This window comes from Pinus tabuliformis, chromosome 8, assembly GCF_031772625.1.
Source record: "Pinus tabuliformis cultivar Carrire ecotype Pingquan chromosome 8, CPIR1, whole genome shotgun sequence".
Classification (NCBI taxonomy): domain Eukaryota; kingdom Viridiplantae; phylum Streptophyta; class Pinopsida; order Pinales; family Pinaceae; genus Pinus; species Pinus tabuliformis.
The window spans coordinates 156,077,747-156,213,878 of record NC_142294.1 but is presented as its reverse complement, the minus strand read 5'-3'; the positions used below and the strand labels follow the sequence as shown (position 1 = coordinate 156,213,878).

Below are 136,132 nucleotides of genomic sequence, written 5' to 3'. Positions count from 1 at the left end.
AACAATTTTTTTTGTGCACATGATGTGCTGACACCCGTTGGTTGCGGTGTAACACAAAAGAGAACACCAAACGCCTATGCACCAGTCACGGTGATTAGCAGAAATGAATATTGCAGATATGGAATATAAAAATAATAGTGTATTGTTCTGGTATGTATAGTGTTTGTCCTTACTGATCATTCATGACTCATATGGTTCTTTTTACAATTGTTGGTGAGATGGAAATCTGGTTTGTCGAGTTCAATCCTGGCAGAAGTTTGGTTTGATAGAAATTTAGGCGACCGTTAACTAATTCTGAGCTTGATTCATTCATGGGTAGACTGATCATTCAACCATGTGAGTGTTTCCGAAGCTATACCATCTGGCTAAAAGATATTCGTTAGCTTATCTCGATTGTTGATTCGCCGAATATTCGGTAATCAGACAGACATGGGCGTTGTCCATTATTTGACCGCGCCTATGTCCATCTGACTACCGAATATTCGGCGAATAAGCAATCAACATAAGGATGCCCAAGTAAACCTATTTGCGAAAGTGGAGTTGGCAACAACGGATTGGCTCTTGACTGGTCAACATATTGGTTTGGGTTATAGTGACTTGTAATTCCATTTTTATAATTTATAACTCATTATATAGCTCCATTGGTAAGAATTTTGTATAGAAAGAAAGAAATAATTTATTTTAACATCCACGAGGCTAAAGATAGCTTATGGGACAAATTTCTTCTTCATCTTCTTGATGTATTCAACTCTTTTTCTGTGAAGCTTCACAATAAATGCTCCCAGCTTCTTGACAAACCCCTCGCTAAATAGATTATCCCAAGAGCTAGCCGCTAGCATATCTGCATAACTTTCCCTGTTGTCTTTCAAGGCCTCACATTCTAAAATGAAATGCTTTTCTGTTTCCACTTTTCCGGAAGAAGAAAAAATGCATACTCTTTCCTCCCACACTTCTTTTGGCCTTTTCCATCGCCCTGTTTCACAACGGAGTTGATGAGAATTAGTCCTTAACTGAGCAATAAGAATTTTCGCTCTCCAAGAGATATTGGCCTCTATGTATGCTTTTGGTTGATGACTATGAGTGGGATTAAACACTTCAATATAGTACTTTTATTTCTTCCTAGTTCCTTATCCCAAGTACACTTGTTGAACTTATCCATAACAAAAGGTTTTATCTCTTTCTTTTTTATGGGACACATGTTCAAGAAAATATCCTATTTACTAAACCATTTGTTATTTTGTTGCATTCAAGTTTTTTTTTGCACAATTTGTCATTAAAGACAACCTTAGGCCATCTACCCTCTTCCATTTGCTCAATTTTTTTTAAATACCTTATGACTCACATCATAGCAATTGCTTCAATAGGAGCAACCCCTATTTCACTTAACAAGATAGCATAAGGAACTACACTTTTAATCTTGAATTTGTTTGTAACCAAACGACTCTGAATTTTCTCAATTTGTCTCCACTGCATGTCGGATGTACTGCTGGCCCATAGTTCACAACCATAGAGAATCATCGGAATCACTAGAAGCCCAAAAAGAGTTTGAGTGGTTTTCTAGTCCTATAACTTTGCCTCTCTACACCTATTTTGAAAAGCATAAAATGCTTTCCAACTCCCCAAAGTTCTTTTCTTTCTACAACCATCCAAGCTTAGATTTTTGTTGAAGTCAATTTCGAGGTATTTGTAATCCACAACTTCTTCCAGAAATTGCCTTCAAAGTAGAACTTATGATGGTTATGTTTTCTTTTCTTACAGAAAACCACTACTTTCATTTTGCTGATATTGACTTGCATCCCCACACTTCTACAAAAATGATCAAGGGATAGTAAGTGCTCTTGCAAACCAAGAGCCGATTCAACAATTAGAATAAGGTCATCTACATACAAAAGAAGCCTTATAACAAACTTGCCCAAATAGATACCATCACCCCCTTGCGAATTTAACCACTCCTCAATCTTGTCGATATATAAACCAAAAAGGGTAGGAGACAATGAGCAACCTTGCTTGACCCCAATATCACTTCTAAAACTTTCAAAAATGCCTGTTGAAGTTCTAATTTTGACTTTCACCTCTTCACACATCTTATGCACAACTACTCTCAAATGTTTAGGAACCCAAAGTTCCTCCATTCTGTGCCAAAGATTATCCCTCTGAACCGTGTCAAACGCTTTTCTAAAATCAACAATGCAACAAAGGACTTCTTCCTTTTTCTCCCAAACTTTTTCAATGACGTGCCTTAAAGTTATACAATGATCGACTGTGGAACGTTTAGGTCTAAAACCTGCTTCCCCATTAGCACACTTATCTCTTTCTTCTTGCCACATTTCTACATGCTTCCAAATAGCTTTGCAAACAAAGGGTTTATCATGATGGTCCTATAATTGGAGGGATTATTGATGTCACCGCTCTTGAAAAGAGGTATTGCCAAACTAGTTGTCCAATCTGTGGGGAGCCCCTGTTGTATGATGTTGTTCAAATTTTTTGTAATGTGAAGTGTAAGGATCTTTGAGCCCCACTTTAGATATTTTTCTTGGAGTTCAGCTAAGTCTTTTGCTTTTACAACACCCAACTTCTTGATACCCATCTCTACTTCTTGCACTGTGAAAATTTCAATATCAGTGCTGACCAAGGGGGAGGGTCAACCTTGGGATCGTGCTCATAGAGTTGTCTTGCATAATCAAACCATTTAGAATTTGTAATACTATTTCCAGTTTGTATCTTTCTCGGTTGGAGCTCCTTCCAAAATAATTTGGGATTATTTTTCCCAAGGAATATTAGTTCTCCCCTCCTTGAAACCATGAAATCGACCTTTTTTTTCTTACTTAATAACTACTTGTAAGCTTTGAAATTTATGTTATCCTTGTTTGACTCTTTCCACATTCCTTGCCTTTTTGCATTCCTCGTCAAACCAAGCATTAACCAGAAAGCAATTTGTTTCAGACTTCTTAATTTTTGCTCTTTTTCACTCTGCAAATGCGCATTGAATTAAATGTGTTAATTCATGACTATGAAGGACATGAATTGTGATTTTCTCCTTCTCGAAGAGCCTCTCTAGCGTCATTTTGAAGGTATTACAATTTTCTAGAGTCAAAATAATTATTCTATGTGGGAGATTTTGTTGGACATGCTTAATTTTTTACTCTAATGGTTTCTTTCGAGTCCAAGAGAAACATAAATAAATTGGCTTGTGATCTGATTTTAAGTCCCACAGCTGATCTCCAATCAAAACTTCCTCCATTTTCTCACACAAACCATGCGAGCAAATTACATAATCTACTACACTTGCTCCATTGTAAGTATTGCAAGTGAAATTATCTGACTTTTCCCATCTAGTCAAGCCATTACAAATGACTAAATCAAAGACCCCACATAGAGTAAGCAATTTTTCACCAAAGATATTGCAGCCCTTGCCCTCTGAAATTCTTTCCCACTGATGCTTACTCTCTTCTGTAAGCCAAATAGGGTCGTAATAATATTTACATCAAAGAATGCTAGTTTGCTCACTTGCAGTCCTAACATTGAAATCACCCATTATAAAGACTTCACCTCGCTGCAAATATGTTGCAATATCCGCTTTTAAGGATGCAAATGGATCTTTGTGGTCAAGCCCTCTACGTTTGTAGATTTTTGAAACTTGTAGCGCAAAATAGCATGTTGCAATTCTGATTGGTTTCTATTTTATGATATTTTAAATCAAATGAATTGCTTATTTGAGTCTTCTTTTTCTCACTGAATGAGACGACCTTCTTTATCCCTTACTAAAACCATGATACCATCGTGCCATTTTCCATCCCTTGCTGCCTTGTTCCAAACTGCCATCTTCTAGTATCCTTCAAACAGAGGTGTCTTGTAGCTTTCATACTCATGTATTTCTATGAGGGAAATTATATATCTATCTTCCGCAATAGGCCCTAACCCAGATCCTCGTCTCTATAAGTAACCTTTGTCGTTCCGACAAACTAATCTTAAAGAGAACTAATATTTCCATGTTCGAAACTGTCTGATTCTAACATGGCAATTGAAGTCGAGTCCACAGGGTGAAGGTTCTGGTCCGCATTTGTTCGATGATAAAACTTCAATAATATCATATGCCGACACACATCACCCACAACGGAATTTGTGACTAACAAATGGTTAATAAACGTGTATGAACTGTATTATCCACGTCAGCCATACAAGTTTGGTCGATGTATTATACTGCATATGACTAGTCATCGAGTTCACAAGCCATGCATAATTATGACTGATGATGATATCTAAAAGAGCTGAAGTTGACACGACGAGGACTCTTAAGTTTGGAGGAATTACGAGATTAAAATTTCGCACAATGGTGATACGATTAATGAACATGTGTTGAGCCAAGTTGCATCTACAGTTACATAGTGGTTGAAGCACCGATCTGGATAGACAACACGTTGGGATTGTCGTAAAATTTTTGGCTCCTCGTGCTATGGAAGCAATACCCCCCATGAAGTATTGTTCTCGAAACTAATCCACACGAATATATTTTTGACATCGATTCTACGAAGTGTTATCCATGTGGAACGGTCTAGTATCACCTTTTTGAAATTATAATCTATCGATTTATAAGAAACAAGGGCTACATAGTAGCTTCTGCCTGTCATTTAGTGAAATAATACACATGATTTTGATTATTATTTGTAAAGTTATGGGCTTTACATAAAAGAAAATAAGTATTAGATATTAGGCAATTGACATCTCTACACAATAGGCAGCACCAAAAAACATGCAGATATCTATTTAACATAATTTGTTTGAAAAATGCACATAAATATTAATGACATATTATTCTAGGTTACTATGCTACAAATTCATTTTGTTTTTTTAGAAGTGCGATTCGAGCTTTCAAAAGTAAATTTCTTATGAGTTGAGAAAGATTAAAATGTATAATTTTGTGGTTGGCAAAAATATAATTATAATTATATTAGAATTATCATAAAAATTAATTTAATATATATTTAAAAAATATACATAAGGATTAAGATGTATATTTTTGTGCTTGGCAAAAATATAATTATAATTATATTATAATTAATATAAAAATTGTTTTAAATTAATTTAATATATATTAAAAAAAGATACATAAAATCAAATTCACATTGATTTGGTATGTTTATATATAACATAATAGTCTAATGTTATATTTTTTCTTTAATGTATATATATATATGTTTAGTTAATATTTTATTTTTTATAACAATAATAGTAATTTATAATAAAGTTACAACTTAATTGATTTTTATAGTTTTTCTTGGTTTCGAGAATATGAGATGTATGATGGGGTCAGTGTTTTGATACCTATTGGATTATGCTAGTCATATAAGTTAAGTGATTAATGAATATTGATAGGCTCAAGAAGATAGTGATGATAGCAAGATTTGCAAAAATCCAAATTTTGAGGTTTTGAAGCCAATTAAGTAACTAAAAAAATATTTTAATTATGTGGATAGATATGTCTATTTTGGAATATGGTTCCAAAACTTTAATTTAATTATCAATTATTATTAGGTGGATTGTAAGGATTTAAGTTCAATGGAATATTTGTTATACCTTTCTCACCCTTTTAATTTAATTGATTAATTAAAAAATGTTATATGAACAAGTGATATATAAAGTGAGTTATAATTTTCTGGGCATGTGGTATTGCTAAGCTATGGTATAGACCCATATTATTATAACAATGCCTATTTACATATTAAAAATCTCCACCATAGTGAAGTGAGATGAATCTCCATGGTTAAGAATCATGTTCATGTTTTTTTAAATGTATATACATTGAAATTATATTAATTCTTTTTTTTTTATAATTAATACTAATTTAAAGTAATCTTAAAATTTAGTTGTATTGGCCCATAGTATTATAACAAAATGTATTTACATGTTAAGAATCTCCACCATAGTGAAGTGAGATAAATCTCCATGGTTAAGAATCATGTTTAATGTTTTTTAATTGTATATATGTTTAAATTATATTAATTCTTTTTATAATTAATAATAATTTATTTTAGTTTGGTTTATTTATTTATTTTTATTTTTATTTTTAAGGTGAAATGTCTTATAAAATAACCATTTAATTTATATGATTGCACTAATATTACAAATAATTGTAAATTATCATTTATAAAATACATGTAACTTAATAAAATTAATCACAATTTAAGAAAAATATTACATCTTTATTATATCTTATTATATTTTAAAAATATATATAATATTTATAATTCTAAAATATATTGTCTCTTTTTGGATACTTATCAACATTAATATTGATATATTTAATTATTTTAAAATATGATTTTTTAAATTTCATTTCATTTCACATCAGATTGTATGGAAAATATTGATTTATAAAAATATTTGTCGCTAGTCAAAACCTGGTTAATATGAAAACATAGCCGATGTGATGTCATTTACGACTTTACACTAAATCAAGCTTTCAATGATTTAATGCTATCTCATTGTACGTCCATTTCACATACTAATTATAATAGGATCTAATTGGTGGTGGAGAAATTGTTATAGAACTAAGTCACTTTCAATCATATTAATGTGTTGTCATCCTATATTCAATTCATTCCTAAATAGAAAAAACAATTTAAATATTGTACAGATTCTTTAATGTTTTGCATGTTCAAATTTTAAAAACATTTATGGAAAATCTGTGATGATATTCATGTTGCACGGGTTACAAAGCATTTTCCAATAACATCTTCAAACTTGCAACGAATAACATCAAATATAAATGCCAATATAAAAATTTATAAAATAATTTTTAAAGTTATACTTTGTAAAATTGTAAAATATTTTACATGTTTGACTACACTAATATCCATTCAGCGCAAAACCTATTGCATAAGACCTACTGGGGCAGGCATAATAAGTATAAAAATGTGGGATAGCTTTGCAAGCATCATGATACAACGCAGTTGGTATTAGATCATAGTTGTTCCCCCAAGGGGTGAGACTAAAATTTGAGTTTGGTTAGGTAGTTTTTATTTTCTTTGCAGATATGCTTATAGTATTAGAAAGGTTAATATGGTTTTTAAGGGTCTTTGGAGTCATTATTGGTCTAAATTGAAGGTAGAAGAGAGGCAAATGCAACCATAAGGGTTTGAGATTGTTGTGACACATATTTGATGACCAGAAGTTCTTGTATATGTTGCAGATATGATGATAGTATTAGGGTTTAACTATGGAATGCGTTGAATTATTGAATGATAGCTTGTTGCCTAGGGTTTGATATCTATGATCTCGTGTTGTTGAGATGTTGCTAGGGGGTTCTGAATATGCTTGTAAATCAGAGGTTGTTGATGTGAGTTAACTGTAACACGCTCCTCCCACATCTACCCAAGTAACCGACCAACTGGGGTAAACATGCGATGAGAGGCTACTATGGTTGGATTCGACCTCCTATGTGACCTTAAGGAATTGGAATCGACAGAAACATAACAAATAAACCTTCCACATTAGCTACAAGACCCCTGAGAACCATGCCAACACTTCAGGCAGCTTGCCCCTGGGTCCCAATAAAACTTATGATCACTTGCCCTCTGGACGCTCTCATGCTATGGGCATGCCAGCGTCTAGGTACCTCTGGACACTCTCACAGGCTTACATGTTAGCATCCAGGGACCAATTTGTCCATTTTTGTGCCAGTGTCCCCGGGATTTCAATCACTTTCTCCAGCCCAGAGCCCAGGTCACTGCCTAGAATGGAATGATATCTTAAGAGCAGTAAAATAATAGGGAAACAATGAAACAGAAGCAATTAGTTAAACAAACCCTTAACCAGACCCCTACTAGCCATGACAGGCATTTCATCAAACATATTGCAAACATGTAATCTACATGTGTAAACAACATAATTAAGCATAGGGATCTCATACTTATCTAAGAATCAATAAGAACCATTTCCCCTCGTGTCTTTTGTTGCATTATCATTTATCAGGCCATAGATACATCGCCCATTCATTTACAAGTAAAAGCATACTGAGAGCCATACATAGCTGCTATCATAAAACATAAATATATATATATATATATATATATATATATATATATATATATATATATATATATATATATATACTAACATAGTAACAACAAAAATACCATAAATATATTAGCCATAAAATCCACATATAAACCATTACATTTACACATGAATCCAAGGGAATGAATTTCTCACTAATGAATGTAAAAACCAACTGGAGATGGGACTACCACGTTCTACCCGACCATAGATTGGTTGAACCAAGTCTCTCTTCAGTCAATGATCCCCGTGCCATATTCCAAGCATGAATGTGGGACTCATAACCAATTGAAAAGAACCAAACAAGCATGGATGCTACTGGAGTTCTCCACCTACATCGTGAGGAATTTGAGTGCCTCATAGTCTCTCAAGTTTTACCGTAATCCATAGTCTGATCCAGGGATCACTAGGCCTTACAGTGAGATCCACTCTCCAGCCTTTACCGTACATCCCATCCAAGGACTACTAGGCCTAATGGAGAGCAATTTGCCTCTTGGCTTTACTATATATCTTTCCATTCACCAACAAGGATTCCTAGGCCCACCGAGGCACACAATCCTGGCTTTACCGCAACCCACAGTCTGGCTCAAGGGTTACTAGGCCAGTGGCTTTACTGTGATCTACAGTCTGGTTCAAGGACCACTACGCCATGTGTTTGTCATTTCGGAGATCCACCCCACTCAACCTCCAATCCATGTGGTAATCCAGCTCAAATGAAGTATGAGAAGCCATCTCATCAAGGCTATTAGGAAATGGCAAGGCTAGGCTGAAAACACTGTCACACATGACAAAACACATGCCATGACATAAAACAACCACATGCAACACCATGCATGCCAAATCTAGCAAGGAAAATACACATGCAAATCGATACCTACAAGGAATCCTGCTGTAACTGCTTGATCCTGCCTTTCCCTGCTTGATCTTTGCTTCCTCTTGCATTCTTTTCCTTTCTCGCTCCAATGCCAAAGTGCTCCAAGAAAACTCTAAGTGTCCAAGAGTGAGAGAGAGAGAGGGAGAGAGAGAGAGAATAATGAGAGAGCTGCAAAACTAAACTGAGAAAAGGTCTACCAACTGATCCTCATAAGCCTTTTTATCAAAGAGGCCTCTATTTTCTTCATTTTTCATTATTTTCCTTCATTTTCCTCCTCACATGCAACTTGTGACCTTTAACCTTCATTTTCTCCTAATTTCCATTATTTTCATAATTAAATGTTAATAAATGCATTATGCCTTTCCAAAGCCTTTGTCATTACCTTTGCCAATTTCCTTAGCCATAATAAATCGAATGAACACCCACTAGGATGTTTTGCCCACCATTAAGCTTAGAATATGTGTCCCATGACTGCGGTCTTATATATATTTTTTACATGGATTTTTAACCAGGGCTGTTATAGAACCCTCCCTCTTCATGGAACACCATCCTTGGCATTCAGTGAAACCTATAACCAACAAGACTACTGAAACCAAAACATACTGCCCATGGAGCTTTATAACATGGTTCATTGTAGTATTTACAATGATTACTACTAAAGATATGACAATCACACCATTTAGTGGAGCTTTATAACACAACGCATTAAGGTATTTACAAAAACAACCACATATGCTTATACACATTTGCTTCAACCAAAAAATAGTCACATTGGCTATGGATCTTTATAAATCTAGCGTGATACAATATTTACAATAATACACACATATACACATTTGCACATTTTCTCAACCAACAAATAAAAGGATATGATGCCTGCATCCGCAACAAGGGAATCCAAAGGCTCACACCTCCATCCTCAAAGTAATACCCAGATTCACCTCCTTCCCAGGAAGTCCAGAATCCACTGCCAAAGTCAAAATTACATCCAATGTCTAGCGCCACAATCCAACGCCACTTGTCCTCTCAATGAACAATTACCGACTCATTGTTCCAAGGCACACTCCCAATGTGCATTTGATTCCATCTGGAAATGCTAATGACCAAACCAAATATAGCCCCGACCTTCCCTTCTCTGCTACTCAGTCCCTCGGGCAATCCGGTCACCCCCTTCCATGTAATCACATACCTTCCAAGTTCCGTTGGCACCCCCTCTCTGGCAGTCCATCCCTTGGAAATGCTTTCTCACATCGGAAGATAGAAAAACCGAGGCATATCCCTGCCTCAAACCATCATACCGGCCATAACATGCTCATGAAAATCGAAGTACATTATTGGGTACCAGTGTCCCAAAATGGCTCTGCTCTTGAATGCTTTACCAACATATTGTTGCATGTTCCAATTTCTTTCGTTGTTGTTGCTAATTCTTGTAGTCAGTTTCAACCACCCAACCGAGCATTTCATGCTTTCCTGTACCAAGCACATAATTTCCATTAGATTCAAAATAAATCGAAATAGCTTCAAATCATACCTCATTGGTGGCCCATCAATAAGGTACACTTGTAATTCTGTTCGCTTCCTGTCACAATAAGTCAAACTAGCATCTTTGATCAAATCATCATGTATAAACATATCACATCAGGTTAGCTCAAAACACAACCATCATAGATCAAAATCACAAATCACATGTAACCATCATAAACCATAATCATAGATCACTTGCATAATAAAACTGAAATAAAATATTGATACTTATCCTTTAATCATTCCTTAGCTTCTACCTTTGTCCTTATTCCATACACACACTGGATTAGTTGCCACACCTAACAAACACCTAATGCCTTATCCTCAACCATGTGCACATACACATAGTGTGCATCACACACATACAACCACACACGACATATAACACCATGCAATACATGCATCTACACCTGACACACAACACATAGACCTACACCAAGTGTACAACACAACACAATACATGCACCTACACCTGGTGTACACCACCACACAATACATACACCTACACCCGATGTACAATACAATACATACATCTATACTCGATGAACAACACCACACACTACATGTACCTACACCTGGCATACAACACAACACAATACATCTATACTCGATGTACAACACCACACAATACATCAATACTCGATGTACAACACCACACAACATAATACCTATACTACACAGAATACAACACAACCAATACACATGTCACGATACCACGACTACACAATGCACATACATAGTACCACATTCCCTCAACACAACATGTATGAAATGCACACAATACCACACGTACACTAGTACCATATGTACAAAGCACCAGCTGCACAACATCACATGTACACGACACCACCTGCACAACGTGTACACAATGCCACATGTACATCATACCACCTATACAACGTGTACACAATACGACATGTACACAGTACCGCATGCACGACATGTACACGACACCACATGTACACAACACCATATGCACGACATGTACATAGCACTACCTACATACAACATCATATGTACAACATGTACACAACACCACACATACAATCATGCATACAACACCATATGTACATAGCACAACATATACAACATGTACATAACACCCTACGTACACAACACTGCATATCCAACATGTACATAGCACCATCTATACCCAACACTGCATATGCAACATTCGCACAACATTATCTATACCACCCTGTACATAACATTGCATAAACAACATGTAAACACGCTATATATGCACAACAACGCATGCGCACAACATCACATATGTAACATGTACAACATATACAACATGTGCACAATAGTAGTACCACACATCCAAAGCCACATTGTCGGAATGTAATTCAGGAGTCTGCAAAAAGACCAACTTCCTTAGATCATATCTCCGCAAATATAGTGCGGAAAACTCTGAAATTCAGAACCGAGATTCAGTGCGATGTCTTCTCAAATGGGTTTTTTTTTAGCTTCTGAAACGTTGCAGAAAAAACGTTATAGCGAAAATGCCACGATGACCTGTTTGGAGCAACGAAACCCTAGAATCCAAAGCTCTGATACCAAATGTTATGAAACCAGCTCAAGAAAAGATAGATCAATGCCTTAGAATTCAGCCTCTTCGAGGGGGCAACCTCCTTTACATTACATAAATGAACAATTATTGGATGATACAAATGAAAATACCTCATTTCTATATATAGGAGTCTAAGGGGTCATAACATAATCAAAGCCGACATAACAATAATAATGTAAGGGCACAATAATAACAATAGTGGGCTTCTATGTGGCACAATAGTAACAATATGGGCACTACATGGGTACGTCAATATAATAAGTGGGTTGTACTAATAACAATAAGGGGTTACACTAGTAGTATAGGGGCCTAACACTGTCTCTACCAAGTAACTTTGCTTCTAGTGTCTCTCTGCCATCCATGCTTATCCTAACATGTCGCAAGGCACATTGTTTTCATTCTGTTGGTGTATCTTTCAGTGTTACCTGTCATAACACAAACATAGGCATAATACAATCATACAATATCTATTCATATCCACGTGGTACTGACCTCATATATTCACATGACTACTCTTCCCACTTAATTCCCATAAGACCATGAACCTCATCATGCCATTCACCTGAATAAGTAATCATTCCTCCATAAGAATGATACCTGACAACACTGTCGGACAGTGCATAGATACATAGACACATAGATACATATACAAAAACATTAGCATAAAACAATCATGATCTTATTAGACAACGATATTCATACATACACATATATACATATAAACATCAACATAAAACAATAATGATCTAGTCAGGCAACGACATACATACATACATACATATGCACATATAAACATTAGCATAAAACAATCGTGATCCATGATGACACTGCCATACATGACATAAATACATACATACATGTATACATATATAGACATCAACATAATCATGATCACAACATAATTACCAGATAACATAAGGTCAAGGCTAACAAAATTCCCTTTATCCATGCACATCATGCACAACATTGAGAACGATTGTTCTCAACATAGCCAAGGAATCAAATACCTCACATCCATTCACTTTAACTTTCATGTTACCTTTCTCATGGGTGTACTACCACTGTCCATTTACACAAATGGATCGAACCACTCTAACCAATTGTCATATTCATACCTTAAACTGCCCTTACTCATGTACCGAGCTTCATCCAGGTCTTACATTACCTGCTAGGTACCACACAACTCTCCCTGAAATCCATTAAATTTCCTCTCTCCAACCAATTCCCAAGACTCTCAAAACAACAAAGGTAAGACAGAGAAGCAACCAAGAAGAAAACCATGGAAAACCAACAAAAATATGACATCGCAAACAAAGTGGCATGGCCACGCATAAGACGCAACCGAAACCACAATCAAGCACAACAAATCACGAAAAGACCAAAAGCACAAGACTGACAACAGATGCCATGACTCAATCCCCATGGTTTCAAATGCTTCCAAGGGAAAACTCAACCAGAGCCTTCTTCGAGATTTCATGGCATTCTCTTTTCCATGCAATCCCCTACATCATATTTCCATAACACATAACAGACAGTGCACAAATAAACAAAACAATACACAAGTTACCTTACCTTGTTGTGCCAAGCACATTGCCTTGTAACTGAACACGTCTATGCCATCTCTCAAGGGGCTCCAATTCCTTGACGAATCCATCCATAACTGGAAACTAGCTGATATACTTGTCAAATACATGTTCATGACTATAACACATATCCACATAATGTAAGAAAAAATCAAGGTTAAGAAGAATTCTTGTATGCAAAGCACTCATTCGTTTGGAATTAAGGTTTCCAAATGTAGCTAAAGGAATTCTTGCCCAATTCATTTCTTAGTTTTGGGGTCGGTTCAACCTCTCCATTCAACCTTGGTTTTTGGATTTTAATCCTCTCTCCATGTCGTCTCTGGCAACTCTAGTATGTGTACAACTCCCCAATCTGCCCATCCATCTAAAACACCCAAATATCTTAGAAGTTGTGGGAAACTTAATAGGTTGCTTCATTAAAATCGAATTTGATAAGATTGCAAAAGGAATCATCACATTTGTTTGCATATGCGTTGAAGTGGACCTCAACAAAGGATTGCCAGAAAAAATCCTCCTCAAATGGAGAAGTGGGGTTTATTCATAGTCAATGGATTATGAAAATATGACTTTTTGCTACAAGACATTTCAGTGACATGGTCACCTATAGAATGCCTACCCCTATTCACAAGGCCCACATTTGCATCTGAATGCTAAGAAGAACAATCGTGGATGGAAAGATCTAAAAGAAACCAAAGGATCCAAGACCATCATGGATCACAAGTAGGATAATTCATAGAACCAGAAGTCACCTATTACCAAATCTACATCTTCAAACTCAAGTTAGCCTCATGTTGAACCATCTCAATCCTCAATAGAGTAAGCTCATTGCTCGATCAATATGGAAAGAGTCTCATCTATAATTTTGGTAGTGGCAATGAGTGGGCACAAATGTACCTACAATTCATATTGCTTAAATAGTGATGAGGAACCAACGAATATGCCAAAGCATTCGACAATGGAAGCATCTCAAGAAAATGTTTTTGTCTCATCTACAACTATCTCTGATAACCCCTCATAATGGATAGAAGTCCATAAGAGAAAAGGAAAGAAGGAAAAACCCTTGTACAATCATCGGGCCTAAATCCACGAAAGAATTAAATGTATCATTGTGTAGTATGATTATAGGAAGAAAGATGTAATTTTCAATAGGTAACAAACAAAAAAAGAAGAATAAGAAAAGAAAAGAAAAGAAAAAGAAAAAAGAAGACGCTTTCTAAAATTTAAACTTGCCATTTCGTGTAAATTTTGTTTGTATAACTTTCAAGAGCTAATATTTATATCATGTTATTTAATTATTTGATGTTTTTTTTATGAAAATATAATATTTATTGGTTTTTTTCAATTAATATTATTCATTTTGATTTGTTTTTATGAAAAAATTGATTTTATAAATAGAATTTATTCAAAAAAATTATACATATTAAATTATATTAATATTTTTTTTAAGAAAGAAATATCTAAACATTTACTATTTATTTGTATTTATTTATTTACTAAAGTAAACATTTCGTATTGCCTAAAAATAATAAGTACAATCTAAGTCGTTGAATTTTGACTTGGTTGGTCTTGGGAAGATGGGACTAAACCTAAAATTTCAGTGTTTTTAAAAGAGCAAAAGACAAGCTTTTGCCTATAGTTTCAAAAAGCAAAAAAACATAAAATAGAAGTAGGACCTCCTACGCTCTTCGTAGACTAAAATATACAAAATGAAAACATAGAGAGATAAGGACAAGAAACAAATATACAATTAAGAGGATTTATTTGAATTTGTGGCTTCATCTAGTACGAGTTGCTTGTTGTCGCCTTGAGAGTAGCCCGATTTAGCAGGGATTCCCATATGTTTTTTTAGTGTGTCCTAGTCTACGATCCAAAGCTATTAATTGTCACTACATGTGATCCAAAGAGAGGAGAATTTCCTCTCTGCTCTCATTTTTGTCCACCAAGACCCGCCTAAGAAGGGACTTGACGTACCAATACATGTCCATCGTATACATGTATTGCCTATAATGCCCACGAGTTTTGCCATCATTAGGAACCCAATGAACAACTTCAATTAATACTTCAGTGCCTGCAAGGGTGTATCTCTAGTTTGCAAATTCTCACTCAACTTGATCAATTTCTTGTTGAATAAGTTGAGGAGTGAGTTCTTTGAACTGTGAAGCATAATTTTCAACCCTCATTTGTACATAAGAGCACCCTTATTCTCGGTAATAAGCCACCCCTTGATGAACCCAAACCCTCTTACATGGCATACTAATAGAATTGAACGAGATACAAACCCGATGGAGGATAGGGGTTCCCCAAGCCCTAAGATAAAATTGAGAGAGAATGAGAATCCTGTGTGAAGTGTGGTCCCTAGGGGCAACCTTATCCAACACAAGAGTCCAGGGAGTTGTCTCTACATACCATTAAAAAACAACCTCAATATGGGGAAGGGACTCATGAATAGGAAGGAGATTGCTTCCCTCTCTTTTACTTGTAACACTAGCTGGCACCAAACCAAGGATGATAAAAAAAACTAAAGGAATGCACAAAGAGAGTGTATCTGAACATGAACTGACTACCACCAACACTGTCTACATGCAGATAACTAGACCAAACAAAATGGGCATGTTGGTTCAACGTCCAACTAGACAAAATTATTTGCAGGTATGGCCCAAGCACAAAAAATATCTCCAAGAATCTACTATATGAATTAGAGGCTAGGGGGGTGAGGGAAACATCATCAACTTGATTTTCGTGTGAGCCTCCCCAAATATAGAACCAAAATAAACTGAAGCCCCAAAATAATAGCCTATCAATTGGCATTAGGGTCAAAATAATAGCCCACATGGAGATATTAAATATAATGCCTATGCCACGAGCGAATTTCTAATTCTTCAACCCCATGCCAATGCCCCAAAGTGTGAGACATAGAAGAGAGCCATTGGGGTAATAATACCAGTTAAAATAATTTCACAACATGTTATTGCAAACCTTCCCTAGTTGATAATAATTAAATGGCCCTTAATATAATATCCTGAATGGGAAATTACAGGTATTTTCCTGAAATGCCTCTTGAACCAAATTTTCACAACCAAATCCTCATAAATTTAATAGAAGATTTCCATTTAAAATAAAGCAATCAACATGCGCAAACAAATACATAATAAACTAGAAAACAATCTCAACTTTTATTATAATATATAATTTGAGGTTTTACATGTTGAAACAACTGATAAAGCTGAGATAGAACTGGCCTCAAGATCTGCTGCAATGTTGCACGGGCCCTCCACCAAAACAAAGTTGAATTGCCACTACTAATCTCTCATGTGAATTTTAGATGAATTCATGGAAGGGAGATGGGTACTCGCCCAATATCACTAAATCACCTGAGGGGTTCCGTTCTGGGGCTGCAATGAAGTAGATAAATGGGTTCTCAAACCTCTCACGCAAGAAGAAAGATCAAATACAAGATATCCTCTAATGGCCTCCTTTTCCTCTTTTATAGATCTGATGGACAGGGGTTCCGTCCTGGGGCTGCAATGAAGTAGATAACTGGGTTCTCAAACCTCTCACGCAAGAAGAAAGATCAAATACAAGATATCCTCTAATGGCCTCCTTTTCCTCTTTTATAGATCTGATGGACAGGGGTTCCGTCCTGGGGCTGCAATGAAGTAGATAACTGGGTTCTCAAACCTCTCACGCAAGAAGAAAGATCAAATACAAGATATCCTCTAATGGCCTCCTTTTCCTCTTTTAATCATTAAACACATTTCCCTCTTTATATTTTAATTAAAATATATTTTTAATGTGGGAAAATGGTAAATTGGCCACCATGCCTCCTTAAGCCACTGAAACTCACTTCTAGCCATCCCATCGTGTAGATCTTCTCGTTCTGGTTCCAACAAGCTATTACACTAAGGTGTTCTATCAAGTATTCCTCCTAGAATGTCACCTTAAGTGAAATTAATTGAGTCAGACCCATTAATAACATTGTTTTTTGAAAATTGTCAGAATGCAACAAAACGAAAGGCAAATTGTGCAGGTGAAGGAATCTACCAATCAAATTCCATCAAACCAATGGGTGATTAATCCAGGTGGATATTGGTGGCCACCCGCCTATTCCACTTGGACCCCCAACACTGTCTCTTTTAGTTTTTCAGTTCCTTAATTGTAGCACAATTTACTATTTTTGGCAGGTTTTCGAGTTGTGAACTTCCGCAGCTGTTTTGAGGCCCTAAATGACATTTTTAGAGAAAACGGAGAGATTGAAAACTCACCAACTAGTTCACTAGTTTGCTTTCAGCCTCCTCTTTGAGAACTTTGAAATGAGGTATTATGATAGTCAAACAGAGATCGTATGTCAAAGTTACGACCTTGGGAAATTGATGTACCAATTTACCCAAACGAGGTCCAAAGTTTTGGCGTTTTAGGTTTTTAGATGTTTAGGGTTTTCCATTGTTTCTCAATAATAAATAGGCCTTTGAGCCTCATTGTAACATAATTAAGAGGAATGTAGCTGCCACATCTCTTCTAAGAGATAAGCTACCATTACCCATGCTAGTTTATTTCCATTCTTTTTGTAAGCATATTTCAGTATTTGATATTAATGAAATGAAGTGTTATTGCTTATGCATTTATGTATTTATAGTTATATCTGTGATTTGTTGCATTCTAAGTTCGGATCAGTGATACAAACCTTCGTCTCCTCCTGTAAGCCACATAGATGGCATTTGGATGGGCCAACAAATCCCCTTTTCAGAAGATTCTCCCATGTGAGAATTTTCTTTTGTTGAACCAACCACATAAACAACTTGATTTTCATCCATTGCAGGTTCTGCCAAATGTCCTTCCAAAAACCTGATCAAGGTTTTGATAATCAGCACCTAGGGCCATTCGTTTAGCTTCTTTGAGGTTAAAGGTTCCTTTGGTGTTTCTTCCCCATCTCAATTGGTCAGACAAGGATGACACCAAAATCTTCCTCTGTTCCAAGTCAAGAGTAAGAGAATCTGCTTGGGCCTTCAAAGGACTCTCTTCAATATAACCAAGATCCTTCCACATTCTCCATTCTCCATTTACCATTGTCCCTTACCTGATCCCAGAAGTCACTTACCATAAGTAAACCTTTGTTGTCAGTGTCATTCTTGAGAGTGGCTAGTTCTGCTCTAAACAAATTTGGTTCCTGCTGCTAGTTATCCTCCCAAAACCGTGCAAGGTTCCCAGCTTGGATCTCCCAGAAACTATGCTGCTGGACAATGGCTCTATTCTCCCAAGCAAGGTTCCAAATGTGGGAGCCCTTGATGAGCCCTGACATTCGAATATGATCCCTCTCCTACCAATTATTTGCATATTTCTGTTTCCAAAGCTTGGCCCAAGGGGTTGCCAATTCCTTGAGCCACCTCCACCAAAGTTTGCCTCTCGAAACTCTGTTGAGGGTTTCAGGGTCATGAAGCCCCAAACCACCATGGGCCTTAGGTTGTAGAGCTTATCCCAAGCTACCAAAGCTCACTTTTTTTCTCTTCCCCTTTGCCCCAAAGAAAATCTCGTTGAATATTCCTAATTTGTTACATAACTCCTTTAGGAGCAAGAAGAGCTAAAAACATGAAAATGAGTATAGCCTGTAGGACAACCTTTGTAAGCACAAGACGCCCCGCCAAATTCAAAGACCTGCAGGTCCATTTCCTGACTTTTTCCTGAAGTTTATTAGTTACCGGCTCCCACACTCCCTTGCTTAGAGGTTTTTCCGTAAGAGGCATTCCAAGGCACTTGGAAGGTAACTGATCCCTTTGAAACCTAAGAATTCTGGTGAGGTTCCTCTGAATAGAAATGTCAGTGTTAAAAAAGAAAACCTTTGATTTGTCAAGGCTTACCTCTGTACCAGCGGCCAAAGCAAAGTCGTTCAGGATTTGTTTGAAAGCTCTGGCTTCCTTGACCGTGGGAATACCTTGCAACATTGTGTCATCCACAAATTGTTGATGAGTAGAATAAACACCATCTAGGGTAAGTTTCAGACCCTGGATTCTTCTTTCAGCATTTGCCATTTTGATCGCTCTGCCTAACCCTTCCATCATGAGAACAAAGAGGAAGGGGAAGAGCGGATCCCCTTGTCTGAGACCCTTAGAAGGCATAAAGGTTCTAGAGGGAGAGTCGCTAAGCAGAATGGAGAAGTTAGCTGTGGATACAAGGGCCATAACCCATCTTATCCAGTTGTGGTCGAAGCCATAAGCTCTTAGCACTGCCCTGATGTAAGACTAGCTTAGCTTATCATAAGCTTTCGCTAGGTCAAGCTACATGATCATACCAACTTGCTTATTGCTCTTAAGAGAGTGTACTACCTCGTCAGCTTGTATGATGTTATTGAGAATCTGTCTTCCTTCCACAAATCCAGTTTGCTCCTCTGAGACGAGAGCAGGAAGAAGGGGCTTGAGTCTATTAGCGATCACTTTGGATATAATTTTGTACACCACATTACATAAGGCTATGGGTCTGAATCTGTCCAGTGTCATAGCTTTTTCCTTCTTTGGAATCAAAGCTATGAAAGAGGCATTAAGAGCCTTCAAAACAGTTTTGGATCTTCTAGAGTCCTCCACAACATCAAGGATATCTTGTTTGATTGTTTTCCAACAAGCTTTGAAGAAGTCTACATTGAAACCATTAGGGCCAGGAGCTTTCCCATTTTGCATCTCATTGATAACTTCACTGACCTCCTCTTCAGACACTGGCCTGTTAAGATTGTGGTTGTCTTCCCTGGTTACAGGCTTAGGAATGAACTTTGTGAATTTGTTAATGAACCGAGATTTGTCAACAAGAGGCTCCTATGCTATGCTAAGGAAGCGTTGAACTAGGACAACTTCCATTTCTTTGTGAGAGACGAGCTCTTTCCCTTAAGAATCTTTAAGTTTTTAAATTTTGTTATGTGCTCTGTGATCCAAGGCTGATCTATGAAAAAACTTTGTGTTTCTTTCTCCTTCTCTAATCCACTGTACCCTCGATTTCTGTCTCTAGAAAATCTCCTTTGCATGCACCGATCTTCCCATTTATTCTGAAGAGAGTCAGCCTGAATTTTCCTTTCCTCGGTAAAACCTTCTATGATGATGATCTGATTAATCCCCTGGATTTTCTGCTCAACTTCTCTTTTGGCTTTAAAAATATTACCACTCTTTTTTGTTCCAATCTTTAAGCCTAGATTTGATGTGTTTAAGTCTCTGCTGTAACATGAACATTTTAGTGCCTTGAACGGGCATATCTTCCATCCACCATTTGTCAATATTGTTGGTGAAGTCAGGGTGAGAGAGCTAGACATTTTCAAACCTAAAAGGTCTGTTCCTCGGTGTACCCATAAAAGTAGCTTCAAGCTGGACAGGCCAGTGGTCCAAGCCTCCGAAGGGAAGGATTAAAGCTGACATATCAAGGCCTATGAGAAGGAGGTCCTTTGAGATTATGAATCTATCTAGTTTAGAGGCGACTTGAGAAGCCCCTCCCCTCTTATTGTTCCAAGTAAAAGTGCCATTTACTGTTTCAGTGTCCACTAGCCCCATGTTATTCATGAAGTTCTGGAAGGCAATGGAGTCTCTACCTAGTTTTCTGGTACCGCCTTTTTTCTCTGTAAGAGATCTAATCATATTGAAATCCCCTGCCAGAATCCAGGGCATATCAAGATATCTCTCTCTCAGCTCCTCAAGGGAGGTGAGAAGCTTAAGTTTGTTTTTTAGTTTTTGAGGACCATAGATGTTAGTGATCATGTAGATCTCCTTATCACCCAAAGGTTGAATCACCATCAATAGATAGTTCCTAGAAGCTTCAGCATCCAGGATTCCAAGTTTCTGAGGATCCCATAGCGTAAGAATCCCACCCGCTGAGTTGTCTGCTTTAACCTCTAGATACTCATACTTGATTAACCATTTGTTGTGTATCTCTCTGATCTTGTCCATCGAACATTTTATTTCCTAAATAAAAACCATATCTGGTTTTTCTTCTTTTATTCTACTGCTAAGATTTCTTTGTTTCCTTTTACTTCCTAGACCCCTAATGTTCTAGGTTGTAAGCTTCATTAAGAAAGGTTTATAAAGGAGTAACTGGTAAGATCCCTCATCTTACCTGAGTTAATCATAAGTTTCCCACATTCGGTCAGCAACTCATTCTGTTTTTTTCTTCCTCTTTTCCTACCCGGGTTCTGTAGAAATTTTGAATAATAAACACATATTCAATGGAGATTATCCTGATCATGTACTATTGCGGAATACATACACAATACATAAGCTCCTCTACGTTGATCATCAATATTGCAGCATCAATAACAATAAAACATCAAGAGCATTCACACATTAACACAGTATGTAACCCGGGGAAAGCATCTCGCTAAAAACCCCACACTATCTGTATATTAATGATTGAGAACATGTAACATTACAAAGTACAATGCTTATCACAAGCAATCCAGTACCAGCTCCACCTGTTACACAGAATAGAGCTCATATCTGATCTACAAATCTATTCCATTGCTTTCCTGCCTCCACAACTCAATACTTGCTCAAGAATGAATGAGAATGGTTTACCAAACTCGTATTTAACCTCCAAAGAATCACTCACACTGGGAAAGACGTGAGCAGAGGCTATAATACTTGGTATTGGCACACTCAATCCCTTTGATTGTGCAAATCCTCATGCACAACTATAGTCACAACTGATAGCAATCTGATCCTCTAACACCTGTCCCTCCTGAACTGAACATGCACTGACATGCAACTGAGTAAACTGATGTATTCTATAGTTGCATTATGAGTTAATAATTAGTTTAACAACTCATCATTAGTATTTTTGCAGTTAGACTAATTACAACTAGTTTAACCAAGTCAAACTGAACACGACTCCATCAACTCTACAACCAACTCCACCAAACTCAACTGATTGAGTTCTAACTGAAGTCATGCATGCAACAACTCAATTGACCCACAAAGAAAGCGTACTTCTTTCTAACAGCTGCATTTGCCACATCTGTAGCTCAAACTGAAGTGCTCCAAGAGAATAAGATCAAGTTTATAGTCCAAATATTATTATGAGACAATAATATTTGACTTTTCTATTTTTGACAGCCAGTCTAAAAATAGACTGTGATCACTCCTGCTGTGATCACTCTTGCTGTGATCACTCCTACTGTGGTCACTCCTGCTGTGGTCACTCCTGCTGTGATCATCCCTGCTGTGGTCACTCCTGCTGTGATCATCCCTGCTGTGGTCACTCCTGCTGTGATCATCCCTGTTGTGGTCACTCCTGCTGTGATCATCCCTGCTGGGATCCAAAAATAAAACTTGCACCATAATTTGCCTGTGGGCCCACTTAGTGAAGGCGACTCCTTTCCACTAAGCTCCATCATCTTGTTGCATTCTCAACAAGAATTTCTTGTTGCACAATTTTCAACACTCCCTCTCAACAAGAAAGGCTTCCTCTCAAACTCGATCCTGTAACTCTGGAATGTTCTCCATGCAACACATCTGGCCGGTCCACTTGCTCTGTCATCAAAGTCTCTGACTGCTATTGCCTCTGTCAACTGAAAACTCTGCATCTCTGTGCTCTTCAATATCTGACTGCTCTAGCCTCAGTCATTTTGATCTCTGACTGCATCTGTGTTGCTGCTAGTTTTATCTCCCAGCATTGCATCCACACTACACCTCCCAACTGACCTCCCTGTTGGGCTAGAAACACCCTCTGATGCTGAAGCTCTACCTGCTGCTGACAAGTGCTCCCTCTTTGACATTTGCGCTACTGCAACATCTCCATGCATCTCGCACCATTGCACACCTCTCTGTGCCACCTAGCACTGTGCAAAACACTTGTGCTTCTCGCATTGTTGTAGCCTGCTAGCTATGCGTTGTCCTGGGATTCCCTGCACTGTCGCTCTCTCTACCGCTCCATCTGCATCTATCTCTACCCAATCAGTCAGTTCCTGCTACTCCACATCAGGGCTCCCGTAGCAAGGTCTCATCCAAGAGGTTAGGTACCTCAAGGATCCTGCCCCTCCTCCTTGGGACGATCAATCCACATCACCCCACCTCCTACCTGGAGGTATGGTTGCATGCGATCCCTTAGCCCACTTAGCTCGAAGTTTCCCCCTACTGGAGGTCTCTGCATGAGTAGATGTCTCTACTCGATCTCCTCTCAGCTTCCCTTGTTGTGGCTGCTCCACAACCTCCTGAAGCTGCTACACCAATCATGGCTCCTCCATAATCGTCTAAGACTTCTTCTGGCTCTGCATGTTAAGAGGTAATATACGCTCCCTCTCAACCACCAAGTCTCCATCAGTTGCCTCGCTGCTCAAGGCTTTGCATGCATCTTGAACCTCAAGAGCATATAGGTTCTTGACCCGTGAACCAATCTGCTTCACCTGTCTAGTGATGATGTGTCTAAGGAAAACCTTTCCCTTATTGAAGACTACATCATAGCCTTTGTCTTCCAGCATCGCGATCGACACCAAGTTTCTCTTCAGTCCTGGTACATACTTGACATCGGTCAAGGTAAGGCAAGCTCCATGCTCCCTCTGAAAAATAACCGTGCCTACACCTAAGACACTATACTTCTCATCATTACCCATCCCTATGAGTATCTGGAGATCTTTCTCCTCCAAAGTACTGAACAAACTTTTGTCACTGGTCATGTGGAAAGAAGCTCCACTGTCAAGAAACCAACCACTTCCCACCATGGATGAAACCATGCATGCGAAGAGTGTGAAATCCAACTCAAATTGTGAAGCAAGTTCCTCACCTTCAGATCCTTCCCCAGATCCCTTCTTGGACTTCTTCTTTGGGCAATTAGTAGCATAATGACCCAACTCATGACAACGAAAGCATATCACCTTCGCCTTGTCAACTTTCTTCCCATCATTGGAAGAACTGGATTCGGAAAGAGAAACCTTCCCCTTCCCCTTCTTCGCCTTACTCGCTAAGGCACAGTTCTCCTCATCCTGCATGGATGAAGAACCATCTCTGGTGCTCCGTCTGATCTCCTCTTGCACAAGATCCGACCAAAGTCTCTCCCATCCTGGCAATTTCTCCCGACCATTGACAGAGTCCTGATAGGAATGCCAACTCTTCGGAAGACCAAGGAGAGCCAAGCTCACCAAGTCCTCATCATCGACAGTAACCCCCACACTTCCCAGCTCATCTCGACACTGAGTGAACTTCGTGAGATACTTGGGCATACTGTCACCATTCTCGCATTTGATGTTTCTGAGTTTATCTTTGAGCGCCAACTTCCTCTGATCGCTCTTGCTTTGGAATAGATCTGTTAAAGCCTTCCACATCATATATGGAGAAGTCTTTCCATGCAGGCTGGACACAATGTGATCCTTCACGCCCTCCAACAGAATCCTTCGACATTTTGCGGTCTTCTTTTGCCAAGCATCAGCTTGAGTAGCATCAGTAGGCTTTGGGACATCCGTCTCTATGAACTCCTTCAGCCCGTTATCATCCAATACTGCCTCCATCCTGTCCTTCCATGCAATATAGTTTGAGCTGCCCTCAAGGGCATACTCCAATCGCAATCCTGTGAAAGACATCTGAGTTTTGACACCAAGAAAACACTGCTGCAAATTCGAATTCCACCAGCAACCAACTCAACTGCCTCGGATCTAAGATTCGTGAGAACACAATATTTCTCGTACAGAGATTGACTGTATGGGCATTCACCGAATATCTCACCTTCCAAAAGAAGGATGAATCCAGAGGCTACCTAGCCCGATTACAGACTCTGCCTGAAGAAATAGAATGTAAACACTTCATGAATAGTAGATCAGATGATCAACAACTTTGATACCATGTAGAAATTTTGAATAATAAGCACATATTCAATGGAGATTATCCTGATCATGTACTATTGCGGAATACATACACAATACATAAGATCCTCTACGTTGATCATCAATATAGCAGCATCAATAACAATAAAACATCAAGAGCATTCACACATTAACACAGTATGTAACCCGGGGAAAGCATCTCGCTAAAAACCCCACACTATCTGTATATTAATGATTGAGAACATGTAACATTACAAAGTACAATGCTTATCACAAGCAATCCAGTACTAGCTCCACCTGTTACACAGAATACAACTCATATCTGATCTCCAAATCTATTCCACTGCTTTCCTGCCTCCACAACTCAATACCTGCTCAAGAATGAATGAGAATTGTTTACCAAACTCGTATTTAACCTCCAAAGAATCACTCACACTGGGAAAGACGTGAGCAGAGGCTATAATACTTGGTATTGGCCAATTCATTGGCATACTCAATCCCTTTGATTGTGCAAATCCTCATGCACAACTATAGTCACAACTGATAGCAATCTGATCCTCTAACACCTGTCCCTCCTGAACTAAACATGCACTGACATGCAATTGAGTTAACTGATGTATTCTATAGTTGCATTATGAATTAATAATTAGTTTAACAACTCATCATTAGTCTTTTTGCAGTTAGACTAATTACAACTAGTTTAACCAAGTCAAACTGAACACAACTCCATCAACTCTACAATCAACTCCACCAAACTCAACTGATTGAGTTCTAACTGAAGTCATGCATGCAACAACTCAACTGACCCACAAAGAAAGCGTAATTCTTTCTGACAACTGCATGTGCCACATCTGTAGCTCAAACTGAAGTGCTCCAAGAGAATAAGATCAAGTTTATAGTCCAAATATTATTATGAGACAATAATATTTGACTTTTCTATTTTTGACAGTCAGTCTAAAAATAGACTGTGATCACTCTTGCTGTGATCACTCCTGCTGTGGTCACTCCTGTTGTGATCATCCCTGTTGTGGTCACTCCTACTGTGATCATCCCTGCTGTGGTCACTCCTGCTATGATCATCCCTGCTGGGATCCAAAAATAGAACTTGAGCCATAATTTGCATGCGGGCCCACTTAGTGAAGGCAACTCCTTTCCACTAAGCTCCATCATCTTGTTGCATTCTCAACAAGCATTTCTTGTTGCACACTTTTCAACAGGTTCTTGGAAGAATGCATCAATGTATCCTCCATCGTTTTCACCCCTCTGTTCTCCTGGCTATCATGGTTTCTTTTGACTCCAAAACCCTTCGTTTGTGATCTCTAGAGGAAGAGCTATTGAACCCTGTCAAACTCCTCTTTTGGCAGAGAGTCTACCCCTTTGGTGATTCCCTGCTCTAGAAACTTTTCTAAATCTAAATTTTCCCTCTCTAGAATCTCTTGCAGTTCATGGTCTTCCATTCTAGCCTCACTTGGGGTCATCTCATGGTCCCTACTGAGCTCCATAATGCTCGACATATCATCCTTTTTTTGGTTGTTCTCTGGTATATCCTCCATGTTAGCATCCTTTTCCTTCTCAGTGGGAATATTCTCCGATTCTTGGTTTGTCCCGTTGTTTCCAACTTCTTCTTCTAAGATCTTGAAACTATTGTGGCTCGGTTGTCCATCTTCCTTAATTTTCTTTTGGTACCACTTGCCTCCTTTCTCTTTACCCCCAACCTTAGTAAAACCCTCGGTATCTTTGCCCGTAGTGTGTTTCATATTTCTCTCCAGCTTGTTCAATGGGCAGTCCTTGTATAGGTGCCCGTGTTCATGGCACTTACGACACCTAGATGGGATGTGTTCATAGTCCACCGCCTACACCCATTCCTCGTCATACACTTCTAAAATGATTGCATCTAGAAGTGCCCCAGATAAGTCCATTTCCACACATATCCGGGCTAAGGAAGTGTATTTGCCTCTTAAGTAGCATTTGAGATCTTTACAAAATGCCCTAGCTTGTTTCCGATAGCCTTTAGAGACTCCGGCAGCCAATAATTGAAAGGAAGGGAGTAGAGTCTTATCCATATCGGTATCGATGTGAAAGTTTCTTGTTCAGGGACAAAGTTCATCACCCATGGTCGCATGTAAAAACCTGCAGAAGCGTAAAAATAGGGTCCTCCCTCGAACACTCTGTCTTTATCCTCTAAGCTTGTGAACACCACCATGAAGAAGCCCTTGGACCCAAGGTGAAGGTTGATTTTTCCCTTTGGTTTCTAGTGGTTCCTTATCCATGCTTGCAAAGCCTTCTTTGTCGGCCAAATCCCCATAAATTTGCTGATAACCACATATTTCACCATGTGATCTCTGTGCACCTGTAGCGCTGGGTCACTTAAAATGACCCGAGGAATAATGGTCGACTTGGGTTTACAGATCCCTGTTGTACTCATAGGAGCAACTTTTTGACTGCTAACCTCTATCCTCTTCTCCTTACTAACTTCCTCATGATTCTCTTCTTGTCCATGAGGTCTGATATTTTCTGATTTTTCTTGTATTCATAGCCTTTGTTTCCATCTCCGTTGGTTTCTTGAAGCGATGCAATCCAGCTCCCTTGCTTCTGTCTGCAACCACTTGACTGTAGGAGGGAGCTGAACTCCCTCCTCCGCCCCTCGCCATGGTGACCAATGACAAAACCCTAATGCAAAACCCTAGTTCAGATTGCAGAGCCCCTCCCTTTTCTCCCTCAGGTTTGCATCTAATTGTTTTCTTTTATAATGAATACTATTTCCATTTTAAAAAATCGAAAATTCAAGTACAATTTAAATCTAGAAAATTTAGCTATAATAATTATATTGATTTTTATTTTTATTATTAACTTTATAAAATATAATTAATAAATAATATATTTTTAAAATTTAAAAATTATTATTAATTTTAATTTATAAAGTTAAGATATAGTATTAACCATCATCATCAACATATTTAATTAATTTCCACATTTGTTTTATTCAATTATAAAAACAAAAGACACAAAACATTTTTTTTTAATGTAAATTCAAACTACATAAATTGTTAATATAAAGTCAAACTACATAACATCGTGTGCATGTATTAGTATATTTCTAAACATGTTAGTTTTTTTGTTTTTTTAATGAAACATGTATGAGAGTTAAAAAAAAAAGTTGAGATTTGGCTAGAAAAAGCTACCAATATTCCTTGTAGGTTTGAGATTGAGCACAAAAGCTCAATCCAAACCCTCAAGCGAGTATATAATTTATTTATTTTTTTTCTTCAGATTAATCCAAAGATCCAAATACATTTACAATCCAATTTTCACTGTTTTTGCCTGATCTACCAAGAAATTACTTTTCTAGCTTTATTCCTTGAGGATTCAGAAGGGAATCCAACTTTCACAAGGATTTACTACGCATGAGTTTCCACTGTTGCTGAATTTAGAGGGTCTTTATTGACACACTCTTCTTCCTTATTGATTTTTGTTCATTTGATGAATCTTCTTTGACAAGAAATTCTTCCAGGTTGTCTTTTGCTTCTTTCTTACCCTGCATCTCTTCTTTTTTTGTATATCTTACATTGTTCGCTTTGAGCTCCGTCCCACCATTTGGGCCTTTGGTTATTTTTTCGAGCTTTATTATTTTGTAAACACTTGGGGCAGTGTTTCATTACATGCCTTGTTTCATAACACACTCAACATTGAAATGAAACATTTTCATAATCAAGCTTCTGAATCCATACATAGTCTAGAGTTGTCAGATTTATCTTGGTAGGGAAACCCTTATTAAAATCCATCTCCACATATATTTGAGCATAAGTGGTCTTATACAAGTTTTCAACTTCCCAATTGCATTTCTGATAGAAGTTAACAATGGGAGATTCTAAAGATGCAAGGGAAGGTTTGAGAGCCTTACCCAAACTAGAGCCATAGAGATTGATGTTGTAGCTAGATCAAAGGTAGTAGACTAAGACTGCATGAAGAGACCAACACTACCCTAGAACCAAGGCCCATATTCAGAAATAACCTTCTTATTCTCAATATAATCAAAGACAACAACAAAAAAACCCTAAGCTAGAGGGTAAATATTCAGTTCATCAGTAAAGAGAGGTTTCTATGAATTAGAAATCCACTTGTGGACATTGGTTAATTGCGACCAAAACCCATTAAATTTGCAGACCAAACCCTGATCTAATTTTTTGAATTCGCAGCTAAAGACTTCCTCCTCCAAAGGAACATTAAAGGTGGGATCTTTTTGAACTACTGAAAGAACAAATCTGGATTTCAGCATGACATTGTACAAAACCATGGCTTGAGCTGCCTAAGAGGAAGAATTTGTTTTCGCAGCTAAAGACTTCCTCCTCCAAAGGAACATCAAAGATAAAAGCTTTTTGAACTACCGAAAGAACATATCTTGATTTCAGCATGACATTGTACAAAACCATGGCTTGCACTGCCTGAGAGGAAGAATTTGTTTTCGCAGCTAAAGACTTCCTCCTCCAAAGGAACATCAAAGTTAAGAGCTTTTTGAACTACCAAAAGAACATATCTTGATTTTAGCATGACATTGTACAAAACCATGGCTTGAGCTGCCTGAGAGGAAGAATTTGTTTTCGCAGCTAAAGACTTCCTCCTCCAAATGAACATTAAAGGTAGGAGCTTTTTGAACTACCGAAAGAACAGATATGGATTTAAGCATGACATTGTACAAAACCATGGCTTGAGCTGCCCGAGAGGAAGAAATTGCAGAACCAGTTGCCATTCCTTCAAGAGAGACTAATTTCCTTGATGAATCAAGAGAATTCACCATTGATTAATGAGTTGCAAAAACCACAAAATGGGGATTTGTGAAAAGGATCTCACCGAGAGAATGGGCAACTAGTTAGGGCAAAAGGAGTTGTCTTTAGTGCGACTTTTTGAAAGTTTTTTCGGTGTAATTTCTAATCCGACAGGAATTTCTTGAAATCACAAATTTGATGAGTGATTCCTGCACAATAGAAGTGCCCTAGAGGTTTTTCAGGGTGTTGAATCCATATATAGAGTAAAAAAAACCAGTTTAAATAGCACAAATCAAGATTTGAGCTCAAATTTTTCTCACGGATTCTGGCACGAGAAAGTCCAAAAAGTCACACTAAAGACAACTCCAGGGCAAAACCCTAGCCGTTGTGAGAGGTTGCATCATCTACTCCATTCTTCCTCCTTTGAACATGAACATGTTAGTTTGTTGGTTACCCAAAATCTATAAATTATTTGAAAATTTGCAAGTTAAACCACGTTAAAACTATGTTTGAAATTGATTTTTTGCAGCAAATATATGATTTTGTTTTTTTACAAAAAATATAACAATATCTATAAAAAATAAAATAATAGTTAGGTTTTAATTAACTAGTCTAAATATATTTTAACTCCAATCTACTAAATGCCTAGAAAATCCATATCTCTTTTCACTCTAAAAAATGTTTACATTAAAAATGAAAATATATTTACATCTAATTTCTTTGATGTGAAGGAAAAACCCTTTCAAAATTTTATAACTAAATTAAAAAAAAATAATCGATATTAAAACTTGATAAATTTGATTTAAAATTAAAAAAAAATCTAAAATGAAAGAAATTCCCTAGGAAAAAGATTTCTCCACACTCAGTAGTGTAACCAAATGCAGGTAAAATATAAAATCTTAAAAAAAAAAAATCTATATTAAAAATAAATAAATCTAAAATAAAAGATTCTCTATGTGAGCTTGGTAAATTTAAAGTTCAAATAAAAAAATTTGAACATCTACCCAGCTTGGTAAATTTAAAGGTAAAATGAAAAAGATTTGATGCCTCTAACCTATGTAAATCTGAGCTAAAATGAGGCCAGACTAATATCACCAAATTCAAATGAAAAAAAAAAACCAAATTGTAAAGTCAGTCTCTACGATTTCATGGTTAGGTTTCTCACCAACCACCTGATTCAACACAAACTCCTATACAACAGCGATCAGACATCCGTAACTCAGTCTGTTACCATATGTATCTTTTGGCACGACGGTATTCTATTCAGCTTCATTAGCACATTTCTGAGATCGAAATTACGTCCGAGTCTAAAGTGGAGTTGTTCAGACAGAGAGACCCCAAAATGTCCCTGAAGCTAGAAAAGCTAGAAAGTAGCAGTTAAAAGCCTAAGAAATTCGTTGCTTCAGAGCTCAACTTGGAATATCAAAAGCGAAGTCACCAATATTGGAGCAGGGAATGGAGAATCCATTTACTTTGAAAGTGGGGCAAGTAATGACGGGCTTTGGAATAGGGTGTGGGATTGGCATCGGTGTTGGCCGGCCTTTAAATTTAGGTGTGATTTTTCAATCTGCAAATCTATTTTGACTTGTGTATCTTTTCACTCCACAAATTGGAATTAGGACGCCTGTTGCACATTGTGCAAAGGGAGCAATGGCAGCCAACGCAAATGACAGGGTTGCAAATAGTAATTCTCTTTGTCGTTGATTTCTAGGGTTTCCGATCATCTGAGCTTGTTCTTAGAAGCTTAGATTACTTAAAATATGGGTTGTTGTTTCGTCTGTATTCTGTATATGCTTATATTTCTGATGCTATGTCCTAGGCTGCTCGTGCCACTCTAACAGTTTTTTAAAGAGGAAAACCCAAAACTTAGCGATTCAAATTTATTACTTAAAAGCAATACAGATATCACGAGAGCATTCTTTGAAGCATAATTGAAGCTTTTAAGAATTTTATTTGAGCTGGTGAAGCTCAGGAAGTCAATCCTGTGCATATTAGGCACCCATGTTTTCACCACGGCTGGCGAAATCTGCATGAGGCCTCTTACGGATTTTCGATTGTCGCAGTTCGCCTGCCCTTGATTACTACCATATTGGTCCCAGTGACCCGGGTCAGTCTTCAGATCACTGCCTCCTAAGGGGAAGTGAACGAGTTTTACCTGTCACTGTGGCGCAGGAGAGCCCTTTAATCTTCTGTTAAAGGTTTTGCACAGCTTCTACGTGCAATCAATTAATTTCACTCAATTTTAGGCACTTTTTACATAGGAACAGATAGGTCAGACGCCAGGTGCAGGTTCTAGGATTGAATCAGTTCCATGGACTGCCATCTGCTTCTTTTGGGTTCAATGTCGAAGAATAATCAAATCTGAGAAAAGTAAAAATAAATACCATGGCTTTGGGTTAAACTTATGTTCTTTTCAAATTGCCGTGGTTTATTTCGATCAATAATCTGTTCTCTGCTGTTCATATTGACCGGTTTTAGTGGTTTTGTGACATCAAAGAAGACTGCTGAGAGAATATTTTGCAAATAATAAATTGTTGTGAAATTGTAATGCGTTCATCGATTCAGGGGCGATACCAGTGATTGACCAGGTTATGAGTGCAACCAGAGGCGCAACTGTTGCTTTTTCTGGAGTCGGACACCATATGAACACCTTTGTAAGAGTTATCCCACATTGTATTTGTTGATAATTTAGCTCCTAGTTTGTCATTAGTTCCAAATTTAGTTTATCTTTGCAATCCATATTCCTGATCACTTTATGTGATGAGTATTTGTCTTCATTTCTGATTTTTTAACAGATCAGTAGGCTGGGCCTCAAGGGCATTGAAGCAGGCGTTGGATGTGGAGTAGGGTTTGGTCATGGTTTTGGGGCTGGTGAGTATAAATGTGTTCGATTCAAATAGAAGAGCAAACTATACGAAAACATTTTTTATTTTTATTTTTAATTTTCTACTACTACTATCATGTTATTGTTTGTGTTATGATTCAAATTACCCCAACAATACAATAAACACGGAGTACATTAAATATATAGATGGGAAGCATGACACCGAAGAATATAACGATAAGTTAGAAATCCGGAAGAACTCACAGAAACCCCGAAGATACCCATATATAATGATCATATACCAATGTGTGACATATGTAAAAATGGTTATAATAATCTCATGTATTTATTAATTCTCAGTCATTACTTGTGTAGGATTTTTATAGGTTGGCATTTTCTTTCCATCGGTCTTGATTATCTATCCATCCTTACAAAATCTTTATCTTTATTAATGACTTACTACATGGTATATACAAACATTTCCCAAAATAATATTTCATATGCTGTACTGCGAAGGAAGAGTGAAAGGAGCTCTAAATGAATAATTAATAAGTTTCAATAGTTGCCAAGGTTTTGCAAAGAGGGGTAGCAAGTTAAGTGGGCTTGATTATGGGGAGAAATTCCATGGTTAAATGCATTTGTGTTAGAGGAGTCTTGGGATGGGTGTGACCTTGTGCAGGTTTATTGGGTGCAAGTCCCAAAGGTGATGATTGGTGTTATTTTATTCACTAGTTTCAATCCCACTTCTTCACCTGTGCGAGCATCCTTAAGGCTGTAATGAATACAAGTTGTAGACTTTAGACTGTAGAGTCTAAATAGACTGTAGTACTCAATAGAGTGACAGAATGCAATTCATTTCACTAGTTTCAATCCCACTTCTTCACCACTGTGAGCATCATTATAAATTGTATTGACTATGAGTGGTAAACTTTAGTCTAGACAGCCTGTAGTACTTGGGCACTCATTTTGCATGTAACGTTTACATATCATTGATTTACTAATATTAAGATAACTTTCTTTTTGGTTTTATTTCCAAATTTGAAATTCATGAATCGCATTCTGAATTTTTGTCTTGTGTTTATATCGTGCACGCACACACATACACATGTATCTTTTTGTTGTATTTGAAATGGACATGTTTGTTCCCATAGCCATATCTATGCAACTTAGTGTGAGGAGTCAGGACAATGAGTAGTAACCCAAGCTGCAGTTCAAGTAGTCATTAAAGCTATCAAAACTGATTTGTGGGAATTTTTGACTTCGCAGATTATTGAGAAATATTCTATGCCCTAGTAATTATGACTTGAATCACAATATGTTGTCGATAAAAACCCTCGAGCTCATGCGACATTGAAGTTGATGTTATTCACTCATGCTGACAATGGAGCTTGTTGTTAATGTTGTTCGCATTGTTGTTGATGCAGATATTTGATGGGATCTTGTTCACTAAAGATGGGCAGTTGTAATGCCTTGTTCACTAAAGATGGATAGGTGTAATGTTAGAATTTTAATTGAATACTGAGCTGTACCCTTAGAACCATCTTCATAATTGTTTGACAAACTTGCCATCTTTTGCATCATTAGCTTCCATGAGTCCGTTTAAAGGCTTTGCTATTCTCATGTAAACATTGTATATGAAAAAAACTTGTGACGCTTTGTTCTTCGACTAGGGATTTTGGTTGGACATTGGATGTGTGACTAATTTGCAACTACTTTTGCGAAGAACTATTTTGTTGATAAACTCTCTTTACAGATGAATAGGATAAAATTTTAAATGGTGGTAAGATTTTGCAGGATGCTATGTTATTCGATACATCTAGGTCCCCTTGGATATCTCATACCTATATCTGGATGGATATGGGCCGGATATGACTCTTAGACAAAAATGATATTATCCATATACAAGTTCATATCAAATATGGTTGGGATATGTATAAGATGCAATTGATACGTATCCAGAGTAGTGTTTTAAGAAAACGGCCGAGCTAACTCGGAATTAGCTGATTCGATAACAAACCGACCGGCTCGATCGAGTCTATATTAAACCGACCGAACCAATCAAAGACGCCCAACAATGCTTTTTGGAGGGAAATTCGGACCCCAAACAAAATTAGTTTACGGTCTTAGGTTTTCTTGAAGCACATCTACCTCTCCAAAGCCTATAAAAGCTACCCAACCCCCTCACATTTCCTCACAACTATCTCATTGAGGAGGAGCCATGGGTTTCCTTGTTTGACTCTGATTCATACTCTGAGCCTGATGATGTTGGCTTCTCTAGCAGTAGCCAGTAGGACCGGTGACTAGTGATGTTTTACAGTTTTCTTTTGTTGTAGAGGCCATTTAGAGCCTCCTTGGTTATGTGTTTTTGTTTTGATCTCTATATCATGTGTGTATTGGATAGTGCACTCGGTGCTATTTTGATATAATGGATATATTCATGAGCCTACTTTGATCATATGTTGTTTCTTTCTATATTCTAATGCTTTGTTTTTGCAAACATGAATGAAAATCTTTAAAATTATGTTTTTTCAAAAAAAAAAAAATATTTAATGTATTTTTTACCACGACTGAGTCATTGAAATCAAACCGGCCGAGTCGATACTGAGTCAGAGTCAACCCTCGGCCGATTCCAAACCTGAGTCAGAGTTTTAAAACATTGATCTAGAGCCATATCCATCCGCACTTTCACCACTTCTCCCTCTTGAAAATGCAGAAAAAGAAAAGGAACAAAAACTAAATAAACCTTACTTTATAAAATCCTGTTGGATGACTCTTTTGAGCACATTTGTGGAATTTTTGAGCAAATGCGAGGTTAGTTTGTAGTTTCTGCAACAAAATAAATCTTGGTGTCTTGTGAAGGTTTTAATCAAGCATTTTTTGATCTTATTATTCATGTGGGTGCTGCAACAAAAGGGTTATGTGGTTTTGGAGTGCTTTCACAGAGTTTAGGAGTGTTTTTTGAGCTGTGGGAGTTGCAACAACAGTGCTGCACATTCGTTTCAACTGTGGGCTCATATTTTGCCAAATATACGTGGGCTTTGTTTTTTTGGATTTGCATGTGTTGTATTTTTGATGTTTTGACTGTTTTTTTTCTTGTTGTTTGGCATTCTTTTTTTGGTCTTGTAGGCTAGGTAGGTGGGAACACCTACAGGGGATTTGAACCGGTGACCTATCGCAAGGAGTGCCTTAAAAGTGCACCCATTCACCATCAATCCAAAGCCCCATGGGCTTGTTGTTTGACTTTTTTATTATAGGGTCTTTGAAGGCTTTTATTGGCTATTATGTCCAACATTATGTCAACACTTACAAAACAATAGACAAATTGTTGGCTTTGCTTCTTGTTTTGTCATTTTTTAATTGGACATTTTAAAAGGGCCTTTTGTGGGCTAATTTATTGGTGGAATGAGGTTTTTCTACTTTGTGACTCGTGAGTAGAGTTTGATATCCTTTTATGATGTATTCATTTTTTGATGTCTTTTTTTGTTGAGGACGTTAATTTTGGTCAATTGGCTAATGTTGGGAGTCAAGCCTATGGATTTTCTCTCTTTTTCCCGAATTTCTAGAACCAACGCAGGTGCATAGTGGAGCAACCTATAGGTGATCAACGCAGTCCACAGTGGAGCAACCTAGTTGTCAACGTTGTCCAATAGGAGGCCAGGGAGCATTGGTCCTTAAAATAACTGAAACAAGGTGTTTTCAGGCAGAAACTCAGGGATAAGAATGAGTCATGCTTAGGGATTTGTGCTAGGATGATGAGAAGGAGGTCAAAGGATGTTGATTGATCCAGTTGAAGGCTTATTGACCAGATGTGACAAAATGGCCTATAACAGTATGCGAAACCAGATATTCTGGGTTCGATCCCTAGTATGGTCGCTAATTTGTTATGCAAAATTTACAACTGCAGATAGAAGTATCTTCCCTAGGCCTGGTGCACTGACCTAGAACAACAGAAAGACAAAGACACTAATGTTTTCCTTAAAGTAAATAGATAACGAGATGAAGCCTACCTGGGATCCGTCTATGCTTCGCTTCTTCCTTGGCTTGAATGCTCCAATCCTAGCTCCAAATGCTATTATTAGAACCACACAGTCAGATAACACAAGCCAATGATCCACTGAATCTATGCAAGATCATCTAATCACATTATTCAATAGATCAACATGGTATTGAAATATATGAAACCATAACATCATATAGGAAAACAAAGAACTCTTTGCATTAATAGAAATGGAGTGAGTTATAACCAAAAATAGGTGTTGATCCTGTAAAAGAGCTCCTCCAAGTTGACTTGCCCTTTCCTTGTCACAAAGTGCACCTCTAATCACCCTAATGCATGGGAAGAGAGTTAGGGAAGGGATCTTTCTTGTTCTCGTGGGGTAAGGGTAAAAAGCAATTTGATCCATTTTTGAATGTACAATGATATATATGCAGCTGTTAGTGGTGCTTTCTTGGGAACTGGGGCTGGCTCATCCCTTCCAGGGCAAGAGCTTGTTAGAGAGCCAGCATCCATGCTAGTTTTAGAATATTTTTCACATCAACAACATAAGGGTAGAATCACTCTCCAAAAGCCAACCCCTTACTTATGGATGGCAGTAAATATATAGGTGGAAGTAGTTCATGAATTCTTATCCTTTTACCAATTAGGGATTGAGATCCACTCTTGATGGGAGGATGAGATCAAGGGATAAGGGATGAAAACTCCAAGGTAGGATAGGATAGGATTCAAGACTTTTATCTGAGGTAAATGGTTACAACAGATCCTGGAAGCTTCTGGAAGAAGAGGCTTCAGGATTCTCTCTCTTTTTCCCGAATTTCTAGAACCAACGCAGGTGCATAGTGGAGCAACTTGTAGGTGATCAACGCAGTCCACAGTGGAGCAACCTGGTTTGAACTTGAGGACCCTTCCTCTGTGCCTTCTACCAATGTCCATGACCCTTTCATTATGTTTGTCCCCCTCCGGAGTTTGGAAATCAACCTAAAAAGAAGAACATCAAGAGCTATGTCACACCTTACCTTAACTTTGTCTCTGCTAATGCCTCTCAACCAATCCAAGCTCAACCCACCTTAGATAGCCAATGGAAGAGGCAATACAAAGACGTCGTGTTTGAATACATTGCCAGATGGTGGTATGATGCAAATATCCCTTTCAATGCTGCCCACTCACCTTATTACCAAGCTATATGGGAGTATGCTATTTCTATATGAATGGGCTTCAAAGGCCTTAATATGCATGACTTGAGGGGATGTTTTTTGCAAAAAGAGGTTTTGTCTATAGATGCATGTTTTAAGGAGTTTAGAGAGTCATGGGCCAACATAGGTTGTACCATCATATTAGATTGATGCACTGATGGAACTAACTGTACAATCATAAATTTTCTTGTCTCTTGCCCTAAAGGAACCATGTTTTTGAAATCATTTGATGCATTTGATAGGGTGAAAGATGTAAACCTGTTATTTGAGCTTTTGGATGAGATGGTTAGGATAGTGGGGGAGCAAAATATTTTTCAGGTCATCACTGATAATGCCTCTAACTATGTTCTTGCTGGTAAGATGCTAGAGTCCAAATATAGGACCATATTTTGGACTCTCTGTGCTGCACATTGTTAGGATATTCCGACACATAGGAAATAGTTAAGTACAACTTGGTCTAGTGTAGAGTTAGGTATAGAGTTAGGTAAAGTGTGTTTCTTTACCGTTGTACATTTTGTAACTTACAATCCGACGGTCACGATATGTAGTGATCCGACGGTTCATTCTCTCCTCGGTATTACCGACACTTGATCCGTGGCTTGACACCCGATTGGTCCATGAATTCTATTTAAAGCGCATGGAGGGTCATTTGTAGGGTAATCCGTGCATGAGAGAAACATATGTAAATTTTCATTATTTTATTAATAAATTGCCTGAAGTGGCCGCGTTGGCTCAGGCCGTGGACTGTTTCCCTCTTTGAGGGTTTTAACCACGTCAAAATACGGGTGTATTGATCTGAGATCTGGTTGTGAGTGGTGTCCTTTTGGTGTTCTGTCTGAGGAACTTACCTTGTAAATTCCTACATGGTATCAGAGCTATTTGAGGGGCGCGTCCGTTGGTGATCCAAATCTGAAGCCGGTAGAACTGCATCCGACTGCCGTTTCCTAGATCTGCTGTTTCTGACTGCTTTCGGGCCGAGAGGACTGCTCTGTTGTGTTCGGAGCATCTGTTCCAGTGAGGAACCCCTTTCGTTTCACGCGAAAAGGTTTCCGGTAGCCCTAGCTGCGTCATTTTTAAGATCTGGAGGTATACAGTGTTTATTTGCAGTTTACTGTTATTTTCTCTCTGTTTATTTCGGTTTCGGTTTATTTAGCCTTTTTATTACCGGATCTATACCTTTCATTTCTGCGTATGCTCTTTGCCCTGCGACTCTGTGCGATCTGGGCAAATCAGAAATAGAAAGGAAGGATTTTTTCTCATGCGTATGCTCTTTTCCCTGCGCCTTAGGGTGATCTTGGAAAATCAGAAACATTGAGAAAAATATTTAGTTTCCGGCCAAAGCTAACTTTGAGCCGCAAGGTTCATTTTTGAAAATATTTAGTTTTTCGGCTAAAGCTAACTTCGAGCCATAAGGTTCGTTTTCTTTGCATGTCCGTGTTGGGTTTTGTGTTTTGTAGGGAAAAAGAGCTTTCTCAAGGCAAGCACGCAACCCAAAGCACCCCCCCTCTCTCTCTCTCTCTCTCAAATTTTTTGTATAGATCAATTGGTTCAAAGCTATTTTAAGAGAGTAGAGGTCTTGGGTTCAAGTCTCCATTTTGTGGGGGCGGACTTTTTCATTTCCGCACATTCCCGCACTTCGTCGGCAACTTCAACAACTTTTTTTCAAAAAGCCATAACTTCTTCATCCGGAAGCCGTTTTCAGAGCCGTTTTTTTTAAACCAGCCTAATTTTTCGAGATCTATCCATTGGAACACTTATTTTCAGCATCTTTAGCTTCAGTTTCCATTGAAATGGAAAGTCAATACCAAGTTACCCTTGACAGCACCAACTACTTCCAATGGTTGGCTTACATTGAGGATTTACTTAGAAGTAAAGGTCTCTTCAGAATAGCCTCAGGCCAAGAAAAGAAACCGAAGGATGAAGATAAGGCTGCTAAATGGGAAAATAGGCAAGATCAAGCACGTGGACTGATAGGGATGTCTATTTCTCCAGATCTTAGATTCCATATTGCAGAAATTGATTCTCCTGATGAAGCAATGAAACAAATCAATAAAGTTTTTGGCATTAAAAATGAAATTAGAGCCCATCAACTTGAAAATGAGTTGTTTACATTGGACCCTAATAATTTTTCTTGCATTGAAGATTTCTTGTCCAAGTTCAAGACCCTTAGATATCTTTTGGAAGGTGTTAAAGTTAAGAAAGAAGATAGTAATCTTATCTATTCCATTCTTACAAAGTTGGGACCAGCCTACTCTGTGTTTGTTTCCACCTTCCATTCTACAAGAGAAGCCTTCATTTCTCAAGGAACAGACTACAAGTCCCCTTCCTTTGACTCTTTTTGTGATTCTTTAATAAGAGAACAAGAAAAACTCTTACACCTTGGTCTTCTTAATCTTGGAAACTCTTCCAAGAAAGCGTTAGCCGCCCAGCAGCAACCAAATTCAAAGAATCCCAAGAAGTCATATCCTAAAAAGAATGGTCCTAAACCAAACAAGGGTCCTAAGCAATTTCAGCCCCAAAATGAAAAATCATTTCAACAAAATGATAAGACAAATAAAACCAAAGGGAAGAAGACTGATAGACATTGCAATTTTTGTAATCGAGATGGCCACTTAGAATCAAAATGCTTTAAGAAGATGGAAGCCTTGGAAGCAGCAATGAAGAAGCATAACATCCATTTGGGGCAATCTTCAACTTCAACTTCATCTTCAGGAATGGCACTTTCTGCATGTGGTTGTCAAGCATCTCGGTCTGGCTATGCATTAAATGTATCTTCTTCTTCTCATTCTCATGAGTGGCTCATTGATTCTGGAGCTTCTTATCACATGGCCAAAAACAAAGCCATGTTTTCTTCTTTAAATGATTGTAACACCAAAAATATATATGTTGGTGATGATAGATCTCTTAATGTTGTAGGGACTGGAACTGTTCATCTAGACAATGGTCAGTTTAATGATGTATTATGTGTTCCAACCTTATCCTGCAACCTTCTATCTGTATATCAGATAACTCATTCAGGTGAAGGTAAAATCGTTGAATTTTCACCTCATGATGTTGTAATCAAGGACTTAAGAGATCCTAAACAGATTTTGGCTACTGGCATTGCTGATGATTCCACAAGGTTGTATAAGTTTCACAACTTTGGGTCATCAAATCTTCCCTCGGTATTTGTTGCTCATAACGATGAAGTGAGCAAACTTTGGCATGAGCGATTTGGTCACTTAAACTATCGCTCCCTTCAGCATCTATGTAAAGAAAATATGGTGACAGGTCTTCCTATGGTATCTTGCAGAGATGGTGTTTGTTCCGGATGTGTACTCGGAAAACATCATCGGGACAGTTTTGAAAAACGTGCCTCTTGGCACGCCTCAGCCCCTTTACAGCTTGTGCATAGTGATTTATGTGGTCCACTTCCAGTTGTGTCATTCTCTGGCTGCAAGTATTTCTTAACTTTCATTGATGATTTCTCCAGACGCACTTGGGTATACTTCTTAAAACTCAAGAGTGAAGTATTTAACACCTTTTTGGCCTTCAAGGCCTTTGTTGAAAAACAATCTGGAGAATATGGCGGAGAATATGTTAAAAACACATTCATCAACTATTGCACTGAGAATGGAATTCAAATGCAACATACTGTTCCATATACTCCACAACAAAATGGTGTAGCTGAAAGGAAGAATCGCACCTTAAAGGAAATGGCTAATTGTATGCTACAATCTAAAGGACTTGGTCTTAGTTTTTGGGCAGAAGCGATTAACTGCGCAAATTACATAATAAATCGCACTCCTACTAAGGCTTTAAAGAATATCACTCCAGAAGAAGCATGGAGCTCAATCAAACCAGATGTAAGTCACTTTCGTGTTTTTGGAAGTGAAGCGTGGGCCCATATTCCAGATGAAAAGCATAAAGCTTTAGAACCTAAGAGTGAAAAATGTACTTTTGTTGGATATTCTGAAGATGTCAAAGGCTATAGACTTATTCCATTTAAGTCCAAAAATGTTATCATTAGAAGAGATGTAAAATTTGATGAAAATATATCGGCCTGCGAGCCTAGTCCGGCGGTTGTGCCACCTCTCCCTATCTCTTCTACTTTTGAAAACATTTCTTCTTCAGATGATGAAAGTGAGGATGACAATCCTCCCCCACCATCTCAGGATCCTCCTTCAGCTCCTGAGCTTCCAAAATGGGTTCGTGCTACTCGAGATGCAGTAGGTGATCTTGCCGGTGATCCTACAGATCAACGACGTACACGTTCTCAGTTCGAGAGAGCCTCTTCTTTATTGGCTCAAGCTCCAGTAAATTATGATCCTGACACCTTTGCAGAGGCTTCAGGCCATCCAGATTGGGAAGCAGCTATGAATGAAGAATATCATTCATTATTGGCAAATGATACATGGGATCTTGTTCCTCTACCAAAGGGACGAAAACTTGTCAGATGCAAATGGGTTTACAGAACCAAGTATGGACCAGATGGGAAAGTTGATAAACATAAAGCTCGTCTTGTTGCTAATGGTTTTTCACAGGTTGAAGGCATTGACTACACCGAAACCTTCTCCCCTGTTGCCAAAATGAACTCTATCCGCCTTGTTCTTTCCCTTGCTGCCTCTTTCAAATGGGAAGTCCATCAGATGGATGTTAAATCTGCCTTCTTGCATGGGGACTTGCATGAAGAAATCTATATGGAACAACCCACTGGCTTCATACAAACAGACTCCAGCCTTGTATGTCGACTTAAGAAATCCCTTTATGGTCTCAAGCAAGCTCCTCGGGCTTGGTATGCCAAAATGGATAGCTTTCTTTTAGAATCTGGCTTTTCTAGGTGTCATTCTGACAATACTGTCTACACCAAGAAAGTGGGCAACTCTCTTATCATCCTTGTTCTTTATGTTGATGATCTTATCCTTACTGGCAGTGATCCCAACCTTATAAACCATGTGAAGTCTAGCCTTAAAAGGAAATTTGAAATGACAGACTTAGGACACTTACACTATTTTCTCGGTCTTCAAGTCTTGCAATCCAAGGAGGGTATTTCCCTTTCCCAGTCCAAGTATGCTTGTGATATTCTACGTCATTTTCACATGGAAGACTGTAAGCCAGCCCCTTCTCCCTTTCAGTCTGGAGTCAAACTTTCAGTCACTTGTAATTCTCCTGAAGTTGATGCTACCTTATACCGTCAACTTGTAGGAAAACTTTTGTATCTAACCCATACTCGTCCTGACCTTTCCTTTGCTGTTGGCCTTGTTGCTCGGTTCATGCAAAACCCCCGTGAAAGTCATTGGAAAGCAGCTAAAAGAATACTTCGTTATGTTCGAGGTACAGTTCAGTTTGGGATTCATTACAGTGCCGAAGCAGCTCCTCTATTGGTTGGTTTCACTGATTCCGATTGGGCTGGTGACCCTGATGATCGGAAGTCTACTGCAGGTTATGTGTTCACTCTTGGTTCAGGACCTATTACATGGGCTTGTAAGAAACAAGCTGCCATTTCTCTTTCATCAGCAGAAGCAGAGTATCGTGGTGCCGTAGAAGCTAGTAAGGAAGCCTTGTGGCTTCGTCAGATCCTGTCAGAGTTTGGCTTTCAGCAGCAGCATCCGACTACACTTTGGTGTGATAATCAAAGTGCCATTCAGCTAAGCAAAGATCCAGTTCAACATCAGCGCAGCAAACACATTGAACTGCACATGCACTTCATCAGAAAGCTCATTCACGACCATGTTCTTGAAGTGCAATATTGTTCAACAGATGATCAAGTTGCAGACATCTTCACAAAGGCTCTCACAAAGGCGAAGTTCACTAAACTTCGATTTATGGTTGGAGTTCAGGAAGTTGTCACTAAGGGGGGATAGGCTCTAGTGCCTCCTTCCCTCTCCTATTGTGTCATATTTGTAAATCCTTCAATCCTATCCCAAGTTGTTCTTAAGGGGGGATGTTAGGATATTCCGACACATAGGAAATAGTTAAGTACAACTTGGTCTAGTGTAAAGTTAGGTATATACTATAGATAGGTAAAGTGTGTTTTTTTACCGTTGTACATTTTGTAACTTACAATCCGACGGTCACGATATGTAGTGATCCGACGGTTCATTCTCTCCTCGGTATTACCGACACTTGATCCGTGGCTTGACACCTGATTGGTCCATGAATTCTATTTAAAGCGCATGGAGGGTCATTTGTAGGGTAATCCGTGCATGAGAGAAACATATGTAAATTTTCATTCTTTTATTAATAAATTGCCTGAAGTGGCCGCGTTGGCTCAGGCCGTGGACTGTTTCCCTCTTTGAGGGTTTTAACCACGTCAAAACACTGGTGTATTGATCTGAGATCTGGTTGTGAGTGTTGTCCTTTTGGTGTTCTGTCTGAGGAACTTACCCTGTAAATTCCTACACACATTGCATAGGCCTCATGCTTGAGGACGTAGGCAAAGTGGATTAGATAAGAACACTATTGAGCATGCCAAGTGTATGACAATTTACATCTACAACCACTCATGGTTATTGAGCCTAATGAGGAAAAACACTGTGGGCAAGGAGCTTCTTAGGCCCGCCATTATGAGATTTGCAACTCACTTCTTTTCATTGCAATCTCTCCTTTCCCAAGCACAAAACTTCTAAGAAAATGTTTTCCAGTGATGAATGGAATTTATCTTGGTGGGCTCACAAACAAGATAGAAAAGACACCAAAAGGAAAGTTTTTTACAACAATTTTGGAAAAAAGTAGCAAAGATAGTGAAAATTGGCAAGCCTGTTGCTAAGGTATCGCGGTTGGTGGATGGGGAAAAATTGGTCATGGGTTACATATATGAGGCTATCGATCAAGCAAAGGAATAGATAAGGGCAACGTACAACAATACAGTAGATAAGTATGGGCCTATTTGGGAGATTATTGATAAGAAATAGGACAATCAGCTCCATCGCCATATACATGCAGCTCAGTATTTCATGAATCCGAGGTATCATTATGAAGCTCAGTTAAGAGAAGATCAATTTGGGAAGGTCAAACATGGGTTGTGCGAGTGCTTGGAGTGCATGGTCTTTGATGAGTCTAAGCAACTGGAAATACATTGATAGATCAATGCTTTCACTAGGGCCATAGGTACCTTTGGAAAAAACCTACCAAAGGTTGCAAGTGATGTGGATTAACTAGGAAAGCAATTCCAAAGTTTTTTTAAAGTTAATTTGTTTAAAATTCAAACTGCAAATACTTGAATTTTTAGCCAAATTCACAATCTTATTTGTTGAACAATTTTTTTTTTTTTTTTGCAGCACGTTGGTGGGTGTCATTTGGCAGCCAGTGTCTTCAATTGCAAATGTCTATTGTTAAGAGTCCTAAATCAAACTTCAAGTGCTTCTGGGTGTGAGCAGAATTAGTCTATTTTTGAGCGGATTCACACGGGGAAGAGAAACTGTTTGGAAAAAAACGGTTAAATGTTCTCATCTTCGTTTAGTACAACCTCCAACTAAGATGCCATTGATTGCATAATGAAAGATCTGGTACGGATCCCATTTTGTTGGATAATATTAATCCAACTTCAAAATGGGTAGAGTAGTCTTCACCCAAAAGAGCTTGATGTTGGTTTTGATATTGATGCAATGGAGTTGGGAGGGGGGTTTACCCCATTGCTCCCAATAGTCGAGCTAGGAGCTAAAGTAAGCAAAGCACCCAACATGGCACATGCAAGCACACGTTGTGCAGCTAGGGCAACTCGTGCTTTCGCTGCTACCACTACTACTGAGTTTGCAGATGTCCTTGAGGAGCCTGAAGACCGTAAGCCAGAAGATATATTTGTAGCTCCTGCTGATGATTCCATCTCTAGCAATGGTGATGAGTTTGATGAGTGATCGTGTTGATCAGTGATTTGTAGTAGGCCAGAAGCTTGTAGCATGGTTTTTGGAGTCTAGAGGCCATTTAGAGCCTCATTGATTATATATTTTGTTTTTGGTATTTATTGCTCTTGGTGCCGTTTTTCTATATTTACCCTTACATGGTATATAGAGGAACAAACTTCACATATTTTGTCTCTAATGGTTTGGAATATTAAAAAAATATTATATGTATTATTTTGAAAACTAAGTCATTGAATCTGAGTTGAACCCCAAGTTGATAGGTGGCCGAGTTGAAGTTTGAGTCTGAATTTTAAAACTATGGCTAGAAGCACCTAGCTGTTAACTTGTTGTGGGCGCACAAATGCAGTCTGGGGTGCATGCAATCAGGCTACATAGCTATTCACTGTAATCTTTTGTGTTTCCCACATCTTCCAATTGGTTTGTGAATAAAAAATTGTAAGGTTATTAAATTTAATCTTGATGGCAAAAGACATCTTATATTTCTTAATCGCCAATCCTGTTGATATGTTATTAACTTATTACTGTGCCATATTTCATAATCCATGCTTCTGTTCAAGATTCCCTATTGCAGTGCAGTAATCAGCAGATTTTGGGATATCACCTATATGGTAGCTGATTAGAGGATACAGAGAATGTGTTGCAGTTTTTGCATTTTTAATATGTTTGGGACTTTTCCTATTCAATGTTTTCTACTGTATCATCATTTCCAGATTTCTTCAGTGTAGCCTTGTTCCATTTTCCTTCCTAGCATGACCAGGGACATCTTATTTCTTAATCATAAATGTTTTTGAAATGCTATTACCATGTCATATTTCTCAATCTGTCCTTCTGTTCAAGATTCTCTAATGCAGTGCAGTAATCAGTAGATTATGGGATAGCACCTATATGGTAGCTGATTAGAGGATACAGAGTATGTGGTGTGGTTTTTGCATTCGTAAATATGTTTTGGGACTTGTCCTATTTAATGTTTCCTACTGTATGATCTTTTCAAGATTTCTTTTGTGTAGCATAATTCCATTTACCTTCATTATTATAGTGCTAGATTGAGAGATAATGCAGTGCATTTCATATGGTTATACGTGGAGTAAAAGTTACGCTTGAGTCCAGAGTCTTTGACATTTACACAGTTGATGTGTGTGTAATAGACAACTTTGGATGCCAATAATATGATGTTGGTATCTGAGTTGAAATGTCCCCCTTAAGGGTTGCAGCTATATTTAAATTGGAATTAATAGGTGTAGATGAAAGATTTCACTTAAATCAACTTGCTTGCTGGTTATTTGAACTTTATATTCCATTATTACGTCCTCAAATTCATGAAATCTAAATTTTGGTTTTTGGGTTTCAGGTCTGGCCATAAAACCTGGAGTCACTCATAATATACAAACTTGCCTTGGGGTATGCTTAGAAAGCTCTTGGTCATGTAATGCCATGATTTCATAGCTACATAGATTCACTTGCTTTTTTATAGCTGTGCTTGTATCCTGTTTCTGAGGTTTCACATGTGTTTGATGATTTGTGTTAGCAAGGAATGTTAAAGATTATGAAAAAGTGGAAGATTATGCCAGATTTATCAAGTACTGTAAATGTAGCTGTTCCAGATTCAGTACAAACTAGTATGCGAATAGCATCTGAAACTGCAGAAAAGGCATTCCAGGATCCAGTTGGGAAGAGCATGCAGTTAGTATCACAAACTACAGAAAAAGTATCCGTGAATCCATTGAAGGAAGCTGCAACTCAGGCCTTCACTGCTAGAAGCTCAGGAACACTTACTGGCAGTCCTCTACAGAGCATGGCTACACAGCTTACAAACAAGATGGGGTCAAATGAAGAAGTGAGTTTGTTTCGTGAATTGTTGGTTTGCACACTTTTAAAGATAGAAATAGAAAATCCTCTTTTGTTTAAGTGAATTTGAATAATATGGATGTAAATTCTATGAAGAATTGTCAAATGTCATGCAGGGATACAATAGTGGCTGTTCTTGGTTTCAAACAGAAACCTCACCTTTATATTACCAATGACTTCTAAGTGCAGCATAGAACAAATATCGTAGTTAGTATATTGTTAACTCTAGTTAAAGCTGTTTACCACTGAAGTCTTTAGGTGACTTTTCCATCTTGCTATCTGGCACTATCATGCTTAGGATTCCATTCTCCTGTTTACTAGGATTTTAGCTGATTGCATATTAGATAATTGTCACAATTGTCTTAACAAGGCTTTGTTGGAATGACAGTCAAAACAGAAGCTTTGTTTTGTGTGATTTGTCTTATTTCCCAGTAGATATGTTGCGATGGCAACGTGCAAGGCTTTTTCTTGCAAGGATGGCAATTAAGTTTAGTTGCTTTTTTTGACAATAGCCATTCTTTTCTTCCTAATATACTCGCAAGAATCCTTTGACTTCACTAGTCCATATTGTTAAATCTAGTTAAAGCTGTTAAAGCTGTTTACCACTGAAGTCTTTAGGTGACTTTTCCATCTTGCTATCTGGCACTATCATGCTTAGGATTCCATTCTCCAGTTTACTAGGATTTTAACTGATTTCATATTAGATATTTGTCACAATTGTCTTAACAGGCTTTGTTGGAATGAGAGTCAAAACAGAAGTTTTGTTTTCTGTAATTTGTCTTATTTCCCAGTAGATATGTTGCGATGGAAACATGCAAGGCTTTTTCTTGCAAGGATGGCAATTAAGTTTAGTTGCTTTTTTTGACAATAGCCATTCTTTTCTTCCTAATATACTCACAAGGATCCTTTGACTTCATTAGTCCATAAAATTGCAGTTAGTCAATGCTCAGAAGATATTCATGTATTTAGGAGTGTTGCAGGTGCTTGCAGATCATTTGGCAAGTCCAAGCTGAAACAAGTTCTAACCATGGAAAAATTGGTGATTTTTTCTGAACTCTGAGATCTGTTGAGTTTTATGAAAAATTTGTGTCTGGTGTTTCTGTTTCCCTATTTTTTGAAAAGTCAGCCATCAGGTGTGCTAAGCTCACTTTAAAATTAAACTGTGCGTCTCTTTTTTCCCTTTTCACTTGTTTGGCTGTCAAGAGGGGAGAACTTTGATTCAGCGTGCTTCTAGAGGGAAAAAGTGGTTCTTGATTTATATTTTTAATGTAGTTGAAAAAAATTTATGCATTTTTTTTATTCTTCCTGTTAATCTCCTATTTTGCCAAGCTTTTTTTCAGGCAATGATTTTGGACCCTGGCCAAGTCATGGACATGCCTGAGTTCAACATTGAAATTTAATCCAAGCCAAATTACTATATCAGTGAACAAAATCATGTAGTTTCTATGTTTTCCTAATCAATTATTATCTATTAGGATCTTAAGTGTTGAATTTAGCGAGAAAAATGATTCCTTGATTTGTTCCTTAATTCAAGGAGTCAAAGTCGAGTTCCTTTTTGTGCATGGTCAAGTTCCTAAAATTTAGGAGTTTCCCTAAAAATTAGGAGTGCATGAGGCAGTTAACTGATGTGTTGAAATTGAAAGTCAAGTTCTTGATTTTCTAGTGTGAGTTAGTTTGGAAACTGAAAGAACAAGTGGAGTTAGCCTCCTAAATTTTAGGAGGAACTAGTTAACAAGTTGTGTTAACTGCTATTAACTAGAAAAACACCAGTTCGACTTTCCAAACATAGAACGCACTAATTTTAACCATTCGAATTGCCTTCAAAAGGAAGAATGAAGGCACAAGTTTAATCTTTGTTTTGGTGAGCACGAGTTGATGAGACCAAGCAATAGGAAGCACAAGTTTGTGCGTGGAGATTTGCAATTGCTCATAAAATTTTAATCAAAATCACAAGACACAAACCTACTCTACTACTATGCGGAATTCAATTCGCAATTTAGAACATCAATCACAAACACATAATGAGAAATAACACACATGCACATAGTATTTTTCCAGGGGAAAGCAATCTGCTAAAAACCCCTATGCTTGCTTGCATTAATATTATGAATAGATATATATTAAAATTGCTTTGCTCAACTGAGCACAACTTGCAAGTGAATAACTTATTTCTTTGTTCTTTGAGAAGCTCTGATCCATACTTAGTCAATTTCTGCCTCTGTTTGAGCCCCTATTTCCTTGCACAATTCTTGAGGAAATTAGGCCCCTATTATTTAGGAGATTCCTCAAATTGATTGCACAATTCCCAAGGTTGATCATTTGACTGCATGCAACACTTGTACACTCAATATTAGTCTACAACTGATGTTACACTGCCTTGGAATCTCCACCACCGCTGGGGAACTTGAATTCTCTGCATGCACTAGCTATTTTGGGCTTGATTGATCAATTCACTGGATGATCACTGAGTTGGACTAAAGTCTCATTGCACAATTGGCCTTCCACTAGTTCCTCCAACAGTTGGAACTAGTTTAACTGAAAACAACTTGAAATAACTGACCTTGATTACTACAAATTAGCAATCACACATGCTTAATTGAACTCCAAGCCCTCTAACTTGAATTTACTAAGTAAATTGGGCGACAAAAGCTATGTACACAAGTTAACTGCATCCAAGTTGTATGTTGATGTGAAAATTCGAATTTTCTCAATTTAATCAAGGCAAAATCAAATTGAGAATTTCTTGTTGCATTTTTCAACACTCCCTCTTAGCAAGAAAAGGATTATCAACCACCCCTATCCTGCACTTGTGGAACTCGAACTTCCCTCTTGACAAAGCCTTTGTCAAAATGTTAACATCTTGTTCCTTTGTCGAAATGTATTGTAGCAACATTATTCGCCTCTGCACACAATCCTATAAATGGTGATACTGGATATCTATATGCTTGGATCGATCGTGAAAAATAGGATTCTCAGAGAGCTTGATGCAACTATGATTATCATAGTAGATCACAGTTGGATCCATCATTTGACCAAACAGTCCTACAAGTATCTTTCTTATCGAGGTTGCCTCACTTGTTGCTTGACTTGCAGCCATCTAAGTCACATGACACGAGGACACGAGACACGGAGGACACGTAAATACGAGGTATTCAATACGAAACGCAGCGACCTGGAAACAGGACACGGGGGACACGTTTTATATATATTTAATAAAATATATATATATATATATATATATACCGAAATATAGTTTTTTATCCATATTAAATTGCAGGTTGCAGCTTATCTAATCAAATTAAAATATAATTACTTCTCAAAGTTCATAGTTCACTTTAAAAAATAAATAGAATCAAAATTTACAACTTACAAGCACATAAGAAACTAAGTAGTAAGTACTTACTACTAATTATAAATTTAGAACTTAGATATTAAAACCATAAAATGCAGATTTTCCATTAAGTCATCAAAATCAAAATGTATCACTGTTCAGTGTTTAAGGCTAAAACTTATTCTGACATTAGAAAGGGAACAAAGATTAACACATTTACAGGTCTTCAGTGATTCCCTCCTAATTATAATATGGATGAGGAAGGAGTATGTACTATGTAACAAGAAACTTCACTTTGCAAACTCTCTTTGATAAGACACGGGCATTAGAAGCAACTTTTTCATATATCACATTCAAGCACGTCTACAGGGAGTGAAATTAGGAAGCTGATGGTGGACTATCAAAGGATGGACTAAACCTCGCCAGAGGAGAACGGATTATAATGGACAAACAAGATCATCATATCTCTGTTTACTCCTGTGCAACTTTTTTAAAGCCTTTTTATATTTTCATACTGCGGAACTTAATGTAATATTCTGACTTTTAGATGTATAAGGACACTGTCGTTTTTGCTTTTGAGGGCCAGCGGCCTATGCTCGGACCAGATACTTATCTCTGATAATATCCTTTTCTGTCAATGTCATTGGATGATATACTCCTGATCAGCATGAAGGAACATTACCATGTAAAAATGTAGAATCTAAAACCATGTTTTTTTTTCAATACGTATTCAAAACATCGAAATACGTTAGGGCAACGTATTCTATGTACAAAATACGCGTATTCAAAATTTATGACACGAATGGAAAACGTCGAATACATATTCGATTTTTATGACACGTTAAAAATCGTATTGGACACGTATTTGGGCCGTTTTCGTGTCCAATACGTAAAATACGGGACACGGGACCCTAAGGGACGTGTCCTGTGACTTAGGCAGCCATGTATTATGATTCTGTCGCGCTGAGTGCCACAAATCTTTGCTTCCTGTTGTACCAGGAAACAACTGCGGACCTAACACTGAAAATTCCACCTGATGTACTCTTTCGGTTGGATGGACTCCCTGCCCAATTTGCATCTGTGAAGCCACACAACTTCACTCCCTCTGTCTGTTTGTACCATAGTCCAAACTGGGTAGTGCCTTTGAGGTACTGTAAAACATGCTTAACTGCCTTCCAAAATAATTTGGTTGGCCTAACCATAGCTTGGCTTAGTTGGTTGACTGCATAGCACATATCTGGTCATGTGTTCACAAGATACATCAGTGAACCCACTAGCTGTCGATAAAGGGTAGCTTTCACTTCCTCACCTGAAGTGGCATCCTCCTTCCTCCAGTTGGTCGCTAGAGGTGTCTCCATGGGTTTATAAATCTCCATACGAAATCTCTGTAGTATCTCATTTGCATACTTGCGTTGAGACACAAGTAGCTCCCCATCGCCTTGCCATACTTCCAACCCGAGGAAGTAGTGCATGAGACCCATGTCCATTTCAAATTCCATTGCAAGGTTTGATCAACTGTTCATCACCAATCAAAATCAAATCATCAACAGATAAGACAATAATAAACAATTTACCTTCTACCAAGATGTGATAGAGATTTGCATTCGCTTCACTTTTGGTTAAGCCCAACCAGTGAGATAATTGTCGATCCTGGTGTACCAAGCATAGGGTGCTTGTCTGAGACCATACAACGCTCGCTTGAGTCTGCACATATGAGACTCTCGATCAAATGTTTCAAAACCTTCTGTTTGCTCGATGTACACCTCTTCCTCAATAACCCCATTGAGAAATGTTGTTTTTACATCCATCTTCTGGATCTTCCACCCCATATGCGCAACCAGTGCAAGAATTGATCTAATGGATGAGTACACACGGTAGTTGTGAGGAGTTTTTGTGTAACCCACAAATACCCCAAACTTTGCTGTCAGCTCAAGCTTCTTCCTAGAATCTTTGGAGACATGGCAGTAAACAGAGGCTCCAAAAATCCTGAAGTGCGACACATCCGACTTTCTCCCCGAGAAGGCCTCTTCCGGTGTAATCATACCAAGAATCTGATGAGGACTCTGGTTCCACAAGTAGACTGCTATGTTGCATGTTTTAGCCCACAAATGCAAAGGTAGGCTTTGATCATGTAACATAGCTCTCACAGCTCCCACAATGATACCATTCTTTCTCTCAGCCACCCCATTCTGCTGTGGGTTGTGGGGTGCTATTAGCTCTCTTCGAATGCCTTCTTTTGCACATATATTTTTGAATTCATTCGAAACATACTCACCTCCATTATTGCTCTTGAGAGCCTTCACCTTCTTGCCGGTTTCTTTCTCAGCCAGTGCCTTGAATTCTATGAACTTGGAGAATGTCTCATCTTTTTTCCACATGAAGATCTAGCACTTCCTTGAGAAGCCATCAATAAAAATGAAAAAATATCTGTGTCTAGCAATGGAGGCTATCGAGAAAGGTCCACAGAGATCAGAGTGGATCCCTTCCAAGACTGCATGTGCTTTGCTGTCCTGATCATGGAATGTGGAGTTTGTGTACTTCCCCAAGGTACATCCTTTGCATACATCTTGCTGCTCTTGTGCTACTTTAGGGAGGCCAATGGTTATTTGCTGCATACTCTTCAAGGTGCCATGATGCAAATGGCCAATTCTTCTGTGCCAAAGTTCATTGACATCGCGACTCTGCACTTTCTCCGCCTTAGTGCTTAATGCGACACAATCCTCCACATCTAGCGTATACAGGCTCTTTACACGAACTCTGATCTGCTTCAACTGTCTCGTGGCTATGTGTCTCAGGAATGCTTTCCCTTTGCTGAAGATCACATCCTAACGACGATGTTCCAAAACTGCATCATAGATGAGATTCTTCTTTAGGCCTAGAATGAACATGACATCCTTGAGTCTGAGAGGGGAGCCTGACTCCCTCTGAAAGGTGACTGTACCAATCTTGGTCACATTGTACCTTTCGTCGTCCCCTAGCTCAATATCCATATAGAGATCTTTCTCCTCCAGGTCACTGAAAAAGTCTCTACACCCTGTCATGTGGAACGATGCACCTGAGTCCAAGTACCACACGCTCCCCATCACTGTGTTGGCCATGCATGCGATAAGGGTGAAGTCAAGCTCGAACTGTGAAGCCAAAGCTTCACCTGTTTCTCCTCTTGAGGTCTTCTTGCTTGACTTTTTGTGTGGACACTTTGTGGCATAGTGCTCGAATTCATGACAATTGAAGCATTTAATTTTGGACAAATCTTTCTTCTTGCCCCCTTGGCTAGATTTTGGTTTGGTTTGAGATTTCTTCCCTTTTCCCTTCTTTCCCTTTCCAACCAATGCAAAGTTTTCTTCATCCTCACCCTTGGATGAAGTCCCATCTTTGGTATTCTGCCTTATTTCCTCTTGTACCAAATCAAACCATAAGCGTTCCCAATTCAGTAATTTCTCCCTCCTGTTCACTGAATCTTGGTAGCTATGCTAGCTCTTGGGAAGGCCTAGAAGGGCTAGGCTTACCAAGTCATCATCTGAAACCTACGTTACCGGATCCGCAGGGGTCAAGCGGTGAAACCTCGGATCCCCGAATCCGAAACGGGTACGGATACGGATACGGTGGGATCCGTACGATCAGTTAACGAAATGTATGTCGCAGTTCAAGTGGCTTTGGATCCTCAGTTAACAGCTGATCCAACTCAGCTAATTGAAATTTTATTATAGTTTAACTTCTAGTTTCACTCTAGTTTAACTGCAAGGAATTTTTATAAAAAGGCGAGCGTAAAATCGGTGGGAAAGCAGGCATCTGTGCCGCGTGTGAGAGCAGGTATTTGTGCGGCTTCTCTGCGGCGTCGTGGGTCAAGCTGTGCGGTGTTATCTGTGCAGCGTGTGGGTCGAAAAGAATCGAAGGAGCGTTGGCGTCGTGTGTCTCCACTGTCCAGTTCTCCGCGCGTCGGGCAAAGCAACCACTGTGTCTCCACTGTCCAGTTCTCCGCGCGTCGGGCAGAGCAATAGTTGTTGGTGTCTTGGGTCGGCCCGCATAGTTGCAGGCGGTAAGTTTTATTTGGTTAAAAATCATAGTATTTTTTTTTATGCGTTGCCACTCATGGACCATAGGTTATGTATTTGTTTTATGCGTTATTTTTTTATGCGTTATGGGATGCGTTATGGGCCATAGCCATAGGTTATATAATAAAATTGGGCCGTAAGTTATATATAATAAAATTGGGCCGTAAGTTATAAATAAAATTAAAAGCCGTAAAGTGTAAAAGTTGAAAATAAAAATTAAAAAAATATTTTATGTTTATAATTTTATTTTAATAATTATATCAATTATTTGATATGTGTATAAATAATTATATCAATTATTTGGGCCGTAAGTTATAAATAAAATTAAAAGCCGTAAAGTGTAAAAGTTGAAAATAAAAATTAAAAAAATATTTTATGTTTATAATTTTATTTTAATAATTATATCAATTATTTGATATATCATGTGTATTGTTTTTTATTAATATTTATTAATTTATTAGTTTTTAAATTATGTATATATATAATTATTTATTTATTTAAATTTTAAATTATTTATTATAAAATAATAATTTAGAATTTTATATTTTTTTGTAATTTTATTTTAATAATTATACCAATTATTTAATATGTGTATTTTTTTTTATTAATATTTATTAATTTATTAGTTTTTAAATTATGTATATATATAATTATTTATTTATTTAAATTTTAAATTATTTATTATAAAATAATAATTTAGAATTTTATATTTTTTTTTGTAATTTTATTTTACTAATTATATCAATTATTTAATATGTGTATTTTTTTTAATTAATATTTAAATTATGTATATTTTTTTTTTTGTAATTTTATATTCTATATTAGGAATAGCAATTTAGAATTTAGAATTTTGTTTTGAGAATGACAATTTTATTAATTTTATTTGGTTATCAACGCAGGTGTGATAAACATGGAACCATTACAACATGAATCTAGTGAAGGAATAAATGTCAATAAAGATCCAAGATCTCCTTTATGGCAGTATGTGGAAATTCTTGGCAAAAACTCTGGTGGTGGTTCGTACAAATGGAGATGTAGTGAATGCAATAGCATTCGAAATGGCTCATACACTAGGGTGAAGGCCCATCTCACTGGGCAAACTAACACAGGTGTGTTAGTATGCAATGGTCCAAATGGTCCAAATGGCCAACTTGGGACATGTTTGAGTTCTGTAAAAGTTAAGTTTTATGCATCTTTGCAAAACGCTGCTGATAGGAAATTCAGCAAGGGAAAACTCCCTGTGCAAGCCTCTACAACCAAGTCTTCATTGCCATCTACACCAGCTCTCACAAGTAATAAAAGGTATACTCTAGGACCTCTTGAAGCAGCGTTCAATAACTAGGGTAAAGAAGTTGCAGATGAGCATGTTGCTCGTTGCATCTATGCAAATGGACTAGCATTCAATTTGGTGCGCTCTCCTTATTGGCAACAAATGATTAAAGCAGTTAATGAAGCACCAAAAGGATACAAGAGCCCCGGGTATGAAAAGGTACGCACCACTTTGTTGACATCAGAAAGAAAATTTGTGGATAGACAATTACAATCAATCCGTGATACATGGGCAGAAACATGGGTGTCCATCGTTTCTGATGGATGGAGAGACCAAAGAAATCGCCCTTTAATTAATGTTATTGCAATTTGTCCCCAAGGAGCAATGTTTTTTAAGGCCATTGATTGCAGTGGAGTGGAAAAAGATGCAACGTTCATCTCGACAATTCTTATTGATGCAATAGAAAGTGTGGGGTCACAAAATATTGTCCAAGTTATCACAGACAATGCAAAGGTTTGTAGAGCAGCAGGCTTGATTGTGGAGGGTCAATACAATCACATATTTTGGACTTCATGTGCAGTGCATTCATTGAACTTTATGCTAGCCAAGATTGGTGAAATTGAGTGGATCAATGAAATATATGTAGCATCAAAGGAGATCCAAATGTTTATCACCAATCACTCAATGTCCCAAGCCATATATCGGAGTTTTGCAAAGTTGGAGCTACTAAAGGTACTCCAATTTTAATCAATGTTATGCATTATGAGTTCTGAATTTTAATGTTCAATTTATTTTATGTCTGATTTAAGATTTTACTTTTCAATATGTTTATGTAGGTTGCCGAAACTCGTTTTGCTTCCCACACTTTAGTCATAAAGAGGCTTTTGGAGGTCAGACAAGCATTACAGGAAATGGTCATTGACCCTCTTTGGGAATCATGGAGGACTTCAACTTCTGATAGAGGACAAAGAATAAAGTATATCATTCTTGATGATGCATGGTGGGACAAGGTCCAATACCTTTTGCAGTTCACAGATGTTAGGATATTCCGACACATAGGATATAGTTAAGTTCAACTTGGTCTAGTATAGAGTTAGGTTAGAGTTAGGTAAAGTGTGTTTCTTTACCGTTGTACATTTTGTAACTTACAATCTGACGGTCACGATATGTAGTGATCCGACGGTTCACTCTCACCTCGGTATTACCGACACTTGATCCGTGGCTTGACACCCGATTGGTCCATGAGTTCTATTTAAAGCGCATGGAGGGTCATTGTTCGGGTAATCCGTGCATGAGAGAAGCTTATGTAAATTTTCATTCTTTGATTAATAAATTGTCTGTACCCACGTTGGGACAGGCCGTGGACTGTTTCCCTCCTTGCACTCTGAGGGTTTTAACCACGTCAAAAATACTGGTGTATTGATTTGAGATCTGGTTGTGAGCGGTGTCCTCTTGGTATTCTTTCTGAGGAACTTACCCTGTAAATTCCTACATGGTATCAGAGCTATTTGAGGGCCGCGTCCGTTGGTGATCCAAATCTGAAGCCGGTAGAACTGCATGCGGCTGTCGTTTCCTAGATCTGCTGTTTCTGACTGCTTTCGGGCCGAGAGGACTGCTCTGTTGCGTTCGGAGCATCTGTTTCAGTGAGGAACCCCTTTCGTTTCACGCGAAAAGGTTTCCGGTAGCCCTAGCTGCGTCATTTTTCAGATCGGGAGGTATACAGTGTTTTTTTTTTGCAGTTTACTGTCATTCTTCTCTCTGCTTATTTCGATTTCGGTTTATTTAGCCTTTTTTTTCCGGATCTATACCTTTCATTTCTGCGTATGCTCTTTGCCCTGCGACTCTGTGCGATCTGGGCAAATCAGAAACAGAAAGAAAGGATTTTTCTCATGCGTATGCTCTTTTCCCTGCACCTTAGTGTGATCTCGGAAAATCAGAAACATTGAGAAAAATATTTAGTTTTTCGGCTAAAAGCTAACCTTGAGATTTTTTTTAAAATTCCTAGTTTTTTGGCTAAAGCTAACTTCGAGCCGTAAGGTTCGTTTTTCTTTGGATATTCGTGTTGGGTTTTGTGTTTTGTGTTTTGTAGGGGAAAAGAGTCTTCCCAAGGCAAGCACGCAAATCGAGGCCCCCCCCCCCCCTCTCTCTCTCTCTCTCTCTCAAATATTTTGTATAGATCAATTGGTTCAAAGACCTTTTAAGAGAGTAGAGGTCTTGGGTTCAAGTCTCCATTTTGTGGGGGCGGATTTTTTCATTCCCGCACATTCGCGCACTTTGCCGGCAACGTCAACAATTTTTTTTCAAAAAGCCATAACTTCTTCATCCGGAAGCCTTTTTCAGAGCCGTTTTTTTTAAAACCGCCTATTTTTTCGAGATCTATCCATTGGACCACTTACTTTCAGCATCTTCAGCTTCAGTTGTTTTTCAAAAAATGGAAAGTCCATGCCAAGTCATTCTTGACAGCACTAACTACTTCCAATGGGTAGCCTACATGGGAGATTTACTTAGAAGTAAAGGTCTCTTCAGAATAGCCACAGACCAAGAGAAGAAACCCAAAGATGAAGACAAGGCCGAAAAATGGGAAAATCGACAAGATCAAGCACGTGGTTTGATAGGAATGTCTGTTTCTCCTGATCTTAGATTCCACATTGCAGAAATTGAAACTCCTCATGAAGCATTAGAAAAACTTGCTAAAGTTTTTGGGATTAAAAATGAAATTAGAGCCCATCAACTTGAGAATGAGTTGCTTACTTTGGATCCTAATAATTTTTCTTGCATTGAAGATTTCTTGTCCAAATTCAAGACCCTTAGATATCTCTTGGAAGGTGTTAAAGTTAAGAAAGAAGATGGTAACCTTATTTATTCCATCCTTACTAAGTTGGGACCAGCCTACTCTGTATTTGTTTCCACTTTCCATTCTACCAGGGAAGCTTTCATTTGTCAAGGCAAAGACTACAAGCCCCCTTCCTTTGACTCCTTTTGTGATTCCTTAATAAGAGAACAAGAAAAACTCTTACACCTTGGTCTTCTTAATCTTGGAAACTCTTCCTCGAAAGCGTTAGCCGCCCAGCAGCACCCAAATTCAAAGAATCCTAAGAAGTCTTATCCTCAAAGGAATGGTCCTAAACCAACTCAGCCTCAAGATGAAAGATCATTTCAGCAATATGACAAGACCAATAAAAACAAATGGAAGAAGACTGACAGACATTGTAACTTTTGTAATCGAGATGGCCACTTAGAATCTAAATGCTTTAAGAAGATGGAAGCCTTGGAAGCCGCAATGAAGAAACATAACATCCATCTGGAGCCTACTTCAACTTCAACTTCCGGAACGGCATTTTCTGCATGTCATCGTCAATCATCTCAGTCTGGTTATGCATTAAATGTATCTTCTTCTTCTTCTCATTCTCATGAGTGGCTCATTGATTCTGGAGCCTCTTGTCACATGGCCAAAAACCAAGCCATGTTTTCTTCTTTAAATGATTGTAACACCAAAAATATATATGTTGGTGATGATAGATCTCTTAATGTTGTAGGGACTGGAACTGTTCATCTAGACAATGGTCAGTTCAATGATGTATTATGTGTTCCAAACTTATCCTGCAACCTTCTATCTGTCTATCAGATAACTCATTCAGGTGAAGGTAAAATTGTTGAATTTTCACCTCATGATGTTGTAATCAAGGATCTAAAAGATCCTAAACAGATTCTAGCTACTGGTCTTGCTGATGATTCCAAAAGGTTGTATAAGTTTCACAACTTTGGGTCATCCCATCTTCCCTCAGTATTTGTTGCTCATAATGATGAAGTGAGCAAACTTTGGCATGAGCGGTATGGTCACTTAAACTATCGCTCCCTTCAGCATCTATGTAAAGAAAACATGGTGACAGGTCTTCCTATGGTATCTTGCAAAGATGGTGTTTGTTCCGGATGTGTACTCGGAAAACATCATCGGGACAGTTTTGACAAACGTGCCTCTTGGCACGCCTCAGCCCCTTTACAGCTTGTGCACAGTGATTTATGTGGTCCTCTTCCTGTTGCTTCATTCTCTGGCTGCAAGTACTTCTTAACTTTCATTGATGATTTCTCCAGACGCACTTGGGTATACTTCTTAAAACTCAAGAGCGAAGTATTTACCACCTTTTTGGCCTTCAAAGCATTCGTTGAAAAACAATCTGGACATCAAATTCTTAAGCTAAGAACTGATAATGGTGGAGAATATGTTAAAAATGCATTCATCAACTTTTGCACCGAAAATGGAATTCAAATGCAACATACTGTTCCATACACTCCACAACAAAATGGTGTAGCTGAAAGGAAAAATCGCACCTTAAAGGAAATGGCTAATTGTATGCTGCAATCTAAAGGACTCAGTCTTAGTTTTTGGGCCGAAGCAATTAATTGTGCAAATTATATAATCAATCGCACTCCTACTAAGGTTCTAGAGAATATCACTCCAGAAGAAGCTTGGAGTTCCATTAAACCAGATGTAAGTCACTTTCGTGTGTTTGGAAGTGAAGCATGGGCCCATATTCCAGATGAAAAGCATAAAGCCTTAGAACCTAAGAGTGAGAAATGTACTTTTGTTGGATATTCTGAAGATGTAAAAGGCTATAGACTTATTCCATTTAAGTCCAAAAATGTTATCATTAGAAGAGATGTAAAATTTGATGAAAATAAATCGGCCTGCGAGCCTAGTCCGGCGGATGTGCCACCTCTTCCTATCTCTTCTATCTTTGAAAACATTTCTTCTTCTGATGATGAAAGCGAGGATGATAATCCTTCCCCACCTTCTCAGGATCCTCAACTTCCAAGATGGGTCCGTGCTACTCGGGATGCAGCAGGTGATCTTGCCGGTGATCCTACAGATCAGCGACGTACACGTTCTCAGTTTGAAAGAGCCTCTTCTTTACTGGCTCAAGCTCCAGTAAATCATGATCCTGACACTTTTGCAGAAGCTTCAGGCCATCCACATTGGGAAACAGCTATGAATGAAGAATATCATTCATTGATGACAAATGATACATGGGATCTTGTTCCTCTACCAAAGGGACGCAAACTTGTTAGATGCAAATGGGTTTACAGAACCAAGTATGGACCAGATGGGAAAGTTGATAAACATAAAGCTCGTCTAGTTGCTAAGGGCTTTTCACAGGTTGAAGGCATTGACTACACTGAAACCTTCTCTCCAGTTGCCAAAATGAACTCTATCCGCCTTGTTCTTTCCCTTGCTGCCTCTTTAAAATGGGAAGTCCATCAAATGGATGTTAAATCTGCCTTCTTGCATGGTGACTTGCAGGAAGAAATCTATATGGAACAACCCATTGGCTTCATACAAACAGACTCCAGCCTCGTTTGTCGACTTAAGAAATCCCTTTATGGCCTCAAGCAAGCTCCTCGAGCTTGGTATGCCAAAATGGATAGCTTTCTTTTAGAATCTGGCTTTTCTAGGTGTCATTCTGACAATACTGTCTACACCAAGAAAGTGGGCAACTCTCTCATCATCCTTGTTCTTTATGTTGATGATCTTATTCTTACTGGTAGTGATCCCAACCTTATAAACCATGTGAAGTCCAGCCTTAAAAAGAAATTTGAAATGACAGACTTAGGACACTTACACTATTTTCTCGGTCTTCAAGTCTTGCAATCCCAAGAGGGTATTTTCCTTTCCCAGTCCAAGTATGCTTGTGATATTCTTCGTCATTTTCACATGGAAGACTGTAAGCCAGCCACTTCTCCCTTTCAGTCTGGAGTCAAACTTTCAGTCTCTTGTACTTCTCCTGAAGTTGATGCTACCTTATACCGTCAACTTGTCGGAAAACTCTTGTATTTAACCCATACTCGTCCTGATCTTTCCTTTGCTGTTGGCCTTGTTGCTCGTTTTATGCAAAACCCCCGTGAAAGTCATTGGAAAGCAGCTAAAAGAATACTTCGTTATGTTCGAGGTACAGTACAGTTTGGGATTCATTACAGTGCCAAAGCAGCTCCTCTGTTAGTTGGTTTCACTGATTCTGATTGGGCTGGTGACCTTGATGATCGGAAGTCTACTGCCGGTTATGTCTTCACTCTTGGTTCAGGACCTATTACATGGGCTTGTAAGAAACAGGCTGCCATTTCTCTTTCATCAGCAGAAGCAGAGTATCGTGGTGCCGTGGAAGCTAGTAAGGAAGCCTTGTGGCTTCGTCAAATCCTATCAGAGTTTGGCTTTGAGCAGCAGCATCCAACCACACTTTGGTGTGATAATCAAAGTGCCATTCAGCTATGCAAAGATCCAGTCCAGCATCAGCGCAGCAAACACATTGAACTACACATGCACTTCATCAGAAAGCTCATTCATGACCATGTTCTTGAAGTGCAATATTGTCCAACAGATGATCAGGTTGCAGACATCTTCACAAAGGCTCTCACAGAGGCGAAGTTCACTAAACTTCGATATATGCTTGGAGTTCAGGAAGTTGTCACTAAGGGGGGATAGGCTCTAGTGCCTCCTTCCTTCTCCTATTGTGTCATATTTGTAAATCCTTCAATCCTATCCCAAGTTGTTCTTAAGGGGGGATGTTAGGATATTCCGACACATAGGATATAGTTAAGTTCAACTTGGTCTAGTATAGAGTTAGGTTAGAGTTAGGTAAAGTGTGTTTCTTTACCGTTGTACATTTTGTAACTTACAATCTGACGGTCACGATATGTAGTGATCCGACGGTTCACTCTCACCTCGGTATTACCGACACTTGATCCGTGGCTTGACACCCGATTGGTCCATGAGTTCTATTTAAAGCGCATGGAGGGTCATTGTTCGGGTAATCCGTGCATGAGAGAAGCTTATGTAAATTTTCATTCTTTGATTAATAAATTGTCTGTACCCACGTTGGGACAGGCCGTGGACTGTTTCCCTCCTTGCACTCTGAGGGTTTTAACCACGTCAAAAATACTGGTGTATTGATTTGAGATCTGGTTGTGAGCGGTGTCCTCTTGGTATTCTTTCTGAGGAACTTACCCTGTAAATTCCTACAACAGAACCAATTCTAACCATGATTAGGGCATTTGACACAGATATGCCTTGCTTGGGGGAAGTCTATGAAAACATAGATAGTATGTTGGAGAAAATACGGGAAATTATCAAGGCAAGTGAGACTGACCCCTTTGAAGTATTTTACAATGAAGTGAAAGACATAGTTACAAAAAGGTGGAACAAAATGACCACGCCATTACACCTTTTGGCATATGCTCTACACCCCAAATATTACCATTCCAAAATATTGTCTTTACCTGGTAGAGCAGCACCAAACAGAGATTCTGAAGTGGTACAGGGATATAAGACAGCTTTGAGGAAAATCTATAGGGAAGTTGGAATTGCAAAGGATGTACGTGAGGAATTTGGAGCATTTGTACAATCCACTGGGATCTTTTCAGATCCAATAGCCATGGATGAGCGGGGGCATATGGATCCTATTACTTGGTGGGGTTTCCATGGTGGAGATAGCACTTATCTCTCAACCCTAGCCACGAGGTTGTTATCACAGGTTGCCAGTTCCTCATCAGCTGAGAGGAACTGGAGTACATATGGCTTCATCCATTCGGTAAAGAGAAACAGATTGGGAGCAGCGAAGGCTGAGGATCTTGTATATGTCCATTCCAACCTTCGCCTTCTATCACATTCTACTTCAGAGTATAAAAAAGGTCCAAATAGGATGTGGGATGTGGAACCTGAGATGTCTGACTTGAACATGACATTGAATGACATGACTCACCTTAATCTACTTGAGGATGCTACAGAACCACTTCCTACTTCTACAACAACTTCTAACATCCCTGGTGCACGATCGTCTATTCATGATGTAGAGTTGCAATATGTAGATGATGATGATGTAGACCCATTTCATGATTTGTAGACACACCTACTCTATATTATCATATTAATAAAGTGATCATTGATGAAATATTGATTTTGTTTTTACTACTATCATCTTTGTATGAGGTAGATGCATCGAAATTGTCTAATAATTTTAGTTCTAATGTTGTGATTCATGAATGGTTTTGATTTTTAACATCAAATGTATTTTTTAAAATTTCAAAAAATATTATTATATATTTTTGTACTTGCCGTATCCGGATCCTGGCTTTTCAAAAATCCAACGGATCCGTATCCGTCTCCTGGTAACTTAGTCTGAAACAGTAACACCAACTCTTGTAAGCTCATCACGAACTTGTGTGAACCTGCTTAGATACTGCTGAATAATGTCATTTTTCTGCATCTTGATATTTTGAAGTTTATCCTTGAGCTCCAATTTCCTATGGTTGCTGCTATTCTGGAACAGATTTGTCAGTGCCTGCGACATTGCGTAAGGAGTTTCTTTCACATGGAGATTTGTGACTATGTGGTTTCACACTCCCTCCAGGATTATTCTCCTTGCCTTGGGTACATCTTTCTTCCACTGAATAAGGTTCTGGGAATCATATGCCTGTGGTTTTGCAACATCTGTCTTGATGTATTCTAGCAATCCATTGTCATCCAATATTGCCTCCATGCGATCCTTCTATGCAATCAAATTAGAGTTGCCTTCCAAGGCATAGTCTAGTCTCAGCGCGTTGAAGGTCATCTTCCCAACTTTGTAGAGATCCTACTACACTGAACTGAAAAATCGAACCTCCTGAGAAACAACTTCAAAATTCCTGCTCTAATGTGAATCTTGCTCTAATACCATGTAGAAATTATGGTGTAGATTTGCAACTGCTCATGAAGTTTTAATCAAAATCACAAGACACAAACCTACTCTACTACTTTGCAGAATTCAATTCACAATTTAGAACATCAATCACAAACATGCAATGAGAAATAACACACATGCACATAGTATTTTTCCAGGGGAAAACAATATGCTAAAAACCCCTATGCATGCTTGCATTAATATGATGAATAGAGATGTATTACAATTGCTTTGCTCAACTGAGCACAACCTGTAAGTGAATAACCTATCTCTCTGCTCATTGAGAAGCTCTGACCTGGGCTTAGTCAATTTCTGCCTCTGCTTGAGCCCCTATTTCCTTGCGCAATTCCTGAGGAAATTAGGCCCTTATTATTTAGGAAATTCCTCAAATTGATTGCGCAATTCCCAAGGTTGATCATCTGACTGCATGCAACACTTGTACACTCAAGATTAGTCTACAATTGATGTTACACTCAATGTCACAAGGTTTGCCAAATTTGAACCTTGAGGTTTGAAATTCGGTGAACCCCAATTTTTTTTTAAATTTGTTTAGGTTCGCCAAACCTGAAATCCAACATGAAGGTCGAACTTGATCAAATTCGAACTTGATCGAATTTGAACCTAATCAAATTCGAACCTCAAGTTGAACCTAAAGCCAAATTTGATAAAAAAATTAAGCTTTGAGCTTATGGATTATAACTACTTGACATTATTGACTTCCCTTTTTAAATTTTGAAATTTGAGTATGTTCTCCATGATTGTGCAATATAGTTATATTACAATTTGTATGTTTAAATTTTTTATTATGTTTCAATTTTGTGATTTTATAGACATTCTTTTAAGTTTGAAGATTAAAAATGATGCCATTTCTTTATGCATTTGCAAACTACTATGTTGTATGTGTATATTTAACTACTTCAAGGACATTCTACATGGTATCAGAGTTCAGATCAGAATAAAAATAGCACATCCAAAGTGCAAAATACATCAACGAAGATCTTTGAAGTGGTTGCAGACTTGAAGGACTCCAGCAAAGGTGAAAAGGAGCAAGGGTTGTGTTTTTTCTAGACTGTTTGGAGGGCCGAGTTGCATGGGAAGAAGGCTGAGGCTATAGGAGGGAGATCAGGGCTGTTTTGTGCAACAACATGAAGTGTTGTCTTCTGTTCAGGTTGCAGAAATTCTATGTAATTGCAGAGGTGAGGTAGCTCTTGGTTGGAGGGCTAAGAGGCTTAGAGAGTCTACACACTAGGCCGCATTAACAGAAAGTACAACGCAGGTGAACAAAGGGTGGTCTTCTCTTTGGTAACAGGTTTGAAGCATATACTATGCCCTAGTTGCAGAACCATAGGTCTGTAGGTGTCTTTTGGAGGATCCAAAAAGGTTAAATAGGAGTGTTGGAAGTGATAGAAGGGACAAGAAGTTAGGGAGGACAATTGGGAAAGCGAACCTCAGTTATTTGGAGTAGATTTAGGGCTGTTGTTGTGCCCTAACTAGAGCTTAAAAAAAGTGCTCAATTGCCAAGGAAAAAGGGAGTAGAAATAAGGTATGTGTCTCCTTTTGCTGATGTGGTTCTGCTAGAGGATAGAGTCCGGGTTGGACAGAAATTTTCTTGGCATCTTAAGAGCAGTGAGGAGGGCTGCTAATAGGTGTCAAAAAGAGGCCTAAGTGCAAATCAAAGAAGGACGTTTGGTCTGTTAGGGGAGGCAGTTTTAGAAGCCCCAAGTACAATTCATGTGAAGGACTACAAGACTGTTAGTGGACAAGTTTTTAAGAGAGCTCTTAGGGGAAGTGGTATGGCTTACCAAGGGTTGAGGGCAGATCACTGTCTAGAGGGAGTAAAGAACTTCATAGCTTGGAAAGGGAGGATCACGATAGTGCTGGAAGATAATGGGGTGGGAGAGTACATCAAGCAGGTGATAGCACCACCTCAAGACCCCCAGCAATTGGCCCAACATAATAAGAATGATATCAAGGCAAAGAGGATCATTCTAGAAGGGGTCAAAGATCATATAGTGCCTCACATCCATGAGAAGAAGACAACATATGAGATGTACGATACAATCCTGAAGTTGTATCAGAGTAACGGTGATACCAGGAAGCTTGCTCTTAAGGAGAAGTTGAGGAGTATTCAGATGAGCAAGGATGAGCCCATCGTCCCATATTTGTCAAGGTTCACTCAAGTACGAGATGAACTAGGTGGGGTGGGTGAAGTTGTATCTGATCATGATCTTGTGAGTTTTGCCTTACTTGGACTTCACAAGTCATGGAAAAGGTTCAAAGATGCTGTTAGTGGGAGAGAGAACTTCTTAAAGTGGGAAAAGTTTTGGACTCTGATTGCATACAGGAAGAGATCCAAGAGGAACCATAGAAGGGAGATCAATTATGACATAGGATGAGGAGAACTGTCGCTTGGCAGGCAAGGGTAGCAAGGCTAAGGGCAAGAAGGGCCAAGGAGAGGCTAGGTACAGTGAGAAGGGCAAGAAGAAGGATTTAAGTAAGATCAAGTGCTTACATTGCCATGGGTTTGGACACTATGCTTCTAAGTGTCTTGGTAAGAAGAAGGGGGCCGAGAAGGATCATGCTGCTGCATCAATGGAGGTTGATGACTTTTCTACCCAGTTCAAGAAGGATTTCTCGTTGATAGGTTGCATGGCAAGCTCAGCAGATAACGATATGTGGTATATTGATTCAAGAGCTTCCTTCCACATTTCTACTGAAAGACTTTGCTTAATGACAGTGCTATCGTTTGTCACCGTTTTGGTGCTTGAATTGTCAACAGTATGAATTTCTGAATGTGGTCATCACTCTTTTAGCCTTTGACAGATCTGGTGATTTTGAGCTTGGGAGGAACCTCTGGAACTTTGTAACAACTGATTCCTGATTTTGAAGGTAACATTCTATGATCAAGACTAACAGATGCCATGTTGTCGCAGAAGAGTGGTTCTCATAGATATGTTACATATTTTCAACAATGCTACGTTACAGAACACTTGTCGTAGAATGGACTAATTGAATACTGGAAACTACATTAGTGCAATAACCCTGGTGCCTTAAGAGCTTTGTGAGTGCAACAACCCTTGTCAGAGTGTGGAGGTCATGCGGTAGCTACACCATTTCATTGTCTGCAAATGTTTGTTTTTAGTTTGTCACAGTTCTCAAGGTTGATATGGTTACTAATGACCTTGTCCTCCAGGGTTGTGCTGTTATTTCTGGCCCCTGGGAGGTTAGGTTTGCTGATAGCTTTGCTACTCTAGGGTTGAATAACTCTTCTGTGAATTCTTTGTGCTGAACTCCTTTTATCTTTGTTGCATAGCAATGAGTATTGTGATGGTCTAGCTCCATCTGAATGTATACAATACATTGCGATACTTGAGATTCTTGTGTGCCTAGATTCCTGTAAGTCAAGTCATGTTATTGAGTCATGAAACACATTGATGTAGTCTTGTGATTGGTTTCGACAGTAGTGCAGCAACTGCCACTAAATGCTTTGATGATCATTGTATTTCAGTGGGTAGAATTTATTGTGCATTGCCTCCATGAGCTTTAACCAAGTGTTTTTGGGCTCTTCCTTGTCTTGGTGCTGTTGGTGGTGTGATTTTCATCAGTTGAGTGTACTATGTTTGGGCTTTTCAATGATGATATTTTCTGTTTGCTAAATTGGTTAAATGCAAAGTAAGTCTGCAGTTGATGGAACCAATCATTTAGTGCTTTGGCATTGATTCTGCCGTCAAATTGAGGGATCTGTCAATATTCACTTGGACAAACAGAATTGTTGCCTCTAAACATATTAGAGCCAGTATGCACAGATGTAGTGTGTGTAATCTAGGGCCGAGTCCTATAGATGGTCTCAGGGTAGTGAAGTACGAATACATGTCCTTACACTGTTTCTGGAGGGCATTCTCGATGATGGACAGAACTTACATCTGATGATGTGTCTCGGTGAGGGAATCGATCACCAGGAGGTTTGCTGGGGTCATGTTCCGTCGCCATTGCAGGTTGTGGAGAGTGAGGAGGAAGGTGGGACAGAGTATGTTTGATGCAGTACTTGTAGAAACCTTAACAAGGTGGGCATCCAAGGCAACACCATAGAAATTCTGTGCAGTAAAGTTACTTATCTTTGGTCAAATACTATTGGTATGGTGCAAGGTGGGATCAGGTACCTTGGGCTTGAAGTACAGTAAAAGTGAAAAATTCCACAACTGCGAGTATGCTGGTGGTGCCAAAGTATGGTTAGGGAAACTTAGCAAAGGTTAGAGTGCAAACACATTAAAGCAATTCAACAGAGTTTTGCAGAGTGTGTAGTTTAATAGAAACATAGCACTAACAATAAAGATGCACAGTAATAGAATATACTTCAGTCAAGTGCTGTGCCTAGAGTAGAAGAATTATTAACTTATTTGGCTTGTTATGCAATAGAGAAACAAAGATCATTCATAAATTATCGACATCCAAAGCATATACACACAAGATGGAGATGTATGGCTTAAATTTGTACACTTGCCTTTTGCCAAATTGCCAGTACATAGTGTGCTTGCAAAATTATAAGGTACAGTGATTATGGCACCTTAGCCTTGTGAAAGAAGGCTATGGAAGTGAGACACTGATGAAGGAGAGATGGAAGAGAAGAGAGGGGAAGACATTCTAAAATGCTAAGATGGTGATCATTTTCATTATTCCATAGTGGTTTTGGGCGTTTGGCCTATCATGCTATGTTTGGGGTTGATCACTATTTCAAGGTATGAAAGTAGGTTGGCCATGGTGTACATTGATTTGGTCAGAGCTGACCACCATCTTGTGCATAGTGCTGCAGATGATGGAGTTCACTTTGGATTCTCAATTTGTTTTCCGCTCTGTCCCTCTTCACCGTAAGCTGGCACTAACATGACATGCTGCGCTTATGGTGGAATGCCAAGCTGGTGCTGAAGGTGCCTGACATGATCACTGAAGGTTTGATGTGATGAGTCTGGTGCAAACTGGCATTTGCACCTATTGCAACATGAAGACAAGCGTTCTTAGCTCACTGTTTGTCGTGTGTCTAGGTGGTGGAATAGTGTAAAGTCTGTGCACGGATCAAATACTGTTTCAAATTTCAATCATGGATGGATCATGGGACTTGGACCTTTTGGCAATATGCTGATACAAGTGCAGTGGATCATAGAGCAAGGGAAGGCATGGGTAAAAAACTAAGACATGATAATCTGAAGTCTTCATAGTCTGTTCTTAATATTTGTATGTAGTAAATAACAGCGTATTAATGGCCTCCAATACCTTAAAACTTTGATCCAGGTGGATATTGTTGGCCACCCACCTATTCCATTGGCTGATAACATAATTTTCCTATTTTGGCAGTTCTCTATTTTTGGTAGTTTCAGATCCCAAACTTCTGAAGCTGTTTTGAGACCCTAAATGACATTTTTTTGGGGAAACGGAAAAACATGTCTCTTTGATTGATGTTTGTAATCAAAGTTCTCCTTAGATAGACTTTTCTAATGGGCTATCGTGTGCACCAAACAGGGATCATATGCCAAAGTCACAATATTGGGAAGTTGACGTTCCAACTTACTCCATTGGGGCCTATAAGCCTTTGGCTCTTTATCTCCTAGGTTTAGGGTTTTGGATGTTTAGGGTTTCTTATTGTTTCTTCATGATAAAAAGGTCTTTGAGCCGCATTGTAATACAATTCAGGAAGGTGAGTAGCCATCACATCTCTTCTCAGAGATAAGCTACCACCGCTCGAGCTAGTTTACCCTCATTCATGTAAACAATTTTAGCATTTTCTATTTATTAATTGAAGTTTAGTTTCATTGTATCTCTGTGTTTCTGTTTTAAATCTGTATTTCATTTTGTTCCTTCATAAATTTGGATTAGTGGTATTAGAGTGGTCTGCTCTTTTTTTGTTTTTTCTATGCATGTCCCCAATGAAGTCGAGGTATAAGGAGTTGGGACTCTAATTTGTTGGATCAGGTGCACAGCAAACATAAATACACACAGCAATTATCAAGCACATAAACACAAGAATTAACGTGGTTCACCCAACCAATCTGGGCTACGTCCACCAAACATAGGCATCAGGAATATATTAATCAAATTAGGAGATTACATCATGAAATCCTCACACTCTCTTGCAAACCATCCGAATGGTTGCATGTTATATAGCCTAGAGAATCTAACAGCCTCATAACTCCCTCACATCAAATATAGGAGGCATTAACTCTCTCCCAACAACCTGGAGCTAATCTAGGAACTGAATCCCTATTGTTGTCATCCTTCAGAGATTTTTGCCTATTTGACTAAAACAGAAAATCCCAACAATCTCCACCTTGACAACAATTCGCCTGATGCCCTGCTATTATTATTTTATCTTTTCTGCAAGCCAAGAGAAGCCAAACACCAGCGTAGCTTCTCCAACAAAACTGGTTTCGTGAACATGTCTGCACAGTTCTCCTTTGTATGCACCTTTTCAAGAGAAACTCCCCTTTCAGTGATAGTCTTACAAAATGATATTTGATTGGAATATGTTTTGACTTACTATGATAGGCCGGATTCTTAGCCAAATGTATTGCACTTTGACTGTCACAAAGTAACCTGATGTTATCCTGTAACCTACCAAACTCACCAAGCAAACCTTTCAACCAAACCGCCTCTTTACAAGCATGAGAAGCAGCAATGTATTCTGCTTCAGTAGTAGACAAAGCAACAATGTTCTGTAGCTTTGACATCCAGCTTATAGCTCCACCTGCAAGAGTAAAGACGTACCCTGAAGTTGATCTTCTCTTATCCAAATCACCTGCAAAATCGGAATCAACATATCCGCAAACAAATTCACTACTCTTATTGTAAGAAATACAATAACTACTTGTGCCTCTCAAATACCGAAGCACCCATTTCACTGCTGACCAGTGTTCTTTACCCGGATTTGCCATGTACCTGCTGACAACCCCAACTGCATGAGAAATATCTGGTCGCGTACACACCATCGCATACATCAAACATCCTACTACATTGGCATAAGGAATTCGAGACATATAATCCTTTTCTTCATCTGTATTAGGACATAAACTCGAAGAAAGCTTAAAATGGGAAGCTAAAGGGATCGACACAGGCTTCACATTGTTCATACCAAACCTCAAAAGTATTTTCTCAACATACTTCTGTTGTGATAGCCAGAGCTTACCATTACTCCTGTCTCTGAAAATCTCCATGCCCAAAATCTGTCTTGCCGCTCCTAGATCTTTCATATCAAACGTCCTTGCCATCTGAGTCTTCAACCTGTTGATTTCTTCAATGCTTTTGCTTGCTAAAAGCATATCATCAACATACAACACTAAGATAATGAACATGCCATTATTTAACTGCTTAAAATAAACACAATGATCATATTCACTTCTTACATATTTCTGACTCAACATGAAAGAATCAAACTTCTTATACCACTGCCGAGGCGACTGCTTCAGGCCATATAATGACTTCTTGAGTCTGCAGACAAATTTCTCCTTGCGACGGTGAACAAACCCTTCCGGTTGTTCCATATATATTTCCTCATCTAAATCACCATGTAGAAATGCAGTCTTAACATCTAACTGCTGCAACTCCAAATCAAACAAAGCCACTAATGCTAACACAACTAAAATTGAAACAATTTTAACCACTGGTGAAAATATCTCATGAAAGTCTATGCCAGCTTTCTGAGAAAACCCTTTTGCAACCAGCCGAGCTTTGTACCTGTCTTCCGTATCATTCACACCCCGTTTCAGCTTGAAGACCCATTTGCATCCCACAGTTTTCCTGCCTTTGGGAAGTTCAACCAGATCCCACGTACCATTCTTACCTAAGGCCATCATTTCTTCCTTCATGGCTGCTTTCCATTTGTCACTATTTGAACCTTCTACAGCTTCCTGATAACACAAAGGTTCATCATCATTAGCGATCAAAGCAACTGAAGTAACATTATCATCATACCTTCTCGGACGGCGTTTGATCCTTGTAGATCTCCTTAAGAATGTTTCTGGTGCTTCCACAACTGGCTGTCTATCAACTGTAGGAATTTCTTCATGATCGCCATCTGAGACCTGTTCATGTCCTCCATCTGAACCCTGTTCATAATCTGATTCTGAAACCTGTTCATGACTAGAATTTGAACTATGGTCGTTATGACTATCATTAGAAATGCTGTCAAACTGAATATGTTGGAAATCAGATACATCATCCTGTTTCAATCTTCTATCTACATCTAATTGTACAAGAGAGGATTCATGAAACTTTACATCTCTGTTGATGATGATTTTGTGGGTAGTAGGATCCCACAATCTAAATCCCTTTGTTCCATCACCATACCCAACAAAGATATACCTTTTCGATTTCGGATCTAATTTAGTTCGCTGATGTTTAGGCACTAGAGCATATGCATCACAACCAAACACTCTGAGTTTAGAATAGTCACAAGGGTGTCCTGTCCATACCTCTTGCGGAACCTTGCAGTCTATTGCCGTTGATGGAGATCGGTTTATCACATAACAAGCAGTTGCCACTGCTTCCGTCCACAACTCCTTCGGCAACCCGGCGTTACTCAGCATACACCTTGCTCTCTCTAGAAGAGTCCTGTTCATGCGTTCAGCAACTCCATTCTGCTGAGGAGTATAAACCGTGGTCTTATGTCTTTCGATCCCTGCATCCTTGCAATAGCTGTCAAACTCCTTGGAGGAAAACTCACCACCATTGTCAGTTCTTAAACATTTTATAGTTCTACCAGTACTGTTTTCTACCAATGCTTTAAACTGCTTGAAAACTGTAAAAACATCAGACTTCTTTTTCAACATGAAGACCCAAACTTTCCGAGAAAAGTCATCAATGAATGATACAAAATAAGATGAGCCACCATATGACGCTATAGGAGCTGGACCCCACACATCTGAATGGATATAATCAAGTATGCCTTTACTAGTATGTTTCCTGTTTTAAACTTTTGTTTACTTTGTTTACCAAACAGACAATGTTTACAGAAATCCAATTTTCCAGATCTTAGATTAGGAAGTAACTTTCGGTCAGCCAAAATTTTCAATCCTCTTTCACTCATATGCCCCAATCTTTGATGCCATAAGTGAATGGAACTACTGTCATGTTCAGACACAGACACATGATCTGACCCAGTTCTACCTTCTAACTGAAATAGATTTCCTACTTTCTTAGCTTTCATCACTAGTAAGATACCTTTATAGATTTTCATAACTCCACCTTGAATTACAGTTTTATATCCATTTGAATCAAGTGCTCCTAATGAAATCAAATTTTTCCTTAAATTTGGTACATGCCTCACATCAGTTAATATTTTGGTTGTGCCATCAAACATTTGTAGTTGTATGCTTCCAATCCCAACAATATTACATGTTACATCATTACCCATGTACACAACACCATCATCAATTGATCTATATGTTTTAAACCAATCTTTATGTATACACATGTGGTTAGATGCCCCGGAATCTAACAACCAATGTTGATCATGTTTTGAAATATTAACTGACAATACCTCATCACTCATACCTGAACCTGACACTGAACCTGTATCTGTGGTGTTGGCTTCCTTCTTTTCTGTCGAAGAGCCTTCTTTAGCAGCCTGCTTTCGCTTCCAGCAATCCTTTTTCAGATGTCCAGCCTTGCCACAATGCCAGCACTTCATCTTTGGCTTCTTTCCTTTGGACTTTGAATGAGAGTCGCTATGCTTTCCCCCGGAGTGTCTCTCTCGTGAGCGCCCTCTGGCCATCATTACCTCTGATGTAGAGGTGTCTGCATTCGACCTCTTCCTCGTCTCCTCAGCCAACAAGGCTCCAACAACATCGTCAAACTCAAGAATTTCTGATGTACTAAAACTTATGGAAGTAACAAAGTGATCCCAGAATTCAGGCAAAGAACATAATAGAGTTATTGCCTTATCCTCTGAATCAAATTTCACATCTAGACTGTCTAATTGCACCAATAAGGTATTAAAAACATTCAGGTGATCAACAATTGAAGTACCTTCTTTCATCCACAAACCATAAAGCTGCCGCTTCAGGAGAATCCGATTTGTCAAAGACTTCGTCATATAGAGCGTCTCAAGCTTCGACCACAAGCCTGTGGCGGTTTTCTCTGACACAATGTTAAACAGAACATCGTCCGCCAGACATAATCGGATTGCGCTCAGAGCTCCATCGTCCATCTCATTCCAATCATCCTCCGTCATGGAAGGAGGCCTTTTGTTTTTCCCCAACAGTGCTTTCGCCACACCTTGTTGAACCAGCAGATCGTGCATCTTCACCTTCCAGATCTCAAAATTATTCTTGCCATTAAATTTCTCAATTTCAAAATGGGCACTTTGTGTTTTAGCCATCTTGTATCAAAAAACACAATAATCTCCAATATCAAATCAGCAATTTAAAACAAAATTGTCTATGCCTTTGTTTTTACATAACAAAGAAAACTGCCTATGCCTATGTACTTCTGCTTTTTAAAAAAAAAAAAAAACTGCCCTTTGCACTTATTTAAAAGAAAAAAAAAAAACTGCCCTCTGCCATATGCATTTCACAATTTTTTTTTTTTCCTTGTTTGCTCTTCACGCACTAAACGGCGAGGAAGCAATCATCAGTGCACGGTGAAGCATAAATTTTTATACTGGACAGTATATACAGGCATGTACTGTTACAAGCTGCCCAATCCAGGAAACTACCTCCTGTTTATAGCTGAACGACATCCCAGCGGACCGTAGCTTCAATATTTTTCAATAACTATCATGGTGGGTGGCTCTCGGGAGCATTAAACATGTAAGAAATCGCTGGTTGCAATAATACTACTGGCGGTTGATTTCAGCCATAAATGTCCAAGTGGTGTCAATTATTGCGATATTTTCACCAAATATGATGAACTCAGAACCTCACCTACTCTCATATCATCCACCCACTCTCATCCTAGACGCAATTCGATCCTGGGACATGTGAATTATTTGGCCACCATGCTTCTGCGGCTCCACTCTAAATCGTTTTAATACTTACTGAATTGTCAAGCTAGGATTTAACCGTTTTAAAAAATTTTCTGTGAGCAAATAACACTATCATCTGCGTTTTGTAGACTGCCAGAGGTAGTCTCTACAGAACATATAACACAATCATCAACGCGGGCGATTTCTTGTCACTATTTAGAGGCACATTTCAAGTTCTTGTATGTGACGCACAGAACTGGTATACAGACCGGTTTCAAGACATGTATCAATGCCGTATTAAAAAACATATCAACGTTGTTTGCTGAGCATACCTTTTTCAAGACACGCTGTTCACCACCGTTTGCAATTCATAACCATGCGCGCAGCCTTCACACGCTGCCAGCAATATACAGCAGGCACCAAAACGCCCCAGCATTACAGCTCCAGCAAACGCCCCAGCGTTACAGCTCCAGCAAACCCACGCACAGAACAATCCACTTCTCCAGCGCTCCACCTTCAGCAGTGCACTCCTCCAACTTGCTCTGATACCAATTGTTGGATCAGGTGCACAGCAAACATAAATACACACAGCAATTATCAAGCACATAAACACAAGAATTAACGTGGTTCACCCAACCAATCTGGGCTACGTCCACCAAACATAGGCATCAGGAATATATTAATCAAATTAGGAGATTACATCATGAAATCCTCACACTCTCTTGCAAACCATTCGAATGGTTGCCTGTTATATAGCCTAGAGAATCTAACAGCCTCATAACTCCCTCACATCAAATATAGGAGGCATTAACTCCCCCCCAACAACCTGGAGCTAATCTAGGAACTGAATCCCTATTGTTGTCATCCTTCAGAGATTTTTGCCTATTTGACTAAAACAGAAAATCCCAACATAATTGCTTAAGCCCTTGCAACACTGTCCTAATCGACCCCGATGACCTCCCATGGCAGAAGAAAGGAAAGATGAAGGAGCAAGAGATCCTATCAAATTGTTGCTTGAAGAAGCCCTCGAGCGATAGAGGAACAAAATGATGGATAACTTTTTCCTAATCCTTCATACATATACCAATAGGCAACACATTTCATCTAGCAACCACTTCGTAGGCGTCGCCCCCTTTAAAGTACAAGTTAATTTTGATATTCCTATATTCAAAAGCTAGATGCTTTAGATAAATGGTTAAATTTGCTGGAAGGATATTTTTCGCTCCATAATTTTTCTAATAGAGAAAATATTACTTTTCCACTGCTTAAAGTGGCCCGCCATGTTAAGGATTGGTGGGAAACTTACTATAAGAAAAGGGCAACGGAGGAGTCCGCACTAATTTTAGTTGCACCCTTGTGGAACTCTTTCAAGGATGCTATTAAGAAACAATATTACCTTGTTGGAAGCTACGAAGACAAATATATAAAATGGGCCACACTACAGTAGGAAAGGGACCAAGAAGTGCCAGAGTTCATGAATATCTTTCAAACCTTGGGCACAAAGTTGGGTATCAAGGATTTTGAGCAACATCTAGTGCCCAAGTATTGTGACTCTTTGCACAAATACATCCAGATAGAAATGGAGTTCCTGGACATCTCCTCGCTTGGTGCAACATATAGATAAGCTACCAGAATCAAACAAAAATTTAAACAAAAGACTTTGGGTTTGCGAATCCGAAGCACAGCAAGGGCACCCCCAAACTGCAGAACAAAGGACAAAGCCAAGGTGGAACAATCGATTACAACCCATCGAAGGTACAAGCAAAGAATAACAATGGGAAGACAATGAAAGCCACAAGAAAGTGGTGTGAGTTCTACAAGAGCCCCACTCATAACACAAATCACAAATGAATGTTGTGCAAAGCAGTCACTGGTGCCCGGGTTGAAAAATTCACAGCCAGATGTAGGTTTCAACTTTGAACCAAACGTTGACAAGGGGAAACGGATCATCGAATACAAAACCTAGTGCCACCGTTGCAACTTGCTACCACCAAGGTCCAACAAAGTGAGCCCAAAGATTCGGAGGAAGGTGAGTGTCCCTTCCACTCACAAATGTGGGTGAAGGGTGCCTTGCTGCATTTCATTGTCGATAGTGAGAGTCAAAAGAACGTCATCTCAACAGAGGTTGTTAAGCGGTTGGGCCTGCCAACAACACCACACTCGTAGCCATACACCATCGAGTGGCTCCACCAAGGGCGAGATCTCCGCATCAACCAACAATGCCACCTGCCCTACAACATCAAGCCTTTCACGGGCGAGATAATGTGTGATGTTGCTCCCCTTGAAGTTTGTGATGTTTTGTTGGGCCAACCATACTTGTGGAAGCATCATGCTGTGTATGAGTCTAGACCTCATACTGTTATTATTACTTTGGGCATAAAAATGTATAGGATACCAGAGGTAGCTTTGCCTACTGCCATTTCTATGATCTTTGCTAAGCAATTTAGTAAGATCATCTCCCAGATTGGGAAATTTGTCTTCCTCCTGATTCGCTCTCAAAGTAAGGGGAAGATCATGGCCACATCCATGGCCTCCACACAGGGCTGCTCTGCACGACAAAGGCAAGTGGATAAGGTCATGGAATAGTATAGAGACATCTTCTGCTCACCCACAAGGGTACCTTTGCACTGTTAGGTCAAACATTTATTCTATTTAACCCTCGACACACCTCTACCAAATAGGCCAATCTACAGTCGCTCTCTTTTGAAAAATGAGGAAATCAAGTGACAGATCCAGGGAGCTGCTACAAAACGGGCACATTCGACCAAGTTCCTCATCCTATGGGAGCCCAATTGTACTCGTACAGAAGGATGGGACCTAGAGACTCTGCATTGATTATCGGGCTCTGAAGAAAATCATAGTTAGGAACAAGTACCAGATTCCACAGATTGATGACCTTCTTGACTAGTTCAAGGGGGCTAAGTACTTAAGCAAGATTGATTTGAAGTCTGACTATTACCAAGTTCCTATAGAACCCACAAATGTGTGGAAGACTACTTTCAAGTCCAAGGACGATCTTTTCTAGTGGTTGGTCATGCCCTTTTTTTTGACAAATGCCCCTGTTGGATACCTATACCAATAGGTTTCATATTTCATGATTGGCAAGAGAAAGGCCAAATATGCTCTGCTTTGAGTTCACAAAGATCCCATATTTCCTAGAAAGCAAGAGGTGGGTGAAGTGTTTCAAGTATTGAGGACCTTATTTCAATTTTGTGGATGATTCAACAGTCTAATCTGGATCATGCCATCTTTCAATTTTGAGTTATAGAATAGAGAAAGAAGTCTGTCCAAACTGCTTAATCTTGGCAGACAACTAGTTTAGGTAGAGAAGCAAAGGTTCCCAACAGCTTAATCTGGGACCTTGGAAGAGATAAGGGTAGAAGTAGATAGAAAGGAAAAAGAAAAAGCCAAAGAAAAGAAAAGGCAAGTAAGGGTTTGCAAGTCCAAATGCACCCTCTATGGAGAAACAAAAAATGCTAGGAAAATAGCTGGGTAGGCAGTTGTGGTTGCAGAAAGGGTATTTTCATCATTACACATATGTCAAGAGGTGTTTTGCCAAAGCAAAATCTATCAATGAACAAAGTGGTTAATCCCATCATATTACAGCAAGGAGCATAACTAACCTCCCTCTTCCCCTCTATTCCATTACTAACACTCCCTTTCTTTAGCTGAGATTTATGAAGAGAGATCATGGTTTTATGGTGGTTCTAGTTCATTCAGAATCCACATTTCTTGTCTAAGATCTTTTCATTTTGACCTACTCTCAAAACCAAGTCAAGTTCAGATAAACTCAGTAAAATCCCCTTCATTTGCTCCCTCCATTCATATTAACCTCTAATTTTACTATATAGCTCCCCTATTTTACCCTTTCCCCTAATAATACTAACACTTTGGTGTATAAAGCCCCAAATCTTATAAATACTCCTTCCCCCTGGCATTATAGCCATATGTTCTTCAAAAGGGACCAAAATGACCCCTGGTCACTTTGGTGAACCTGTCCCATCCCATTCCCCCTTGCTGCAAGTCAAACTGCTCCTCAAACCACCATTTGCATTGGAAAACCCTTATAAAACCCTATTCCGCCTTCAAATCCTTTGCAAAAGTTACCAAAGCCAAAAACCCGCCTCTGGCGCATTTCCAAAGGTTAGCGCATTGTTTGTTTTAAATGAAAAACCAATGATAAAACCAATAAAAAACTCTCTACCCAAAGTTTTCCGCCTGTATATAACCCGAGCATCTTCGCACTCCGCCCACCGTCGGATCAAGTCTCGAAGATCCGACGATCCACGTTAATATCGGAGCGGCCCCCACTGCCGTCCTTTACCGCCCGAGAAGGTGACGTTGCGTCACGTCAGTACCTCTCCACGTGTCAAACGCTAAAGCCTCTCGGAGCAAGGCCTGACACATTCGGCGTCGTACCTAAACCGCCCCGAGAAACCGTAGCGGTTAACCTTAACCGTAACCGCTACGGTCCTAACCGCCAACTGTTTTCCGCCAATGAATCGCCACGTCACATCCACCTGTACCCGCTCCCGCTATTCGTCCACCTGGCCGCTGACATGGCTGCCACCTCATCGCCCCCTGGACCAATAGTCTACCGCCACGTCACCCGATGACGTCAGCTGACGTCACCTCACCTTGACCCACCAATGACGTCATGCTGACGTCATCACTAAAAAGCGCCAAAATGGTAAAAAAGTCTATATTTACCCAAAAAACCGTGTTTTTTCCCACTTTTCTCTCCTGTCGCTATTGTTCTTTCTGCATGACCGTTTACGTTCGAATTTCCGCCAACTTGCCGAGTTAACCCGGGCGACCTCCTCAGCATCAACCGTGCACACCTGCGCAACCTCTGTTCGTCAATTAACAGGTATTTACCATTGTTCTGCCCTCCATACGACTGTTATTGAAATTTAAGTTGCTCAGAAAGCTAAAGACACCTTAAAACCACATTTGCACCGCCCATTTCCCTCTGCACGTCCACCATTGTAACTGTGAAGTCCAAAAAGCACCAGCCGAGCCATAATACCTGTAATTTCGCCCAGAAAGCAACACTCACTGCGTATTCTCGGCTAATTCCTAGTTGGTCTCAATTTACCCGCTAAAAGAGGACATAGTCAGACCTTAGAAAAGCTCTGCTCCCAAAACAAACAGTATTCCAACTGCTGTTGTGTAAATCCCCCTCTGGTATCCAAAATACAAACTGTCTTTACAGAGAATCACCTCTATTCTGTGTTGCTTCCAATTTGACTATTCACCCACAATTGTTGCACTTTGAAGAACTATGGAGACTCCTATTGCTCTAAATATCAAGCCCCTCAATGCTCCTCACCAGGAATTAGCATGGAAAGCCCTGGGAGACATGGATTACCAAATGATGGACTGGTTCCCTATGGGAACCAAATACAATATCCAGATGATGAATGAGTTAAAAGCCCAGCACCTGAGTGGGGCAGACATCTTGGGAATTTGGGACTCAAATTTGCCCATCTACAACCTTCCCCAAGTAAATCCTATGCCAGAACTGATCTACAGCTGCCAGGAATGCTATGACCCAAGCCAAAGAGCTGTCATCAGCCCCACAGGCTCAATCCTGTTCCAGATTACCCCAGAGAGTATAAATGGAATGCTGCACTTCCAAACTGCCAAGCAATTGACCCCCCTCTTTATGCAGAATTTGATAAACAAAGGGACCAAGCTGTCAAATGACCAAATCATTAAAATCAATCAGTTGTTTGTAAGACCAGGCTCTGAATCAGTCAGAACCCCTCCTATTGGGTATCACTATTTGAATGAATTGGGCAGGATGTTAGTGGATTTAATCAGTTATGTCCTAGGATTCAGGGGGATAGAGGATGTGGATGATAGCCTAATGGCAATGCTGTCTATATTCTCTCCTGGTAAACCCCCAGCTGTACATTATGACTATGCAACCTACATTGCAGATAAAATCCATGAGCAGTTTATGAACTTGAAGAGGGAAAGACTATTCAGGTATACTTCATATGTATACCATCTATTCTTGTTCTATCAGCCAGCCACCTTCTCTGTTCCTTTGAAGCCACTCAATGCCCAGGGAATTCCAAGGTCAGTTGTGTTCTGGACTTCTGTTTTTCATCATACCTCTGTATCACCTTACACATACACTGAGTTCATTGACTTATTCATCTATCCAGTCATGACAGTATTGCATGGTACTCCTCCTCCTAGACTAACTGATGACATGAGGAGAATTCTCCATTTGAATAAGTCCTACAGCATTGGTAATTGGTACTTCTACCAAAACCACACAGTCATCAGGATATATGGCTGTGAGTTGAACCCATTTAGGTTGCCAAGGTATGTCCCCATGAGGCTTTTTGCCTTGGAATATTTCAGACAGTTTGGGAACTCAGACTATCTTCATTTTCAGAGCAACAACAAAAAGTCACAGTTGAAGGTAAGGAACCAGCTGGGTCCTTTCCTATATAACAGAAAAGAAGAGGGATGGAAAGAGGCAAACACTATCCTGGAAGGCCTCAGACTGCAAACCAGCTTTGAATGGATACCCTATGACCCCAATCATGCTATCTCCCTCAGGAGGATTAGATACAAATTGGGTAGCTATGCACACAAGAGACAACCCGAGATTGAACAGTATGCCAATGCATCAAATTGGGAAGAGGGTACCTTAGAAGAAGAAATAACTGCTGAAGAATTACTTGAGAGAGAGGCTAGAAATATGCAAAAGGAAGCTGACTTGGAAACTTGTGGACAGGTGCCCCTCTCCTACAAAAAGCAACTTGGAGCAGCTGCTACATCATCAACAGCACAGCAGCAAACTGCCGAGAAAGCACCACAGACAGCAAGCAAGGATAAAGGGAAGCAGGTGGAACAGCCACCTCCATTGACAGAAGAACAAGTGGACACATTGCTACAGCAGCAAGAAGAGATGGAGCAGCAGGAACTCGGGCAGCAACAGGAAGAGGAACAGTTTAGTGAACAGCAGCCCTTGCAGCAAGAAAAAGTGACTGATCCTCCAAGCTCCACTGAGCAACAGGCTCAGACAGTGGTGCCTCCTAGAGCAGAAACTACTGTTGATACCTCGGTCCTCCAAACCCCACAAAAGGAGGACTTAACCAGGAAAAGGGATAGAGAGACTCCCCTGACTTCATCCATTAATCGGGGAGAGAAAAGACAAAGACTAAATGACTCCCAAGAGGATGACATAGCAGTAAGGCAAGCAATGGGCATGGGCCCACCCAGTGGAGAAGTTTCAGCCAGTTCATTTCAGCATGAACATGATAGAACTATAGGAGGAGAGGTCAGCTCCTCCAGCCAGCACAGAGAAGGACAGTCAAGCATCAAACAGCAATTTATTGACATTAAGAGGAGTGATCCTATTAAAATACAGCTGTACGATCATTTGCTGAACCTGGCTCCTACCAATCAGCAAAGACTCATGTCTGCCTTTGATGTAAGTGAAGGCAAGATGATCATGAGTCACTTCATGCCCACAACACTGCATCCTCAATCTACCTCGGATTACCTAAGAACCAACATGGAGGTGCTGGCCAAAGACATACACCCTATGGATAAGATTGAATTACATAAACAAACTGGTGAAATGGTGTATGCCTCCTTGGCAGATGAGACATTGGAGAACTACAAATTGAAGAGCAGCCTTGATAATACAGCCTCTCAGCTGGAATTGGAGAGAGCATCATCACAAGCCAAGGACAACAGGATCAAGTCCTTGGAAGAGGTAATTATAGAAATAGGACATGATCCTAAAAATGTTAAGGGTATCCAAGAACTCCTGAAGATAAGGGATGCAGACATGGCGGCCTTAAGAAAGAAAATCAAGCTCCCAGCCACCATCCACCCACAAACAGACGAGGTTGCCCAGCAAAGGCAGGAAAAGGATGCTACAGACCTGCTGGTATCCCTGTACAAGGAGCTGGTTAGGACTCAAGACCAGCTAGGACAATCTGAAGCTGCAAAGGCAGCACTACAAACAGCACTGAAGCAAAGAGAAGAGGGCCAAACCTCCCAGCCCCCTCCGGAAGTAATCAACCTCGAAGAAGCTACTCCAATAACTACTATTCCTCCTCAGCAGACTGGAACTACAGCACCATCTACAGCACCATCTACAGCAACAACTACACCAGCAACAGAGCAAACTCCTAGTCTGGATATGCAGAAGCTGCAAGCTGAGATCCAAGTTCTTGAATCTCAAATGAAAGAGCTTGATGAAGTCAAGAAGACTTTGGCCAAGGTGAATGAAAAATTTGACAAAAGCAAGCAGAATGAAGCAACAAAGGAGAGAGAGATAAAAGCTCTAAAAAAGAGAATAGTTGAACTAGAAAAAGAGCTTGCACTAGAGAAGGTAACAGCAGAACTAAAAGCAGTCCTCTGGAGTAACATAGGTCGATCCATCACCAATCAGTGGCAGTACATTGAGACTATGGATGAGCAAATAGTACTCATCACAAAGGCAAACAAGGAAATACACAGAGCAAGAGCAAGCCTTGGCCACATGCCAGATGCTGCCAGCAGAATGGTCAATGTTTTAAATAACAAAACTAGCTCTCAACTAGCTGCCATGGGAATTACTAACAGGACTGAAACAATCTCAGTAGTTAAACGAGTCCTGACACTAAGAAGCCTAGTTGGAACACTGGAGAGAAGCACACAGGACATGCAGACTGAAATCAACAAATTCCTGGACAGATTCCTGGCATTATAGAACAGAGGCCTCCCCAGCATTTTAAGCAGTGTAGGAAGACTGCTCACCCTAGAAAATTACAACAAAAGGATTGATGCCCATGCAGTAGCACAGATTGCAAAACAGCCCAGTACCTCAACAGACACAGGGCCAGCGTCAGGGCAGAATCTGTATGATAGGGTGGATAATCTGTTTTTTATTATGAATGAAATTGATCACCTGTTTGATACACCACCAAATTTCTTTAAGTATACTGAGGCAGATGAGACTATGGGGGCAATCATAAATCATCAATTGCCCACACAGGAAGTATGGAGGAATTTGACACAGATAATTTTGTCAGGCCAGAACCTGTAGCGCTAATTTTCTCCAGTACATGAGCAGTCATACGCAGGCACAATTTTGATGAATAAAATCTACAAGGAAGAGGCAGATGCTGAGCCAACTCAGCAAAGCTATTTACTCACTACTGCAGCAGTCACAATCACAGGTGACAAACACAGCATACAGCGCACAAGCCATAAAGTCGGGTTCTCCAGCATTTAATCAAAGTATCTCAACCGACTCAGCAGATCCCAAAGGCCAAAATATCTTCTGACAGAACATTAAAGCGCTTTTATTTTGTATTCAATGCTGTAATAAATTTCTGATAATAATATCTCAAAGTTGGTGAGAATATTAAGTCTGAGATAACTCAGGACTCAGATATTTTTGTAAACAATCGCAAGTATATATTGGCCCCTCACAGAAGCTTAAGGGGTTGTTGTTATTTTCCTTTTGGAACTCTCACTTGCTGTAAGATTCTCAGAGAAGTAATACAAAGGGAGAATGGAATTTCCAAAGCTTGATGTATTTGATGCGTTGTGATGAATGGTGAATGTTGCAGGATTCCAGAGTGTTTCATAAAACAATAAGTTTTCTTAAATCTCTGTATTACATGTTTTCGAGTCTTTTGTTCTCTTTTGTTGTCTAAATATTTTACACTTAATAGCAAAGTAGAAGAATAGTTCCAGGATTTAATCACCGATTACCCTGAACTCAAACTGAGCTATTATCCATGTTTTCTTCAGATACAGTAAAAGAAGTGTAATTCTTAGTTGCTGCACTTTAAAACTATATCTTTTACAGTGATAGATATTCCCAGGGATTCAAGTTTGCCCCTGAGACATCCATCCATTTCTCGTAACCAGTTTGGTGAAAATACTTAAACATTTAGTGAAAATCCGTGAATGCTCTCACTGCTTGTTTTTCCTATTCATGTTATAAATCAAAATTTGTTCTATGAAGTATCCAAATGGCCCTGTAAGTTGCACTAATTCATCTCAAGGTTTCTAGACACCTACTGCTATAGACTCCATTGCCCAATGATACTTGACTCTCTGAATATTACATCACTAGAGATCTGAAAGAAATTCTTCAACCAAAACATAAACAAAACCTGTGCTTAATAGCTAGCCTAAAACCCTATCATAAACAGTTACAAATCATAAAGAGAGAGCCCTCTCTGATCACAGTTTGGCTAGAAACAGTGATCCAAAGATTGGTTAGTGGTTACCCCGGCCGTATTCCCTTGGGAGTCATAGGGAACAACCTGGGTGTTAACATAATTGGCGACTCCGCTGGGGATTCTTAAAGATTTTTCAATTACTATCTATCTTCCAAAGCTACCATCAAGCCTGAACTAGCCAAGAGGCCTTAGGACTGTTTCTGTGCCACAGGAACAGCTTTAGGGAAGAGCTGATTAGGGAATCTTCATCCTAGCTTTGAAACATATATAGCCATTCCAAAATTTTCATCCAGTCCTTGCATATATAAACTTCTTGTACAAATTCAAAAGAATATTTAGAAGCTGGCTCCCAAAAGAAATCCAAGGCACACTAGGGCAAACCCTGACCCTAATCAACCTATCATTGTTGATAATCCAAATATCATTCCAAAGAACATTAGGAGACAGCAAAAGCAGGAGAAGCCTGCCGATTCAGATATAATTTCAGAACAGCCTATCTGCATTCCCACACCCTGAAAAGTTCTGTTCCGGTCCACCCCCAGTTCCCCTAGTTCATCATCAACACCTCAAAGCCCTCCTCTCCCATCTTCACCATCTGCACATACTCCCTCAAACAGTTCCCCACTTATTACCCATCCTATTAACCCTGTTACACCTGTAATCCCTGTTGTCCCATTTATTCCTGTCAACCCCATAAATCCCCTAAACATGGCCAACAGGTATGCACCTCTGCAGATACCAGCTAATGCTCCAGCTCTACCTCAAGACTACCAAACCAAAATCTCATTCTTTGATTCCCACGGCCCTTTGACAGCTGTCCAGCATGCTAAGAAGATGCAAGACCACTTTGAGACCTATGAAATAGATGATGACAGTGTCAGGATGAGAATTTTTGTTCAAAGCTTAACCGGGGATGTCAGAACTTGGTTTAGATCCCTGAATGCAAATTCCATTGCAACCCCTGAGGTCCTGTACCAAGAGTTTACCAACAGATGGGAGAAGAAGAAAGATCCTCTACACATACTCGGTGAATATAACACTATTAAAAGAGGTCCCCAAGAAACAGTTTTGGAATATTGTGCTAGGTTTAACAATGTATATAATGCTATCCCCCAGAACTTAAGGCCCCCTCCTGATTTGGCCCTGTATAACTTCCCTGACGGTTTTGACTCTGATATGGCCTATCAGCTGAAAGAAAGAGATCCTCCAACCCTTGCAGAAGCTCAAAGAGTTGCAGTCACTGTAGAGGCCAACCTAATTGCCAAGAGAAACAGGGCAAAGCTGGAAAAGAAGGCTGGCTTCAGAGAAGAGCCCTCAGGTTTTGATCAAAAGTTGGATGCTATACTAAATAGCATGAAGAGACTGGGTGAAAGGGTGGAATCAGTTGAAAGAAAATCATCATGGGAGACATCACAAAGCAACCCTCCTAGAAACCCAAATTTTAGGAGAACTCAGAACCCAAACATAGGAAAAACAAGTGCTGACCAAGATATCAGACCCCCTTTTCAAGAAAACTATGCAGAAACTTCCTCAGCCAATCAGCTCAATGAAGATCCTGAAATCAACTTAATGGGTCTGGATGGTAAAAGCCATGTTTTCTTAACACAAGAAGACCATGAGGAGGATGAAAGCAAAACATTCCAAACTAAATCAGGAGAATCCTTTGACTTTAAACAAGGATATGATACTGCTGTCTATGAAGTCCACAAACAATACAAATTAAGGAGTAGGACTGTGAATGTAAATCAGCCTGAAAAGACAAAAGAGAAACAGCAGTCTAGAGAAATCTCAGTCACAGAACTTAATGACAAAACAAACTTGCCTACAAAAGAAGTAGTGGTTGAGGAGGTTACTGAACTACTGTCCCCACTACAACAGCCCACGGCAACCTCATCCTCCCACCCAAATCCGAACATTACCCCTCAAGACATGAGTATGAGGGGCAGGTTCCAAAATCAAGATGAAATCCAACAAGAAGATTTAATGAACAGAGAAAGGACTGCTACCCGTGACTCCAAAACCCAAGTTGACAAACCCTTTGACCTAGGAGCAGAGATTGGCAAGTTAAAGGTAGCAATTCCCCTTTCAGAGCTAGCCAAGCATGACATATATAAGCAACAGATCAAAAAATCCCTTCAGCTCACCAACAGCAAAGATGATGTAAATGTGCTAGATGACACTCCAGAATTACTGTTTGGCCCAGAGGTAGATGGAAAAACAGTAGACACAGGGGTTTTACCTTTTTATGTCAGCCTGCATGTTCATGATAAAATACTGCACAATGCAATGTTTGACTCAGGTGCCTCTCATAACCTGATGCCAAAAGCAGTCATGGAAAGATTAAACTTGGATATAACAAGACCATACAAAGACCTGTTTTCTTTTGATTCTAGCCAAGTCAAATGTTTGGGCCTAATAAAAGATTTATGTGTGTCCCTGGTTCAATTTCCCAACAAAACTATTCTAATGGATGTTGTAGTCGCTGATATCCCACCCAAATATGGGATGCTGTTATCAAGATCATGGGGAGCCAAGCTCCAAGGCTCCCTGCAATTGGACATGTCATATGCAACTATCTCTGTCTTTGGGCAACCAAAAAGACTTTATAGGGAAACACTCATGAAGTATATGGTCAGCAGTGAGGAAAAACCTCAAAATTTTCCAATATATGCTGTTCATTCGGACATAGACTCCTTCATCCTCTTCAATGACAGCGTAGACCTCTCCAACAATGACATTAGGACCGAAACACTCATACAAGAGCAAAACACTGATCAAACAAGTAGCACCTGCCAAACTTCAATCAGCCCAACAATACACATTAACCCTCCTCTAGTTGTCAAAGATTGTCAAACAAGTGATGAAATTGTCCTAGAAAATAAACGGGAAAAGAAACCCCAACTCATGCTCACATTGCCATCCCATGAATAGAATTTTAAATCTCCTGTTCAGCAAGACATCCTGTGGGTCCTAGAGTTTGATGGCTCAGTTAACAAGCTAGGGGCAGGAGCTGGAGTGTGGATACATAATAAAGAGAAAGGCTATGCAGAAGGCAGGGCTTACAGATTGAATTATAGATGCACTAACAACATGGCAGAATATGAAGCTCTGTTACTAGGCCTCAAGATAGCAAAATCATTACAAGCACCCAGGCTCTCCATCATGGGGGACTCTGACCTAGTAATTCAACAAGTAAAAGGAAATTTTGTCACCAATGACAAGAGATTGAGGTCCTACAGGTCTGCTGTAATTGAAATATTAGAGACCTTCTCTGAGTTTGTTATCACAAAAATTTCAAGGGGCCACAATCTCCATGCACACAGCCTGGCAACATTTGCCAGCACCTTCAAATTCCCATTGGAACCCAACAATTGTTTCACAGCAGAGGTCAAATACAGACCCTCTATTCCAAACAATGTCAAAGAGTGGCAAGTATTTGAGAATGACATGCAAATATACAATTTTTTGACCTTGCAACAAGAGTTCACAGGATTAAATATTGATATTGATGGAGCATGCCAATCACAAATGCTTGAGTCAGCATGTCAATCACAAATATTTGAGGGAGCAAGTCCATCACAAATACAGTTTCAACAGTCTGCTCACCCAATGTCACCTAGGACAGCAAAACAATTACTGACTCCAACCATTTTCGACAATGAAAACATTCAGCAAATTCACCAAATTGACTGTGAAGAGGTGAGCAACGCTGAAGATGAAATCATACAACTCAAAGACAATTTCCTTCCAGCAGGCCTTACCCCACTAGAGGACATTTTTGACTCAAATGATGTCCCCAGAAAACCAAAGATGCAGCCATTAGATGCACCAATTGAAGAATGCAACATTGGTACCATTGACAAGCCTAAAATAATAAAGCTATCTGCTGCTTTGCCCCCTGATCAAAAACCCAAATATATTGATCTCTTTAAAGAGTTTCAAGATGTCTTTGCTTGGGGTTATGAGGATCTAAAGTCCTATGATACCTCTGTTATCCAGCATACCATTCCCCTCAAGCCTAATCAAAAACCATTCAAACAGAAATTGAGAAGAATCAATCCTGTGCTCCTTCCTTCCATTGAAAAAGAATTACAGAAAATGTTCAAAGCTGGTATCATAGCACCAATCAGGTTCTCTGAGTGGATTTCAAATTTGGTCCCTACAAGAAAGAAAACTGGTGAGATTAGACTTTGTGTAGACTTAAGGAATTTGAATCAAGTATCACTCAAAGATAACTACCCTCTACCCAAAATGGATCACATTCTTCAAAGAGTAGTAGGGGCTTCGAGAATATCATTGCTTGATGGTTTCTCAGGTTTCAATCAAATCCTGGTACACCCTGATGATCAGGACAAAACTGCATTTACTACTCCATGGGGAACTTTCAAATATGTCAAAATGCCCTTTGGATTGAAAAATGCAGGGGCAACGTTTCAAAGAGCAATGGACATTGCTTTTGCAAAAGAGATTCATGACTTTTTGGTCATTTACTTAGATGATCTTACACCCTTTTCAAAGTCTGACCAAGAACACTTGAAACATTTGAGACAGATTTTCATAACATGCAGAAAATATGGCATTTCCTTAAACCCCAAGAAGTCATTATTTGGTTTAGAAGAAGGGAAACTCTTAGGACACATCATTTCAAAAGATGGCATAAGAATTGATCCAGATAGGATACAAGCTATCCTACAAATGCCTTATCCAAGGAATGTCAAGGAGTTGCAAGGATTCTTAGGAAAAATCAACTTTTTGAGAAGGTTTATCCCTAATTTAGCAGAATTAATCAGATTACTAAACAATATGCTAAAGAAAGATTCAAAGGTCAAATGGACTGTTGAAGCAAAACAAGCCTTTGAAAGTATAAAGTTGGCCTTGACTCAAACCCCAGTGTTAACCAATCCTCAGTTTGACAGAGACTTTATCATTTTCTCCTTTGCCTCCCAACATACTATTGCTGCTGTATTATTACAGAAAGATGACCAAGGAAATGAGAAGCCTATTGCCTTTTTCAGCAGAGCTCTTAGAGATGCCCCCCTAAAGTACCAAATAATGGAGAAACAAGCCTATGCTTTGATCAAAGCTATTAAAGACTTTAGGATTTACATCCTTTACTCTCATGTTGTGGCTTATGTACCAAGTCCTATTGTCAAGGACATCCTCACACAAGAAAACTTAGAGGGCAGAAGAGGAAAATGGATTGCCAATATACTAGAATTTGACATTGAAATAAAACCCACAAAGCTAATAAAAGGGCAAGGTTTGGCCAAATTAATGACAGAAGCAAATTTCCAAGCCTTAGACATCAACCAACTGGACAGTGAAACAGAGCTGGCGACTCCAAAGATCAATGTAGCCTTTGAACAATCTCCTTGGTACTCTGATATCTGTTATGTGTTACAAAACCTGTGTGCTCCCCCAGGACTGTCCAGAACTAAAAGTAGGTTCCTAAAAATGAAAACATCTAAATTTTGTGTAATGGATGGAAATTTACTTTGGAAAAACCATGAAGGTATTTTGCTGCACTGTCTAATAGAGAATGAAACTAACAATATCATGCAAGATTTCCATGCTGGAGACTGTGGTGGACATTTGTACTGGAAGTCCACTGTAGACAAAATATTGAGGGCTGGTTATTACTGGCCCACTATGTTCTCTGATGTTAAGAAATTTGCAGCCTCATGCCACAAATGCCAACTGTTTGAAGGCAAAAGACAGTTGCTGCCACTTCCTTTAAGGCCCATTGCAACAGAGAGACCTTTCCAACAATGGGGCTTGGATTTCATTGGGGAAATTCATCCCTCATCTTCAGGGCAACACAGGTGGATTTTAACAGCGACAGACTACTTCACCAAGTGGATTGAAGCTGCCCCATGCAGACAAGCAAATGATTCAGCAATCATTCAGTTTTTGGAAAACAATATACTGGCTAGATTTGGCTGCCCGGACAAAATAATAACAGACAACGCTGCTGCCTTCAGATCCAAGAAAATGGTGAACTTCTGCCATAAATTTCACATTACTTTGGGCCATTCTACAGCTTACTACCCTCAAGGAAATGGCCTTGCTGAATCATCAAACAAAAGTTTAATAAATATCATAAAGAAAGTACTGGAAGAGAACAAAAAGAACTGGCATAAGAAACTAGTAAATGCTTTATGGGCAGACAGACTGACAACTAAAAGATCAATTGGGACCAGCCCATATGAGTTAGTCTATGGATTAGAGGCCAGATTTCCTTCATCACTAGGAGTGCCGGTTATGAAACTTCTGCAAGAGAGCCAAGCAGAGCCAAATGACATGCAAAGAAGGATTAACCAGATAATTTGTTTACAACAGACCAGAGAACAAGTTTTCAGCAGAGTGCAGATACTACAAGAGAAACTGAAAAAGGCCTTTGATAGAAGAACCAAAGCAGAAGATTTCAAGGTAGGGGACAAAGTTTTAAAGTGGGATGCAAGAAGAGAAGAGAAAGGGAAACATGGAAAGTTTGATTCTTTATGGAAAGGACCATTTGCTGTCCAAGCAGTACAAGGTAACAACACTTACTTCCTTAAAAGTCTGACTGAAACTGACTTGGATGAAGGTCCTGTCAATGGCAGGATGCTGAAGCACTACTTTGACTGTTCATTATGAGTGGAATCCAAGGATTCATTGTATATATGCAGATGTACATATTGTTTTCTGTCTTAGATTGTAAAAAGCAGTTTTCCCAAGTGATTCACCAAGCAGTAAAAGGCAAATAGAATCAGAGGTTCTCCAAGGAAAAAGCACACAAGTTTGACACATTTATGCAGCAGATTTCAAAGATTGAGATGGGCAGTCAAAGAACAAGGCAATCTGACCTGCTGTTCTTGGTCTTTCAGAAGAAAAACCATCCCCATGTGGAGCCACTGTTGGATACCTATACCAATAGGTTTCATATTTCATGATTGGCAAGAGAAAGGCCAAATATGCTCTGCTTTGAGTTCACAAAGATCCCATATTTCCTAGAAAGCAAGAGGTGGGTGAAGTGTTTCAAGTATTGAGGACCTTATTTCAATTTTGTGGATGATTCAACAGTCTAATCTGGATCATGCCATCTTTCAATTTTGAGTTATAGAATAGAGAAAGAAGTCTGTCCAAACTGCTTAATCTTGGCAGACAACTAGTTTAGGTAGAGAAGCAAAGGTTCCCAACAGCTTAATCTGGGACCTTGGAAGAGATAAGGGTAGAAGTAGATAGAAAGGAAAAAGAAAAAGCCAAAGAAAAGAAAAGGCAAGTAAGGGTTTGCAAGTCCAAATGCACCCTCTATGGAGAAACAAAAAATGCTAGGAAAATAGCTGGGTAGGCAGTTGTGGTTGCAGAAAGGGTATTTTCATCATTACACATATGTCAAGAGGTGTTTTGCCAAAGCAAAATCTATCAATGAACAAAGTGGTTAATCCCATCATATTACAGCAAGGAGCATAACTAACCTCCCTCTTCCCCTCTATTCCATTACTAACACTCCCTTTCTTTAGCTGAGATTTATGAAGAGAGATCATGGTTTTATGGTGGTTCTAGTTCATTCAGAATCCACATTTCTTGTCTAAGATCTTTTCATTTTGATCTACTCTCAAAACCAAGTCAAGTTCAGATAAACTCAGTAAAATCCCCTTCATTTGCTCCCTCCATTCATATTAACCTCTAATTTTACTATATAGCTCCCCTATTTTACCCTTTCCCCTAATAATACTAACACTATGGTGTATAAAGCCCCAAATCTTATAAATACTCCTTCCCCCTGGCATTATAGCCATATGTTCTTCAAAAGGGACCAAAATGACCCCTGGTCACTTTGGTGAACCTGTCCCATCCCATTCCCCCTTGCTGCAAGTCAAACTGCTCCTCAAACCACCATTTGCATTGGAAAACCCTTATAAAACCCTATTCCGCCTTCAAATCCTTTGCAAAAGTTACCAAAGCCAAAAACCCGCCTCTGGCGCATTTCCAAAGGTTAGCGCATTGTTTGTTTTAAATGAAAAACCAATGAAAAAACCAATAAAAAACTCTCTACCCAAAGTTTTCCGCCTGTATATAACCCGAGCATCTTCGCACTCCGCCCACCGTCGGATCAAGTCTCGAAGATCCGACGATCCACGTTAATATCGGAGCGGCCCCCACTGCCGTCCTTTACCGCCCGAGAAGGTGACGTTGCGTCACGTCAGTACCTCTCCACGTGTCAAACGCTAAAGCCTCTCGGAGCAAGGCCTGACACATTCGGCGTCGTACCTAAACCGCCCCGAGAAACCGTAGCGGTTAACCTTAACCGTAACCGCTACGGTCCTAACCGCCAACTGTTTTCCGCCAATGAATCGCCACGTCACATCCACCTGTACCCGCTCCCGCTATTCGTCCACCTGGCCGCTGACATGGCTGCCACCTCATCGCCCCCTGGACCAATAGTCTACCGCCACGTCACCCGATGACGTCAGCTGACGTCACCTCACCTTGACCCACCAATGACGTCATGCTGACGTCATCACTAAAAAGCGCCAAAATGGTAAAAAAGTCTATATTTACCCAAAAAACCGTGTTTTTTCCCACTTTTCTCTCCTGTCGCTATTGTTCTTTCTGCATGACCGTTTACGTTCGAATTTCCGCCAACTTGCCGAGTTAACCCGGGCGACCTCCTCAGCATCAACCGTGCACACCTGCGCAACCTCTGTTCGTCAATTAACAGGTATTTACCATTGTTCTGCCCTCCATACGACTGTTATTGAAATTTAAGTTGCTCAGAAAGCTAAAGACACCTTAAAACCACATTTGCACCGCCCATTTCCCTCTGCACGTCCACCATTGTAACTGTGAAGTCCAAAAAGCACCAGCCGAGCCATAATACCTGTAATTTCGCCCAGAAAGCAACACTCACTGCGTATTCTCGGCTAATTCCTAGTTGGTCTCAATTTACCCGCTAAAAGAGGACATAGTCAGACCTTAGAAAAGCTCTGCTCCCAAAACAAACAGTATTCCAACTGCTGTTGTGTAAATCCCCCTCTGGTATCCAAAATACAAACTGTCTTTACAGAGAATCACCTCTATTCTGTGTTGCTTCCAATTTGACTATTCACCCACAATTGTTGCACTTTGAAGAACTATGGAGACTCCTATTGCTCTAAATATCAAGCCCCTCAATGCTCCTCACCAGGAATTAGCATGGAAAGCCCTGGGAGACATGGATTACCAAATGATGGACTGGTTCCCTATGGGAACCAAATACAATATCCAGATGATGAATGAGTTAAAAGCCCAGCACCTGAGTGGGGCAGACATCTTGGGAATTTGGGACTCAAATTTGCCCATCTACAACCTTCCCCAAGTAAATCTTATGCCAGAACTGATCTACAGCTGCCAGGAATGCTATGACCCAAGCCAAAGAGCTGTCATCAGCCCCACAGGCTCAATCCTGTTCCAGATTACCCCAGAGAGTATAAATGGAATGCTGCACTTCCAAACTGCCAAGCAATTGACCCCCCTCTTTATGCAGAATTTGATAAACAAAGGGACCAAGCTGTCAAATGACCAAATCATTAAAATCAATCAGTTGTTTGTAAGACCAGGCTCTGAATCAGTCAGAACCCCTCCTATTGGGTATCACTATTTGAATGAATTGGGCAGGATGTTAGTGGATTTAATCAGTTATGTCCTAGGATTCAGGGGGATAGAGGATGTGGATGATAGCCTAATGGCAATGCTGTCTATATTCTCTCCTGGTAAACCCCCAGCTGTACATTATGACTATGCAACCTACATTGCAGATAAAATCCATGAGCAGTTTATGAACTTGAAGAGGGAAAGACTATTCAGGTATACTTCATATATATACCATCTATTCTTGTTCTATCAGCCAGCCACCTTCTCTGTTCCTTTGAAGCCACTCAATGCCCAGGGAATTCCAAGGTCAGTTGTGTTCTGGACTTCTGTTTTTCATCATACCTCTGTATCACCTTACACATACACTGAGTTCATTGACTTATTCATCTATCCAGTCATGACAGTATTGCATGGTACTCCTCCTCCTAGACTAACTGATGACATGAGGAGAATTCTCCATTTGAATAAGTCCTACAGCATTGGTAATTGGTACTTCTACCAAAACCACACAGTCATCAGGATATATGGCTGTGAGTTGAACCCATTTAGGTTGCCAAGGTATGTCCCCATGAGGCTTTTTGCCTTGGAATATTTCAGACAGTTTGGGAACTCAGACTATCTTCATTTTCAGAGCAACAACAAGAAGTCACAGTTGAAGGTAAGGAACCAGCTGGGTCCTTTCCTATATAACAGAAAAGAAGAGGGATGGAAAGAGGCAAACACTATCCTGGAAGGCCTCAGACTGCAAACCAGCTTTGAATGGATACCCTATGACCCCAATCATGCTATCTCCCTCAGGAGGATTAGATACAAATTGGGTAGCTATGCACACAAGAGACAACCCGAGATTGAACAGTATGCCAATGCATCAAATTGGGAAGAGGGTACCTTAGAAGAAGAAATAACTGCTGAAGAATTACTTGAGAGAGAGGCTAGAAATATGCAAAAGGAAGCTGACTTGGAAACTTGTGGACAGGTGCCCCTCTCCTACAAAAAGCAACTTGGAGCAGCTGCTACATCATCAACAGCACAGCAGCAAACTGCCGAGAAAGCACCACAGACAGCAAGCAAGGATAAAGGGAAGCGGGTGGAACAGCCACCTCCATTGACAGAAGAACAAGTGGACACATTGCTACAGCAGCAAGAAGAGATGGAGCAGCAGGAACTCGGGCAGCAACAGGAAGAGGAACAGTTTAGTGAACAGCAGCCCTTGCAGCAAGAAAAAGTGACTGATCCTCCAAGCTCCACTGAGCAACAGGCTCAGACAGTGGTGCCTCCTAGAGCAGAAACTACTGTTGATACCTCGGTCCTCCAAACCCCACAAAAGGAGGACTTAACCAGGAAAAGGGATAGAGAGACTCCCCTGACTTCATCCATTAATCGGGGAGAGAAAAGACAAAGACTAAATGACTCCCAAGAGGATGACATAGCAGTAAGGCAAGCAATGGGCATGGGCCCACCCAGTGGAGAAGTTTCAGCCAGTTCATTTCAGCATGAACATGATAGAACTATAGGAGGAGAGGTCAGCTCCTCCAGCCAGCACAGAGAAGGACAGTCAAGCATCAAACAGCAATTTATTGACATTAAGAGGAGTGATCCTATTAAAATACAGCTGTACGATCATTTGCTGAACTTGGCTCCTACCAATCAGCAAAGACTCATGTCTGCCTTTGATGTAAGTGAAGGCAAGATGATCATGAGTCACTTCATGCCCACAACACTGCATCCTCAATCTACCTCGGATTACCTAAGAACCAACATGGAGGTGCTGGCCAAAGACATACACCCTATGGATAAGATTGAATTACATAAACAAACTGGTGAAATGGTGTATGCCTCCTTGGCAGATGAGACATTGGAGAACTACAAATTGAAGAGCAGCCTTGATAATACAGCCTCTCAGCTGGAATTGGAGAGAGCATCATCACAAGCCAAGGACAACAGGATCAAGTCCTTGGAAGAGGTAATTATAGAAATAGGACATGATCCTAAAAATGTTAAGGGTATCCAAGAACTCCTGAAGATAAGGGATGCAGACATGGCGGCCTTAAGAAAGAAAATCAAGCTCCCAGCCACCATCCACGCACAAACAGACGAGGTTGCCCAGCAAAGGCAGGAAAAGGATGCTACAGACCTGCTGATATCCCTGTACAAGGAGCTGGTTAGGACTCAAGACCAGCTAGGACAATCTGAAGCTGCAAAGGCAGCACTACAAACAGCACTGAAGCAAAGAGAAGAGGGCCAAACCTCCCAGCCCCCTCCGGAAGTAATCAACCTCGAAGAAGCTACTCCAATAACTACTATTCCTCCTCAGCAGACTGGAACTACAGCACCATCTACAGCAACAACTACACCAGCAACAGAGCAAACTCCTAGTCTGGATATGCAGAAGCTGCAAGCTGAGATCCAAGTTCTTGAATCTCAAATGAAAGAGCTTGATGAAGTCAAGAAGACTTTGGCCAAGGTGAATGAAAAATTTGACAAAAGCAAGCAGAATGAAGCAACAAAGGAGAGAGAGATAAAAGCTCTAAAAAAGAGAATAGCTGAACTAGAAAAAGAGCTTGCACTAGAGAAGGTAACAGCAGAACTAAAAGCAGTCCTCTGGAGTAACATAGGTCGATCCATCACCAATCAGTGGCAGTACATTGAGACTATGGATGAGCAAATAGTACTCATCACAAAGGCAAACAAGGAAATACACAGAGCAAGAGCAAGCCTTGGCCACATGCCAGATGCTGCCAGCAGAATGGTCAATGTTTTAAATAACAAAACTAGCTCTCAACTAGCTGCCATGGGAATTACTAACAGGACTGAAACAATCTCAGTAGTTAAACGAGTCCTGACACTAAGAAGCCTAGTTGGAACACTGGAGAGAAGAACACAGGACATGCAGACTGAAATCAACAAATTCCTGGACAGATTCCTGGCATTACAGAACAGAGGCCTCCCCAGCATTTTAAGCAGTGTAGGAAGACTGCTCACCCTAGAAAATTACAACAAAAGGATTGATGCCCATGCAGTAGCACAGATTGCAAAACAGCCCAGTACCTCAACAGACACAGGGCCAGCATCAGGGCAGAATCTGTATGATAGGGTGGATAATCTGTTTTTTATTATGAATGAAATTGATCACCTGTTTGATACACCACCAAATTTCTTTAAGTATACTGAGGCAGATGAGACTATGGGGGCAATCATAAATCATCAATTGCCCACACAGGAAGTATGGAGGAATTTGACATAGATAATTTTGTCAGGCCAGAACCTGTAGCGCTAATTTTCTCCAGTACATGAGCAGTCATACGCAGGCACAATTTTGATGAATAAAATCTACAAGGAAGAGGCAGATGCTGAGCCAACTCAGCAAAGCTATTTACTCACTACTGCAGCAGTCACAATCACAGGTGACAAACACAGCATACAGCGCACAAGCCATAAAGTCGGGTTCTCCAGCATTTAATCAAAGTATCTCAACCGACTCAGCAGATCCCAAAGGCCAAAATATCTTCTGACAGAACATTAAAGCGCTTTTATTTTGTATTCAATGCTGTAATAAATTTCTGATAATAATATCTCAAAGTTGGTGAGAATATTAAGTCTGAGATAACTCAGGACTCAGATATTTTTGTAAACAATCGCAAGTATATATTGGCCCCTCACAGAAGCTTAAGGGGTTGTTGTTATTTTCCTTTTGGAACTCTCACTTGCTGTAAGATTCTCAGAGAAGTAATACAAAGGGAGAATGGAATTTCCAAAGCTTGATGTATTTGATGCGTTGTGATGAATGGTGAATGTTGCAGGATTCCAGAGTGTTTCATAAAACAATAAGTTTTCTTAAATCTCTGTATTACATGTTTTCGAGTCTTTTGTTCTCTTTTGTTGTCTAAATATTTTACACTTAATAGCAAAGTAGAAGAATAGTTCCAGGATTTAATCACCGATTACCCTGAACTCAAACTGAGCTATTATCCATGTTTTCTTCAGATACAGTAAAAGAAGTGTAATTCTTAGTTGCTGCACTTTAAAACTATATCTTTTACAGTGATAGATATTCCCAGGGATTCAAGTTTGCCCCTGAGACATCCATCCATTTCTCGTAACCAGTTTGGTGAAAATACTTAAACATTTAGTGAAAATCCTTGAATGCTCTCACTGCTTGTTTTTCCTATTCATGTTATAAATCAAAATTTGTTCTATGAAGTATCCAAATGGCCCTGTAAGTTGCACTAATTCATCTCAAGGTTTCTAGACACCTACTGCTATAGACTCCATTGCCCAATGATACTTGACTCTCTGAATATTACATCACTAGAGATCTGAAAGAAATTCTTCAACCAAAACATAAACAAAACCTGTGCTTAATAGCTAGCCTAAAACCCTATCATAAACAGTTACAAATCATAAAGAGAGAGCCCTCTCTGATCACAGTTTGGCTAGAAACAGTGATCCAAAGATTGGTTAGTGGTTACCCCGGCCGTATTCCCTTGGGAGTCATAGGGAACAACCTGGGTGTTAACAGCCCCCACAACTTTCATGAGGTTGATGGATGACATCTTGATGATCTTGATGATATCATCGTCTTCAACAAGAGTTGGGAAGAGCACTTGCAACATATTTGACAGGTCCTTCATACTCTGCGACAACACAAGCAATGTGCTAACTTGGAAAAATTCTCCTTTGGCATGGATAAGGTCCAATATTTTTCTGTAAACTGCCGTGGATATTCCATTAGATAGTTCGTCACAACAAATATGATAAAATTATGCTTAAAATTCCAAAAAATCTACCATTGTTATAGTTTTATATATCTTTAGACTTATAGATCTATAGATTACTATTAATAGCGTATGCATTCGAATTAAAATTATGCAGAAAATAGAGAATGATGAAATAAAAGATCATAAACACATTAAACACATGATATGACCCAGGAAACCCTTTCGAGGGAAAAACCTAGCTAGAAGGTGAGGCTGCTCCGCTCTCTTTGTTTGCATGGAAATATGGTTGTGAGTACAAAGAAGTATGGCCTGTGGCCCGTGGGCTACTACAATGCACAAATCCTTTGTGTGTGCTTTGTCTCCTATCTCTCTTGGCTATTTTTGCCCAACTATGGAACAAATGCACTCAAAAGAATGAAACCCCTTTTCTTCCTAGTGCCCCATTATAACATAGCATAGCCCGATAACCTACTAGTGGTTAGGTTTGACTACCTCAACTCTTAACCAAAGTTACAATATAAACTCTTCTAGAGTCTTCTACATCATAATCACGTGGCTAGCCCATTTTTCATAAATATGGGCGCTGATGTGGTATCCTCTCAAATTATGGTGTTGAAAACAGGGAGGTCAACTTTAGAGTGGCATATCTTTCGCATACAGACTTTGACGCGATTTTTGTGTTGTTGGAAAGGTCTTTGTGTGTAGAATAAGAGAGAAAGGTGCAGTGCTGAAGCAACAAAGTTTTACCCCCAAAAAACATCTTTTGATGCCTCAAAACACTCCTGGAAGTTTTTAGACCCCAATTTGCCAAATTGGGTCCCGTCGGTAAAAATGGTCATGAGCGCTGATTCGTCCACTTTTTCCACTCTGAAAGCATCGAGATGGATGAAAACAATATAATGATCCAATCTAGATCACACCTCCCCATTTTGGGAGGCTTTTGGTCCCCAAAAGATTCTACTAAATGAGGTGAGGAAAATTTTCCTTCACCTTATCTTGGGTGTACCATTTAGCTTTGCGTGGAAGTTGTCCTTTCAACCCTATCTGCCAAAGGTCATGCTACCCCTGTCTTGTAGTTCTGTACCTCTTCTTCAAAATCGTATCTTCTGTCAACTCTATCTAAGCATCTGGTGCCAAATCCTCCACAGAGGGTATGATTTGTTCCTCTTCCCGATCTAGCATGGAAGGCTCAGAGTTTTAGATTCTTTACATTCACAACTGAGTAAATGCGCATATATGGTGGTAAACTGAGTCAATAAACATTATCACCCACCTTTTTCAGTATCTCAAGACTCAAAGGGACCATACCGCAAAGCCTTGATCTTCTTACCAGGCCCTTGTAGCCTCTCTTTGTTCAACTGTAGCAATACTTTGTCTCCCACCTTGAATGATTTCACTGTTCTACACTGATCATGCCTGACCTTATATTTCCCTTGTGACTTCAGTAGTGTCTCTTGTACTTGTATATGGATATGCCTGATCTTTTCTATAAAATTTTCAACCCTCAAGGCATACCTTGTAAGATCTTCTCTCACACCTTGCTGCCCATATGCAATGTCCAAAGGTGAAGGCAACAAATATCCAAAACAAGTTTCAAATGGGGACTTTCTTTTAGAAGTGTGGACTGCTCTATTGTAAGAACGCTGTATATATACCAAATTTTCATTCGAGGTCTTTAAATGCTTCTGATTGTATCCCCTAAGAAGCTGCACCAAAGTCTTGTTGACTACTTTTGTCTGCCCATTTGTCTATGGATGGAATGTTGTAGATCTCTTCAACTTTGTGTCCATCTTCTCCCACAATGTAGTCCAAAATGCACTGATAAATCTCGCGTCCTTGTCTGAAATGATGCTCCTTGGTATCCCAAAGTGCACCTAGTCGTGTTCAAAGAACAAGTTTGCTATTTCTTGCCCATTGATTGTCTTTTTACAAAGCATCAAAACACACCTCGCTGAACTTGTCAACTACCACAAACATGTAGTCATGTCCTTTCCAGGTTGTTGGTAAACCTCCCACAAAGTCCATGGAAATGATTTCCCAAGGACGAGTGGGTACAAGTAAGGGATGATATAGACCTTGTTTCTTGTTTCTAGGCTAGCTGGTACAACAAAGCATGCATCTTCTTATGAACCTAGCTACTTGCTCTTGCATCTTGGGCTAATACACATCTCTACAAGTTGGCCACGGTCTTCCTACACTAAAGTGCCTTGCAACCTTGGAGGTGTGAGCCTCTAATCAACTGCAATCGCTCACCTTTAGGAACACATAATCTATCCAACACGTAGAATAACCCATCCTAGAGATGGTAGTCAAGGATGTTGTTGCCATCGTGCACGATTTTGACTCTATAACAGCTGATACACCTTGAAGTCCTCATCCTCTGAATATGCCTCTCTGTATGCATCATGGGTGAATGGCTCCATGTGCATCAAAGTTCCCAATGCTATGATCTTTAGTGTGGTTGGCCTTGAAAGGATGTCGGTCAACTTGTTTGTGCTGCCCTTCTTGTACTTAATCACTAAATGAAACTGTTGTAGAAACCCCATCCACTTGTAATGCCTGGCCTACTGTAGCTTACTGTGGGCCTGGGACTGTAGTGGTTGGTGATTTGTGTGGATTACTGTCTCCTTTCCCATTAGATAATGCTTCCAATTCTTCACATCTTGCACCAAGGCATTAAGCTCCTTGTCATAGGAGGGAGTTAAGAACTGCCCCATGAAATACTTCAGAATGGTAGCATACAGGCCTTCCTCCCTGCATCAAGAATTGTTAATTTTAGGTATGTTCTATGCTTTGAACAATTTATTTCAATTTTCATGGCTAGCTCAATATCTTTTCCAGATTAGCAATCACATCAGCGCTAAAGTAAACTGTAGATAGAACATAAACATAAATCGCAGAAGACAAGCCAAGACAAGAGGACACAAGATGTGGTGCTAGCCAGGGACAAACCCCAATGTGGGGAAACCCTTGATCAATTCTTATATGTTCTTCAATAGTTCAACAGAGAGAGAGAGAGAGATAGTACATTTACAATAGAAGTCAACACTTTGACTTATTTGGATAAGAGCATAGATCATCTCTAAGAAGATGATACATGAGATCAGTGGAAGACATGCTGCTTCAACTAATTCTCCAAGGTGACTCCTTCACCTATCATTGTGCTGAATCTTGTCATCATGTTGCACCTCACTGTGCTGCACTCGTCATCATTATGTTGCATCTCATCATGCTTCACCAATCATGACTGTACCATGTACTTGTTGCACTAAGCATCATTGCTGTTCCAAGTACTATTGCTGCACCTAGCTGCACCATGTACTTGCTGCTATGCCATTGTGCCACCGTTGCACAGTGTCATTGCTGTCCCATCATAGTTCTGTGCCAACATGCTACTATCCCATCAACGTCATGAAGCTGATCATGTTGCCACACAACTGTCCCAAGTGGTATGCTGAGCCATGTTGACACACAACATGTCTCATGTGCTTGCAACACCATGCTTGCCATGCTGTCCATGCTTGCCTTAGCATTCCTTTACTGTCCCATTTACTATACAGCTGTCCCTTGTCACTGTTGCCTAGATATATTGGTGTAGTTGCTGTCCCTAACAGTCATATGCTATACCTTGCTGCTGTCCCATGTGTCTTTATAGCACCATGTAGCCTAGCTGTCCCATTTATTAGCATTGCTGTCCTGGGCATGTTTGAGTCCTCAAACTCTCATGCTGTCCCTGTTTTGAGGGTCACCTACAACCCACCCTTTCAGTCGTATTAGGCCTGCATCTAGGGCATCGTAGGTTAGCGTTAGGGCTCCCTTTAGACTGCGTTAAGGCTGCCTTTAGGCAGCGTTTAGGGCTGCCCTTTAGACAACGTTTAGGGCTGCTCTTAGACTGTGTTTAAGGCTGCCTTTTGACAGCGTTTAGGGCTGCTCTTAAACTGTGACTAGGGCTGCCTTTTGGACAACGTTAGGGCCTCTCTTAGACTGCGTTTAGGGCTGCCTTTTGGACAACGTTAGTGCCTCTCTTTGTTATGATAAGATTCCTCCAAGACTGTGGCTAGGGCATGCTTCCTTGACAACGTTTTTGACTTCTCCTTTGACAACGTCTAGGACTAGGGCATCTCCTCTAGGGCAGCTCCCTTAGTCTTCTTTCCTCCAACATCTAGGGCTTCCACTCCTAGATTTCTCTTCCACTAAAACCCAAGACAAGTGGAGAGAAATGAAGATAGAAGTGTGTGTGAGAAATGACTCTCAAGTCATCTCCTTTTATACTTAAACGTTGAGCACATGTGGGGTTTATTTGGTTGCTGGCTGACCTTGACGAATTGTCTTATAACACAAATAAATTCATAACTCCATGAATACTTATCGGAATCGGATGATCTTCAGATCAATCCTACACCTCTCGATGAGAGGGATCCAAGAAAAATATCAGCTGCCATAAATAAGATGACCCACATGGAGTTTGGCCCTAATTTCCAATTTTAACAAGAATGCTCCCATAGCATACCCATTCGCATCTGTCTCCACTTCAAAGGGCTACTGCAAGTTTGGTAATGCTAGAATTGGTGCTTGACCAATCTTCTTCTTTAGCTCCTCGAAAGCCCTCTACTGACCATTTCCCCACTGGAAACTCTTGCCACTTGCTATTATGGCGTGGAGTGGTGTTGCTATTGTTGAAAATGAGGTTATGAATTTCCTCAAGCACTGTGCTACCCCAATGAAACTCTTGACCGCAGAAACATTAGTAGGCACTGACCATTTCATGATGGTCTCCATTTTGGCAGGATCTATCTTCAACTCTCCTCCACCTATCACATACCCCAGATACACCAAAGATTGCTGTGCAAACTCACACTTCTTGAGATTTGCTAGTATCTGTTGCTTCTTTAATGTCTCCATCACTTGCATCAAATGTGAGATGTGCTCCTCCCAGGTAGCACTATATATCAGTATATCACCCAAATAGACAATAACAAATGAATTTATAAAAGAGTGTAGTATATCATTCATTAATCTCATAAACATAGCTGGTGCATTACGTAGGCCAAATGGCATGACTAGCCACTCATACAATCCTTGCCTGGTTTTGAAGGCGATCTTCCTGGTATCTTCTTGTCTAACTCGAACCTGGTGATATTCAAACTTTAAGTCCAACTTGGTGAAGTATTTTGCTTGTTGCAATTGGTCTAGCATATCATCTATCCTGGGCAAGGGGTTCCTGTTCTTGAGCGTGATTTTGTTCAACGCTCTGTAATCTATACACATCCACCAAGCCTTGGTCTTCTTTGGCATAATGATGATGGGTGACCCACATGGTGATGTACTCAGTCAAATCACACCCTGTTCTAGTAGTTGCTGACACTGTTTCATCACCCCACTTGCTTCTATAATAGACTGCCTATACAACCCAATATTTGGCAATGGGGAGTCCAACAATAGCTAGATCTCGTGCTCCACTTCCCTCTTAGGTGGTAACCCTTTAGGCTCTCGGAACACATCCTTGTATGCCTGTAGCAACTCTTCCAGTTGCTGTTTCTGTTTCTTAGTACACTCCTCCAGGGATGCCTTGCCTCTTACTGACTCTTCTACAGACTGATTTTCTCTTAAAAACAATAGAACATCTTTCTGGAATTGATCGATTTCTTGGCTTGGTTGGCACTTACCAGTGAAATTTTCTACTTGCCTTTGTGCGCATTGATGGTGAACGATTTTCCATCCTTGACGAGCTGATACTGGTTGGCTCTTTGCATGAATATTCCACCTCGCATGTACATGTAGGGACTTTCAAACACGACTCCACATACATCAAGGGGAACCACATCTAATTCTACTTCATCAATAAAATCAACACTGATGACAAATATAATTTTGCACTATTCTTGTACCTTCAGTTTTGCATCCTTATTTACCTATGCAAATGGATACGGGCTTGGATGATCACGAACTTTCAACCCCAACTTCTTGACCAGCTCTGTTGCAATGAGATTTACTTGCGATCTTGAGTCAAACAGAGCATCAATCTTTGTCTTCTTGACCTATATCCTTATATGGAAGAGTTTTGTCATTTCTCTCTTCTCGTTGTTGAAGGCTACTCGAATTCACCTCCTTCTGCACTGTTGTACGAACGATCTTCTCATTCGTGTTCGAGTTGCTTTCAACTTGGTTGCTCGAATCAGTGGCCATGAAATTCTTCTTCTTGTTGTCTTTCTTTTTGTTCTTCGGTTTAAGCTCTGGATTCAATTTCCAACACTTCTCCTCTGTATGGCTGTCAATGTTGCAGTGGTTGCAATGGTCACTGAGATCTCTGCACTGGTGTGTTGTGGCTATTGTCTTTTTATCTTTTCCCTTTTTTGCTTCTTCTTCCTCTCCTTAGAAGCCTCTTGTTTCTCCTTCTGCTTCAATCCACTTGATTGCGATTTTTTCAAGTCTATGTTTTCTAGGTACTATGTATATATGGTGGTGTAAACCCCCCAAATACTTGAGGAGTACATTTGGGTTCTTTGGGGAGATTCCCAACATTATGGCCATCTTTCTAAACTCTGTGGTGTATTCCTGAACGCTTTGCTCAAATTTTCCCTGAAGTAGTGGCACTGGATCCACTAGTCTTCTACGTAACCAATAGGGTAAAACTTTGACTTAATAAGGGTTTTGAAGTCCTCCCACTTAGTCACTTGAGGCTCTCCCTCAACCTTAGGGTCTCTGTGTGACTTTCCAACCAAGTTAGGGCATGGCCCTCTAATTTCAGTCATGCAAATGAAATCTTCAGTTCTTCCTCAATTTGATAGACACTGAAATACACTTCTAGTTGTTGCAACTAGTGATTTAGGTTCAGAGTGTCAATCTCGCTGTGGTACGACCTGATATTGACCTTCGCATCCATTTTGAATAGGTGCTATGATTGATTCATGACACTCAAACTGGGTTGATCTTTTCTGGGTTCTTTCTTGTACTGGTTCTCCATTTCTTCCCAATCTCTTGATCCCCCTTTTTGATTTGTCCTCTATATTATAACTTCCATCTTCTTTGAATATCCCAAGCTTACTGCTTAGTGCCTCCATGAGGAGGTTTACATTACAATTTATAGCCACGAATTGCTATTCTAGTTACGAAGACCTCTCCTCTGCAGGATCACAAGGGTTATTCATAGATTCATTGGCCATGATTAGTGTTTTATGGCTTTTCGCTCAACTGATCTAGATCCCCTACAAATCTCCACAATATACTCAAAGAAATATGCTCTAATACCAATATGATCCATAAATTGATGTGGATATTCCACTGGATAGTTTGTCACAACAGATCTGATAACATTATATTTGAAATTCTAAAAAAATCTACACTGTGGCAATTTTATATCTCTTTAGACTTATAGATCTGTAGATTACTATTAATAACATATGCATGCGAATTAAAATTATGCAGAAAATAGAGAATTATGAAATAAAAGCTCCCAAACACATTTAACACATGATATGACTTGGGGAGCCCTTTCGGGAGAAAAAACCACCTAGAAGGTGAGGCCCCTTTGCTCTTTTTTTCTGAATGGAAATATGGCTACAAGTACAAAGAGGTATGAAATGCGATGCATGGGCTATTACAGTGCATAAATCCTCTGTGCGCTCTATCTCCTATCCCTCTTGGCTATTTTTGCTCAGCTATGGAACAAATGCACTCGAAATAATGGAACCCTTTTTCCTCTTAGTGGCCCAATTATAAGATAGCCCAATAGCCTACTAGTGGTTAGGTTTGACTACCTTAACTCCATTTGAGGAAATTTGAGCCTAGAAGTGGCCATGAAATTTTCATGTAATTTCCGTGTCATAATATGTAAACCAATCAAAATCCTTTAAATTTAAAAAGTACATGTTATTATTTTGGAGGGAAAAGAAGAAACTATTTTTTAATTGTATTTTTGACTTATCTTTTTATAGGTTTATAACTTTATTCAAATTTCAAGTGTAGACACTCGTTGGATGCAGAATTAAATTCCACATCCGAGTACCCATTGTGTACTTTTGAGAAGCCCCACATTGATAAAAATTGAAGATACATAAAAAAAGTGTTACCCACATTAATAAAAATTGAAGATACATCAAGGCTTTTTTAATGTATCTTCAATTTTTATCAATGTGGGTAACACAATTTTTTAGTGTATCTTCAATTTTTATCAATGTGGGTCTTCTCAAAAGTATGCATAATGGGTACTCATTGGATATGGAATTTAATTTTGCATCCAACGAGTGTCTAAAATTGAAATTTGAGAAAAATCTACAAGGAGATAAGCCAAAAATACAATTAAAAAAAGTAGTTTTCTTCTTTTCCCTCCAAAATTCACAACTCTTATTTTATTATTTTTCCTTAGGAGGCCACTTTTAGGTTGAAATTTCCTCTAATGTTAACAAGAGTTACAATATAGACTCTTCTAGAGTTTTTTACATCATAATCACGTGGTTAGCCCATTTTTCATGAAGAATGGGGGCTGATGTGACATCCTCTCAAATTATGGTGGTGAAAATAGGAAGGTCAAATTCAAAGTGGCATAACTTTCGCATACAAACTTCTATTGACGTGATTTTTGTGCCATTGGAAAGGTCTCTGTGTGAGGAATATAAAGAAAAGGTGTAGTGCCAAAGCGACAAAGTTTTACCCCCAAAAATCGTCGTTTGATGCCTCAAAACGCACCCGGAAGGTTTCAAACCTCAATTTGCAAAACTGGATCCCACCAGTAAAAATGGTCTTGAGAGTTGATTCCTCCACTTTTCCCACTCTAAAAGCATCAAGATGGATGACAAACAATATAATGATCCAACCTAGATCAAATATCTGGGTTAAATTATTGATGCACAAGGTGTGCATGTGGATCCAGATAAGATTCAAGTCATTTGGGATTGGCTGCCCCCCGACAACTCTCACATAGCTTTACAACTTCTTGGGCCTTGCTAATTTCTATCAAAGATTCGTGTTGGGGTTCTCTCATATCACTTGGCCCTTAAGTCAAGTTACCAAGGGTGAAGCAAAAATAAAGTTTTTTTTCGTCCTAGTCACAACAGGAGGCATTCATTGAATTGAAACACTGCCTTTGTTTCGCACTAATCCTCACCTTGCCAGACTTGCAACAACCATTTGAAATTGAGACAGATGCCTCCGATTATTCTGTTGGTACAGTCCTCACTCAACAAGAGCATTTGGTGGCCTATCACAGTGAGACACTATTTGATACTATTCATAGATACCTCACCTGTGATAAGACAATGTATTCCATTGTGTAGGCCTGCAGGTAGTGGAAAAAATTATATTCCGGGGAAGGATACGATCATCCATATGGATCACTGACCTCTTCAATTTGTGCAGACATAGGGGAAGTTATAGAACAATCGCCATAAAAAATGGTCTACATATATGCAACAATTCCATTTGAACATTACATACAAGAAGGGTAACACCAATCATGTTGTAGATTGCCTTAGTCGGCCCCCAGTTGTGTCACTGGCCACTAGTCTCAACTCTTGTGGGCACGAGACCTCTGGATGGTCGCAACTATACGACAATGACCATAATTCGCCACCACATACTAGACGATGAAAGACAAGCAAGTTCCAAACTTTCACCTCCAAGATGCACTGTTGTGCCATAGGGACACCTTTGTGTTCCTTCAAGTGAGAGTGCCAAGTTGATTCGGGAGGCACGTTACAGTCAGGTAGCAGGACACTTTGGTGCGGAGAAGACAATGACGATACTGTAGAAGTATTTTTATTGGCCGAAACTTCCACATGATGTTTGCAAATATATAAGGTCTTGCACTGCATGTGCCATTGCCAAGCCAACCATTAAGAGGCAAGACCTATACACCCCTCTGCCTACTTCTAGCCATCCTTGGGAATCCATCCCCATGGACTATATGTCTAGCCTTCCTTTTACCAAGCATGGCAATGACTATGTGTTTGTTATCATTGATAGATTTTCTAAGATGGCCATATTGACTGCCTGCAATAAGAGTATCATAGCTTAAGCCACTACCAAGCTCTTCCTCGAATATGTGTGGCTACATTTTGGGATCCCACAAGCCATCATATTAGAATGGGATAGCAGGTTCCCAAGCACATTTTGGTTGAGCCTTTGGTGATTGTTGGACATCGAACTCACAAAGTCAACTGCCTTCCACCCCCAAATTAACGGCCAAATAGAGGTCGCCAACAGGATGATCGTGCACATATTACGCATGTACAACTCCAAGCATCCACGAACATGGCATGAGAGTCTTCCCTATGTTCAATACAATTACAACAAAGCTCTTCATAGCTCCACTGGCCACAACCCCTTTAAAGTGGGCCTGGGATTTTCAACCATTGTGTTCCATTGATGTTGCAATGCACCTTGCAACTACACATACATAATCTACACATATATTTAAATCTAAAGCTGATAAAGCTACCAAGTTTATTAAACACATTCACCACATCCGCTAGTGGGTTCAAGATATCTTGCATAAAGCCAATATTAAGTACAAACAACATCATGATCAACACCACATGCCACACAATTTCTAGTGGGAGACAAAGTTTGGTTGCATTTGCAGAAGGAATGCCTTTCAAGGGCTCATCGGAAGCTTCAGTCGCTTTGCTATGGACCTTACACCATCACCAAGATTGTGGGTGATAACGCTTTTGAGCTTAGTGTCCCCCCATTCCTTGGCCTGCACCCAGTGCTCAATGTAGACTGCCTTCGGCCATACTTTCCAACATTGCTTGACATGTTAGAGAGTACAATATTGCTGACACCGACAAAACTCAACCCAAATTTTATTGAATAGGCCATCACTGATCAGATTATTGACATAGATTAAGAACACCCGCCAATAGAGAATTCCACTGTATCGGGTTGTCAAAGCAGCCTAGCTCCTGCAGCAAGACAAGTGGCTCACTAGGGACCATGTTCAGTGGAAGTTTCCTCATCTCATGCAGACACTCAATGCAATGGAAACCATTGCTTCTTAAGGAGGGATCACTGATTCAGATGGATATTGGTGGCAACCCACCAATTCCACTGACTCACAAGCACAATCTTCCTATTTTTGCAATTTTCTATTTTTGACAGTTTTAGGCCCTGAACTTCCGGAGCCGTTTTGAGGCCCTAAACAACATTCTTTGGGGAAACGAGAAAACATGAGTCTTTGCAAGATGTTTGCAGTTGAAAGTTGTTCTCCTCGAATAGACCTTTCTAACGGGCTATCGTGCACACCAAACGAAGATCATATGGCCAAGTTGTGACCTCGGGAAGTTGACGTTTCAACTTACCCCATTGGGGCCGATAAGCTTTTGGCGCTTCATCTCCTAGAGTTAGGGCTTTGGATGTTTAGGGTTTCTTATTGTTTCTTCATGATTTGTAGTACAGTTAAGGAAGGCGAGTAGCCGTCACGTTTCTTCTCAGAAATAAGTTACCACCGCTCGAGCTAGTTTGCTCTGATTTTGCATGTAAACAGTTTTAGTATTTGCTATTTATTGGTTGGAGTTTAGTTTCATTGTATCTCTGTTTCTGTTTTAATTCTGTATTGTATTTCATTCCTTCTTTAATCCAGATCAAACTTGGATTCAGTTTCACAGTTTGTTGCTGTAGCACCTTCACATGTCTTAGCAGATACCAGAGGATAACCTTAATTATTGGATAACATTTTGCCCTTTATGTCATGGTTAATGAGACATTCGATGATACCAAAGGCTGAGAACACTCTTTGACTTTTAGGAAAGTGGATACAGTGCCTCTAAGAAACCATTTTTAGTCTTATAGAGCAGCAAATGGTTACCGTTTCTTCTTACTGTTGTTTATTTTATAATGCCAAATGAGTGGGAAATGTTTTCTAAGCCCATTATAATTTTTATTTGTGCAATTAAGCTTTTTGGTTCATAAATAGATTCAAAATACCTGAGAGGCTGAAAATTACTTTTTTCAAGGAAAAGTGGGTATAGAGCCTATGATAAACCATTTTAATTAGGAAAGAGTTGCTTACTTTTTTATGAAATTTTCAAATGTAGAAGCAATGCTTTCTCAACCCAGTAAAATGCTATTTTGTATCATGAATCTTTGTTTTTGCATAAGTAAATCCCATAGACCTCAAGATTAGGTTTCCCAAATGACAATATGAATCTTTTGTATTTTATTGCCATTGACCCTGAGCAATGCCAGTCCATGAAGGATGCATGATCTCTCTTTTTTGAATACTCACCTATAGTGTGCATGTTCATATGTACTTGTATTTTGATTCATTGTCCTTTATATTTCTAGTTTATTTTTTTTGGAGTTGATTTTTCCTAGATTGAGTAAAGTCTTCATTTATTTTCACTACTAATTCTTGAATTATCGTGGCAACTCGCTGATTTGAACTATGATTTCAGGGTGAGAGACAGCAATCAGAAAACAGGATACTACAAACGGTATATCTTTGTTGCATTTTGATCATCAACATATTTGTAGCAGTTTTGTAGTGCATTTCAATACTTATTTTTTATTTCCAATTTTCAATCGAATTAAATTGAATAAATATTTGGTCTTGTGGTCAGCTTCTGAAGCATGAAGAACTACTTCGGGAGTTGGAGGAAGACAACGCACTGTTTCGTCATGTACTTGTTGAAGAACTGAATGTGTCTCCAGATAAACTGCATAAGAAGAGTGCAACTGAAAACAACTCAAAGAATAACAGTACTGATTGTTTTGAATGCCGTAGGCGTGCACGGAGAAGAACCAAATAAAATTTCTTTATTGACTTATAGAACCAAATAATATCTCTCTAAATTCATTTTTTGGCGCTTATGTTAGTTTCTTTACCCATTTATCAATAGTATTATAGTTTCTTTTCATGTTGCAATCATAATAGAATGCCAAGTTGCGTGTTTTGGTACTTCTATAATGGAATCTTGATAATACAGAACCCTAACTAGTTATTTGGCTGATGTTTGATATATGGTTCAACTTATCCCCTATATAATACAACACGATCATTAATTTTTCTAGGTTAGGAAAAGAGGACAGCATCACAAGGGATGGGCGGTGAGCCACTTACAAGGTGGTATATTGTTAATGGTGATATTATGAGATTTTAAATTGTTAAGACTGACTTTTCATCTGCTGCATGCATTCTGACACTGTGAATGGTGGGCATGCACAAAAACTAGAACATTTTGTTCACAATAGATGGACTTGTTTTGAGATTTGTATATCCGGAAATATTGTTTATCGTTTTCTCATGCTTTTAATTAAAAAACATTTTATTAATTAATCATCTTGCGCCGAACAGATGGTTAAATTTTGAGGAATATCTGGAGGGTGAAAAAGATAGTTACCGAAATAACAAGGGCAGATCAGTTGCTGAAAGTGAAGAAATAATTGGATCAATTAACTGGAACATCTGTAGCTCTGTAGTATATGAGTATTGCAGTTGCAGAGCTACATAGAGAGTTATAAATAAAGTATGTTGGAGAAGCGCTATATAGAGTATTCGAGTATTCCTAAAATAGCATGCCTAAAATGTGGAATGAGTAGTTAGAATTGAAAGGTAAACCCTGTTATGTATCTTGTAGACCACTGAGAGAACCCGAAATAAAATATATAGACAGGGGCCCTATATGGAGTATTCCTTAAATGTGCAGGGAATTAAAAGCTCTCTCGCTGCGTAGAACTAAATATTAAGAAGCCCTGTAGCTGTGTACAACTCAAAATTGAAAAGCTCTGTAGCTGTGTAGAAGTCAAAATAAAGTATGTTGGGAAGCCTGATATAAAGTATTCCTAAAATGTGTCTTGAATATTGCAGAGCTACAGAGTTACTGGACTCTTTAACACTTTCAACATCCGTCTACAGTCATCTAGGTCCTTTGTTGATTTATTGCATTAGTTACAATGTTGTAATCGGTAAAAATTAATTTAATAATAAATCAAAAGCAATCATTTCAAACCTACACAATGTAATTATTTATTTTAAATTAGAAACTATTCACACAATGTAATTATTTATTTTAAATTATAATCATGTGAAAGATATAGAGTAACTTGAAAAAGCTTTCGAGTTCAAATTGATTTTATTAATATTGAAAAATAATGTAACAGATTTCTGAATCTTTCCATTATAAAGAAATAAGTACAACTACTACACTATAAAGAAAAAAGTACAACTACAATTATATGGGAATTATGAACAATTCTTCAATGATTAAATTGAAAATCTGATTATATATATATATATATATATATCTCTTAGGTATTTGGAGAATATATATATATATCTTAGGTATTTGGAGAAAATTTCAGAGTATTTTTTATTTTAAGGATGATATCTAAAGTAAATCCTAAATTCATTAGGTAATGAAATCAGTCAACAACTAGTTTTGAAGCCATTACAATAATATACTTCTTAAAAGCTCAACATTGTCACTTGTTAGAATTGACTTTGGATGGGGGAGAATACCAATATTTCCCCAGCCACCTCAGCTAAACCCAATAGATGATACTTTTATTATATTTACTAAAACAATCTAAAACATTGTTTTTCATATTATGATTCACTATTCAAGATATGAGTATTGTAAATTTACACAATAATATACTTCTTAAAAGCTCAACATGTCACTTGTAGGAATTGACTTTAGGTGGGGGAGAATACCAATGTTTCTCACAGCCACTTCAGCTAAATCTTGATGATATTCATATTATATTTACTAAAACAATCTAAAACCTTACTTTTCACATTATGATTCACTACTCAAGATATGATTATTGTAGATATAGAAAACAAAGTAATGAAAAATACACAAGATTATTAGAAATGTAAAAACTTATAACTGACATAATTTTAGAAATATCTACATATTTTTAAAATTTTGAGCTTTTCTTATATATGCTAAGTTCAAGAAGCCCCAAGGGTTAGCTCAGTTGGTCAAAATCAGTGCCTCGCCATTGGGAGGTCACAGGGTCCATTTTCTTCGAAGCCCTTGGGATTAGGGGCCTAGCTAATGGGCTGTGGGGTTAGATTCCCTTCGGGGTCGATCAGCCCAGATTTTTCCGTGGACATAGCGCCACTCGTTGACTAGGGTGTCTGTGAACCACAACAAAAAAAAATAAAAAATGTCAAGTTCAAGAAAACATAAATTCTATTACTCTATAGATTTAAAAATAAAAAATGTCAAGTTCAAGAAAACATAAATTCTATTACTCTATAGATTTTATTAAAAATAACATCAACGTCAAAATATGATTATTGTAGATATACAAAACAAAGTAATGAAAAATACACAAGATTACTAGAAATTTAAAAATTTATAACTGACATAATTTTAGAAATATCTACATATTTTTAAAATTTTGAGCTTTTATTATATATGTTAAGTTCAAGAAAACATAAATTCTATTACTCTATTAGATTTTATTTTATTATGTTACATATTTTATTAAAAATAACGTAAACATCAAAACCATTTTATTTTATTATGTTACATATTTTATTAAAAATAATGTCAACATCAAAACCATTTATAATATGCATGATAAGAAATGAAATTCATATATCTTATTATATTATATTTGTTTTTAAATTTTTCATTATAGTATTTTTTTGACTAATTGGAAATGTGTTTGTGTGTTATATAATTTTTTTTTTGAAACACATACTATTTAGTTTGTGTTTTAAGGTCTCATTTTAATTTTTGTAAACAAATTTGGAATGTGTTAGTGTACTGTATGAAATTATTTGAAACACATAGTTAACATTTTTATAACTATATGATTTAACATATAATCATTGTTGACCATATAATTCATTATAGTTATTAGTTTGGTGGGCTAGCTTGGGTGGGTGCGGGTTTTGAGCTTGATTCAAAAGGTCTCATAGTTGATTCTTTGGACTCATTGCCTCTATTGTGTGCTTCGATATTTGCCTCTACTAAGTGGGGTGTCATAATTAGTGTTGGTGGGCTTACACTAAATATTATCAATGAAGTATGGGAAGTGTTGGGTTTTGAGCTTGATTCAAAAGGTCTCAAAGTTGATTCTTTGGACTCATTGCCTCTATTGTGTGCTTCGGTATTTGCCCCTACTAAGTGGGGTGTCATAATTAGTGTTGGTGGGTTTACACTAAATATTATCAATAAAATATGGGAAGTGTTTTTAGCCTAGATTTGGTTATTTATTTACCATATAGGTTTATTTTTTTTCTCTTAAAAATATATATAATTCTATTTAAGTTGAAATGAAATTACATGTTATAGATGCTTATAGCATTTAAGATGATTTTGATCTCTTTTATCATCCAAAAAAAGTAAGGCCCATGATTTTCTAACCTAGTTATGAAAATTTCCCTTAAAAAAAATTAAAAAATACACATGATACCATCCTCTACAAAATTTGGAAAAGATATATTTTCTTTTATATGAAAAACAAACATGTCATATGTTTTGAAGCTTTTAGAGCTTATATTATATCACAATGGACAAAATTAACATAGAAATAAGGAAAAACAACCTTTAGAAGTTGTAGATCCAACCAAATAGATTTTAAAATGCGTTAAGCTAGGTTTAAGTCTCATGCATTAGAAGGATGCTCTTAGTGATGGTTATTCCATCCTTGCTTTACGTTACATATTAATTGTTTGTTATAGAAATAGAACATATAACATTTATGTTAAAACAATGGGATACATGACGAGAACCATTTACATGCTTCAATGATTTCCAAGGCTTGCAAATTTGAGATTGAGCATGGAGGCTCAATCCAAGCTCTCAAACGAGTTCTCTATGACACAAAAAATTCAGTCCATTTCCAACTAAAATTTTGCCAAAAAACCTTGAATATCCAGAGACATCTACATTCTATTTTTCACTAATTTTATTTTGGTTTAGTCTGACTTGTTGGTTTTATTGGTGAATTTTTTTCCTCTCTTCCCAACTTGAGTCCAACCCACATTTTCTGCAAATTCCGACAGGTCATTCTTTGACCAATGCATGTTGCTATTCTTGAAATCTTCCTCAGTTACCGCCTGATCTTCCCAAAAATTTCCTTTTCAACGTTATTCCTTGTGGTTTTTAGAGGGGATTAATTTTCCACAAGGGTTTGTTGCTTTTCCACTTTCACTGCGTCTCGAGAATCCTTACCGGCATTTGGAGGATCCACATTAGCATGCATTTTTTTTCTTGCTTGGATTCTGTTGTTGCATGTGCATTTTCTTTGGCTGTATATGCTTCCTTCTTATCTTATGGTTCTTTCTTATCCTGAATATCTTCCTCTTTGTATATCGTATAGTGATCACCTTGCGCTCCTTCCCACCATTTGGGCCTTCAGGATTTTTTTTGGTCTTTTCTATTCTGAGAACGTTTAGGGCAGTTTTTAGTTACATGCCCCATTTTATAACATGTTCTACACTGAAATGAAATATTTTCATAGCCGAGCTTTTGGACCCAAACATAGTTTGGAGCTGTTAGATTAATCTATGGGAAACCCTTGTTGAAGTCCATCTTTACGCATATTTGGGCACAAATAGTCTTGATTTTTTATTTTATTTTGGACAATGACAACAAAACTTTCCCAACGTATTCCCAATAGAGGAAAGAGATGGAAGAATCCAAAAATGCAAGGAAGGTTTGGAAGCTTTACCCAAATTATGACCACGAAGATTGATGCTGTTAATGGATCAAAAGTGGGAGTCCACAGTTGCATGAAGAGACAAACCGCCACTACTTGAAAACCATGGCCCATCTTTGTGTTGAAATTCGTATGCAAGCTAGAATTCTTATCATGATAATTAATAATTACTTGTGACTGATATATATGTTTCCTTATAACATTTACTTCATTTTGTTATGTCATCAAGAAATTACACATTCAAAATATAAAAAAAAGCAAAGATCATAGTGCACAAGAAACAAGAGACACTAGAGATTAGGCCAGTGGCTAGGGAAAACCCACAAGGGTAAAACCCAACAAGCCATTCCTTATAGAATCATTGTCAACAAGGGAAATCCAAGTCATAGTAATAACTAATCCCTCAAATGCCAAGTCAACCCTCCATGAAAAACACTAGTCCATATGAATGTTGCCACAAGTCTGTCTAGGATATGCTTCTTGTCTATCCTTAATACTGCCTTAGAATGTCTTAGATATATGCCTCAGAAGTCGTAGATATATGCCACAGAAAGCTCAGATATATGCCACAGAAAGCTTAGATGTATGCCTAAGAATGTCTTGAATATATGCCTTAGAAAGCTCGGTCTTGTGTCTCAGAAAACTCACTCTTCATGCCTCAAAAAGATCCTATGAAATTTGTCCTTGATGGATATGAATCGGCTCTATTTATAGTTGTTTGTTCATGCAAAGAGATACGTCTCTTGGGTAGGTACATTTGACATCTGGAGGGCTGACTTGGCATATGGCATTTGACTAAAAGACATAAAAAAATATTTTTCTTTCTTTAAAAAATGTTCAAATGGGACACGATAAAAACATTTTTTTTTTTTTGGTCTTGAATACATTCTTTTTGACTTCTTTAGAAAAACATAATTATGAACACTGAGCCTAGTTACAATTTCAACACTTCCTCTTAACTAGGGAGGTGTTCATAATGACTCATTCAGATATTCTCAAGTTGAAGACTTCTATAAGAAAGGATCCATATTGATAAGCATCATTATAAACATCATCATGACCAACATTAGCGAATTACCAAGGCCTTGACAAGTAAAATCTATCTCTCCATTAGATCAGAACACAATGTTGGGAGGCATTCAATAGGACACCACACAACTGCCTCTCCGAGCACATACTCCACCTAGGCTCACCAAAGTATGTCCTCGATAGGACCATTTCCTAATCCGTTGTCACAATACTTGACCCAAGGAAGTGTCGGTTGTCAGGACCATTCTTATACTCGATCAATGTACTTGACTTATAGTTGTTAGTCTTAGTCATAATACCCATCTCAAGAGTGTTGACCCATGATGCTTATCCAATCTACCATTCCCCCTATCAATGTTCATGTACTTGACTTACGACTATTAGTTTTGGTCATAGCACATGACACATGGAGAATAAGGTGTCCATCCTCACTCCCTCTCAATTTGGGAGGAGTAATCCACAAGCCCAAAATTGTCTCGAAAGTACCCATACTTCCCTTGCACCAACTCCCTGTTCATCTATGGAGATTTGTTGTAGCTTCTCGGCTCCTATCTACACCATACTCTCGAATCATAAAGCGCTTCAATATTTCATGAATAACTGGGTTATCTGACAATCTTTATAGAGTATCACAATCAAATCTAGTGTGTCGTCAAATAGTACATCAAACATTTTACGAAGCCAAACTGCTTCACAACTAATCACACAAATTGCCATATCTTCTGCCTCTGTAGAATCCTTCTTCATGCTCTTCCAAGAATACTAGATCCCAACCATTAATAATATCTCTACTCATGATCAATACTGCCAACCCAATTGATGTATCCTCAATTCCCAAGTTGGATCATTCATGTCAAATTCTGCTTCTAGCTCCCTCTGAAGTCAATATTTCTTCGTTTGGCTCATGAATCCTTCTTTCCCAAAGTAGGAGGTCTTCTTTAATCACGAGGCTTCTTCAAAATCTAGGGTAACTCTTTTAATTGAGGAAATCATCTTAACATGATCCTTTCCCCTTTAATGGGAGAACCTTCTTGCTTTCATGCTATCATCTAGTGCATGCTTATATCTTGACCTCTCAATAAATGAATATTTCAAACTGCCTGTTCTTTAGGAGCGCCCTTTTGCTTTACTACATTCTTCCAATTCTTTCATCTGCTATCAAATCCTAGGTGGCTCTTATCATTGAATTGCAACCTTTATTAGGAGGCTATAGAAGAACAAATATAATTAAGCAAGGTACAAAGACAAGAGGCTATCTAGTAACAACAACAACAATAATCAAAGAGAGAATATATAGAATTCTTATCTTTTGACAAAAGTTAGCTCCCCCTTATTCTTGGACTTCTTGTATTTATCTTGCAACTTCATTATCCTCAACATCAACATGATGTCATATCCTTCATGCAAAAATTAGGGTTTCTTCTTTCAACGCAAACCATTAGCCCATAGGGTTTTCTTATTCACACCTTAGGGTTTACAAATCCTAAATGCTTCATCATCCAAAATCTCCAAAACTTGCCAACTTTTAGATTTTTCAAGTTCTACTAGTGTTAGCTACAAACCCTATAATTTTCATTTGCATGCCTTCTATACTAGAGATGGAACTCTTTGATTGTCTAACTTTGATTTTACCACATAAACTAAGTCTTTGCGTGTAAGGATTTGAGCACTTATCATATTGGATGCGAATTTATCCTTAAGAGAGAGAGGACATGACCTTTCATATAGTAGATTCCTTTTGATGAATTTAGAAGTCATTGGTTCCTAGAGATCTTTGAAATAAATTTATGCTCTAGATTTCTGTTAGCCTAACACCAGAGCTATAAAAACAAAAGATTATACGTACCTTTTAAATTGAAGAATGTGAGGAGTAATATTTCAACATTACTTATCTTCTTTTTCTACCTTCGAGTATGGTGCCAAAATACAATGTCTTCAAGCTCCTTCAAAGAGATATAGATCATCTTCTTGCAATATCTGGGATAGGTACTTCCTTGTACTAATTAGAGATTAAGAGATATAGATCATCTTCTTGCAATATCTGGGATAGGTACTTCCTTGTACTAATTAGAGATTAGGAGATAACTTTGTCTAATTCCGCACGATGACCATATCAGAATTTCCTTACAGAAGATTTAGACCATGCCACAGAGATGGATCAAGCCCAAGCCTTGGATCTTGGATTTAATTCAGATCATTGAAGTCGTATATATATTTTCCAGAGTTCTTGCTTTGATACAGGAAGGTGGGTCAGTTTTGTATGTAGATTAATCTTCGAACCTTTCTTCAGATTTCAGATAGTAATCACAGGCCTTGAACTTATGTTCAGAACCCTAAGATCTTTCCTCAACCTTAGAGACAACATACTTCTCATTTAGTTTCATTGTGATGACTAGTAAACTTCATATTCTTTGCCATAGAAATGATTGACTCAGACTTGTTTCTATAGCTATTTTGGTCTTGAGCTTGTCATTCTTCCACAACAATCTATTGACTTGGACTTGTTTCAAACTTGTCACTGCTGTAAACCAATCAAATTGGACTTCTGATTTGGATTCACATTGAAGATATACTTCGGCAAATACAAAATCCCATACAGAAGATTTATTACAGTAGGATCCTGTTTACTATATTGGGACAAGAACCATAAGAAATATCGCTTTCTACCAATCTATATTTTCTGGTCGATTTGGAGAAGCAGGAATGTTGGAATTTTTGAACAGAAATCAATTTCTATACATAGGGACATCATTAAAACTATGGCATATTACAATGAGATTGGGCCCATAAAAGGAAAGGTGATTAATAGAATGGTCAAGTCTAAAAATATATGGAAGATCCATCCGGTAGGGTTCTTTGATGGTGCCTGCAAGACGAGGAAATGTGGATGTGGGGCTTTCATAAAAATCAGTACTATTTGCTACAAATCATTTCTGGCGGGAAGGAGGTACAGGAACAAACAATAGAACAAAGATCATTGCCTTATGGGGTCTGTTATCAGCTGCAAAGTGGTTGCGCATTGAGAAACTGCAAGTATACGGGGATGCAAAGAACATCATCGATTGGATAAAGGATCACAATGCCTTCAGTCCGCATATTCTATCAAATTGGATGAATCGTATTAGGGTCCTGGTAAATTTCTTCCAGCGTATCCATTTTGAACATATTTGCAGGGAACAAAATACAACAGCTGACCTCCTATCCAAACAGCTGACCTCCTATCCAAAAAAAGTTTGAGGGTAGAACCTGGTAAGATCCCATATGCAATTTTTGAAAATCATGTTAAGATCAAAGAAGAATACATAATTTTCATATGAGATTTGTTGCCTTGGTCCTTCACAAAGAACATGGACATGCTATTTGTAACTCAGTTTTTGTAATCTGTTTATTTTGAATATAACTTATGAGGAGTCAAGTCATAAATTTCTGATAAGAAGTATTAGGGGGCAAGACCATACTCCATAATTCTGGGAGACTGTGAGAAGACATGTAAAATCAAGCAGCACAGCAGAAAAGAGTACACAAAGCGCTGTTTCAATTTTGTAAGAAACATATTACTGTAAATGGGATGGGTAGAAAATAACAGAGATACTAAGAAACAAGATATTTGTACTTCCTCTTTTTGTTTTTAAAATGAAATGAAGTGCTTTTTTCTTACTTAAAAAAAATACTTCGGACTAGATAGGGATCATATTCAGAACTTGGGCTAGAATTCACATTGTGATCATGTCTTGAACAAGCTCGACTCTTTTTCTTATACAGGAAACTCGGTTCCTTTGTAACATCATTTAACTTCAAATTAGATGCCACAGAGACTGAGGCGTGTTCAGACTTTTGGTTATATCGTAGTGAATAGGGCTCACATCTTTTTATTCATGGCTCGGACTAATGCATTGACTTTAGAACTCCTAGACTTGACATTGTTCCACTCTTAATACGATAAGCTTGAACTCACTTGATTAACTTGAGATTAAACTCGAACCTTGATCTATAAAAAGTCTCTTTTAGAAATGAGCCTTGAACTATATTCGGGCTTGTCTTCAGATTGTAGTCAATGATGAAAAGGCAGAGATCACGAATCTACTGCAAACTTCGGATACACTTGGATTACTCTTTCCATAACACCAACCTGAGACCTTTTGATGAGGAATCTAGCATATAATACCTTCAATTTGGTATAACAGAGATATCATAACTTTAATTTGAATGCCATTTACCATAGAGAGAATTCAAATACCTCAGGTCAGGGAGCTCGAATGTGAATCCCAACACAAAGATGGATTTTGAAGATCTTTGGACTCTTAGCACAATTTTTTTGGATTCTTCTTATAATAGTAACCATAAACTTTGAATCATAGAGAATAATTCAGACCTTGTTTCTTGTTTCAAGCTGCTCCTTGATTCCTAGCTCTAATACCATGTTGAAATTAGTCTGCAAGCTAGAATTTTTTAATTTCTTATCATGATAATTACTTGTGACTAATATATATGTTTCTTTGTAGCATTTACTTCATTAAGTTATGTCATTAGGAAATTACACATTCAAAATATAAAGAAAAGTAGAGATCATAGTGCACAAGAAACAAGAGAGACTAGAGATTACGCCAGTGGGCAGGGCAAAACCCACAAGGAGAAAATCCAATAAAAATTTCTTTATAAAATCTTTGTCAATAGGATAAATCCAAGTCATAGTAACGACTAATCCCTCAAATTCCAAGTCAACCCTCCATGAAAAACACTGATCCATAAGAATGTTGCCACAAGTCTGTCAAAGATATGTTTCTTGTTTGCCCTGAACACTGCCTCTGAATGTCTCGAATATATGCCTCAAAAGTCTCGGATATATGTCGCAGAAAGCTCAGATATATGCCCCATGGTGTCTTAGATATATGCCACAAAAATCTTGGATTAATGCCTCATAATGTCTCGGATATATGCCTAAGAAAGCTTGCTCTTCTGCGTCAGAAACTCTCTCTTCATATTGCCTCAGAAAGATACTACGAAATCTGTCCTTGATGGAGATGAATTGGCTCTATTTATAGTTGTTCGTTCATGCAAAGAGACATGTCTCTTGGGCAGGTCGACTTAACATCTAGAGGGCTAACTTGGCATATGGGGTTTGACCAAAAGACATATTAAATTATTTCTTTCTTTTGAAAATGTCAAAATGGGACATGATAAAAACATCTTTTTGTCTTGAATAAATTCCTTTTTACTTTACAAAAACATAATTATGAAGACCGAACGTAGTTACCATTTCAACAGTTTGCCGATGGCTTTCTTGTCCTCTATATTATCAAAAGCCACATCGAAAAAACCCCAAGCCATAGGGTAAATGTTCAGTTTATCCATCAAAAGGAGCTTCCATGTCTTAGAGATCCATTTGTGTAGTACCCATTAAACCTGCAAACTAGTACCCATTAAACCTGCAAACCAAGCCATGCCATGAATAATATTTTTCACAACTGAAAGCTTCCTCATCCACAGGAACATTGAGGGAAGAAATTTCTTGAACCATCGGAAGACCAGAACCAAATTTCAACAAGGAACTATATGAAACCAAAGAAGAGCTAACTTGACCGGCAACCATACCTGCAAAAGAAATTGTTTTTCATCGAATCACATGGATTCACCATTGAACGAACTACAAAAGAGATTTGTAGAATATTCACGCAAACAAAGCAAAGATTGGTCGACTAGGGTGAAACCCTAGCCACTACAAGGGTTTCTAGAGCTCCTTCCATCCTCCCCATGTTGGAAATGTAACTAGTTTCGGTCTTCATAATTTTTGTTGTACTCATTTCAATATGTATGTAACAAACAAAAGAAGAAAACAAAAAGTTATTATTGTAAAGCATGGGTTTCATGCTCTTTATTGATGGTCTTCTAGATAAAAGCATGTTCTTCATGGTTATAGGGTTTGTTAGGTCATATGGTTTATTGTCACGAGTCAAGAGAGTCAACATCATGTTTATAAGACTCTTTTGGGAAAAATATATCTTGTAATATAATTTATTTTGAGTCTAAAAAGTCCTGGAAACCCCCAAAGTACAGGTCATCCGTGGAAGATTCAAGTCGGCCTAAAGGAGGGAATTCGACCACTTGGAAAGGCTATATAAATGCGCAATTCGACCTCATTTGGAACTCACTCATTAAGAAGTTTGATCTCAAGTAAAGAAGTTCAATTTGTAGTTGGGAAGTAGAAGAAAAGAAGAGCATATGTCTAAGAGAACAAAAGAAGGAAGGAAATTTTCTTTTGGCCTAATCTCTCTTACACATGCGAAAAGGTAGGGTTTTTGTAGCATTCTAAAAGGCTGAAATTCCAAGATCGAGTTGCAGTAGGACAGGTTGCATTATCAAGTTGCTGAAAGAAGGAATATTCTATCTTAACCTCGTTGACCTTGGGAGGAGTTGTCTTGCTCTAAGAAGTATCTCTTGAAGAAGCTGAATTAAGGTTTTTGTAACAACTTCAGGGCCAAAGTTGTAGGTCAAAGTTGCAGGGTCATAGCTGTGGTCAAAGCTGTAGCTGGAAGCTAGTTGATGCAAGATTGAGATGTGATATTGGAAGGGTTGACTTGGTACTTGGAGGAGGACTTGGTCTAGGGTTTGGGTCTTTGTTGTCTCATTTGAAGCAAATTCTATAAGAAGAGAAGAGTTTTTGGGTTTTCCCCTTGGAGGGGTTTTGCCCTAGCTTGGAGCCTAACTTCTGTGCCCACTGTCTTTATCATTTTTCTCTTTATATTTGTTTGATGAAGAAGATCTAATAAAGAAGCATAAGAATAATAATAAATTTCACAAGCAAGTATTAAGGTTAAGGAAAATTGGAATCAATAAGCTGCCACATTGCATTTTCCAACACTCCAAATATTCTACATACAGTAAAGTACACACTCTTTTTGGGTGGGGTATGTTACAAATTAATTGTTAACATCAATCTAAATATTTTATTTTGATTTGGAAATTTTCCTCTATATTGAACTATTTGTAGACATGGAAGAAATGAATGTTATCAAACACTACAACACTCTTTTCACTTTATTATAAAGGTAGGACGTAGTGCGATATTTCTCATCTTGGAATTCCCATTCATCTAGTGAATAACTAGAAAGGAATCTTTGAACACCTAAAGCTTTAACAAACATATATTTGCTGGGAATTTTAATAATAACTTCAAGGCCAAATGTTCAACGAAATTATTTGAACTCCCATCAAATCCTTTTTTGAATTTTATGAAATGAACTTCATTAAACAAATTAATAGATCTTGATCCACATGCTAGTGCACCTTCAACGGTATCATCATGGAATCCCCAAGCTCATGGAAATTTTAAAGTTCTTTGCAACAATATTCCCCCTAGGTATGCTTGACCGCTTTCATAAAATCCATCTTTTCCAAAATCTTGCAAATATGTGTACAATATATTAAAAGGTGATTTGTAGTTTTTATCTCCGTTTTGCAAAGGGTGAATTTGCTAGCTTTGGCGATTTATTTTTTGCAGGTCTTCCCATGTTGAGACTTTGTTCATGATCACAAGCCAGATAAACACTTCTTTCTTCAACTGTGACTTTATTTTCCATAAATGCTTCAACTATCATGGATAATCTCAATTTTCTATTTTAAAGATTGTTTTATACCCCAATATTACATTGTATACCCCACAATTGAATTCTTGGGCCATACCAATTCATCTTTTGCATCATTGAATAAAACCCAATTTACCTTAAGTTTTTCTACATATTCCGCCTAACTATTCACCTTCCATTCCTTGTAGACCTAAGAGCTTTGCACTTTTCCAACCTTATTGCCTAATATTTTTGAGCTATGAATAAGTTACCTTGTCTAAATTGAAAATTCCTATCCCTTGGAGAGAGGAAATGGAAGTTTTTGGTACTATGTTTGCATTACCACACCCCACCCACGTGTTATCCCTTATTTTGAACTCTTTTGTAGTTCTAACCCTCTAATCCAACCAATTTCCAATTATAGGAAAAACTGACACAATATTTTTCCAGATTATAAACACATTATATATGGAATTGTTTGTTTTTGATCCACTCTTCAACAACACAATGATTGATATATTTATGAATAATGAACTAATTCCATATCCCTTTTGAGACAAGTCTATAGGAGGTATGAATGCCTTGATTCTTTTGAACTCATTGTCAATGTTGCATGCCCCACTCTATGTCCTTATTGAGTTGGATGTTATAATCAATATAGATAGGTTTACATTACAGTACCATCAACAAAATATGGGAATTTTAGGGGTTATTTTCACAAGGTTTTCCTTGATTATTCGTTTATTATAGTTACACTTCATTTCTTTACTTGGAAAAAAAACATAATCTGTATTTGAGTTGAAATAAAGTTACATGTTGCATATGTTTATGGTAGTTAAGATGATCTCAACAATATATTTTACCATGAGTATAGTTGTTAATGTTTAACTATAGATGAACATGGTTGACAATATTGACTATAGTTGATAATGGTCGAACATTGTTGAGTTTGATTGGCCATAGATGGCCATTATTGGGCTTGTTTGACCATCGTTGCCAACATGTAACTATAGATGAATATGGTTGACCATGTTGACTATAGTTGATTGTGTTGCCCGTGTGAACCATGAATAACCATGGTTGAATATGATTGAACTTGTTAACCATGTTATACTATAGTTATGATCCCATTAATTTAAGGTACATAAATCTCATCAATAGAAGTAGAATTGATTGTGCTGAGATTTTGAAGAGATATTTATTTTTGTGCAACATAGAACCTAATAAAACTTCAAATTCAATTAGATTGAATTTAAATTTAATAATATCAAAGTTTATATTAATATAGCTTTAACACACAAAAATAAATAATATTATATTATTAAAAATATATTAGCTAAATACGTTATTAAAGCTACATAAAAGTTAAATAAGTACATTAATTATTATTATTAAGTTTTTTCTTCATAAAATGATCATTATTAAATTATTATAGCATTATGATTATTAAAAATATATTTTATAATAAAAAAATATAATATTGGAATTATGTTAAAAAATATTTTGTAAAAGTTAAATTATTTAATTGCTGAAATTATATTATCAAACATATTTATGAATTTTGTATATGATTTGCCAAAAATTAAAAAAGATGTGACACATTAAAATCTGTGGAATTCTATCTCCAAGGATTTGTACTTTCCTAGGCAACGTATGGGTAGGTTCAACAATAAATGGAGTCATGCTTACTCAGGAAGCCATCTTCAATGAAATACAACATACACACTCTTCATACTCGGCTCATTGTGATGATGAAGATGATGATGGTTAACGTCCACTGAGACCAAACTTTGGTCTATCAGACCTAAAGAAACGAATTATTTAGTTTGATTTAAGATTTTATTCCTATGCTCAAAAATCTTGGAGAGAAGCCTTCCGAGCTCACTATGATTTTGACATCGTAAAAGGCTAGGAAGGTCAGTATTGCAACTGAGATTTTGAAACTGAGATCTAATGTGGTTGTACGTGGGGCACTCTAAGAGGAAGTGATTTTCATCCTCGATGTTCGTATTCTCACAGAGATGGTAGAACCTTTCCATCCATGGTGTTTTAGGCACTGCCCAACGACCCGTTTCACTATGGAGCTCATGAGAGTTCGTTCTAATCTTGGCATATTAATTTTCTTCTTTGAGCTAGTTAAAACATTCTAGGGTGGGGTTGATGACCTCCTTATAATATCTTAATTTTCTTTTAGCTGCTAAATCTTTCTCACACCACATTTTTTCTTTGAACTTAGAAGTAACAATATTTTTAATGTTATTAATGTTTTGCAATGCAACATTCTCGTCGATCTCCCAATGGTTTAACCAGGCCTTGGTGTCTTTATACTAGCCTTGCTTGAGTCTTAGGTGGTTTTGGCTGGAATTTAAAGTTAGTTTAGGAAGTCTATGGTCTCCTATGTTATTAAGTTTGTGCTTGTACAACAGAAGCCTAGTCATAGCTGGGCTCTCGATAGGGGAAAGACCCACTTGTATAAGGAGAATCGGATAGGGTGTGTTGCTTTTAATTTTGAGGTTATACGTTATAAAACGCTTCTGGATTTACTCAATCTTTCTCCAGGATTCTCTAAAGATGCTACAACCCCAAACCTCACATCCATATAAGATAATCGGAGTGACTAAAGTTTCAAAGAGGAACTTATTTCTATCCCACATTACGAGGTTTGCCATTTTACAATTATTTTCAAGGCTAAAATAAGCTTTCCACCCCCCATTAATCCTTTTCTCAATGCTATAGTTCCAGTTGAGCTTGTGATGAATATCAATTCCTAGGTACTTGTAGGAAGACACTTCCTCCAATTTACTATTGTCATACATAAAATTAGCATAAGTGTCCTTCTTGTATTTGATAATCATAACTGTTGTTTTGTCAGTATTAACATCATACCCATGGTAGAGCAGAAATCCTTAAGAAGTCTAAGTTTCTTGTCAAGATTAGATGGGCACCTTGTGAGAGGAATGATATCATCAGTGTAGAGAAGAAGGATGATGACTATCCCAGCTAAGATCGTGCTAGCACATCCTACTTCCTCTAAACAACCTTCTAGCTTGTCGATGTAAATGCCAAATAGGGTAAGGGAGAGGGGGCAACCTTTTTTAACTCCGATATTACACAATATCTTTCGACCACCCCTCATTGCTCTTTAACTTAGCAATTACATTCTCGTATAACCTTATAGTAGCAGCTCTCAACTCAAAAGGAAACTTTAGCTCTTCTAATCTATTCCATAGGTTATTTCTAGGAATCGTATCGAAAACCTTTCTAAAGTCCACAAAGCAACAGAAGAGATTGGATTTATCATTGCGACATTCCTCCACAATGATCCTAAGCATAACGAGGTGGTTTGTTGTTGAGTGCTGCCTTCTAAAACCTGCTTGGCCTTTAGCCCGCTTACCTTCAATTTCAAGCCATATGCTCAACTTCTTTTCCAAAATAATACCATATAACTTGGCTAGGAGAGGGCTGATCATAATTGTCCGATAATTAGAGGGGTTATTTGTATCCCCACTTTTAAAAATAGGGATAATGAGGCTTTGAGTCCATGGTTTAAGGAACCCTTGCTTGACCGCTTGATTGAAAAGCTTGTGGATGTGGGGGATGAGGACAAGACCTCCAATTTTTAGGATTTCCACTTGGTAACCTTCAATGTCCTTAGCTTTCCCATTAGCCAAATGATTAATCCCAAAATCAATGTCTTCTAATGAGAAAAATTCTTTTGTAGTGAGCAGGGTTTCAAAGTTATCCATGACATTTGGAGATTCATAAAGCTTTTTAAGATAGGAATTCTAGTTGTGTAAAGCAATTTTATTATTATCTTTAGTTTTCCTAGTTAGAATCTGCCTCTAGAATTTCTTAGGAGCTACATTAGAGAGGTGTAAGATATTCTCTTGTCTTTTATGAATATACTGCATTTTTTTCCTTTTAGTTAGGGCTTTGTATATTTTTATCTTGAGATTCATCAACAACTTCCTTAATTGCTCTCCTCGCACTTTTACAATCTTTGTCATACCATGTGTTGGTTTTGCTATTTCTTTTATTACTTGAAACTTCAATTGAGAACTTGTTAATAGAATATGAGAGGGTTGTAGTAAAATTATGATAGAGTTCTTTTATGTTGTCTATACTAGACAAATGAATCAAATTAGTTTTTAATTCATTTAGAAAGAGATATTTTTTATTTCTATCAAAGATTAAGTTCTTTTGGCTATAAGTATTATCTTCTATGGGATCTATATGCAAGACAAAATTGGGAGTTATAAGTAAAGGCCTATTATCAGAGTCAGGCTCGTGGTCATTTAAGATGTCAAAATTTATTATTTCGTTGTATAAAGGGAGATAAGAGATAACATAGTCTACCACGCTACTACCAAGCCCATGGATGCATGTCATCTGGCTAGAATTGGGCCACTTCTTTAGACCGTTGCAAATTATGAGATCCTGAGCACTACAGAGCTTAACTAGCTCTGATCGAAACAAATTCTCCCCGCGGTCTTCATAGCTCCTTTTGTACTGGCTAGCCAGAGGAAGATCTTCGTGTAACCAAAGAGGATTAGGGTTGGAATGATTGCTTAGAAGGATAGCTTGGTTGCTTGAAGTTGAAGCATTAAAGTCACCCATTAAAAGGATATTACCTTCATTCCTTAGGCTAGAAATATCATTCTCTAAACCATTGTAAGGACTATTTTTATCTAGATTCTTTTTCTTATAGAAGTTAGAAATGATGGGGGGAAAATAACAGATTGCTATGTATGTCTTTTTATCATAAATTTCAGTAATCTCTATCCAACTATATTGGTTGTAAGGGTCATTTTTATAAATCCTAGCATGGGGAGAGATGTTCTTCTTAATGTAATAAGCTATACCCCTAATGCCTCTACGGGAGGATCGCTTGTTATAGGTAGACCATAGTGTAAAGCCATATATGTTAGGGACCTTAGATTATCCATGGAAAGCCCCGACAGTTCCAAGAAAGAATCTGAAGCATGTTGAATTGCTATTTATTATTATCTTTTTGGTTTCTATCACGAATAACGACTTTTCTATTTCTGATTATTGCCCATTTTCCTTCCTTCCTAGCTTCCTTTACCTTTTGAAGCTCCTTTATTAATTCTGCTTGATCTTTTGGAATGATATCTTCATTTATAAATATTCCCGTTCCTTTTAGACTTGAGGTTTTACTAAGTATGTCATACTTATGGTCAATAGAGCTCACCTTTATTCGGAGCAACCTTCCTTTATTCTCAGTTAGTTTCCCCAACCTTGTTGCTTCTATGAGACATGTTGTTTCAAGTTGTAATATGTTATGTAATTCTGTCTAGGCTATGGCTAAAGTATCCTCGTCTACCTCCTCTTTCAAACCAAAGATTATAAGGTTCAAGGCCCTTTTGTTACGCTCATGGTCTACTTCTATCAAATTTTTCATTTCATCTTTAATTGGTTTGATATCTAATTTACCTGCCATACTATTTAGGGTGAGGCGGCTATTAACTTTTTCTTCTAGTTCTTTAATCATGTCATTCATTTTAAGACTCACTAAAGTATCATCATCTCCTTGCTGGGATGTTTGGTTCATATCTTGGTTTTGTTTTTCTATAACCTGCAACCTAGTCTCCATTGCCTCCATTTTATTCCCCAATAGTTCTATTTTATTTTCTATTTATTTTTGGATTTTGTCTTCAAGATATGTGAATTTATTTTCCAGCATGGCTGCTAACTCTTTTTGTAGCTTGACTTCTCTTTCTTCTCTACGTTTCTCTAAAGATTCTATATACTTAGAGGCTCTGTAGAGTAACTGTGCTAGGTCTACCTTTGGTATTCTTTGGTAGCTGTAGTGAATTATTCATACTTGAAAATATATGAGTAGATATGTATTAGAAAGAGATAAGGAATGCGTGCATTTGATATTAGCAAGCCGGACTGCAGACCCACGTGCCCCGAATTGGATCGAACTACTAGAAGTTTGCCAAGGCACTTGACAATAACATGTTAAAATAAACAACTAATCCGATGATAGATAAATGAGAATAAAATAATTTACAAAAAAATACAAAATATTTTTTGAAAATTTCACTTTACCAATTTTTTTTTTGGCATGTTTGACTAAATTAATAAGTAATTAACTTGATAACCAATGAGTAATACCTCTCTAAACAGATGATAAGAAAAGTAAGATGTTTTTAGAATTCTGAAATTATATAATAATAAAATTCACTAATTAATATAACAATCTGTTAAATGGAATAAGAATCACTTCCCACTTAACAAAAATATATAAATAAAACATTTTTATTTTTTAAAAATAACCACAATCGTTTAACCCACTCTAATCAATTTAATTTTTATTATTAAAAACATATTATGTCATGAAACAACTCTATTATATAATCATCTAACAAACCCATTATTAATCTATTAGATTTTCTCAATTATAAATTAAACTAAAAAACTTTCATTTTTTAAAAATAACCATATTCTATGATTGTTTAACGAACTCTAATCAATTTACATTTTTATTATTAAAAGAAGATTATCCGATGAAACAACTCGATTATATAATATTTAACAAAAGCATTATTAATCTATTGGATAAATATTAATAGGGTAAATATTTTTTTAATTACAAATTAAATTAAAGATATCACAAATAAATTGTCAATCTAATTACTATGAGGAAAAATGATTTGTTAAAATTATAGATTATGGTTTAATTTATCACAAACCTGGAAATGACCTGTAAAAGTACGGTTAAATCTAAGCTCTTCAAAGAAAATGTACTCACGTTCACAATTAAAACCCTTATAATTTAAAAGGATTTGAAAATATAAACTGGTAAATCACAAACATGGAAAAAGCTTGTAATTGTACGGTTTAAAATTTTCAGAAAATAAAATCATATAGAAAAAAATTTCCATAGGGTACGCATGTTCATATTATGAGAAATTAATACTAGCCTCTGCCATTTAGCATATCGTATGTTTTTCAGTTCTATAGTACCATACTCTTATAAGTCTTTTCCAGGTTTGTGATAAATTAAACGATAATCTATATTTTTAATAAATATATTTTTAATACTTAGTTTCGTGGGAGATTTAGTAGATGGTGGGATGTATATTACCATTTAACATCTAAAAAATTTGTTTTGTTTATTTATAAATAAAATATAGGTTGTTTAAATATCATGAGAAACTAAATTATATGTATACGTATATATATATGGTGGACAGTTGTATTATTTTTTTTGTTGACAAGGTAGTCTCGCAACTCGCGTAACACGGGGTCGATTCTAGTTGCTACTACTATAACCCCTGGGACACTACGCCCGTCCCTGGACAACTCTGGGTTAGTCCAGGGGATTTGAACTCTTGACCTTTAGTACGGAGCCCGCCTTTCTAATGAACTTCACCGCAATGTGATTACCAACTCGCCTACCCCCGTGGGGCTGTGGACAGTTGTATTATGAATTTGTATATATTTTTTCTTTTATTGTTATAATTTTTTTTTATTTTTTCAATATTTTTTTTCGAAATATATATGATGATAATTTGTATGAATTATATTATAAAAATAGATAAAATAACATTAAATATGTTAAATTTTATAATTTCGTAGATGCATAGTTCAGTTGAATCTATCCCATTGAAAAGAAGAATAGAGATATACAATTGCTTTGAGATTTATTTATGAGAATGATTTACATTTGTGAGGTTAAGAAAGATGCTTCATCTCACCCCCACATTGTCATGTGAAGTTGTTTGAGTGTAGTATCTAAGAGTTTTTCTTTTGTGCGAGATGTTGTATGGATCATTGAATTGTGATTAAGAGGGGTGCACACTCTCAAAGAGAGGTTGTGAGGTTGTGAGCATTGATATTGTAGAAGGTTGGATGCATATAAGTGTGATAATCTAAGATAAGTTAAAGTCAAGGTTTATCCATGAGTTGAGTGATTAAGTGTGACAAGAGAATTCAGATTTTTTTTCCTCTTTGTGTACATTATTGCTACAAAATGATTAAGAGAATAATACCATTGAATAGAAGTGTGTTGTCAAGCACATATCCCAAAAATTAGCTTAGAAGGTTGCATCAATATATAAGGTTAGATTGATGTAAATACTAAATGAGTTAGAAGAGAGTAGGGTAGAAGGACAAACAAATGTAACTCAAAGAAAAATTAAAAGAATGCGAGAGTGAAAGCATAAGAAGGAAATTGAAGGTAGGGATGAAAAATTTATAGAGATTCCCAATGGAATTACAAAGAAACATGAAATTAACAAAGGATTAAAGATCTCAATCTGAATCTCGAAGTGACATTGAGAAATATTTGATAAGAGATTTGCAAAAATTAAATAATTTGGATGTTGAAATAAATAAACTAAGAAGTTTTGATTGCATGTTGTGAGTAGGTTGACAAAAACACTGAAAATAAGAACGAAGATGATGCACTCTATGCAACATGCCCATAAGAATTTTTCATTTCTTAACCACTAAAATTACTATGTTCAATGCAAGATTAGATGAATGGTAGTCATTGAGATAGCATTAAGGATGTAGGTGCCTACAAGGATTGTTGATTTCCCTAAAATTATGTTTGTTTCTTATTGAGTAAGGGAAGGGTAGTGGCAACACCACCAAGTTTGAGGTTAAACATTCACAAATCAATGGAGGAATAAAAGAGGATTGTACTTCAAGAGAGAATAACGTTGGTCATTGATTTAGTTGGCCATAATAATATCTATTTTCAAGTTATGGGTTTTCAATGCGTTTTTAGGTCTTTCTCACATGTTTTTTAAAGCAATTATGCAAAATGGGCAAGACCTGACTCCATGTGGTAATATTTTTTGAACAAATTAAAGAAGGCCATAAATGGGGCACCAAATAAAAGATTATGATCTAGATAAGGCTCCATTATTTGGATAGCCCATATTCATCAAAATCAAGAGTTTTCTCTCACCATGCTTCCTAGGTTTATTAAAATCATTATAAAATGTAATTTTAACCTATTATTATGAGATTTTTGTGAATAAACATAGCGCTCACATAACTTTCTTGTGTTTTCCATATAATATTGTGTTTCTTCACTTTATTCTCAATTCAACATAGATAAATCACTCAAACCCAGCATAAAAAATAAACTGTATAACATAAAAGCCATTAGAAGCAATGGATGGAAGGAATTCTAATAGAAGAATTGAGGGAGATGATTATGATGAAGTTGACAGTAC

The 136,132-nt window shown here is 38.4% G+C and overlaps 1 protein-coding gene across 2 annotated transcripts; it reads left to right on the top strand.

Moving 5' to 3' along the window:
• The first annotated feature begins 31,237 nt into the window (after positions 1–31,237).
• Positions 31,238–113,658, top strand: LOC149234608 (dynamin). 2 transcript variants are annotated; one of them, XM_089371879.1, is made up of 7 exons: positions 31,238–31,697; positions 32,711–32,799; positions 32,941–33,016; positions 47,349–47,398; positions 47,526–47,834; positions 113,097–113,135; positions 113,262–113,658. In XM_089371879.1, the coding sequence occupies exons 1-7, from the start codon at positions 31,601–31,603 to the stop codon at positions 113,448–113,450; spliced, it is 849 nt and encodes a 282-aa protein (XP_089228005.1). In that variant the 5' UTR covers positions 31,238–31,600; the 3' UTR covers positions 113,451–113,658. The 2 variants fall into 2 exon arrangements, with proteins under 2 accessions (XP_089228005.1, XP_089228006.1); XM_089371880.1 differs by having other exon boundaries at positions 31,692–31,829.
• The last annotated feature ends 22,474 nt before the right edge of the window (positions 113,659–136,132 follow it).

Bases quoted from the DNA above. Each gene is read 5' to 3' on its own strand.
- LOC149234608 (XM_089371879.1), top strand. From the start codon at position 31,601: ATGGAGAATCCATTTACTTTGAAAGTGGGGCAAGTAATGACGGGCTTT. The intron at 32,800-32,940 runs GTAAGAGTTATC...ATTTTTTAACAG, and splicing joins GACACCATATGAACACCTTT to ATCAGTAGGCTGGGCCTCAA. The intron at 33,017-47,348 runs GTGAGTATAAAT...TTTGGGTTTCAG, and splicing joins TGGTCATGGTTTTGGGGCTG to GTCTGGCCATAAAACCTGGA.